Here is a 121896-nt window from a genome sequence, read left to right as displayed (position 1 = left end):
AAATGTGGGAGCAAGTAGCGAGGACCTGGGGCACTCGACGGCTGAAGGTGAACTGACCAAAAGGTTTCCCGTGGGCACGCACACTGAAGGTTCTGTTCGTTAAAAAGGAGTGAATTTAAAGAAGAAACCGATGCTAGAGCTCATGACCCTGAAAGGTGCCATGAATTACAGAGTGAATAATGTTGTCATACGCCTTTGCGATGTCCATAGTGATCACGGTACGAAGCAGATGACTCCAAGCAGAATGGTAGAGTACGTCGGCAGCCAAAAACAGCAAGACCGTCTTTTGCTTGAATTTTAAAGTCGGAATTAGATTAGAGATTTTAGATAGCGACCGTACGATTTCAACCACCATGACAAGCGAGCTGTGAGAATGCGTATGCTGTCTTAAGCACCCTCAGTAACTCATCTGTCTCTCTTTCAGGCAGCCGGAAGTCGCAGCCCTTTTCCTCTCGCATCAGATGGCACTCCTGTCAAACGGTCTGTGCAGCAGCTCTCCTTTCTCAAGACCGTCGAAACGGAAAGAATTCGTCATCTTCAGAGGCTGGCACACTTGTGAGCCAACAAGAGGCCTGCTCATTTTTCCTTTGCAGTTTCCAAGTGAATTTAAAAGTGCATTATCAGTGACTAAGGTTCTGCTCCGTTAACGGCGAGTGACAGAGCTAATTTTCAAAGTACAAAAGTGAATTATGTAGAAAATAAAAAAAAAAGCATGAGCGGATATGGTTTTATTAGGTAACTTTGTGGCAGGATGAGCAGATGCCCGATAATCTTAACTCCATCGCTGCTGAGTGGATTCGAAACGTCGCAACTCGGAGAGAAAGCTCAGACTTTGCACGAGGAATGATGTGCTGTTGCTTTACCACCACTTCATTAAATGGCGCCTACTTACTGAAGATGAGGCCCTCAGTACAGGGGTATCGCCGCATTTTTTACTAAGAATTGGAGTGGCGGTATATTGGTCTGCTTGAGTTAACTTCTCCCCCTCCTTCTTTTATTATTCAGAAATGCTGTGGAAAAACAAATTCTTGTTGCCTGCAAGGTTTCTTTGAATACAAAAGCATTACTTGCACCGCTACTTAAGTTGAGGACAACGCAGAGGGCTATGGAAAGAAAAATGGTACGGATGACGTTAAGAAATAGGAAACGTACAGAGTAGGTCAGATAAATAACTCAAGTCACTGACATTCTAGTGGAAATTAAGAAGAAATGGGCATGGGAAGGACATGTAGCGCGAAGAGAGGGTTAGCGATGGTCGCTTAGGGTAACAAACTGGATTCCAAGGGAAGGAAAGCGTAGCAGGGGGCGGCCGAAAGTTAGGTGGGCAGATGAGGTTAAGAAGTTCGCAGGGGTCAAGTGGATGCAGCTTGCACAGGACCAGGTTAATTGGAGGAATATGGGAGAGGCCTTGGCCCTGCTTTGGGTATAGTCAGGCTGATGATGATGATGATGATGATGATGATGATGATGATGATGATGATGATGATGGCTTCCACCATTCACGAAAATCGGTCCCACGTCGTCGTAACGCTCTATGGTACCGATAAAGGTGGCGGCGAGTGGAACGATCAGAAAATGGGGTAATTCAATAAAATAAACTGGTCGGCATGGGATTCGTAAGTTGGTCACTCTGCGTGTCAGACGGTCATGCAACCCATTTGCCATGGAGTGTAGTTGGCTGAAGCGTATTAGAGGGGCACCGAGGGAGCACGTTGTATATAGTAATGCACTACATATACATTCCAGCCACCATGATGAGTACCGAGGGATGAACACTGATGTTACAATCATAATCGTTGATTGCAACCGGGCGGTGCTGTGGTTGTGCATATGAAGTGATTGATGGTAGCAGGTCTCGACGCACTTCACCACTGCGTTAAATAAACAAAAAACTTGGAATGCACTTCGACTACGTGTTGTTACAGGCTACGTAAACTTGGAAACTCGCTTAGTCTTGTGGCGACAAGGCCCGAATATCGCCGGCCTGTCAAACACAATGTAAGAAAGGCCTTTAATTATTGAGTCATTGGAAACCTTTGCAGCGACATTGCGGCCACACAAAAAGGTATCGCGCTAAACCCTTTGCTGAAGCGAACAAAAGGAGCACGGACAGGGAGACCCTTCTTGTAAAGGACTTAGCGCGTGGAAACGACCAACTAGGTCCAGTTCTCGCTCTCATTCTCGCGCATTTTAGCAAGCAAGAAGTCTTGACAGTATTTACAGAATTTTTTTTTTTGGCGCTATATTAGTACCATCGGCGGCCGACCACACGAAATAGGTGAATCGTGTTGGCCATAGAGCGGATTAATTAAATTCCTAATTGTTAAATTGTAACAATTAGACTCAGGCTTCAGGTTGTAATATGCGACTTCCAGCTGATCGATAACAATAAATTCAGCAGTATTTGTACTTCGAAAACGGATTCTGCTTGTCGCTGCTTTGCAGAGAATTTCAGCACTTCTGGTAGGTCAGTTTGAAACTGCGCAGCCAGATCCTCAAGCAAGTTTCAATTAAAAGCGCATGATTCACGAGTCACGTGATTCGAGCTTTCCGAACGGTTAGGGTGGGGCAGTTAGAACCATAGTCAGGGAGAGTGGCGAATGGCCATGCTGTGGGGAGAGAAGACGTGCCTGTAACTCTCACACCATGGCTGCATTTCAGAGAGTACCTGCGTATGTAGGAAATTCCCGCGATATTCACACAACCGGCAGTGGATTTGACGAGAGGTAAATACCTTTGCAGGTGGACATTTATTATTTTTTTTTTTTAGGGAAAGAAGGGTGCAGCAGTTATCTCACTTCTTAGAGGACACCTTGACGAAGGCACTGCCTCAACGTCACTTTGAGGAAAAGTATGACGAAGAAAGTGGTGAAGGAATAGAGACAGAAGCCACTACTACGATGGCTCTCTTTCTCTCTCCCTCCCTCAGTTTTCACTTCCTGCACATTTTCCGTCCTCTGTCTCATGCTGGCTTACCTGAATGACACAGTAACAGCATTTTCTACTCCTATAGTCAGTTATTACTGCTTAAGCAGTAATACTACACACACAGTATTTGCGTATAAACGTTGTGTATGAAGCTTGTGTGTAAGTCATTGTGTGCAAAGTTTGACGTATAGAGCTATTCGAGTGCATGCTAGTTGACGAGAGATAGCGCGGGGAAGGAAGGACGTACTGGGAGACTCCAGCCGCCACGGATTTTCAAATGTGTCAAGTGAAAAATCAGAATTTCTCATCAGCATTTCTTGTCACAGCGAGAGATGTATATAAGACGTCAACTTGAAATACGCACTGTATCCGATGAATAGATGGATGGACAATAGAAGCATTCCCTTTGAAATGGAGTGATAGTTAGCGCCTCCATACAGTGTGTGTGTGTTCAGAGTTGTCTGTGAGCCTCCTCTCAAGGCAAATGATGGACACGAAATTGCGACGATGCCCCCTTAAGATGCAAAGAAGGAAAAGAAAAAAAATTGCAATTCAGGAAGAGATTTTCGGTGACTCGAGCTAGTTAATGCAAACGCATGTGGTTATTCGTTCTGCAGACTAGAAAACAGCAAGATAAGGCCGAAAGAAATCTGTTTCCGCTATGCTGGCTATAAACAGAAAATATTTCATGTTCGCTGTAGTTTCTGCCGCTGCATCAGTGCTGTAGCTTGAGTAACATTGAGTAGGTGCTGGACCGCCAAGGAAAATAATTTTACTACCTGAATCACCTACGCCACAACGGGCTTCAACTAATTTAAAATAAATAATGATACAATAAAAAGACAGCATAGAAGAAAAAAGAAAACAAAAAACAAAAAATGATGATTAGTGCTATGGGAAACTGACGATCATCGGTATAAAAAATTACAAGGGTTCAACGCTGCTGAACCAAATATTGAGCGAAAGCATTAGCTGCGGGTGACCGAGCGTTCTTCTTCTTCTCCTTTTCTTCTTCCTCAGCCCACATATAAAGCCCCGCTTTAACCAAGCCTTAGTGGCCTGTAGGGGTAACGTGAATGCCAGGGTCCTAGCAGGTTGATTCTGACATAACCGTCCCATGTGAAACGAGAGACCCAAGTTGGCAGCTCCTGCCGACCGCTTGAGTTGGTAGCCCAGCTCTCACCTTAGTATCACGTGGGGTGTGACATCACAGCGTCACGTGGGTAAGACGTGGCTACCGGCCACGCTACGCTGAAGGCTCGAAACCTAAGGTAGTATTGCTTTCGCAATAATAAATCCGTTTGAACTCGTTCTGCCGCGAGATGTGGGATCGAATTCCAGCCACGGCAGCAGCTTTTCGATGGAGGCGAGAAGCAAAGCGCCCGTTTGCTGTGCGATGTGAGAGAACGTTAAAGGACCCAAGGTGGTTTAAATTTCCGGAGCCCTCCACAGCGGCGTCTATCGTAGCTTGAGTTGCTTTAGGATGTTAAACCCCATAAACCAAACCAAACCGAACCTTCCGCCGCGGATCTCGCGTAGCTCCTGCCTGTCACGCTGACATTGCGCAAGCACACTCAAACCGTCCCCTTCTCAAGAGTCTGGTGGGAGCACTGACGGTCTCTTCTCTTAAACGGTCATCAGATTCTGGTGGCCCCGGGCAGGCAGTTGCAGTGAGCGCTAAGCTTTGAAGAAGAGAACTTCTGTCGAAAGCAAAAACTTGTCGACTTTCTGCAGCGAGAGACAGCCCCATCTTACTCCTTCCTTCACAGTTACCACCAAATGCTAATGCACTTACTACAGTCGCGGACCCTTCCATCCCCTGATATTAGGTCTCGCCAGGCTCTAAATCTCCACCAACCCCACCTGCAATCTCTGCAACCACCCCACTGTTATACCCTCGCCCACATGTTATTCCAATGTCCGGCGGATACACTCTGTGGGTTCTGGAGCCCCTCGCCATCTTGGAGGAATGAGACCCTGCTACGCTCTATGGATCCGGCCCGGGAGGAAACCGCCACGTACAGGGCTGGCGACGTCAGTGGCCGCAATATAATAAACGTTGGAATGTAGTGGGGCCTTGCTGAGCGCAGTGGCCTCCATGCCCTATAGCTGCTCTGCCCAAATAAAAGTTTTTACCACTACTAGTGCTTACCGTCCCCGAGCTACTCAGACTATGATGCAGACCCTAGTGGAGGGTGCCGGATAGTTTCGGTTTACACCTCTATCAAAGAGCAGCCGCCACGGCCGGGATTCAACCTAACTTTTCTACATGTCTACATAAAAAACAAACAATTGAAATTGGCTTCCGAATTAGTGTTAGAGCACCCCAGCTACTGCAGCGGGTAAAGCAGCTAGACATTTTGAAAAATATGGATGATGTTTGCGTTTACTGCCGTTAAGTTTCGCGACTTACAAACATAGCGGAAGTGTAGGTGTTTCTGTTTTCCAATTTACAGAAAATTCATTTTTTTGGTAATTTCAGAACATTAATAGTGTGTAAAAGAAGGCGCTTCACCAAATGCATCCAATCAGGATTATTTATTCCCCTGAAATGAGTCTTCACAGTCGAATCCATGCTGTCGTATGACGCGATCTCCGTTATACTGAAAAGGGTTCCGAACACAGCAGTCAACCTGCAAAGACAAAGAAGGGCACAAAAAATCGATGTGCGTGATATGTGGTGTTGTGTGCGTTACCATGGGAGTCGACCTGGCGGTCGCCTCTGCTGTGCACAGCTTCAGTTAGCTCTTTTGACAATGGAATTCGCGCGCGCGCGCAAACACACACACACACACACACACACACACACACACACACACACACACACACACACACACACACACACACACACACACACACACACACACACACACACACACACACACACACACACACACACACACACACACACACACACACACACACACACACACACACACACACACACACACACACACACACACACACACACACACACACACACACACACACACACACACACACACACACACACACACACACACACACACACACACACACACACACACACACACACACACACACACACACACACACACACACACACACACACACACACACACACACACACACACACACACACACACACACACACACACACACACACACACACACACACACACACACACACACACACACACACACACACACACACACACACACACACACACACACACACACACACACACACACACACACACACACACACACACACACACACACACACACACACACACACACACACACACACACACACACACACACACACACACACACACACACACACACACACACACACACACACACACACACACACACACACACACACACACACACACACACACACACACACACACACACACACACACACACACACACACACACACACACACACACACACACACACACACACACACACACACACACACACACACACACACACACACACACACACACACACACACACACACACACACACACACACACACACACACACACACACACACACACACACACACACACACACACACACACACACACACACACACACACACACATTCCCAGTAAGCTTTGCAGCCTGATTCAGTAGTCTCAGTCTTGAAAGAGTGGCAGCAGTTTAACCACAGTTACAGTTATATCCCGGGAATGGCTAGACAAAGTTTTGCAGGGTAAACTTTTTATTGTCCATTGTAACTGCTGCTTTACCGTTCGATTTACTTCGTTTACTGTTCAATGTCGTACTTGCTGACATGTACAAATTCCCTTTCATGAACAGCGGTAATAGCAACAAGGTCGTCATTGACAGCAAGCATACAATCAGAGCCGAATGATAGCGGTCAAAGGCAAAGGATCAAGGGTCAAGATCAAATTGTCAGGGTCAAACGTCATGACAGGATGGTGAACATCGCCATTGTTGAATCGTTGTGCCCATGGTATACTCCTAGTTATGCATACTTTAAGATGAAGTGATTCGGTTGCTATCGTGGCTTACCAAGGTCAGTCAAGGTCAAGGATTGCATCGACGCGAAGTTCGACCTTGGTATCTTGTAGAGCTAGCGCTCTTAAACAGCGTCAGGAAGAACCTTTACCGCTTTTGCGGCTTGTTTCCTAGTGCGTATTCTTTCTTACGCTTCGAAGTGACTGCTTAACATCCAAGACTTATTGCTACAATACGTGTTGTCGACATGTACGGATGTGTCTCGTGCCGGTCGGTTGAAGCTAGAGTGCACTAGAATATGAACTTCAAGCATAGAAGGGCCCCTATTGCCTGTCTCGGTTCCTGCTCGGATATTTATATGAGAGCCAATCTCTTATTCGCCAGTCACCGGATCGCGATTCTTCGACGTCGCTGTTGACGTAGTCGGCATGTAGGCCTATCCGGCCACTTGCCAGCTGTAATGGGTAGATAGCAGAACGAAGCGCCATTGTATGTGTGGGAGAAGGAAGAATAGAGATGGTGTTTCTTGCCGTGTTTCGGAAGGAATGCCCCTTTTCCTATAAACCAGCACCATTTTGCCTCTAATATTGACGTATTAAATGCAAAAATAAAGACGCTGTAAAAAAGGATGTTAGAATGGCGCTTGTAATGTGTCTTCTCCTTAGGAAGCGTCAAGTTTGGGCCCACAAACGATACCATTAAAAGCCTCGAACACACTCAACATTGTGATGAATATGCCCTTGATTCAACTGCACACAGCTATATTCAATACTAGTAAGCACTATAAAGTGCCATATTGTTACGAGAAGATGAAGATGAAGTGTTTTCCTCCCTTGGGGGAGGGGGGGGGGGGCAGATGACGAAGAAGTGGAACTGCTTGGTGGTGCAGCTCGCTGCTATGCCAGTTGCGGCTGCATTGTAATTCATTTCAATACATGAAGTCTTCATGCAACAATATTTTGATGTAACTGGTTTCGTTTAAAAAGAAATTTATTATTAAGTTACTACTCCCATCTCTATATGTTGACTTTCTACTTGCATGTACGCTAAACCTGCCCTTTTTGTGTTTTGTGACGTCATCTAAGTGTAATGTGGAGAGGAGAAGGGAAAGTGGCCAATAAGACTCAGTGAGAGTAGTCTAATGGGGCGTACCGAAAAGAAAGTGGAGTCCACAGCCTTTAAACATTATAAGGTACGCGTCTGTGCGCGTGTGTGTGTGTGTGTGTGTGTGTGTGTGTGTGTGTGTGTGTGTGTGTGTGTGTGTGTGTGTGCGTGTGTGCGTGTGTGTGTGTGTGTGTGTGTGTGTGCGTGTGTGTGTGTGTGTGTGTGTGTGTGCGTGTGTGCGTGTGTGTGTGTGTGTGTGTGTGTGTGAGAGAGAGAGAGAGAGAGAGAGAGAAGAAAAAAGGGCGCACGAACGAAAACAATGATTTATGTGCGACGTTTCGGCCGGGGCCCGGCCTTCGTCAAGAAATGCGAAAAGCAGCAGCCTAGGCTGCTTTTCGCACTTCGCATTTCGTAGGCTGCTTTTCGCATTCCTTGACAAATGCCGGGCCCCGGCCGAAACGTCGCAAATAAACCATAGTTTACGTTCGTGCGCCCTTACCTCTTCTTACAGATATTTCCGGTTCCCGAAAGAATTTTTTGAAACAATATATATATATATATATATATATATATATATATATATATATATATATATATATATATATATATATATATATATATATATATATATATATATTGTAGCAGGCTTACAATACCACTTTCTTTTAGAATTCTTCAAGTTTCCTTCCAACACGTTGTCTAGGCTGTGCTGATACACAGTTTTTCACCTTACCAACGCATTCGAAGCTTGAATTGGATCCCTCGTGCAGGGTGGTCGTGGGAGCAGGGCATTCGGCACAAGATTTCTGGCCGCTGAGCTCCTGGTAGGTGCCCACTTTGCAGGGAATGCATGGCTCTAGCCCGGTGTCGGAGAACGAGCCTGGAGCGCAGTATCCTGCGAGGAAAGCATGTCGGAGGGAAATAAAACTTTACTCTGAAATGAAGGAGCTGGTGAGGCGAGAACAGAAATGAAAGACAGCAGGAGCTATCTGCGATCATTAAAACGCCTCAGCCGTGCAACATTATTAAGCGGATTGAGAAGATAATACGAATTCGGCTTCACTCGGTTATAATAAAAAGACCCACTGCAAGCATTTGTCGTTCCATCGCCCCAGTAAAATTTTATTCACTCTAAAACAAACGTACATTGAATTTCCTATGTAAGTAACATTTCTGGACTAGTGAGGCTCTTCTGACTTTCCGTCACTGGGTAAGGTTAAAGGTGTAGCCAACGCTCGCATATGATGCTGACGTGAGTGAATAAGTGTCATTTAATGTAAGTAAAGCGTAAAAATAGGAAAAAGCTCATTTTGAAAACGGCTGTAGAGCATGCCACATATGTAATTTAGAATATGTAAAGTTGTTCGGGTGTTAATCTTAAGGATGGGATTAATAGCCTCATTGAGGACACGACTTTAACTGAAAGAATATCTCAGGCAGCGCCCAAAACAGGGTTGGAATGAAGATTCAATATTCGTGAGGTTCAGGTGCGAGCAAATGGAACTGAGTTGGCACTGACTCTTGCAGTCGATCACTCGAGAACTCCCAAAAGCCTCAGTCGTGGAACCCGCTGGGCATCGCTTGCAGCGAGTCTGCTGTCGCTCGTCCTGGTACGTCCCCAGGGGACACGCCCGGCACGTCTCCAGACCGTTCTTGGAGAAGGTACCTGGAGAACAAACCACTGCGCAGCGGAAAAAAATTGTGGAGTAGCATAAGTGAAACGGAACTGTAAGTTGAACTAATCCAAACTAGCTCGAAAAGCGGGTCGCGTTTCATCCTTCCTAACCATAATAGCGCCACTGATACTAATCGAACGAAAATAAAGTTTCTAAAACGGGAAAATGTAGTATGGGAAATTTCAACTTCATTTGACTCTAGCATCAATGTCTCTCGGCTTTATTTCGCAAGGTCTATAACCTTATCATTTGCAATAGGGCTGTATATGTTCGTGCCTAGAAGTCGGTGAAATACGCAAATGTCAGTTCTCGTGATGTTCGGACTCATGTTGGGCTGTCTCCTGCGTCCGCTTAAATTTGTCTACCCGCACAGTTATACGCGTGCATAGAGAAATCTACCGTTGCTCTCTACTTGTGCTTGTTTCGCGCACAGATGCACCTGTGCTGGCACTGAACATTGTAAAATTTGATAGCACCCGTAGCGCTGAAATACAAATGTGCCTCAGAGGAAGCCTGCTAGACCAGGCTGGGTCAAACACTCACATGGTAAATATTTGGGGGACATTAAGCTTTGCCTTTAAGGACATGGCACGAAAACCTTATTGGCTCCATCTGCAGCTACTCCTTGCTGATTTGCTTTTGCGTACGTGCACTTTTCTACTTGTCCAATCAATTCCATGTTAATTTCAGCCTCTGTTGCCTAACTCACACACCCATTATGTTACAGTCTTAAGATGTCAAGTCATATGAAAGGTCACTCATGCACACATAAAGCCCACTATGAAGCCCACTATGAAGCAAGTCGTACGAATGTGTCTGCGTGACCTAGGTACCTTGCTTGATACGATATCCAAGGGCCCCGAACAGGTCGATACCCATCTCACCATTCCATATATGAATGCGCTACTCAACTTGGTAGCTCATTTCAGCTCGACCATGTCATCTGGCCTCGTGACGTCTCACAATTCGCCACCTGATCGTGCCCGTCCATGACACCTGCCATCAGCAACTTGCCAGAGCCACGGTCGTGATCTTCGGAGGTTGTGAGCCTTCAAACTCGACGCCCACACCGTTAGACATATTTTTTCCGACATGAAGTTACTAACGCTGTCACGTTAACCACATTTGCAACCTGAAACTAAAACCAAGTGCTTAATCTGGAGCTGCAGTTTGCAACAGCCCGCTCCGCTTCTGTTCTCTTTTATCTACAACAGGCTGTAAGTCATGCGCCTGCTTTCACAGCTTGCTCAGTTGCGCTGTTACCAAGTCCTCCTTGATGGACGAAAAGAGTAGGGCGGGAGGGTATAGCTGCTTACTCTGGCAGTCGTCAACGCTGGTGCTTTTGGGAGCCGCGGTGGCAGCGCCCTGAGGACACGGTTTGCAAGACACGGTGCCTTCCTGGTCCTGGTAGCTGCCCATGGGACACGGTGAACACACACCCAGACTTCGGTCGTGGAACGTTCCTCTGGGACACTTGGCTATGTACGGGAAATTTGGAAAAGGTATGAATCTAGGTATTAATTACAAAAATTACAGAAAAAAAAAACAGATTAAGAGTCAAAATAGATGCCGATAGGAACTCGAAAGCGTCTAAAAGCAGCAATAACCGATTATGTTCGCTAGAGTTAGGCAAAAATGAGGGGATATACTCGTAACTAATGTATCCGTACGCCATAAAAGTGCACTCTATAAAAAAAAATGTAAATCGAAAAAAATCTCAAGCGGAACTACCCTGTAACAATATATTAAATTTTGTAGTACATTCACATCTAAAGGCTAATCAAGCCGACTATAAGGCATTGCACCTTAGCTTAACTTTGAGACGTGCGTAGGTATCTGAGTGCTTGGAGGCTGATGCGTTTCTCCCGCATCACGCATTTGACGCAGCTTAAGTTTGGCTACCTGCACAATATGTCATGGGCACTGGTAATGGTCCAAGAAGACAAAAGCACACTAAGAATTTCTCAGAATGTAAATATAGGAGGGGGACGAGGTGAATTAAAAATATAAAAACATCATGATAACAACAGTTGAAACATGCCGTATTTAGCTTTCAACCTGCTGTGTTTGGGGGCATTCATATCCTGCAATGGCATATAGTGAGAAGACATTAGCCCAACCACCGCTTCCTGATGAGAAGGGCGAACTTACCACATCCTTGTCCGCTTATTGTCTCCCCTTCCGCGCAGACGATGACCAGGTCTTCGGCAGAAGACTCGATGAGGTCCATCAGCACGGTAGTGTTCTCTTCACCGTTCAGTTGCTCAAGGACGGACGGTGAGATCTCGCCTATGCTGTTCACAATTTCGTCCATGGCAGCAGCCAACTCCTCCGTGTCGTTGCCGATGGCAGCGGTTCCATTAGCCTACGACCAGGCACCCACACATTACTCGCTGGTGGAGTCGCTTGTTCCTCGACTGTCTAATACATATGGAGAGAGCCAACAGCCGCTGACACGAAAGAAAACATAGTAGATTTTCTTGGTGTTAATGAATGTGAATTAATAATGTAATATTAAAGAAAATAGGTTACAGAGCAAGGGGAAAATTAAGGGGGCGCTCAAGCTCCGCCTTGAGGGTATGACGCGACAGGGACCTGTGTACATTTGAGGTGCATGTTGTGAACCTTGGTTCTGAATTAAGCATTCGACGTAGACGCACACTTTGCACTACATAAACCGCTTTCAAGCTTACAACGCGGGGCGCCATCTGTCTTGGCAACAGCGTATCAAGTGTCGATTAGTTCGAGTGGTTGCCGTATGCTGGCGCAAATTTTTTTTAAATGTTTTTTGTTTAATTCAAGTGTACGCCGACAGGAACGGCGACGAAGGGGCCTTTTCGAACGAACCAGCTTTATAGGCTATTGCGAAAATATCAACCACATGCCGCCGCAGGGATCGAAACCTACGACTTCTGAACTCCGCGTCCGGTGCTGTTACGAACTCAGCTAGTCGAATGCTGCCAATATTCTGATTTCTTAGGCGTTTACGTTGCATGTAACCTGTCCTCGAGAATGTCCACCAGCACCACCCTCATCGTACTCAGCGGCGGACGTGGAACTTCCTTATTTACCACGAGTGTCGAGTGAAACGTGATCTGAGACAAAGCTGTGAGCAGTGCGATAACCCTGGCTCTCTAACAAAAAGAATTCCTTATTCTTTTCTTCTTAGTGACCATTGGCTTCATATATAGACATCTCATAACGAGTCCTTCATTTCCCTAAATTTGCGTGCTGATCACCCTAACGAGGGCCTTGAATCTGGCAGCCTTGTCATTCGTGTGCTTCTCACGAGGTCCCGTTTCACATGACACTTGCGGTAACGTTGGACGATCGGCATTCACCGCTATGGACGAAGGGGGCCAATGGCAAACGTTCTATGGATAGGATACATGCAGCATAAATACCCAACAAAGTAGAAGACTGAACAGCCGTTGCCGTAGCTCAATTGGGAAGCAAAATTCGGGGATCGTGGTTTCTAATCCCACCGGAGGTAGGTGATCGTTTCTACTTTCTAAGCAATTATCCCCATGATTGTATTATTATTATTTAATATTGATCAACACTAAAAATATCTGTTTTCTTTTGTGGCACTGGCCGTTGGCTTGTTGCATGTATCACACAATAAGTCCCTCATTTTCCCGACGTTTTTTATCGACTACTTAATGTCCGATAAATGCCGTAAGTGCTCTGTGCAAACGAGCTATGGCTGAGACGTTCCTGTGAAATTCGCATCCGGAGAGCTGGAAAATCTAGGAGCAAAACTTTGCTGCCTTACGTAGATGCCTCAAATGGCGTTTACTTGGATAAGCCGCAGTCGGTGTATTTGAGTTACCTTCCTGAAACATTAACTGAAATAGCACGGAAGAATATGAACAGTCCTCTATAGGTCCACAACATGTGTGTGTGTGTGTGGAGCGATTTTCAGAATACTCAATTTAACGGTAATAATCATGCGCGATCAGTCCTCGCAATATACAGGGAAAGCCGAACGAAGAGGGTCGACATGATGCTCAAAGTAACAACCTCCAACTGGTTCATATAGAACTGTACTGACGTCAAAGATTGGCTCACCCCCGACCACTTGCTAGGAGGTCTTTGTGATCAACAGGTTTTTGCATGTATGGGCTGTTGGGCACTTTCTGACGTCGCGACACACTTCTTGCTCTTCACGATTTAAACTTGAAAGAAACTGAGAAGTTACATTTCTGTCATTTTTTTTTTTTTTGGCTGTTACAAACCCAGTGTGGCATTGGGACGTTAAACGAAACCATACCACACTCTATCTATAGTGATTTTAAGGTGAGCCCCTAAACCTTCAAAATGCAGTTAAATTATAGTAAATTTGTGGAGAAATTTTGAAGCTCTAAGCAGGGGTGGCATATTGATTTAAGCAGCTGCTTCATACGTTGAAAGTGGAGGGAATTCGATCCTCAGCGCCACCGGGTACTCATCGACAGCGGGTACAATCTTTCTATTGATCTGGTGCTGGTTAAATCGGTCTTTGACTGCACCTCGAGCACAGCGAAACACTTTGGGTCGCGGTGTTCTTTAGCCAAGCTGCGGCCTAATAATTTACTATCATCAAACTGATACCATGATATGGCGGTTTTGGCGGATGCTTGCGAGTAATTAATCATTTATTTCAAACCACTTTTCCAGTGCGTTACTGACTGTGGTAGTCACATATCACAGTAAACTATGGGCGTTGTCGGGGAATGCCAACTCCATATGCGCGACTATAGATAATGCAAGCACTATTACGCACTCCACGCAATTCGCAAACACGGCAAAAACCTGCCACTCAAACACCGAGAACTGTGACAATAAATCATTTGGCGTCGCGCTGGGTCGCCAATAACGCCGCAGCACTTACGCCGAGTTCTAAAACGACTTCGGCGTCCAATCCAGCTGTGAAGGCGGAGCTGAGCCCTGTACTCCTCTTTGCACGTCTCATTCCGGGCACCTCCTTTGCCATATCTCCGCATCTGACGTTCACATGCTTTAACTGGCAGTCGTTCCCGTCTTGGCACACGGTCAACCTTGTCCGGACGTAGTCGAAGTTGACTTGGAATGACCTCTTGATAATGTTCTGGACCTCGGGGTCACGGCAGTCACCCGCGTAATAAAATGCGTGGTACTTCTTTCTGGCCTCCGTCGGTGACGACCTCGCTGGAGCGGGAAAGAAACGTAAGCCGTGAGAAAAGAATGAACGAATTCTGCAGACAGCATGGGGAAAAATTTAGCGGAACTGTAATTCAAATCGTCTTGACCGTTGCAAGGTTTCGAAGGTATACCTATAGTGCGGCGCGTTGGAGGAACAGCTTCAAAGGTCATAGTTGCGCGTAAGTCTGCAAGACAAGAACTAGCGTTTGATAGTACGTTGCGCTGTCTTCCGTGCGCTCATTAGTGGTCTTATGACATTGCTAAGCATATCATAATTTATCGGTATCACAGGTGTTATAGTAATCCATAACTTAATTACAGTAACACACTGTCAGACCGAAATTCCAGCTACCGAAACTCATCACACGTTTTAGCATGCACATAGTGATGTGAACTCGAGCGGTGTCAGAAGGTGAATGAAACTTATTAAGGATTTGTGGATTGAAGATCAGCCTCGGCGTCATCCCCTTTAAATAGTGGCAGGCCGCAAACAGACTGTTAATGAACTCTTGAACGAAGAAAGCCATATTGTAGAGTATCCAATAGCGAGGATGCTTGAAATCGGAAATAGCGCGCAGTCTAAGAGAGAGTTTTCACCGTAGGTATAAGAAAATGCTGCCCTTTTTTGCTCGGTGCCTATCCAGCACGGTGCAAAACGCTCAAAGTGAAACTATCCTTGCTAATCGCTTCGAAACATGAGGAAGCAGTGCGTTGCCAGTGCCCGTTAAAGAGCTCCAGTAGGTCGAAATTTCCGGAGCCTTCCACTACGGCGTCTTTAATAGCCTGAGTTGCTTTGGGACATATAAATACCACAAACCAAACGAGACCAACCAAACCAAATTCCTGTTTTATGTGTGGCTGGTGAAAAGGGTTGGATTCACCGGTATGGGCTCTGAACAAGAGGCAGCGTCCAAACGCTGCGTGGAATAATATTAAAACAAAAACGCTACTATAGGCGTTCAAGAATATCTGCATGGTTTTCTGTGGTGCGGAATGCTTGGCTGACCTTCTTGAACCGAAGTTAGTCATGTTGCAGTCACGTTATGCTGACCACTTGCCAGTTTTCGTTGTTCATTGTGTGGTAAGCTATCTTGAGAACTTCCCGCGTAGGTGGCGCAGTGGTAAGGGTGCTCGACTTTTGTACCCAAGGATGCAGGATCGAATCACGGCCTTGGCGGTTGCTTTTTGATGGAGACGAAAAGCCAGGCGTCCGTGTCCCGTGCGATGTCAGTGCCCGTTAAAGGGCAGTTCTGGAGGTTTTTTCACATTCGAATATTCTGGTAAAAATTTTACTGTAGGTTTTCCTCTTCACCCTGGCGCATTCTAGAAAACTTGGGCGTCATGCAAAAATTCATTAACACGCAACTTTGCAACACGATTTTAAAATGTGCAGACTTCGTGCCTTCATTTTACCCTTTTCTGTGGGCAACACTGTGCTTGTGACGTCACAAACATTATACCCGCTTTACTGTACACTCCCGGCGGGATCATTACATTTCAAGGCCTGTATTAGGCTACTTAATTAAGACTGCGATTTGGGCGAGTTAGTATCGATTCATGGTAAAAACAGCGCGGGAAAACGAGCCAAAGCGCTTGTGTTGTGTCTTTCTTCGTCTCGTTTGCCCACGCTGTTTTCACCATGTATTAGGCTACCGCAGACATTTTACGTAGTGCTTCATGATTTTCGTACTTTATTTTCACCATCCAACGCGTTTGCGAGTGTTTTTTCAATACTGTATGGGACGTCACCGTTTCTTCATCTGGAACGTCATTTCTGGACATGCAAACAGTTTCTATTTAGCTTCGCTTTTTTTTTTTCATTTTTATATATACTTCTGCTTGGAATTTGGAAAAACGGTCTTTTTTTTTTTCTTTTTTTCTGCTGGAGTCGAGACACGCCGAGGAATGTAATGCAATCAGAAACTCAAATGATGAAAAAAGCCACCGGAACTGCCCTTAAAAAAAAAAAAAAAAAAAAAAAACAACATATTGTCGAAATTTTCAGAGCCCTCCCCTACGGCGTCTTTTATAGAGTTGCTAATTTAAACCCCATAAACCAAACCGAACCTGTCTTGAGAAGTGAACTGGGAGAATATACGTCGTCACGTTCCTCGCTTAAAAAGGACAGAGAAGTCATAAAACGGAGTAAAAAAGAACTGAGCAAATATTTTTAAAACCCTAATTTCGCATCATCACAGAGGAGGTGCGCAGTTCACTTGAGTAAGAGATAAACCGCACGTGCGCAGTCCGGCCATGGCACCGGCTTCCCGTCGGGTTCGGTGTACCAGCGCCGGTCCTTGGCGCAGATGTACATGTCGGCCGGTTCCTCGAGGAAGTCGAACTGGTCGTTGCAGAGCGGCTGGCAGAATTGACCATGCATCCAATGGTCACACGACAGGGCACCATTCAGCGGCGCCGGGTAGAACGGGCACTCACTCTCTGCGGGCCGGGAGAGGTAACAACACCTTTGTGTCACACACGGAAGTAAAACCAGGATACTGTGAAAAATGTTTGCCTCATCAGGGAACTTCTATGTTTTATGGCCATGGGCCCTATGCGAAAAGCGTATAAATCTTTCAATTAGAAACCTCATCCAACTCTTTCAGACATCAGCCACTACGAGAGCGCTAGTGCAGTTAAGGATTAGAAAATCACTGTTCTACCAGCGGCTCCGATTGCAGAACCTCATCATCCGGAGACAGATCGCTGGTATACCAGTACTCATTGCGCAGAGTTGTTAAGTTGTTGTCAGTTTGCTTAGCATTTTTAAGCAAACCGTATAGTACAGTCGCATTATTTGTATACAGCGCACGATTTTTCGGCACAAGGAAAACCACGCATACCAGTGATGCCGAACTCTTTTCACGACGAATACTTTTAATACACTTGCTAACAAGTTCTGAGTTGTATTCGTTCAGAGAGGTGTGCCAGTGTTGTCAGGGACGGGATTTATTTGTCAGGCACATTGTCCTTCCTCTTGTCACGCCAGAAATGAGACACTGTGTTATCTTGTTAACGAGGAAGCTCACTCCTTGGCCCGAGGTCTCACTTTTCGACCTGGGGAGGAACGGCTTTCCTCAGATGCTGGTGAGTGCCTGCGGTCCTCAGTTCATGACATCATTACGTACTACCGCAAAAACAGGGGAGCATACGCACCCCCTGCCCGACCCTCACAATAATACAAGCAGTCCGTTGGCGCAGGCTACAAACAAGCACAGCCCCATGCCCCATCCTTCTCTATTCCTGTTTACACTATCAATTTCCATCTTCCTGCAAGCTTTAAGACAAATCTTGTGACTTTTGCACACGCTACTCACCTGCCCCTCATTCCCACATCCTCTTGCGCCAGAGGGGGCCCTGGAAGCACCTGCTCACCATTACCTCCGATCGGCACCAGCGCAAGATCATCACTAGCAGTTTCCCAAGAATATTCCCACGAGGGCTCTCCTTTGCTTTGTAAGGGGGCGCTCCCTACGATGTAAGTACTCCCAAGTTCCTTATAAGGGGCTCCGCCCTCGCCCTCTCTAATATTGGTAATAAATGTTTCCACCACCACCCTGTAGGCAGAATATCTTTTAAAATAGTAGTGGGAGATATGAACCTGTCAGAGCAGGGCTCGCATTCGTATCAAGAATGCATTTGTCCAGGTAAAGGTGTTTTAAGAAGCGTGGCACGGGCGAAAAGACGAGACGGTGGCGATGAGACTCAGAAACTAACTTTCAAGAAGTTCATGGGTTAATCTTATCGCAAGGACACATACTCAGAAGCTAATACTCTACGACAACCTCTCAGGCCACTCTCGCGGCAAGTGCACCGAATCCACCTCTGAAAGCGAATTTCATATCAGTTTCGTGCATGATATTGAGAAGAATGTTGCTACACGAGAAAAAAACAACTCACTAAAAACGGCTGGTATCCACATAAATTTGACGTGATGCCAGATGTTTCAAGGAAGCTTGCTGTAGGTAATAACAGCACAAATAAACTCCGGAGTTATGAAACGCTTCTGTGGTACTAGTGTATCAGTTCTGGTGGACATCAGAAAACAGGGGAATAATATTAACTTGTAATGGTTAACTGATACCCGATAAATAACTTTCGCCTACCACAGTGAGGCGCCTACTTGCAATTAGAGACCTGTAGTCGGCCACTATAGCAGCCACGTCAGCTTTTACAACGTCAAAAACGAGACTATCCTCGGCTCTGTGGCCCAGGAAATTTTGGCCATATCGCACCAAAAAACGCGCTCTAGAAAAACCCGCGCACTACGCAACGCGCTGGCGTCGTCAGTCAATGCTGCGTGCCACGTTTCCTCCTCTGCCCTGCGCTGCTGCGAGTCCTGGGCAGCATGAGACAGCGAGCACTAGGGAGCCTGCTCCCTAGCGAGCACTGCCACGGGCGGACTGAATGCGGCAGTCCGGCCATGCCGCTGCTACTCAGGCATTGACGTAGCACTTGCGTCATTGATTGACGTCGCTGGAGGGCGGAGCTTAGAGCGCGGGCTTTTCGAAAGGGCGCGTTTTTTTGGTGGGAGACAGCCAAAATTTGTTAAGTGACAGCGTCGAGGATAATCGTGTTTTCTTTTTTAATTACAAAAACTGATTTAGCCGTCCTTAGTGGACAAACACAAATCTCCAAACGCAACTATATTTCCGACTGCGATAGTTGAAAAGTCAGTTATCAGAAATCAGATAACCAGCTTAATAAATATTAATCTCCTGTTTTCCGATATCCGCCAACGCTGGTACCATAGTGCCGTAGAAGCCGTCTTCATATATCACAAAGCCTGTCTTAAACATTAATGGCAGGCGTCCTTAGAAAGCCCCTGGAATGTTCAAGCTGCCACAGGATTGCAATTCGAAGAACGTTTGAATGGGACTAAAGGCGAAGAAGGATTTAATTGCCGGCGGGTCTATGAGAGCCCCGCGCTAGTGCCAGCTTTGTCGCAATCTCGGGTGACGCACTGCACATTTGACTGCGTTCACGAGCCGGCTCTGCACTGATGATGATGATAAAAACATTTATTGACATTGGCTTAGATTAAGCAAGAACGCGTGCCATTGGCAACGACGGCTCCTTGATCATATTTCTGGCAGATTGTGAATGTACAATCTGCGCATGTAATCCGTTTCTGTACTTGCGCACAGGAAAGGGAAGGAGAGACGCCTTTATCACCATGCCGTCACTGTTATTGTTCGGAGTGGACGGGCAGAGAATTAAAGGAGGAGTTGAATGAGGTTCTCTTGAGACTCTTGAGAGTTCCTTGGACTGCCAGAAGATCAAATCAGTCGATATTGTCGACCATAAACCATCACTGCTCATTGGAGGGTCAAATTCTAAAGTTAAAGCTCAGCTACTTTGGTCATCTGATGAGAAGAGAGGAGTCGCTGGAGAAAGATTTGATGTTGGGAAAGGTTGAGGGTCGCCGTAGAAGGGGTAGGCAGCGAACGCGATGGTTAGATGGCATCCTCGAGGCACTGCAGATGAAGCTATGTGATGGTAGGAAGATAGTGAGAGACCGGAAAGCGTGGCGTGACATAGTCCATAGGGTCACGAAGAGTCGGACACGACTGAACTGAACTGAACTGAATGAGGTAGCCCATTCTCCTCGGTATAGAGACAAAAACCAGTCAATTTTCCCTTCCCTTCCCTGCCTAGCCTTCGTTGTCGAGCCACAAAGTGTTTTTCGCGAGTACAGTATAGCCGTGGCTGTATCAAAGTATTGGCACGATGAAATTTTGGCTTTTTTTTTTTCTGAATACTGTTCGCCTGCTCAGTGGTTAATGCTGAAATGGCTACACAGCTCATCCTTCCGCATTCTGGTCACCTTCGGCGAGTTCTCAGTCGTGTTTCTCTCACTGTAAAGGTTGAGTGTTTTTCGCCATTTGTCGACGTTAAGTATGCAGTGGCCCACCCACGACTCACTTGACACCGTCACGCGGAAAATGCAGGTAGCGTAATTTCTAGACTCGTCCCAAGCGGTGTAGGTGATCTTGTGACTTCCGTGCCCGAACTTGGATCCCGAACGGGGACCCTGAAATTGAACATAGGAAGAAAACAAGAACATAAAATTTGGAGCATCTTTTTTTTTTTTGTTGCAGAAAATTAAACATCGCAATTATGCTAGTACAATGAGTGGTACAACAACGACTCCATCAGCGTAAACATTGCCGTATTGCACAGTCCGCATTTGAATATCGTTATTACTGATTAGTTGCCACAATTATGCATTCATCAAGAGCTGCTCCTCGAGTATTCACGTCAGCATGAATTGAGCGAAAATCCACGAAACTGCGAAAAGTTACCGCTCTCTGACCCGTCATAATACATGAAAAAAAAAAAAAAAAAACATTAGTTGTGGTTTAGCTCTCGTTAACCCTAGCTGAATTTCGAAAGCAACGGCGGAAGCTTCTTATGGCTGCTACATTATTCCCCTATCACGCCCTATCTGTGTAAGGTGCTACATTATGACGCGAGAGCGTAAGCTACCAGCCTACATATAAAGTCACGCTTCAGCCAAGACGTATCGACGTGCCTGCGTGTCGTAGGGGTAACAATTAAGAATGCAAACCGTTCTGTCAGGCTGATTCTGATATCACCCTCCCATATAAAAGGAGCGACACGAGTTGGCACCTCCTGCACGTGGCATAGGGGTGAATTCAAATGTCATGGCAGGCTGATTTTTTTATGAGGAGACCGTATCTACGCCTCTTCACGACGTAGCTGCGGTCCCCTCAGGTCTTGAAAACCTACCGCAGTGTAGCTACAATCTATATATATATATATATATATATATATATATTTACAGACTGCACCCCCCATAAGACTCACACTTATAGCACTGTAAACGCATAATTTGTAAGTCGTTATTTGAATGATTTTGACACGGTAATTAAAGATGGCGTAATAAAAATGTTCATCTAGTGTCTTGTTTAGGACTACCCTTGTTTAGCCAATGACCGGCGCTCTCTGGCGGCTCCCTATGAAGAGTCGGCTCGTCCTTCACCTATCCTCTCGGAGGATCATCATAACTCATGATCATTGCTGGCGACGCGCCGGAAAATATCGTTACTGGCAGCGCGTAACGCGAGCCACGGCAATGGGCGTTTACATCGCACTTGCTTTCTCACTTTCTTTTTTTCCTCTAATGGCATAGAATAGAATTGCTAACACCTTTGACTTTTGTAGTAAAAGTAGACAATCGAAGGAAGAAACAATGTCGTGTAATAGAGGGCTCGCCAATCATCCTACATGCGCATGTCAACCCGCATATACTGGGCTGCATGTTCTAATAAAGCTATTCGCTCTCTCTCTCTCTCTCTCTCTCTCTCTCTCTCTCAACACGCGCGCACGCAAGTGTATATACTATCACAAAGAGAAGAAATGCGAACGAGACAACTGAAACATGAACAGTAAAATAATATATTAACTGTTGGATGTTCACTGTTAGCTCAGGTTAATTTCCCTTCGAACAAAAGAAGAGATCTTTTTATAAGCTTTAATCAAACCAGCCTTTGCTTCCTCTCTAGCAGTTAATGTGTTTGCATTTTGCGCTGACATTTCAGTTTTGGCTGACCTTTTAATATATTGCGCGAGTATCGTGATTGATGAGCCGAGACCAGCGATAATGTATGCAGACTATTAATGTGGCCCGTAATGATTGCAGGAATGACTATCTTTCGTGGTTGGTGCAAATATTTACCAGCAACATTGCTACTGATGTGATCAGTAATAAGCCATTCTGTCCGGGGAAAGCCAGATAAGCTTGGACGCACAAGAGACGGGCAAGTCCTGCGCTATTGAAGGCTTATCTGAAGCGCTTATGACTACCGCTGTCTCTTTTAATGCGACAGGGATCTGTAGAGTCGTTTTGCTAGCCAGATGTTTGGGTAGGTCGGTAAGGGACTGAGTTAAGCTTGACTTTTGTGGGACATTGGATAAAAGGAAGTATCCTTACCTGTTGGGTCACTTCCACCTCTCCGGAGTTGTCTTCAAAGCGCGGCTCCTCCCATGTAACCACAATGTCATCCTCGGTTGTCTCACGTCTTATGGCGTCCGGGCAGAAGATGACCTTGGGCTTCTCCTGGTCTGGATGATAAACAATGCACTAAGTGTTCGCAGGACGCTTAAAATATTACACGATTTATACCGCTCATTAAGCGTAGGAGCTGTCGATGATTAATCGGCTCTGGTTTGTTCGTCTTCGCGGCTTGTAGTGTAAAAATCGTGGCGTGCATTCTATTTTCTGCCACGCTCGTGTTGCGCTGGTTTTAACCTCTTCTGTTGATTGTGGAGCGCTAACCAGTTAGCATTTTCATTACTGAAGTGGCCAACTTGCAGTCAAAAGTAAATGTTCTGAGAAGTGGGAACTGCTCATAGGAATGGATAAATATACAAACCAAAGTAGTCAGTGGTCGATAAAATAGTATTTGTATCCTGAAGTGGAGTAAGCTTAGTTGTTTCCTTTTTTGTTACCCTGGTTGCAGGTGTATTAATTGCAGCAGGTAGAAATCGCACCCTAGACGAGAAGCGAGCCCGTGACCTTAGCACTTCGGTTACAGTTGTTCTACCCTGCTTCAGTAAATCATTGGCTTTGACATTCTAATGGTTAACTCACGTCGTGGGACCTTATTGAAGCTACCTCAGGTGCATTTCAATCGGTATGAAATTGCGAAAATGCCCGTTCGCTCAAAAAAGAGTCCGAAGCATGCACATTCTCAACTCGCTGCTTGAGTTTGTTTCCTCTCTTGTCTTAACGCCCACGATAAATTCCCATTTTTCAACCTTTTAAAGCTGAGAGCGAGTGAAACGCTGTCGCTAGTCAGAAGTCATACAGAGAATTACATTGGACATCCGGCGGCGTCCGTTCAACCAAACTCACCGTTCACTGTGATGGTGAAATCGCACGTTGATTCCAGCATGGCCGCGTCCACCACCCTGAATCGAATCGAATGCGATCCTATTGCAAATCGATGTGGTGATTTGAGACCTTCGGGCACCTGTTGCAGCAGCAGTCTGCTTCCGACAACGTTGTCTTGGTACTTCGGTCGCTGCCAGTGAACCAAGGCGGACGGCAAATGTGGTTCCGTCGGCATATTGATGCTTGAGGGGCAAGAAATCTTGGGCTTTTCCGTATCTGGAAGGAACGTTTGGGTTGTCTTCAGTTACGTCGCCATAGTTACTCAGTATCACTTTTGTTAATCGCGGAGAGAAAGATATATGTCGGGAAGATTCTTTTTTATTAAAACAATATTTTGTAATTTCGGAGCGTGCAAAAACCGCCGGGTTAGTATACCCTTCTTTAGACCGCATCACTATATACCACGACGTTACCATCGCTCCGAAGCAAAATTTGTCTTTTTGCAGCCTGAGATGCATTTATTTATGTTTACGGGGCTATCATGGGTAAACCATTGATATACGAAGGCAATGAAGTCCCAACAATTAACGCTCACCGGCGCGCTATCTTGTTTTCTGCGCATGCTCGGCGGTATAGCGCATAAACTTAGGTTCTCTCCTCTAAGCTCGTCTCCAAATGTGGCTTGAAACTACCACTAAACAAGGCCTAAAAGAAAGCAATTGCAATGAAGGGTTTTATTTGCCCCCTTCGCACAAACATCTACACAAGTATTTTCGCTCATGCGCAGAACGAAAGCTCGCGCGCCGGCAGATGTCTGGTATGAACGCCTGAGGCGCTGAGGTCACTCTGGTGCATCAAAATATGACGTCACACACCACGTGCCCGCCAATAATGAAATGGACTATACGGTTGCGAACTTCATTCGAACCCACGGCGAAACTCACCTGGCCGCTGTATTAGGCAGCTCAACGCCACAACATGACATTGAACGCGTTAAGCAGCCATTTTTTTTTTTTTGCACTGTACATCGCCGTCATCATCAACTGTCATTCGTGCGCAATAGAGGGTTTACAAAAGTACGTCTGGCAACCGTGAGCGGCACCCTGATCCCGCGCTGGCCGCCATATTTTGCTCGCTCCGTTCGCTTCGTGTCGGTCCGTCAGCGCTCGCCGTTCTGTTCGCTCTTTTCACGTTTTAACCTAGTGTGCTGTGCTTGGACCTCTGTTCGGTCCCTGGCGGTTTCTGTTAGAGACGCCTAGAAGCGTATTTTGAAAGCCGAGACGTGGCGGGGCCCACCGGCTGCGCAGTTACAAATTGCTCTACGAGTCGTGCATGCCCCCCCCCCCCCCCCCCCCGCCCTCCTCGGCAATCCGCAGCGTCATCCCTATCCAGGTACAGTATCCAGAGTTCTGTAATGTAGATTTTTTTTTTTGTCTGTGCGCCTTTGCTGTTTACTTAAATGCCTATGAGAGATCATCGCGAGTTTGTTTGCTTGGTTTGCGCAATCACCGTCGCTCATCCCACTGGAAGATGGTTGGTGAAATGAGCGGGGATGCATTTTATTTTATGATAAAAGGATCATGCGTAATTTGACGTAAGTTGGACTGACGCTTAGCACTTTCCTTCCCATGCCGTCGACGCAATTGTTGGCATTAGTCTCGGAAATAATCGGGGGCTGCGTAAAAAAAAAAAAAAAAAAAAAAAGGCCGTGGTAATTTGTGCTTCCAGTGATTGAATATTGATTGGTGTGCGATAGGCGATGACGAGTTAATAAAATCTTTGTAATTAATTGATCAATTGATGAAATAAAGAAACGAAAAAAAAGGAAAAATTGGAAAGTAAGGGTTTAAAGGTGTCAGAATGAAAAACCAGTGCCTGGTGATGCTAAGGAAGAAAATTTAGAATATTGATTAATTGAAATAATTGAAGAATGTGTTCAAAAGTGTCAAATTGCTCAGAATGGAAAGCCGATTGTTGCTGACGCATGCGTATTGGTGTATAAAAATATAAAACGTCAAATAAAATAAAAATAAATAAAGAAATGATAGAAATCTAACATAACATACATAACATAGAAATATAACATACATAACATATAACATACAACATACTACACTTGTGTGTAGTATGTTACTTTTGATGAATTCATATTTCACTGCATTGTATTCTTTTCGCCCCTCCTGCTAGGGCCCAGTTAGGGCCTGCAGTATTTGGTAAATAAAATAAATAAATAAATAAATAAATAAATAAATAAATAAATAAATAAATAAATAAATAAATAAATAAATAAATAAATAAATAAATAAATAAATAAATAAATAAATAAAAGAGCTAAAATATAACACGCGAAGAAAAAAACATCGTGCGTGTGTGTGTATGAGAGAGACACTATCACGTTATACATTTAACAGCGGAGCTTAAGTGACCCCCTAATTTTTCTACAACGATATGATATAAATCTGATTTTATGAACAGTTGCACAAAACACAAACACTTCGCAGTAATGTGAGTTGACTTTTCAAATTACTTTTCGTTTCAGCCGAGTTCTTCCTCCCCCGAGTTCCTCGAAGCTTCCAATGTCAGCGCTTTCATATGAGATTACGGCTTCAAATGTTTACTTTCTGACAGAGGGAATAAACAAGAAATCGACATATTTAAAAATTACAGTGAATTTCAGGTAGCTGTGAATTAGCGAACCATCGGGTGACTCGAAAACACACAAAAGTGAAGCGCACGCTTCGTTATTTTATCGGCCGCGCTGGCAGGTATAAAACCTGAGCTGCGCGCTCTGGACGTGGACCGGTCGAAACGGGCTGTACGTGAGCACGTTACAACGCACTAGTGGGATGTCATCTTTTCCTGCTTTTCTAGACGCCGCGGTTTTGGCAGCCACTTGCTTTTGCAGCATGAAACACGCACCTCGGGCGCACTAGACAACCATATTGCTCTCTGCACCAAGCACTGCCATTTCGTACGACTGTAAAAAGTAGTTTCGGTAATCATGCCCGTGTCTTAAATCAAATACACAATGGTAAATGTAACCTACGTACAAAATGTTTCAAAGAACATAATTGCACAATAGCATTCGTTACACATGCATTGCTCCTTCTCCCGTGTCCTCCATCGCAGCATAAGTTTATCCTTCAAGTTCACAAGGCTCCATAGCGCGCAAAACAATTAACCTTGCTGTTTTAGGTGATAGCACATTCTGTGAGCTAGCTCCCAGTCAGAGGGACGTGCAGTAATGCTTTACATGGTGCAAGTGACCCTTGTAAAGCCGATTAGGACTGCAAACGAACGGTCGCATACACGCGTATACTGTGTATACCTTGATTCCGTGCGCATCTATGACGGTGCGCTGGCTGCAGAAGGGCACGCAACAACATGCTGGCATCATTCCGAATAGAGCTTGGAGCTAACAGCGACTGCTGTGATGTTAAAAAATGAAACAATCGCTTGTGAGCATTCCAATGCACCTTGCGATGCATGCACGGGTTCTACGAAGGCGCACTTTGACAGCGTACTCGATGGGAGGCGCGGGCGGACTGAGCAAAACATGGCCGCCGCGCACAGTTTCTGTTTCTTTCACTAGATGGCGCTAACTTTTGTAAAGCCTCTATTCAGTCCCAAATCAATAGCAGTCAGGCACTTGGTAGTGCAAGCCAAATTTCGAACTCGTGAACGCATCCGTTCGTAAACCGTGCTTCGCCGAATGGTCCTACCGAAGTTTAGGACAGCTGCATGTCGTTCTTTGGGAAAAAGCAGGAATTGAGAGCGAAGTATACCTCCTGATCTTGCGCTGCTGACCTAGATTCGGAACTTTATACCAATCAGCACATTTTGGCGGCGAACGCCAATCAGCTCACGCTGAATAATGCGCTAACCCGCTTTACTTAGCTCTACCATTTGTTTTTGTCTCATGCCTTGCGAACCCTTTTAAATACCTAGTAACAATGCCCGGCACCTTGGTGAGTCAACTGAGTGTGACGTAAAACGAGGCAGCCTAATTCATTAGTTGTGCTACATTAAGCACGTCGCTGTCACGCGAAAGCACACACTTCCGAGTAAACCCTCAGTGCGCAGCGCTGGAAACTCTGCGCACTGGCCCTAACTCGTGCTGGAAGTCATCCATTGTCAGATAGAACGCTTATCAATCAAGGCTCATAATGCCCTGTGCCGCTGAAAAGGTATATGCTCTTTTGGGTTGAATAACTCCTGGTGACCGCAGCGTATGCCTTCCAGTGCGCATTTCGTTTCAGGCCATCACTGTTTGATGCGAACAGGTGTGCGCGTGTTTTGTATGTTCGAAGGGCCGACGCAAACCACTTTTATTGGCCATATTAACGAGTTGCTCGAGTTGAGTGGTGTCCTCGTTCTAAGGCTCCAGCGGATCTTGCTGTCTCGTGAATCTGCTGTAAGCGCGCTCGCTGGCCCTCCGGGCTGTCGCTTCAGTTGAGCTTCTCTGCGCGTAAGCGTTCGAGTTCGTAAGTTGTGTCATAGTGAGCCACCATAGCTCTCTTTCGCCGCGAAAATCTGCCAGAAAGATTAAACGAATAACAGCGCCAGAGGCAGGCTTTACATTTCAAGTCCGTCGGATCAACCCTCCTGCCATTTAGCGCGACTACTCAAATCTTGATTCCTTTTTTATTACGACTGTAGCAAGTGCTCGCATAATTTAACGAGCAGAAATTACTGCTGTCAAAAGTTGGTTTGAAGACCTAATTCTCGAATTATATCATTGAGGAGACACTAAATAAAAAAAATTATACATGTTGGCTGCACGGATAAACACTATCTGGAAAGAACGCGTACTAATACAGGTAAAATCATTCAGACGCTTGCAAGATACGAAGGGAACCCGAAATTGATATTGAAAAGGGTATTTCTTTTTATTTCATTGAAGTCGCGACGGCAGCGACTAACTTGACTAATGCAACAAGCTTATTCTATCCCAGTTTGGTTTTTGATTGAGTTCTAGGTCTTGTGGCAGCAACTAGCTGCTATAAATTACAATAAAATGCGCTAAGACGAACTGAAGTTTTGCATTTCATACTCTCCTCTGCCAATTACGTTCACGGCCACTGACCTTTAGTGTCGTTTTTGTCGTGGTTCCTGAAAGACACCCACGAACACACAAATAACTCACAGTCTGTAGAGTAGGGTACGTGCAACCTTACACAGTGTTGACTACTGCCTGAGAATTTGGGAAGATACATGACATATGGCCCAGTGACAACTCTCCCCATGGTAACTGGACACTCACCGACGCAAGCCATGTTAGAGATGTCTTCTCCTCCGCTCTCCCATTGGCCTTGTGCATTGCACTGCAGGACGGGAGGACCTCGAATGATGAACCCCTGGGGGCACTGTGGCATGAAGTAGTCCCCAAATCGGTACACCTTCGTCTTCCGGACTTCTCCGGCTATTGAGTGTGGAACGTCAGGGGGAGAGGGGCACGGGATCGCTGGTAGAAAAACAGAACGTGTAATCCCCATTTAATGATCGAGATTTAGGTTTACTATCGCAAAAATATATACACTCATTCTCGTGGTCAGCAGTAGAAGATAAATCCTTTGCAGCACCATCGTAGTACATTATAGAGTCGCCGCAAGCTCTTATGTCGGCTGGACACAAACAGGCGGCAGGCAGCGGGAGGCAGAGGGCAGCGGCAGAGGGCAGCGTCCAGAACGATCACCTTCCGCCCTCCTCACCCTGATCCGAAGGATGGCGCAATGACTCCTCACGAAGCCAGCCGCCCACGGGTGCGGGAATTACGCAACGTTAGTTACGTTCTCCCCTCTGTTAGGCGGACTATGCTTACCCTCCGTTCTGGGCCAAAGAGAACTAAAAGCATTTCATGCTTAAAACTTCCATCACTGATCGACTGCCCATCTCTGTCTTATACGAAGAAAGCTAGCGGTCACTGAAACCGAGGAAGGCAGGGGGGAATTTCTATCTCTTCATTTATAGTATTAACCAGTGGTAAATTTCTAGTATAACCAAGTTTTATCTGACACATTCCAAACAAAAATAAGCCTAAAAGGGAGCAAAACGGGAGTAACGTGTCCTCTAAGGCATTCCTTTCTGGGGAACGATAGTCTCTTCAATCCCTCATGTAGATTTTCACCACTAACCATGCGGAATGCTATACTCTGGCAGCAGAAGCATATTCTTTTCTTAAATAATATTTATTTGATGTAACTAGCAATGCAATTATGCAGTGAACCACTACATTAGAGGTTTCGATGTTGTTAATTTGAGGATGCAGAAAGTTTCATTTAAAATACTCGTAATTGCTAGAACTTCGCATATTTTCAAGTGAGAATTGGCTTCCGTATTTTATAATGATGAAAATCCGCCGCAAGGCTCTGGCAGCATGCTCTGACTTTAATAGGGAGTATGCTAGAGGACAAGCTACTTCATTTTTACTCCCTTATCGTCGTATTCGTGTTCAGAGTGTAGGTGATAGATTCGTAGATTAGTTAGGCGTTGCATGCTACGAATAAAAAAAACAAGAGCAGCCCGCAGATGCCTGCTCCTCGATCTGCCTCCCGGCGGCCTCGGCAACTCCGTCTCAGTTACCTTGTCCGTTAACGCGCAACCAGGCGGGAGCAAAGAGAGCCTCTTACGCTCGCAGTAGACGTCTTCACCCGACCAGGCCTTCAACTCGCCGCACCTCCGCGTCGCGCTGCCGCCGAGCAGTTCGTAGCCGTGATCGCAGTGGAAGGTGCATGTGTCGTTCACCTTCCAGGGGCTGTCGCAGCCGGTCACGTACCCATTCTTCAATTCTTGGGGCTTTTCGCAACTCTTCGCTGAAAAAATGCGTCAAAGGAGTTCGTTACACATAGTTATTAGATGGGTAATTATAATTATAATCTTATTATAATCTTATTATAATTATATAATTATAATCTTATTAGATGGGTAATGTATAAGTTACTGTCAAGACACATTGAGGACAGCGCTTTTTGGAAGAGTGGTGGTCAACACAGTACAAGTAAGAGTGGTGCGCTGTTGCTACGACCATCTCTGTGTGACTTTCCCGCACGGTTTTACTAGTGATAACACTTACGTTCCGTCTTTAAGTGTATGACGCGACAGGGTTGAATGCTCCTTATGAAACCTCATTTTCGTGCATGCCCTTTGCCGCTCGCCTAATCCCAAATCCATTAACCCCTAATCCCTTAATGCGTGTCTCTACTTTTATCTCACACATTTGTCAGCGTACTGCCTTAAGCTATCACACAAGAAATACCTGATGAAGGCGTGAATCCCCGCTTTAAGCAACTCTTAAGAACGTGCCTGCGCGGTCCAGGATTTGCGTGCCGGAGACGAGATACAAGGGTCCCGAATGGTTCGATTCACGCCTCGCCCCGTCATCTCAAAAGCGTTGTCTCCGTTGACAACTCAGAAATGTCACGTGGTCTCGTGACGTCACACAACCCGTCGACCTATCAGTGCCCGCCTATGGTACCTGCCAATTCTCATTTTCCAGATTCTTGCTCGTCATTTTTCGCTCACAACGCCGACGCCGGCAATGACAACGCCGGCGCCGAATTTTCTAGAGAACGAAACGTGTTAAGGCTTTCGCGTTAATGTGACACGGAGGACGGGAAGATTCCTTTCTTTACTAAACGAATTTAATTAGTTCAAAAGGTGGCATTTGTTCAAGCCGTACGATGATCGCTCTTCGCAACCAATAACACTAAGTTCCGCTCTTTCATTGCAGAGGATCAGTTTTCTTATTTTGCGCCTTTCTCAACGTATACTGACAACCGCGTTTGTGTTGCATTTGTCCAATATAACTCATGCCGGCAAGCGTGATGTACAACTCAATATAGTCGACATGGCCAACTCAGCTCTTTGTTAATTTTCCTATCTCATCGCTCGAATTAAGTTTTACGTGTAATTGCTGACGTTAATTTAATATTTTGAATGTTCACATTAAAACTTTAATGTTGAATTTTGACTTCTGGACTATGAATTTTATTGCGTCCCTATTCTAAAAAGTAGCTCTATTTGCAGGTACTCAATACAGTTAACACCATGATTATTTATTAAAAGAAAATATGAGTGACGGACGCAACGGTGTCAAATAAATAAGACTGGTAGATGATAACAAGACTCCAATGTGCCCTCTTTCCTGATGTGTGCGTAGAAAAAAGGGCATTGAGTCATTAAGAAAAGGGTGAAAAGGAAAAGTACAGTACACAACCGACTTTTGCATAACGTCAAAGAAGTATGTAAGAAGTGGTTGGGCGAAATTACACACCAGCTGATAGCTTTCGTAAGGCGTATCCGCGCCCATCGTGCCGGTGAGTTTGTGTATCGTTACGTTACTCACGCCTTGCTCTGGAGCATAGCAGCTGAAATAAGCTGTCATCTTCTTCTTAGGGCACTCTCTCTAAAGGGGACTGTGCAGAAGTTTACGCCATTTGCACGTGCAGAATTTTTTTTTTTTTTTTTTTGGGGGGGGGGGGGGAGGGCGTGAAAACGCATAGTTAAACCGCGCAAAGCATGGCATGAAGCAGGGACCTATAATAATTTTCTTTGCGCTTTTGCAGCACTCCGACAAGTGTGTGGTTGTAAACACGAAAGGGTGAAAGTATGCGAAAATAGGAATTGACGCGCTAGGGAGTCATGAACAAAAAATTGTAATAATAATAATTTAGTAATGGTTATTATTACAATTTTTTGTTCATGACTCCCTAGCGCGCCAATCCCTACTTTCGCGTACGTTCACCCTTTCGTGTTTACAAAATTGTGGAAGTTCAATTTTTTTTTGAAACCAAGATTCATGAGCGTTATCGCAGGTGAGTCGCTGCTGCCGCTTCGATCTTGGCTCGCTTCCACAGTTTGTTTCTTGGAACGCGCTAGCCTGGTTGTTCTTCGATGCTCTCGGCGGCCTGGAACGACACTGAACTGTCTTTCGCGCGATGACATATATGTATGGCGTATTTATCTGGGTTAAATAGCATGACGCAGATGGAACTTCATGAATACGACTATGTACAATGCACAGTGCGAGAGTATTGCAGTTGTAACTTGACGAAGACGGCGTCTATACTGCACAGTGCGCGAGTGTGTTGCAGTTTTACACGAGGCGTGATCGGCTGTTGCGGTAGCATAGTGCTGTCGTGCCTGGGCACGGCGATGGTTGCTGCACAGCGCGAGGAATGAAGGCCACGATTGCACCATTCATTGAACTTGACGTTTGTTCATGACAGGAGTAGAGCGAACCCTGTAAAAGCGCAGCAGCGCGCCTGTGACGATAAACTATATGGTGAACTAAGGAACTGAGAGTCGCGCTAAACAAAACACGTGAATATGAAAGCAGGACTTGCCGTCGATACAATGTCTGACCAGAGGAATCAGCCAAGCGTAGGTACGAGTCGCATCGATACGCCTAGATCGCCACTCACACGTCCTGGCGACTTTTGCCATGTACGGCGCATGTTTCGAGTCTTCGGAATGCTAAGATATAGAAGAAATGTTGCCTAGGTGTTCATTGAGACTTTAGAGTAAAACGAAGAGGATCCGCTTAGCCCAAAGAGATGTACCTTTACACACGGTAGTCGTGCCGCTCCAGGTGCCGTCAGCACCGCAGTAGCGGCTCACGAATCTTTCTCCCTCGAAGCCTTCTTCTCCTTCCACCTCGTACTGGTCGTCGCACTGGAACAGGCATTCGCCCTCGTACTTGTTGACGCACATCAAGATCTCGCCGTGCTCCGGTGGCTGCAGTGGCGGACATGTCACGACTGCAAGGAGGCAACCCATGCTTAGTGGACGTGTCCGGGCATTCCGTATACGCTGGTAAGAAATTGTTTTTAAAAAGGCGTCACAAAAATGTATAAGAGAAAATATAACAGGATAATAAAATCCATGGTATGATATGGTATGGTATGGTATGGTATGGTATGGTATGGTATGGTATGGTATGGTATGGTATGGTATGGTATGGTATGGTATGGGGGGGGGAGATATGGTATGTTTGTTTGTTTGTGGGGTTTAACGTCCCAAAGCGACTCAGGCTATGAGAGACGCCGTAGCAGAGGACTCCGGAAATTTCTACCACCTGGAGTTCTTTAATGTGCACTGACATCGCACAGCACACGGACGCCACTCCGTTTCGCCCCCATTGAAACGCAGCTGCCGAGGCCTGGATTCGATCCCGCTTCTTTGGCCACAGTATAGTCAAGCGCCGTAACCACTGCGCCACCCCGGCGGGGCGTATGGTATGGTTTGGTATGGTATGGTATGGTATGGTATGGTATGGTATGGTATGGTATGGTATGGTATGGTATGGTATGGTATGATATGATATCGTATGGGGTATGGTATGGTATGGGGTATGATATGGTATGGGTTATGGTATGGTATGGTATGGTATGGTATGGTATGGTACGGTATGGTATGGTATGGTATGATATCGTATGGGGTATGGTATGGTATGGGGTATGATATGGTATGGGTTATGGTATGGGGTATGGTATGGTATGGTATGGTATGGTATGGTATGGTATGATATGATATCGTATGGGGTATGGTATGGTATGGGGTATGATATGGTATGGGTTATGGTATGGGGTATGGTATGGTATGGTATGGTATGGTATGGTACGGTATGGTATGGTATGGTATGGTATGGTATGGTATGGTATGGTATGGTATAGGGGGGGGGTATGGCGCGGCATTGTGTAATGTTTTGTATCGTATAGTGTGCATGGCATGCTATGCTACGGCATAGCGGAGTTTAATACGAAATAGAGAAAGAAATGAAAAGCATGGAGCTTAACGACGCGACACGCAGCTAGTAGGCTACCATGGGGTAAGGCGGAACAAAGGGAGCGAAAAAAAAGTAATGGGAACTTCTAAATCTGTTTCGCCAGCGTCCAAAGGCCATCGCTGTTAAGGTGCAAACGGATGCACACAGAAAGTTCATAGCCTTGAACTCAGCCCAGAGCCCTTTATTAATGTCAATAGCGCCTTCACTGTTTTTCTCTGAAACAAAAGTGTTGTAGTCAAAGCTAGGACCTAATATCTTGGTTTGCTTAAGAGGACGAGGATCCAAGCGTCAGGGGCTAGCAGTCCGTGCAACGCACTCACGCTCACACCGAGTACTCTCACATAGTGTCGAATCGTCTCAGTGCACTTACAGCTTGCACACGCTGAGCAGTCTGCCATTATAATGAGGTCGGACTAGGAATTTGCAAGCGTCAATCCAGCCACCGCGACACAATGGCTTAGCATCGCAGCGGGAGAGGAGGGATGGTATATTTAATTAAGGTAAGGGGTTGATGTGATGCAAACGGCATGCCGAGCCTCCAGGCGCAGACCTCGCGCAGATGTCGCGCAAATGTTTCCGGAAACCTCGCGGAGATGTCCTGCTGCTTCGGCTCTTGCCAGTGGTATCCGGACAACGTCGGCACTGCTGCATGCCGACTGAGCTGCATCATCAGCTAACCCTTTCCTAAGAATGGCACTGTGTATAGATGTCGTGATCTTTTAGTGCTTGCTATTGTGGAAGTCTCATCTCTATTACTGATGGATCTGTTAGCCTTCACGAAATCCAGTCCTTTCTTTCATTGACTGGGGTCTAAGGCAGGGTGTCGAACCGGAACCTAACCGAAAATCGGAACCGAAAATGTTCGTCCGAAAGGAACCAGAACCGAACCGAACCCGAATTTTTTCCGCCTTCTGGGAACTGAACCCGAGCCGGAAAAAAAAAAAAAAAATCGAAGGAGCCGTTCCAAACGGGCTCGCGGTGCGATTCCGACCCCCTTTTGCTATAAACTTACCTTCATTATTTTTTCTTTCACCGCTGCTTGTAGAGCGGTCTTCTCGCTTATTTACAAAACGCCACTGCATATCGCAAACATCACAACCATTTTAAAAAATCGTCTCTTGCAAAAAGATAACAAGAACAAAAGAAAATATATTGCGACATGCATAGCACCAATCTCCGGTGTCGGGCTATCGTTTCATCCCGAACATGGTTGGCCGCTGCACTGTGCAATAGCGCCACTAATTGAGAAAGTTGTCCCATTTGAGAGCCTAGCTTCCTAAGCAGTGAAATAATAGCTTATAATCCGTAAGATGAGTTACGTATTTAGATAAACAAATATTTAACCATGAACAACTGAAAAACGAAATGACCAATTATGTTTAATAAAAGGTATTCCGCAATTCGTTTTATTTTCTTATAGTTCGACGACATAGGGACGAGTCACAGGACGCTTGCATAGCAGCCGTATGCAATGCGACGCCAGCAGATGCAATTTGGTTGACCAAAACTTCGAAATGGTAAGACAACGCTGATGGTGGGAAGGCCGCTTTGGGCAGCAATTTACAGGTCTGTTCTAGAGTTGTATCTGCACTTAGCAGAAAGATGATTCCATAGGTCGATTATCATTTTGTCTTTTCTTGCTTTTGTCCCTACCGGTGTCTGCTTGTTTTATGTCCCTTGGCAAGTTAAACTATGCTAGTAGTGAAGCTCTGATGTTCAAATATGAAGACTGTGGGGACCAAGGAACTGAGTGGAAATAATTCATGAGTTTTATTTCATGTGGTATAGTTTCGGCCCGTACAAGTACGGTATCGAAAAAAAAAAAAGAATGCGTTTCATTGCTTTATCCACCTGAACCGCACCGTAAGGGAAGGGAGGAAGGTGGGAGTGAAAGTGGAAAGAGAGAAAGAGGATCCGTAGTGGAGGGCTACGGAGTAATTTCGACCACCTGGGGATCTTTAACGTGCACTGACATCGCACAGCACACGGACGCCACTTCGTTTCGCATCCATCGAAACGCAGCCGCCGTGGTCGGGATCGAACCCGGGAACTCCGGCACAGTAGTCGGGCGTCTTACCACAGTACCACCACGGCGGGGCAAGTGTGACAGATACTGCGCCTTTCCCTTCTTATGAACCAATTATTATTATATTATTATCCACCATTACTGATGCGAATACCAGAAAGAAAACGCAACTAATGGGAACCTGGTTTACGGGTATGCGGTGACAAGGGAGGTCGGGAGGAAAACCTTGAAAAGCGGGAAGAGGGAAGGGGCCAAGCGGACCGAAGGAACCTTCAACTAGGTCCTAAGGAAAAAGAAAACAGAGGTAGGAATGGCTGTAATTGTGCAATCGGTGAACTGCCGCGTGAGAAACTGAAAGAAAAGCCGGTGGGAGATGTCGCGAAGAGGCTAGCTTGACGAAGCAATACACGAAGTAAAAAAAAAAAGGTAAATGGAGTTTCATACTATTACCACTCGTGTGGACGAGACTGCTTACAGGGCCCCTGAAACTGTCTCTGTTATCGTTAACTTTTTTTTTTTTTCTGAGCCCGTATTCCGTATGAACCGGTTCGGGCAGAGTCGAACCGATTCGAATCGGAACGGAATGTGTCTCCGGAGCCGAAACCGAATCCGAACCGAACCAGAAAAAACATTCCGATTCGACACCCTGGTCTAAGGTGGCGGATTTTCTATTAGTCATTACGTTAGTAGATGCCGTGCACGCAACGGGTGGTAACCTGATTGCGTTTTATTTGTTCAGGCTCTTTACATCCCCCTTCCTAATTGATTAAAATAATCATGAGTGCTTTGCGAAGACTGGTCCGCACGAGGTTGCCAGGCATTTTATATTTAGGATGAGAGGTTTTTCGGCTTAATCTCTTCTACGTTTTTCCACAGATCTGCGGTTGCCCGATCTTCCGGTTTCCACCTTGGTGTTCCTTGCATGATTTTCTTTCCTTCTTTCGTCACCTGAGGGAAACTTATTTATTGACCGTTGCCTTCGTTATCGCCGTCCTGATTATTTCTGCTACTGTATAGAATTCCTCGATTATTTTAGCAATTTTGCTTATTTTGGTAATTACATTTCTCGCCTCGTTTTTGTAGTATGCGCGTCTGATTTTCTCCTATTTATGTTTAGTTTTCTCTCGACCTCTTTTAGGTTACTTGCGTTCTTTCTAACATGCCCCCTTGCTTTCTTTCTATATTATAATTTCTTATATCAGTTACATGATGTTTATTCATTAACATTCACAGTTCTTCCTATCCTGTTTGTTTCTGTCTGCATTTCGCCTTAGTATCGAAATTGGAAAGTTGAGTTTTCGGATTAGGAAAAATCATGGAGTCCGGAGCTAAAGGCAGTTAATTCTGCCTGACAGGGTCTCAAGCAAAAAAACGTAAATACTAACATGGTGCTTACAGCAGCAACATCATGGGGTAGTGTTAAAAAAAAACATATCATTACGACTTTAAAAGCGAAACCAGAGCATTAATTGAGGCAGGAAACACAACGCATCGCACGAAACACAACGGACAACGAAACATAACTAATCCAACAAATTGGTATTCAAAAAATAGTGTTGGGTACACATATTTGAAAGAAGGCAAAGTCTAGTAATGCTTTTAAACGAGCGAGCAGTTTTTAAATCCCGAGTTAAGGTGTAGATGAATGGGAGTTTATTAAGACCGAAACAGCATACGAGGCCATCTGCATACCATAATTAGTTATAATGCGAGGAGCGACATGTGTATGTTTGATGAAGTACGGATCATGTTTAATGAATTAATATTGTGATGAAATAATTCTGATTTAGTTTTATTTTTTTATAAGCAAATACAGCAGTTTGAAATAAAATAATGTTCTCTAAACGAAGTATTTTGGATAAAAAAAAAAGTCAAAGTATGGGTATTGTGCTCCTAGACGATAAATAGCACGAATGACCTATTTTTTTTTTTTTAATACAGTGAATAATGAGTGATGATTTTGTTTTGACGTGGTACACCAGACAAGCAAACGATACCTATGTCGAGATTTTATTATTGAATAGTAGAACATTGTCTTAAGCTACATGGGTAAAAGATTTCTAAGTTTGTTAATGATGCCTTGAGACCTTAAAATACTTGTTTTTAAACTCGCCACGCGGGCATTTATTCATAAATGCTAATGAAAAGTGGTGCCCAGGTATTTTTGAGATTCTTTTCTTACTAAGGAAGCGCCTGCAAAATTAAGTCTGAAACCTGCTGAATTTGTTTGTTTCACGTGTGAAATAACACGTACTTACTTTTGAATGCATTTAGCTATCTGTTCTACTTCGTGCTTGGCGCATGATATCCTTACTTGCTTACGCGCTATGAAACCCAACACTACACAAATTTAGCTGTATTTGATTAGGGGTTAACCATTGCCCCAGTTCTACTAGCCAATTATTACATGTTCTTTCTAGGTATTCGGCGTTTTCATCAGAAAAGAAAAAATACCTTAGTATCGTCCGCATACAGTGGAACCTCTTTTATGAATGGGATGTTAACAAACCTATTAATATATAATAAAAACGGTGCGGACAACAATACGGTCACCATGTCCGGTACTCGATTCCGCGACACTGGGTTCAAGCCTCCGTACAGTGTGCAAAGGAAATTAACAACAAGCGCTTATTTCCTCTGCTCATCACATGCCTTAAGCGCCAAATATGATTCGGTTTGTTCAAGGTCTAGTCCCCGTGCCCTCCCTCCCCATCCAACCAGCAGCCTTCATTGTGTGTTTCTTTTGTTGGAAAAAAAAAAATAGGGGTGGAGGGGAGGCAGTACGCCGCTCTCGCACACCAGGCATTGAGCCAAACCATGTATGTGCGTGGCTTAAGGGGAGAAAAACAAAACAAAGACAGCTGCACGCGCATCCGTCGCGAACTATTGCGTGGGGTCATGCAAAAGAGGCGACGGTGAAGCATCCTACCCTCGGCGGCGAAGACTTCTCGATGAGTTATAGCCAGGCCCTTTCCTTTCGAGGGCAAGAAAGCGTCTGGCGCTCCGCTTTGTAGCCTCAGTTCGACTGCGCCCCTCGAACTGTCGGCAAAACAAGCCTGTCACTCTTCACGGGCCTGTTGACGACTGCCTTTCCCCTCCCAGCTCGACGATGTGCGCGTGCATTCTCCGCACGTACAAACGCCAGCCGTGACGCGCTCCGTGGCTTCGTACAAACTTTTGCATCACCGCCCAACGGGATCTCGTTTCAGGATGCGAAGTCGAGGTGACGTCCACAGAGCCATTCATCGCCCGCTCTTCCCCTCGCTATGCATGCCCAGATATGCCGCTATCGTTCGTACCCTCCCTTGAAGCCCTCGTCTCGAAAGAAAAACCGCGTGGCATTCGGCTTCGGAGTGGGTGGCAGGGGTACCAGGACGAACCATTTAGCCCGACCAGGATGCCATTCTCCTGAGTCATCCTGTGATTGACAACGGCTGGCTGAGGCATCCGCATTTGCTGGCTGCTTGCTGGCAGTGCTGTCTGGCGAGCAATGCCTGTTCGAACGAACGGCCTTGACCAGGTTCTTGAGAAAACAGCCTTTATAGCATAAATGGAGCAGGCTAGAAAGACCTGCTTCATCTTCCCTTCGCTGCTAAGGAATACCCCGTTAGGAAGATGTCCCACTGTCGTGCTTCTGATTATGAACGACTAACCGGCTACGGACGGCTGACTCCAGTTAAGATTTCTTTTTTGTTTTCTTTGCCAAGCCCGTCTCTGCAGTATCATCTGGAGCACTAACGACGTCTCACATTAGCAACTGCACTTGAATAGTTTCACGGTCGACGTCAAGGTGGTTCAAACGAACAACCTTGGCCGCTTTGCCTCGCCTGTTCGTATGGGGATGTAAAGGCGCACTGGCAGATGCTTGAGGTGCTTCAGCCGCCGTGCCTCGCGCTTTGCGTCATCGACAAAGCACCGCCAACTCCATTGCGAGGCACGTCTAATTGCGTGTCCTGAAGGGGTCTACGGAGGAGGCGCGGATGTCATCTGACTGGACGCAGTTGCGTAAAAATAAGCCATTACTCTTGCAAGCAAAATGTAGGCGGGAATACGAGTAGACTGCAGGAGATGCAAAAAGGAAAAGATCGCACGCAAATGACGTGGCTGCCTTGGGGTAAGACTGAACGACTGGAGGCTCTATGACTGCGACACCCCACTGAATAAAACCGCGAAGGTTCTTGAACCCAAACGTTCGACCTTCAGAGCTTCGTTTTGCTTCGCTTGAGTTCTGATCTGACTATTTTTCTGTTCAAAGTGATTGTAATATTTTCTCGTTTCAATTGAATCGGTTCGGTGACTGGGGCTAACCCGCTGCATCCCATGGGGAGAACAAACGCCTGACCTAGCTTCCGAAAGTAACGCGAGAAGTCATAGCGGAAATAGGTGGCAGATGTGCTTCGACTGCGCGGCTTATATCCCAAATTTTAATTACAGCCTTCTCGATCAACCATAGTAAGTCCCACATCAATTCAGAGTCTGAACTGCTCAGCCTGTTGACTGGAAAAATAAAGGCCAAAATAGGGTCCAGAAAAAAGGGGATAGTATGCGGACTCATCAGACATACACTCTACGGTGCACCTGACCTGCTAAAGAGGACCACAGAAACCGCGCAGCCATTTCTGAAGCACTGAAACTTCATATCCGTGACCTTAGTCTGCACTCAGTCTCTTTCTAATTCACAAAAAGTGTCTCAAAGGGAAGCTGTAACGGTTTCAAGAATTCGACCAAATTCAGGGGCTCCAATATATGAGCCTTGTAGACGAAATCAAGGGAAACCAAAGATGGGTTGAGGGGGATCCTCAGACTGATTGGCTTTATATTCATTACGTACTAGGTATTTACCAAAGTAATCGCTAATAGAATCAGGGCAACCTCAGGTTTCAATCAACCAAAGGACCAGGCAGGCTTTTGCAAAGGTCACTTTACAATAAGCCATTGACTCATTATAAAGCGATAAAGAATTCTAGGGGCACTTTGGACCACTAAACTGCGATGAGGCGAAAGCCTCTGTTGCGCGGTGGTCCGAAGCCCTCTTCTACGGCACTTCTTTCTCCCTTTTTCCACTCTTACCTTCCTTGTTTTTCTTACGGCTCGGTTAACGTGTCCGCGGAGAATTGTGACAGATGCTGTTCCTTTTCTTTCCTGTAAATGAATTTGAAACACCGCTGATGCCTGCTGTACTGCGTCTGCTTCTGTATGCTGTGTGGTGCAGTGTTCCAGGAAGCTCCAAATGAAAGGCACCACACGGACGCCTGGATCGGACGACCGGCGGGATCAGCGTCATATATGCGTCAATGCCTGGTGACGTCATGGCCGGACGTGACGTCATCATGACGTCAGTTTCGGTTATTAGACATGGCCGCATGTAACGTCACCAGGTGATGACGGCATAGTCATCTGTCATCATCATCATCATCACTTCCACTAACTACCACTATCATTATCGGTCATATATCTGCCACTAACTAGCGGCGGCGGTCTCCATTCCAACCGCGCTGGCAGCAGGCTAGGCAAGGAGAACTAAGATGCGTTTATCAAGTGCCCGGCATGACTGTCAGGATGATTGGCAGCATGACCGAACGACGATATTATGAGCCTTTAAAGGTTTTCGCCTTAAAAATGCCCGGAATATGACTAAATTGTGTATATAACGGCCATGGATTACGAGAAAGCATTTGATTCGGTAGAAAACTGAGCAGTCATGCAGAAATCGCGAAATCAGGGCGTAGCTGAGCGATATGCGAGACTACTGGACTATATATATAGTGAAGACCGACAGGCACCTGACGGTAGCGGGTCCTTCAACTAGAAATTCTGCTGCATATATTGCCTGAACGAATAGACCACGTCATCGCTCCTTTCTGGACTTCATAAAATCAGCAAACCTCTTTCCATAATATAATCATTTCATCATCCTTTATTACACGAGCCTCTAATGCTCTGATGTAATAAATATAGTTCATAAAGATATTCATAGTGGTTGCCTTGCAACATAGTCCGCCATGGAAAAATTGTAATAAAGTTCCCATAAAGAAAGGCGTGGCAAAGAGACACGATCATCCCAGTGATATTCACAGCTTGCTTAAAGGAAGCATTCAGAGACTTGGAACTGGAGCATTTAAGGTCGACTAAGGGGATGAATTTCAAGGAGTGATTGATGTTATAGACAAAAAAAAACCAGAAAGGTAGGCCTAAACATTAGCACACAGAACACTAAGGTATGTTCAACAGCATTGGAAAAGAACAGCAGTTTACAATAGGTAACGAAACACGAAGTGGTAATAATAACAATAATTGGCGAATATGTTTACTTAAGAAAGCTTCTAACTGAGGATCCAGATGACGAAAGGAAATAACTATAGGAGAATAAAATTGGAATGGAGCACATCTGCAAACACTCGCAAGTTATGACTAGTAGCGTACCAATGTCACTCAAGATGAATGTATATAATCGTTGCACCGTACCAGTACGCACCTATGGGGCTAAAACTTGTAGGCTAACATAAAGGGTTCTACTTAAGTTGAGGACAGCACAGAGGGCTATGAAACGAAAAATGATAGATGTAACGTTGAGAGATAGAAAGCGTGCAGACTAGATCAGAGAAGTAGTTCGAGTTAATGACATTCCAGAGGAAATCAAGAAGGAAGAAATGGGCATGGGTAGGACATATAATGCGAAGAGAAGACAACCGATAATCGATAAAGGTAACCAAATTGGATTCCTTATGCCGCAACTATGTCAATTCGGTTAACGACACCAATTATGAGAATTTCTACATTTCAGTTGTGATGCAGACGCACAGCTGCCTCATTCATCAATAACGCGGTAACCCTCTGTAATTAGCAGCATCTATGATAGTCATGCGGAGTTTTCTTTTTTTTCTTTTTCTTTTTTTCTTCTACTCACCTTCACAAGGCACTCCTGAGCCGGGATCTCCGGCGTAGCCCTCCTCGCAAGCGCACTCCTTAACCGACCGGCTCCCTTCGTGGTTCATTCCGCTGTGCGCTGGGCAGGGGAGGCAAGGACCGCTGTCGTGGGTGTTCTTGTATGTGCCCGGTCTGCAGGCTGTCCCGATGCAAAAGCAAATGCAAGACGTGTAAAATCAGACTTTAAAAGGTAAATAAAAAAGAAGTGCTGAACAGCACACGAAAGCCGTTTTCGTGTATGGGCTGCGCGGCCAAGAGCAACGAAGAGAAAGGATAATGGCAGTCGTCAATCTCACAATTAAATTGCATTGATTAATGAACCCTCTAGTGACTGCACCTAGCGTGTGAGTTTCCTACTGTCCCACGCGGTCTCTCAACGTTTGACGGGGCTATCGCCGGTAGCATATTTCCGGCGATAAAGCTGAAAAACATTTTCAGAGTATCTATAAGCACAGATTCAGTTTTTGGACAGTTTGTGCCAACTTTTCCATATTCACCCAGTGAGGCCGTTGGACGCGATAATATAATATTATTATTTTTTTATTTGCAAGCATTGATGCATGGGCTCGAAATAGTGTCTCTGGATGGCAGATTGCTTCCCACCTTGTTGATTTTTTTTTTTTCGAGACGGTTCTTATTCGTTAATTTCGTGCGTCTCTTGCGGACAAATTTAGTCAATGTTTTCTTCACTCTTATTTTTTCCAAATCTTTTGACCGTCTTTGGTCCCAAAGGTGCGTGCACAAGGTGTATTTTGCTGTACTCTTTTCTGAAATTTTGTTCCTCAAACCAATATGTATAGGAAGGCATTAATCCCCAACCAAAATCTTTTCTTGCTTGCGCAGCAGCTGTGATTGGTCCACAGCTGCATAGAAACGCTGCACAGCAACAGCTCCGTAACAACAGCTACATAGTAACACATTGCTATGCGTAGAAACTGCATGGCAACGCATTTCCGAGGCAGCGTCAAGTCCCGCAGTACGGCGCTACAGTAGCGCAACAAATTAATAAAATCAGAGGTTTATTGGTGACGAATGTGTATCACAATTCAGCCGACTGCACAAAGCTAGACGACATGTAGAATAACCAAACACGTGCAACACTGATTTCTCGCGATGTTAGAATTTCAGCCGATCTGCATTTTTATTTTCAGTATTACTAAAACGACCGTGCAAAAGTTTGATTTCGATTCCCGTCGCTCGGCCCATTGAGTGCTCAATGTATTTTGGATTATCAGGGCACGTGCTTGCTTGCACGGTTTCATGAAACGTCATTTTCACCATGCGCTTAATATTCCTGAGACCTTTCTCGTGAAGGCCCGGGTTTAGCAAGTGATTTTTTTTTTGTGTGTGTGTCTTCGGATAACTTCTGTCTATATGACTTTCCATAAACGACTCAGCATTGCTTCACCAATTCTAAAAACGTATTATCCTTCTGGGGCGTTTTACATCCGGAACTCAATTAGAGAATTAGCCTCCTTATGCTGGGCGACATCTTACTAATTTGTAATAGGTATGAGAATTTATAGTCATATTGTTTCTGTTTTTGCTGCATAGCCCCTGGGAAGCTCGAAGACTTTATGAGCCTAGAATAAAACACCGCAAAACACGGGGCAAATGAGGATACATAGACAGGAGCGTGTCTCCTCCTTTGTCCCGTATTTTACGTTGCTTTATTATTTTCCAAGATGTTCCAACTGGTCCTGCTAATTATACTCTTGGGATTATGACCCCGTTGCTTTCACAAAATCCCATTTCAGTGAAATGGTTGTACATCTTACGAATGATGCGCAATCATTTTGTACATGACCAGGTGACCATGCAGCAAAAACATAAACAACATGACTATAAACTCTCAAACCTATTACAAAGTAGTAAGATGTCGTCCAGCATAAGGAGGCCAATTCTCTAATTGAGTTCCGAAAGTAAAACGCCCCAGAAGGATAGTATGTTTTTAGAATTGGTGAAAAACAGGGTTGGTTTTAGTCCTAAGCAGTAGAGAACCTACTTCGTGCAAATGTAATCTATCCATACATGTGTTCTTACTTTAAATATTATACTCGCCTTCGAACTTTCTGCCCTGTTGCGCTTTTTTAATTGATTTTATTATTGATCAACTTTTGTTTGTTTTTATACGGTGCTGCAGTGACGTATACATTGTATAACACGTTTGGATGTCATCGTAGAATTATTAATGAACTTTTGGAATTTACTGTTTGCTCCTGCTATGTTGTATACAGGTTTCCTGGGCCTTCGTTAAGCTGTTTGTAGAGCTTTTAGCCCAGGTGACCATCCACTTGTTGGAAAATAAATTTGATTTGATTTGATTGATTTTGATTTGACCTGCGATGATCCTCAGTTCTTTGACGTTACCACGCTGCGTTGCAATTACCGGCTGAAACCGGACAGATCGATTCTGTTCGCCCCGCTTCGATACCACACAGGAGTCAGTTTAATGACGTGAGACATTTTCTCCCACGCTCTGTGAGATCACCCACCAACTCTCTTGCCAGGTGTGCTTCATCCACGGGCGGGTACAGTAAGCCAGATTGTTTGCGTCTCCACGTTCGAGGAGACTTGCTCTGCGCGTGATCCGTCTCTGTCAGTCTCGCACCTGGCCGATGTAGCTCTTCAACTCAGCGCTCAAACCTTTCGCGCGCCTCACTGTGACTCTTCCTTTGGCGTGAGAAAGCTACCAGCCCAAAGTACCCTACTTTTCTTTCTCTTTCTTTCTGACGAGTTCTTGCTGAAGGCAAGGGGTACGCAGCCCGTATTATTTCGTGCATAAACCCAAAACAATTTGGTCTCGGTCTTCCGCAGAAAATAACACGATCGCGACGTCTAGATCCGAGGTCAAGGCACGCCTCCAAAGTCTCCTAAGCGCCTGGAAACGAGTTATAAAAACTTTATGCAAGCCTGCAACCCTAAACTTCAGTTCCTAAATGAACATGATGAGAATCGTTACCTGCAGCAGGAAAAAAAAAAAGGTGCCCTGTCTAATAGCGCTTATGGGCGTACATTTACCTGATGTTGCTGACTCACGTATGCTCGTGGGAAAAGTATTGTTCGGACGGGGTTCTTAGCCCTTCCTTACCCCTCCACGGCGAACAAAGGTACCGTACATCTTAAATGAAGCTATAACATCGGGTCCCTTTTGTAGATTTCTGTTCGTTATAAGGAATAGAAGCCTCGGCAGCAGGGAGCCGATGTTTCTTTACAAGTGTTGCTGATGCGATAACGATCACCACTTTATATGGTGTGTGCCTGTCGACTCTGGGCACATTTCTCTCGCTTTCAGCGCGCAAACATTGTTTATGTGTAAGTCCTTTTTCGCTTCTCTGTCTCTCTGAATTGACGCGATTTAAACGAGCGTGAAGGGGGTTGGTCATTGTGCACGATTTAAACACGCTTGAAGTGGTTAGGACATTGCGTAGGCTATACCTAAGCAAAAAGGTCCTCGCGAGAATGCATGAGCACACGCAAGACATGCAGGCGGCGAAAGCTGTTAAGGCTCACCATAAAAAAAATGTGTTCGCGTCGGTTCTCTTCGGCCGCTATATAAATCGAAATACCGGCCCCATTTAATAAGCTAATTTCTACATTCGCTCCTCCTTCATTTCTTTGATTTGCTTTGCCACCTGGTTACAGTCTTTTTACTCGTCAGTCGCTGAAGCTCTGAACATGGTAGAAACAGTCACGGTCAGTCAGCCAATCAATCATTTACCCTTTCTTACAAACAGAATCTAACAAACGATCGAGTTAATCACTATAGGCCAGTCAGTTTAAGCGCATCTATAGCACTCACGTGCGCATTGTCCTCGGAATCCGTTCCCGTAGAATCCTGGACCGCAGAGGCACGAGCTCAGTCCCGACTCCAGAGAGCATCCGCACACGGCGTTCTTGTCACAGCAGCTGCCGTTGTTCAGGGAGTGGCTGCAGAGGCGGTCGCAATCCCGGGGGCTGTCGCCCACGGTCCACCGATCGGACGGACCATCTGCGTTCGCGATGCATCGTGGCTCGCTCTTAGCATTGGATTATCGTGGACTGGATATGAATGGCAAGGCAGTATTTCAGTCGCACCGCTCAACAGCCCAGGACAACCCAGAGGGCTATGGAACGAAAAATGGTAGGGGTAACATTAAGAGATAGGAAGCGTGCAGAGTGGGTCAGAGAAATAATTAAAGTTACCGATATTCTAGCGGAAATTAAGAAGAAGAAATGGGCATGGACAGGACATGTAGTGCGAAGAGAGGATAACCGATGGTCGCTTAGGGTAACAAACTGGATTCCAAGGGAAGGAAAGCGTAGAAGGGGGCGGCAGAAAGTTAGGTGGGTGGATGGGGTTAAGAAGTTCGAGGGGGTCAAGTGGATGCAGCTAGCACAGAACCGGGTTAATTGGAGAAATATGGGAGAGGCCTTCGCCCTGCAGTGGGTATAGTCAGGCTGACGATGATGATGATGATGACTCAACAGCAGCGGTATATGCTCTCCTACCATGGTTGACAAACGTACTCGACGATGTCTGACAATGCGCGCGAAAGACGGTGAACTGCGGGGCCATATGAATTCGCAGCCTGCAGCGGCTCCTCCTTGGTTGTCGAACACTACAGCTTAGAGGCGCCACAATGGAGTGCTTTGTTTGCGTCATATCTCTCCTTTTATGTGTCTGGTGACTGTCTGCTGCGAGGCGTTCACAGTCTGCTAAATAAGCTCTAGTAGCGTTAACGTTAGCTTCCACATTTGTATGTATGTACGTTCATTCGTATGTGCTCTTGTATGCATACTAATGCATACGAGCTAAAGCTAGTACAGCAACTTGCCCTACCGCGGCTACCACACATGCTCTAGCGAGTAATGACGATGTATGCGCTGAGTGTACTGGAAACGGCTGCAAAACTGAATTAATTAATTAGTTACTTAATCAATTAATTAATAATTCAGAAACAACGGCCCGAGAACATCGAGTGGCGAGGGCCCTACAAGGTTTAAGTGGCTGGTAGCGGTATGGGTACCTCATTATCTAGAGCACCTCGAATGGTAAGTAAAGTACGAGCATTCCAAAACCTTCGATGTTGAGCGCTCTGTTGGTCTGCTGCGTTCTCTCACTGCGAGTACTATCTATAAACACATGATTACATAGATTGTGAGGATGCCGCAGTTGGCATGTTACTTACGGTCGGTGACAACTTTACATCAGTAGAACATATGTATCATTAGAAAAGGATCCTAATGATAAAAAACACAGGTGTAATAGCACGCTGTAAGAAAATGCTCGAAAGCAAGTGCGTTTAATCAAACAAATGTGAGAGGGTTAGGAAACGCTGCTGCCAAGTAGCCACATATAGCACTTAACAGAATGGAAAAACAGTGTGTAGAAACGCAATAAAAGGATAGGCGGAAACAGCAACGGATGCCATGTTTCTAGTGGCAATGCCCCCCCCCCCCCCCCCCTTCCCCGCTATTTTTGTTACATAGTCCAACCACAGATTCTTGTCAATTTGTCGAGGCTGACTGCTCGTGTTCTTGAAAAAAGCTCTGAAATCGAGCTTCTAGCATGGGAATGGGGCCACGCAAAGGTGATCCAAAATGTATAAGGCAAGCGGTTCTGATTTAGCAAATGTTTTAAAGGCATTTACGTCCGAATTTTTGAAAGCCTTACTTACAAGCGCCCCCACCTCATGTGCAGCGAAGAGCGCTTGTTCGTGTCTAAGTAAGGGGACACGGACGCTATCGGGCCGCAATGGAGGCAACGGAGAGAAAAACATTTGGACGGATGCGAAGTGGAAAGAACGGGGCAGTGCCTCGTGACCGCGGCCAGCCGCTTGTGTCGGGTGCGAATCCCATAAAAGGACAGGATAAGCTCGGTGGCACAAGAACGAGAGCATGCATAGCGGGTACAACGCCTCGCGCGCGCGCACATACACATACACACGCAAAAACTGTCAAAAGCAGTGCTCCGAACCGACGCAACGGGTGCTATAAATTAGCAGCCTTGTTTACCACGCAGTATGCGCGTGTGGTTCTCGCAAACGCGAGCGTGGCCTATATCTCTCTCGAGCGAAACACGATACGGGAAGCGGCGCGCTTGAATCGCTGCTCGCTTCTACTACGATACACCACTCCGTAAGACGGGACTGCAGAAACAAATAGATGAAGGAAGGAATAAAGAGCAGAAAAAAGAGACATCGTGCGAAGGCGACGGAGGGCGCACGCGCGCGTCCCATCTTCATTAAGAGCAGTGCCGCGCTGGAAACGGCGGTGGCTGAGGGCCGAAGGGCTTGACGCCGGCGCTTTTCGCGGGAAGTCGCGGCTTAAGTTGACCCCGAGGAGGAGCGCCCTAAAACCGGAGAAGGCGCGATAGCAGAGGCAACGAAAACAAGCACATCACGCAGTGAGGTGCCTGAAAAGAAGAAACAAGAAGCAGACACTTCGGCATTAGACGGCCCCTACACACGCGAAAGGGTTGGCGCGATGCGAGGCTTCTGCCGTCGCTGAAGAAACGCGCAGATTGAGGAGGAAGAGAGAACGCATGAGAGAGGGAAAGAGAACCGAAGAAGCCTTGAGCGGGGTAAGCGCCGCCGCACTGTGCAAGAATGCCTCTCTCCACGGCACAGTTTTGTGCGCTTTATGCGAGCGCTACATGCTCGGCTTGGCAGTCTGGTATGAAGCCCAGACTGCCGATATCTGTAATTCGATAAATCACGCTGCTACTGGGTGTGGCCTCCCTTTAACTCCACACTCTCAGTATCAGCCACGTTGCGCCAGGCAAGTCATTAGCGTTTGCTCGGACGCCACCCTGTGGTGGAAACGGAACACTGCTCTGGCATTCTGGATCGCTGAGCAGTCGTTTGGCTGTGAGATGATAGCTGATAATTATTCCAGCTGCCGTTTACGGGTCTCGCATGTTTTTCGTAATAATTAATGGAATGTTCAGGAGATACCGGCTAATTACCACTGGATTGTCTCGTGTCTTGCACGAGTACCGTGCCTCTAGGGACGTGAACCACTTGTTGTCGCTCCTATAGGTCGCCGTTGCGGCGACCTTCGCAACGACGCATGGGAGTGGTTCGGAGCAACCTTGCCGCGAATCCGAGCTCAGTGAAGTGACCGCGGCACATACCATCTGCGTAACGCAAAACAAGTCGGCTCTTGCTGCATGCACTTGTATCTGTGGTTACACATCTCTTGCGAACGCTCATCTGCTGCTGGATATGGGGAGTTTGAAGTGAGGCCTGTGAAATTAAGTCAACTTGCGCGCGTCTCATTAAATTTGCAACTGCTTCACATGGACTTTCTATAGAGCGTCACAGTGGCAATATCTCATTACAGCTTTAAAAAGTGCGCATGGTTAATGCGAGACACTTCACAAGGTTCTGCTTGCTGCCAGTCTCAGCTTATGCACTACCCATGGACACACTGCAGCAAGAAAGACAGAGCCATTTATCTAGAAACACCTTCTTGTGCTCCACACTCCACAAAATCCTGCATGGACGCTAATGAAAGGACAAAGTAAATAAAACCCATGAAAAGACAAAGATAGAAAAACAGACAATAAGAAAACAAAAAATGCTACTGGGTGAATTAAAAGTCATTATTGAACCCAAATATATTCAGAAATAGCCGTGCAATTGTTTTTTTTTTTTTTTTTGCAGATATAGAAATTTTTTCAAAATGTTTGAGTGAAAAGTTCGGAGAGCACTGCAGAGTCTGCAGTGTAGAAATGCGAAAGCCTGATCGTTGCTGTTGCACAAGGTACATCGCGCGCCCCTTGTCAAACACAACCAGCTTTCCGCTCAACCCGTCAAAGTTCAAGGGCGCCTTATCTGTCTCTCGCGGAATCTCACTGACACATCTCGCGGACAACACAGCTAATTTCAGGCTTACGCATTTCTCCAGTGCAGATCATGCAGTACTCTCGGGATTTTTGTGGCCCCTTTACGGCCTAGTTATCACTCATTTATTGGCTCATTAAGTCCGAAACACATGCACTTCAGGTTGGCGTGACGTCACATTCCGTGGACGTCGACATTAGTCGCATGGTTATTTCGACATCTGATCGATTGTAATTGTACATTTATGGCTCTATTCAATTAACTAATCATCCCGCTGACAATTTTTGTTTAGCGTCCTCACGTTATTCTCTTCCGATTACAAGCACTCGTTTGGTCCTAACTCCTACGAGAACGACCTGTACACACGTTTTTCACACATGACCTTGCCGACATTGCCTAGTAATGCTTTCGCATTAATATTATATCTTTGATCCCTACTGTACAGTCGGGTGGCCTTTCATGTGTGAATGTATGCTAAATTGTATGTGCTAGATATTTAATGGATACATTAAGGGATTAGTAATGAGGCAAGTAGTAAAGTGCATGTACGCGAATAAAGAGCCACTCACGCTTTCGCGTCGTACGCGGAGACTAAGTGTCCTGCCCAGTTTTGTGCGAATTCATCATCATCATCATCATCATCATCAGCCTGATTATACCCACTGCAGGGCGAAGGCCTCTCCCATATTTCTCCACTTAACCCGGTTCTGTGCTAGCTGCATCCACTTGACCCCTGCGAACTTCTTGATCTCATCCGCCCACCTAACTTTCTGCCGCCCCCTGCTACACTTTCCTTCCCTTGGAATCCAGTTTGTTACCCTCAGCGACCATCGGTTATCCTCTCTTCGCACTACATGTCCTGCCCATGTCCATTTCTTCTTCTTAATTTCTACTAGAATGTCGGTAGCTTGAGTTATTTCTCTGACCCACTCTGCACGCTTTCTATCTCTTAATGTGACCCCTACCATTTTTCGTTCCATAGCCCTCTGGGTTGTCCTCAACTTAAGTAGAACTCTCTTGGTTAGCCTCCACGTTTCAGCCCCATAGGTGAGTACAGGCAAGATGCAACTGTTGTATACTTTCCTCTTGAGCGATACCGGTAAGCTGCTAGTCATAATCTGTGAGTGCTTGCCAAATTCGCACAAAGTAATTTGTGCGAATTACTGCTGCACAAATTTGTGGTACATCAAAAAAAGGCAAGGTAGACGCTATGGTATTTTTCACAATGCAGGGAGATCCTATATTTGATGGAAAAAAGAAATGACTAGCGAAAACAGAAAGGTTTATTGCCGGTATGACTAAGCTGACTCTAAATCTGGCCAAGCTGCTTAATTAGGAACCTCTTGATCCTTGCCTGGTCCTCAAGGAAGCCCGCTAAACCCGCGAAATATTGGTTCTCTGAACTAATTCGTACAGTGGAATATCGTGCACTCTATCGGATACGGGCAGCTATTCGACATAGTGTTATGTGAATAATTGTTAGGAGCGATGCTTTGAGCTGGTGAGGAGGACAGGAACTGTTAAATGCGAGCCGTTCCGTCTAGACGTGTGCGACCACGCAGTTCCGCGTTCCCGCGTCTGCGCAAGATGCTACGCACTCGGATATATAAAACTCAAACGCAAAAGTGCCGCTCCCTACTCTTCTTTTCTCAAGCAAAGCAAAGCGGAAAAACTCGCGCACGAAGTGGTTGCGGAGCGGAGGAGTCTCCGAAGGCCGAATCGGGTCCCCGCTTATGCGGCTGCGTTGCCCGGATCCACAAGTACACGGGGAAAAGTAAGGTCGGAATGCGGCAGGGTGTTTGAACCCTGGAATGCACCAAAGCCCGCCGCTCGTTCTTGCATAGCGGAGACTGGCGTTCCCGCGCTACCGACGAGAGGAAGAGGGGAAGAAGGCGCTTCGCCATCTGTCGCTGCGAGGCGGGACTGCAGGCACCCTACACGAGCCAGTCAACGGCACCGCGATATAAATGCGTCCGCGTCGCTGTGTCTGTGCGAGGAGTACCGCATTGTCACGAATGGTGTGAGAATTATATGCCTTCCTCAGACATGCAATCTAGGTTAAGTCTCCGACTTTGTTCAGAAGATTACACGCGTCTAACATTAATATTTCTCCGTTTCGAACTTTGGGGCGCGTGTCGGAAATCGTCCTACATGAAGAAAATCACCAAATCAGCACATAGTAAAAGGAGAATCCCCTCATTACTCAATTGCGTCCTTACGTGCACCAGTTCTACTACGAGCTATATTAGATTTAGAAATAAGCGTTGATGCCTGTCAGAATGCATGATGATGAGCGTGAGCGTATTTTCTTGTTTATTTTTTTATCGTCACTGTAAAAAGGGCTCATACCCAATTCCATGTTGTCGCTAGCTCCTGAAATAGAGGGAAGCAGTGAGACATCTACTGTGTTCTTTAGATACGAGCACAGGGGATGAAGAAAGAAAGAAAGAAAGAAAGAAAGAAAGAAAGAAAGAAAGAAAGAAAGAAAGAAAGAAAGAAAGAAAGAAAGAAAGAAAGAAAGAAAGAAAGAAAGAAAGAAAGAAAGAAAGAAAGAAAGAAAGAAAGAAAGAAATAGGAATGCATTTTTATTTTTTTTTTTCTCACGAAGGGAATCAAGCGTATTGAGAAAGAATCAGCCAAAAGGTCGATGTTCTCATGTCAAGCCTTCATTTGTTTTATTCATCAACCTGTCAAGTACAAGGGAGGATCTCAGGGGAGGGAAGCTCAAGTCTTATTCGACCCAGAGCACAGCGCTTTAGATTATTTGGTTTATTTTATGGGGTTTAAAGTTCCAAAGCGACCAGGCTATAAGAGACGCTGTATTGAAGGGCTCCGAAATTTTCAACCACCTGGGGTTCTTTTCACGTGCACTGACATTGCACAGGCCACAGGCGTCTTGCTTTTCGCCTCTATAGAGAAATGGTCGCAGCAGCCGGAATTTGATCCCGCATCTTTGGGCACAGCAGTAGAGCGCTGTCATCACTGCGGCACCGCGGCGGGGCCAATTTAGATTATTACTGTCTGATTCGCTTCGGTTGATCTCAGTTAGCCGTGATATAAACCACTCTAGGAGTGAGAGGTCGACTCGATTTTTTGGGTGAACAACCTCCTAACCTTCAAGTCCAACTCACATAATGTGAAGAACCATGCACAACCGAGAAGTTGGTTCTTCGACTTTATGTCAGTCAGCAGTTGAATCCTCTGATTACTGGGCGACCTCAGAAGAAAATTTTGCGTTTTCAATAGACCGCCATCAATGGGATCGACAACGAAATACGCCTAAAAGGAATCGCCACCTAAAATCGCACGGAGATACGTTTTCTGAGTGCCCTTGGTGCCTCAATCTTCCGTTGGCTTTTGGTCACCATTCAAAAGGGACCATTTTTTAATACCCGGAAAACTCGTAACAAAACTGTTGAGTACTTCGCTCTCATAGCAATGAATAGATCGTAATATAGAGAGGAAGTTTTCGTTAAATTAAGCTCTCCATTGTAACAAGGTGGTTCTAGAAAGGACTTGCCAGGTTTCGAGCTAGACGTCTTTCTCGTCGTCCTAAAAAAGGTGAAAAGAACTCCGCGGAAACAATTGGTGGAAACATTTACCCAAGTGAAGCAGAAGCACCCTTTTTCCCAATGCTCGAATAATAGCCAAGACTTTGGTGATAATAGATTCTGTGGCACCGAACAAGCATGACCCAGCGTAAAACGCTTCTTGTTTCCAGAAAGTGGCGCGATGGCTATCACGTGAGATACTCTTAAGCTCCATGTCAATGTCGGCTCGTTTCATCGGTAGCAATGTGATCTTGACACATTTTATCACTGTCTATTCGAAGTACACCGCTAGATTAATCTGAGCAATCACAATCGCTTCACTTGAACTCCGCCGGGAAGCTTTTCCTTGCGAAACTTTCCCTCAAAAAAGTTATCTGTTTACTCGGACAGACCGAAGCGCCCACTGGAGTGCCTATCTTTATCGCTGCTTTATACCCCCATTGATCGCCTATATGTCTCACTAGCAGATGCATCCATTCGCACCTCGTATGAGTAATGCCGAAAGAGTGGTGGAAAGAGACCGCCACGGGCTTACCGCCTCAAAGAACAACGATAAGTGAAAACGACTACTGAAGTCGCGTAAAAAATGGATTCGCAAGGATGTGCTCTTCGATGGGCATTCCAAGTGTTCCCAGAGACTGTGCTTAATTAGGGTCTTTTGTACACTACGACAGCCAAAGCGAGACCTCGGGTGGCCGCATCTACGTCGTGAAGAGGCTTAGCTACGAGAAGAAGAAGAAGAAGAAGAAGAAGAAGAGGAAGAGGAAGAGGAAGAAGAAGAAGAAGAAGAAGGAGAAGAAGAAGAAGAAGAAGAAGAAGAAGAAGAAGAAGAAGAAGAAGAAGAAGAAGAAGAAGAAGAAGAAGAAGAAGAAGAAGAAGAAGAAGAAGAAGAAGAAGAAGAAGAAGAAGAAGAAGAAGAAGAAGAAGAAGAACGCTCGGTCACCCGCAGCTAATACTTTCGCTCCACATTCGGTTCAGCAGCGTTGAACCCTTCTCATTTTTTTGTCTAGTTTCCTGCTGAATGATAGTTTTAAAAAGCCACAGAAACGTTTACGTCATGAAGTGTTTTCCGCGGTTAAAGCACTTATTTTACTGGGAACACCTGTTTATTGCATATTTAAATGATGAACATCTGTATCCTGTTTAAAAGGGGCACTAAAGAGAAAATCAAAGTCTGCTTGTAAGCTACTAACCCCAGAAATACCGATCTTATTCAAAAAAACAAAACCTCTCATAGGGTAGAAAAGAGCAAGAACAGCAATACAGGTGTCGCTTCCATAGCCCGTTTCCGCAAGCACAAGACACATGACGTGCATGAAATCTCGCAAGATGTCTAATGCGCATTACGGTTACATACATTGTTAAGCAAGTTTTGTTTCGAAACTCTGGGTGCACTTTTATAACGCAAAGAAGAAAGAATGCAGCAAAAACAGGGCCAAAATTGTGGGAGGTAAAGAAAATCATCGCATGGCGGCGCCACAGGTGCCCAGATCTTGTGTTTTTAAATTTCGGCTCTTCGCAATCACAGCTACGCACTTTTCATCGGCTTCAAAGCGCGGAGTAACTACGAAGTCCAAGTTCTCTTCGGACGAAGTTCTTGCCTCGGCAAGCGCAGATTTATACGGAGTGTGTATACCGATTTATTGTGCACTATGAACCTGCACGAAACCGCGTGGAACTGCCGTGCAGGCTGACTGTATTATTCGCCGGTCCTAGTTGGCTGGAGATGAAAGGAAGGGTGTAAGAAGGGTTACAAGATTTAAAATGGCACGGATACTTACAAGGAAATGAAAACAGAATTCTGAGTCCTACGCAGCTGCGACGCTGACCACTTTTGAGTAAGCCACTGAAGGTTTTAAATTTATGGGGTTTAACGTCCCAAAGCGGCTCAGACGTTGAGAGACGCCTTAGTGGAGGGCACCAGAAATTTCGACCACCTGGGGTTCTGTAACATGCAGTGACATCGCACAGCACACGGGCACCTTGCTTCTTGGCTCCATCGAAAAGCGGCCACCGCGGCCGGGATTCTATCCCACATCTTTAGGTCGAGCGCCTTAACCACTGCACTACCACGGCGGGTGGTGCAGGGGCTTACCTTTCAGGGGCTTACCCCTGGGGCTTACCCCTTCAGGGGCTTACCCTTCAGGGGCTTACCCTTCAGGGGCTTACCCTTCAGGGGCTCACCCTTCAGGGGCTTACACCTTCAGGGGTAAGCCCCTGAAGGTGTAAACACCCTATAGGAAGCGTTGAACGAAGGTCAGCTTGGTTGGTTGGTATTGAGAAATACAACAGCCAAAGAAACGGACGAAACAGCGCAATACAGGCGCCGTAATCCCTCTCTTTATTTTCTGCCACGATGCACCCCTTGCTACAGTTTAAAAGCGCCCGTACGTATCAGTCTTTACACGTGGCGGCTCGGTGGTACAACGGCAGCAACCGTATAACTTCGCTTGCTGCTCACACTGTCGTCTCGTCTGGGCTTGGACGTTCTTGATATCTTGTTAGTCGAGCTGTCTCAGCTTTTAAAAGCATCGCACGCTCTATGCAGGACGAGATCGCCGAAGTGAATGCCTGCAAGAGCTTCGCCGCGTGGCTTCGTTGTCCAGCTCAGGAACAGGATCCACGGCTAGTGCAAACGAAGCGACGGCTCCGGCCAGCGGTACCTTTAATTTCTGATGCTGCTAGAGCGCACCGCTCGCCGTGCGTCAGCAATCAGGGAGGCCGCGTTTACGTCACGATTGCGTCATTTTGCCCATCTGCGTAGACTGGGAAAACAGTTTGAATCACAGTGTCGGGAAAAAAATCTCTTCAACTTGGAATCGAAATGTCTAAGCAATAAATGCTTCTTTTGCTGCTGGACAAACGACGACAAAGTCACGAAATGCCGTGCTATTGGATTTTATTAACATGACAATCGTGATATCGCAGTCTTTAGTATCCCTTTAAGCTTGACTTGCAAAATATCTTCAAACTGTTCGCAGCACAAAAAAAAAAAAAAAAAAAAACAAGGACACGAAGAAACACACACGACAGGCACAGTTGTCGTACAAAACGCACAAGCCTGATTTCCCGTTAGGAGTGCAGCATTCGTCCTGTCGTGTGTGTTTCTTCGTGTCCTCAATTTTTTTCGTGCTGCGAACACTTTAAAAATGGATCAATACCAACGGGCCCAAACATCAGTGTTGTTGCAAAATATCCTTACCGCTTGGGTAGATCTTTTGTATATGCAAGGAAAAGCCGCGCCATGCACATGTGTAGCAGTTCAGGCAGACTTTCATACAGCTAGTTAAAAAACAAATAGATGAAAACATTTACACATTATTTCTGAAGGCCTCATGCTAGCAGCTCCGGAACTAAAAAAAAAAAAGAAAATGAGGGGGAAAGGGGGAAGGGGAGAAAGGGGGGAAAGAGGGGGGATGACACGAGGTATTATTGTTTATAGAACAAAAACAAGGAAGCCTACCAGCCTGATCCTTAATTGCTGGCATCAAGGCTAGCAGCTGTACATGTGTCGGAAAGATGGAAGCATATGAATGAAAGAATTAGTGTGGAGGAAGAAATAGCAGCTGAAATTTATGATCGTTACACAAGGTTTAAGATAATCAGTTACTGTATAATATGCAAAAGTATTAGGCCTATGTATGAGTTATGACAACAATACGTATAGAAAAACCACGGATGAACAATGTAACTATTTACACCGCCCGTGGTTGCTTGCAGTAGAATTGCGCGTGCAAACAGGGATTCAAATTCAGTGTAATTCATCTCTGGTCACTTGCAACTAACGGGTGAGCTAGGACGCTGCCGATACACCTCCACGGAGCACCTCGTTTTTCTTTCTGTTTAATCGTCCATACCCTATCAATAAAAATTTGTCTGTAAACACCTCTCTTGCCAAGCCATGCATTTGAAATGCGAGCCACGTCCAAACTTTGCCAGCCCCGACGGGAGGGCATTCCTGGCGCCGTTGGGAGCCGCTCACAAGTAGGAAGTGACGGCAGCAACAAACGGCCACCGCGCGAAAGCCAAGGCCGTCGTGTGGAATATGCTCTTATGTGGCGCGAAATATGCGGCCGTTTTTTTTTTTTCTTGCTTCCTTTGTTCATTTTTTTCCTGTCTCCTTCTTACGCTCTCTGGACTTCGCAGAGGAGCCGCAGCTATGGTTACCGTTTTTTTCCCTCCACCTTGTTAGCGTCTCAGGCGGCAGTCTGCCGGCTGTAACGCAACGAAGGCTCGCGGCACAGACATATACATTCACACGGTCTGCTTGCACCGGGGCCCTTGACCGCAATCAAGGGGGCGCGGCTCCGCTCCCGCAAGGATTCCTTTTTTCACGTACCTGCTCGTTCCTCGCTCGTTCTTCGAAAGTAACGCGTTTCCATACGGCGGAGAAAGTGACCTACGGCGTCTCCGCAGTTTTCCACTGCCTTCTTCAGTGTGATCCGTTTCTCTAGATCCATGCAGCTCTGTGGAAATTCTAACTACAGCGTCGGGCAAGGTGGGGCAAACTTACTCTGCCTAGGAGCTTGCAACTTCTCGCGTCGGTAAGCATTATTTTAAGAATGGAGGGGGACCACTCTTGATTCATTTAACCGTTAACGTTTATCTTAATATATGATAGGACCTGTGTTTAAAATTTAATCCTGTTCATCTCTGATGATTATAGGTTCACACAAGAACCAGTTTACATCCAGGCCTGTGTTCAAAATTTAAAACGGTTCCCCTCTAGTGATTAGAGGTTGAGACAAGGACCAGTTTACATCCATAATGGCCCGATCAAACTCGTACGGGAGAGCTGGGCTACTTCATTTTGCTTCCACTGAATTCATCGAGGCCTCTGTACTGCGCTCTCGGCTGCGAGTCTGTACTGAGTAGCTGAATGGAATATTTCTGATCCATTTGCCTACAAGTGAACCTTCTGCGCCAATTTGAAATAGTTATTTTTCGTAATTTTGGTGTTATATTAGAAATCCTATATCGCATGTTGCTATTGTCTACATCTGCATCTGGTATCCGGTGTTTGAATTTATATCTGTTAATTATTGTAGTGGCTGATGTCCCCGCTATATGATTACGTGTTACAATGCGTAATTATAGAAAAGAACTTCGACTGCATTTGCACCGAGTTTGCACCTGATGGTTATAACATGACAAATGGGACTAGCTGAGTTACAGTAGGCTTTGTCTTTGTGTGTCCTGCCTTTGAACATTTTTCCACTTGTTGCTGGAAACAGGTGACCAAGTCTAAATTTATGTCTACCCCTCGTTAGCAGTGTCAGTAAGTTAAGAAGGAAACAATTAAGACCGGTCTTGTGTTCACTCGTGAAGGAGCAGCTTTGTGAGTTGCAGTTGTTGATCAACCAAAACACGAGCTGCAGCTTCACCAATGCTGCACCGTATTAAAGAGATGGCACAAATGTCCGCCCCTTCCGACAGGCCGCGTGCTGTCTCGTTGAGTGACGCCAGCTTCACAGACGTCTCAGCATCGCAGGTTCGCCTGGAATACGGAGCTGGTTCTCTGATCTCCGCGGGATTGTTTGCATATCTCATTCGAATATGTTCCGTCTCCTTCGCGGATCAGCTCGTTTCGCTGGTTGGCTGACAACTAGGCCACCACAGCTACCAGTGATTTTGCATAATAGAGCAGTGTGCTCCAAAGCGTTCGGAGAGAAGTGATTGCTTTAGAGTTCACAGTTTCGAGGCACGATCGAAACGAAATACTTTGATCAAGACACACACCTTCATTTCGAATGTCCCAAGGAGAGAGGGAAAGTGAGCGCTAAGACAAACAAAAAGAAAGTGATGGTCTCCTACGCGTCACTATAATGCATCGCGGATAGGTGAAAAGGAAGATAATGTTTAGTTAAAAAATAAATTCTGCATACTGCCAAAATAAAATAAATACGTTTGTTATGTAAAATTAAAATTAAAAGAGTAAGGAACTAAATAAAGAAAGTACAAAATGTGAAGAGGTGGGAGTTGCTCTAAACCAGAAACTCCATAGTTTAGAGGATGGGTCCAGTTCGAGTGGGCGCCTTTCAGTGCAATTAACGCCAACACCGGCGGAGATAGAAGAAGAAAACATGTTCAGCATCGCTTTCGAAGGATATTATAGTGTTAGTCAAAATTATCTGCATTTTTTTAAAGCTCACTTTTTTCTTCGTCCTTGACGCTTCTTTCTGATTCTCGACAGTTTCGAGTTTAAGCAAATGGTTTAGAGTGCAACTAGCTAAATACGTGTTCTGGCTATCACTTCCAGTCGGGCTGTCCAGTTGAATAGTCTCGAGGAGAGACAAGTATAGCAATAGTGCTGGCGATTTTGGTGATAACAAACCAAATTTATGAAAACCATAGCGGCGCCATTGCCGGCAATGCTGCAGGCACTGCAGTACGGAAGCTTCTCCAATTAGGCATTGTAGCCGCGACCACTTTGCACACAATAGGCTAAATTAAAGCTACGAATACATTTTAAAAGTTTCACTTAAGTTGGTCTTTTTAACGCCAACCTCGCAATTTATTTTTATTTCTTTCTTGGCATTGGTATGTGGGGGTTATTATAGACGCTGCAAAAGGAAGCAGTATGAAAGGGCGAATAATAATAATATTAATAATAATAATTGGTTCACAGGAAGGGAAATGCGCAATATCTGTCTCACTTGCTCTGCGAACAAAAGGGCGAGTCCCTTGTGGTTTTTTCGCGTTAGAGGAGATGACCGAGATCACGATAGATTCACCGAGCCCGCGCAATGCTGCGATTGAATGTAAGCTGCAAATTCGCTATTTTGGCATCCCCCAGCAATAAACCTCACTGCGAGTCAGATAGGACCACAAGTCACGCAACCCGGAAGACGGAAGTACCTCTTCCTATAGACAACACTCAGAGTCATCAGGGTTCTTCGGCAACGTTTGCTTGCTTTTGCAGCGTCAACCGGCAAAAGGCTTTTCCGAGGCGACCCCGGTATCCCGCTCCGAGCGACCCTGGCATCGTTCGCTCGCGTCGCATCTATGCCATCAATCAGTTTCGGGACTCGCGGGCCCCCGAAGCTGAGACGTGAGTCGTCAGGCGTACAGAAGAGCGAAGCTCAGACGTCCTGTCGCGCGCATCTTAACTTCGACCGACTTGGCGGGTAACTCGAGTCCACAGTGCGCCGTGCAGTTCCCACTGCTTCGTGTTTGGAGGATGCATCAGTGCTCTTAACAACCTCAGCGTTCCCTTGAGCTTCGAAACGACAGCGCCCATCTGCATGCGGCCCTACTCACGTATTTACTTTGGCCCCTTCCCCGTGCTACTGAAAAAACAAAAGGCGCTGCGCTGCAACGCAGAACCGCAGTGAAAGCCAGACACAACATATATGGCCTATGGAAGCTGAGCAGGTTGATCGATGGCGCATCCGGACTCTGCGATGGGGGACGACGTGTCCAGTGTTCCCTTTCGTTTAACTATATTTACGTCGTAGTAGTGTCGATTCAGACACAAGGACAACTGAGGTGGGACGTGTGGCAGTCGGGCCTGATGGGTTTGTATTTCAGCAGAGACGAAACAATTGGAAGCACGTGTGAGCGGTAAAGCCCTGTCCCACTCGAGCTGCGCAGCTGCAACTCCGAATGAAACGTCCTTCCCTACAATGAACGGGGCATGCCTTCACGTCTACTGCGCACGCACAGACAGTTATTAGTCCGTTCGATGCTCTGCTGGCATTGATATGGATGTTTCTTTTTTCGCTGCACATAACAGCCAACCAGAATTCTTCGCTTCACTCGCTGGATTTCTCTTTCCCTCCCCCTCTCACCTTGCTTGGCAGAAAATTAGGATCCGAACAGCTAGGACTAGTTCGACCGGATCATCAAGAGATCTCGAAACCTAGAACGATTACTTTGTTGTTTTTTCTTGTGTGTGTGTGTGTGTGTGTGTGTGTGTGTGTGTGTGTGTGTGTGTGTGTGTGTGTGTGTGTGTGTGTGTGTGTGTGTGTGTGTGTGTGTGTGTGTGTGTGTGTGTGTGTGTGTGCGTGCGTGTGCGTGTGCGTGTGCGTGTGCGTGTGTGTGTGTGTGTGTGTGTGTGTGTGTGTGTGTGTGTGTGTGTGTGTGTGTGTGTGTGTGTGTGTGTGTGTGTGTGTGTGTGTGTGTGTGTGTGTGTGTGTGTGTCTTGTTTGCGCTTTAAGTTTTAGTAAACAATGATGTATGATTGCCTCATGACCGCTGTAGTGATAGCCTTGATAACGAGGCCCACGACAGCAGAAGTAGGGATTGGACTATTTTCATGCGCTGCTATTTTAGGCAGTACGGCCTTGTAATTAATTTCGGTTTGACTGATTGATTATTGCTCTAAAGATTTTTTCTTTCACATTGTACGTGTTGTGCAGTGTTCTGCATTGTAATTATGTTGTTCAGTGTTTGGTATCGGTAGGTATTTTGCTTTCAAATACTTTACATTTCGGAATTCTTGTTCTCTTTTACAACAGATAGCCTCAACTAATAACACATGAACTTCTATGCACATTTGCTTCAATAAAAATGAAAATGAATGGTCAGAATATTGGCATTTCTACAAGCAGGTTGAAGGGAAGCGACATATTCAATGCTGGGGGCTGGTCACGAAGCAAGGAGTCTTTTTATCTCCATGGGGGGTGGTAGACACCCCGCAGCATTTTCTTGTACTACAGGAAGGAGTTGAAAACACCTACACGGAAGACGCACACCCTCCTTCTCCACAAACCTGAAAAGCCAGCTACAACGAGGGTCATGGAAAAGTGAGCTGTGAACAACTTAGACAGGGCATGGATCACGCTTACAGAGGATAGTACTCAGGTCGCAGAAATGATCGCCTCGTAGCGAATAATGACTGCGTTAGTCGTGCAAAAATCGTTTTTTATCTAGTCTAAGTGACCGCGTCACAATTTTGCAAGCTATCCGTACGTTACCAGGACACCCAAGCACATTTTAGTTGCCGCGAAGTTTCCTACGCCGAACCTAGGGTCCTGATTCCTGATTTCCTCATCACAGAAAGAAACCCAGAGGAAGCCCAAAAACTCATTTCCTTCTCCAGTAAGATGCCTAGAAGCATTACAGAACCTTCAAGCAAGTCTTCGGCAAAATATTTTTCGTGCTTGCTCTTAGAAATGTTAACAACCATAAACACATAGTTATTTTGTGTAAGGCCCGCTAGCTTGATACAGGCGAAGGAAGCAGGGGAGCGCAGGAAGATTACGTACGTGTCAGAAAAACTAAGAACCTATTAGGAGGATGCTTAAGCTTCGGCTTGGGAGTAACCCCTATAGTGCCTTTAACATCGAGTTTCATTGTGCAATTTTTCTAAAATTTCTTCTTTAGATTATTAGTTCTTACACAAATTTTTCCGTGACATCAGTACACATTCCAAACATACGCGAGTAAGTCATACGCGCCACAACGCATTCCATAGGGGCCCTCGAACACGCTTGGTAGCAACGAACTTTTGTATCCGATATATAGCGAAAGAAAAGAACCTTTCGTGGTTTTCGCGTTGCGTGTCCACCTTTCACGCACAGGGCCTGGGTTCAAATGGTGCAGAAAATGGTGATGTAGAAAAATTTATTTTATCATGAATAGCGTATATATTTCGACACGTTTCTGGGTTACGATTCTTATTTATATTTACGTACGGCGAGGCTTTTTGGCTTAACGAGTCCTATATGCTATCCTGTAAACCATCATTTAATTACAGAGCGTTCAGCTAAATGGGAAGGCGTATAAAGATATTATAGAAGGACAACAAGCTCAGGGATTATCGGCGCGGGAAAAATAAACATCATCATCATCATCATCATCAGCCTGACTGTACCCACTGCAGGCGAAGACCTCTCCCATATTTCTCAACTTAATCTTGTTCTGTGCTAGCTGCACCCACTTGACCCCCGCGAACTTCTTAACCTCATCCGCCCACCTAACTTTCTGCCGCCCCCTGCTACGCTTTCCTTCTCTTGGAATCCAGTTTGTTACCCTAAGCGACCATCGGTTATTCTCTCTTCGCACTACATGTCCTGCCCATGCCCATTTCTTCTTCTTAATTTCCATTAGAATGTCGGTATCTTGAGTTATTTCTCTTACCCAATCTGCACGCTTCACATCTCCTAATGTTACCCGTACCATTTTTCGTTCCATAGCCCTCTGCGTTATCCTCAACTTAAGTAGAACTCTCTTGGTTAGCCTCCCCGTTTCAGCCCCATAGGTGAGTACAGACAAGATGCAACTGTTGTAGACTTTCCTCTTGAGCGATACCGGTAAGCTGCTAGTCATAATGTGTGAGTGCTTGCCAAATGCGCTCCATCCCAATCTTATTCATCATGCTATTTCCTTTTCATAGTCCGGATCTGCGGTTACTACCTGTCCTAAGTAGACATATTCGCCTACTACTTCCAGTGCTTCGCTACCTAACGTAAACTGCTGTTCCTTCCCGAGGCTGTTAAACATTACCTTAGTCTTCTGCATATTGATTTTTAAGCCTACCTTTCTACTTTTCCTGTCTAGGTCATAAATCACTATTTGTAGTTCATCCCCCGAGTTACTTAGCAAGGCAATGTCATCAGCAAATGGAGGTATTCTCCATCTACCCTTATCCTTAACTGCTCCCATTCCAAGTCTCTGAATACTTCCTCTAAACAAGCTGTGAATAGTACTGGGGAGATCGTGTCTCCTTGCCTAACACCTTTCTTTATGGGAATTTTGTTACTTTCTTTATGCAGAACAATGGTTGCTGTGCAGCCACTATATATATCTTCCAGTACTTTCACGTCTGCCCCCTGATTTCGCAATGGCTGCATCACCGCCGAGGTTTCTACTGAGTCAAATGCTTTTTCGTAATCAAAAAATGCTATGCATAAGGGCTAGTTATATTCCGAGAATTTTTTAACACCTGGTTGGTTGATGGTATGGATATGATCGAGGGTATAGTACCGTTTCCGAAAACCTGCTTGATCCTTTGCTTGATTGCAGTCTAAGGTTGTCCTGATTCATTAGCGATTACCTTAGTAAATACCTTATACGTAACAGACAGTAAGCTGATTGGTCTGTAATTGTCAAGGTCCTTAGCGTCTCCTTTCTTATGAATGAGGATAATATTTGCAATCTTCCATGGTTCCGGTACCGTCGATGACACCAGGCACTGCGTATACAGGGCGGCCAGTTTTTCTAGCCCTATATCCCCCCGTCCTTCAACAAATCTATAGTTATCTGATCCTCTCCAGCTGCTTTCCCACTTTTCATAGTTTCTAATGCTTTCTTGACCTCTTCCTTCGTCACTGGTGGAACGTCCGACTGTTTTTCCCTACCGCCAATCTCAATACGGTCCTGACTACTTTAACATAAACAAATAGCGCCATAAAAAACGCACCGTAGACAGAAGTTAAAGGCCGCGACAAGGGTCTTTATTCCTCACTGCCATGGTGACGTCATCCGTTTCATGCCTAGAGAGAGAGAGTATATCAACAGGAACCAAAAGAAAATTAAAAGATAGAGGCCACTCGCCTTTGTCGAAAGTCTCAAATTCGGCGAAACTCTCGAACTCGAACACGTGTTCCTTCGAGGAAGCGAGGCTGTCCAGATGCTTCCTGATGAACCTGCCGATGCTGAACACGAATACGTCGACGCCGGCTTCCTTTAATTTATTAGCCTCCTCCTCAGGGTCAGGGCCTGTCGTTGCGAGCCCATCGGTGACTAAAACCAGTACCTGCGATTGAATGGCGCACATAAAGCAACGAAACCATAACGAGTAGAGTCTCTCATCTGGTTCAACTGTCCCTTCAGTAAAGCGAAAAAAAAAAAGAAAAAGAAAAATAAAAGGGGGGGGGGGGGGGCATAGAGAAGTTTCCCTCTTAAAATAAGAGAGCGCAAGTTAAAATTACGCAAAGCTACATGAATGGAAATTGGAAGGAATTGTCCACACGATCCACGTTTTGATCCCTCTTGTTTGCCGTCACTATTGACAGCTATATAATACAAGCAACGTCAGTCAGCGGGAACTCGCTCAAAAGTGGATTTGCTAAAAGAAGAATGAAATATAGAAATAACTTTGTAGAAAGCTGCGAGAAGAGTTTTGTTTGTACTATATGCGGCTCCAAATATTTGGCCTGTGACACTTTTCCCGAGCGCCGAGCATTTCAACCCGTAAGAGCCATAAGCACCAGGCCGGCCGTACCATTTGGAAAACTGGTGAATACTTGTTGACATTGGCGTCGAACCGAGCACTTTTCGAATGCTAGACCAACTAATCTTTTCACAAACTGAGCAAGAAATATCCGCAACATGACCTCCTTAGACTGGAGCACTGGTCGACTACTAGCTGCACATTGTCCGTTTCCCGATTACCATATCATATACCGTAAGCTAAGCAAAGTTAACTTAAGGTTTGCTCCGCAAAGTTCAGCCCACAAGCCAAGTGATGGACAGGAAGCAACGGCCTCATGAATCGCGCTTCGCAGCCCGCGAAGGTCACTGCACTCACCTTATGGGCCTGTGGGCGACTGTTCTGGAAGACCTCGCGGACTGCTTGCAGTCCGGCGCCCGTGTTGGTGGCGTAGTGGTTCAAGTACTTCGTCTCCCGTATTTGCCTCGTCAGCTGGCACTTGTTGCCTGGCTCTTTGAGAAAGTCGGCGTGCACGTCTGCGTCGGGATGACCAAAACGTGACAATGAGCGGTTCAATAACAAACGCACAATGTGCAGCCTAAAGGCGCCCCACGATTACTTTTATGCATTAAGTGCGGTTAGTTATGCAAATTATTCTTCACTCCATTATATGCAACGGTTTGCAAAACGTAGCGCGAGAGCGGCGGCTGATAGCCAACTATGGCCCCATGAGATCTGAATCGCATTGGATTTTGCAATAATTCTTTTGCTCCCACGGCTTTATCCCTTCTTTTATTTAATTCCAGTGTGTTCTAATGTCTCCCTTTCGATGGCGCGTTTCTCTCCACAATCGCTTTCCGCGATTATTGTAGTGGCAGTCAACGTGGCACTGAGTATACATGGTAAGAAAAAGTAAAAAGATAGGTGAGGAGTTCTTAAAAGACACCAAGCAAAGGCTGGCTAATAACACCATTAGCCGTTTTAGCCACAACTGAAGAGGTGGTCATTTCCCTCTCCCTTTCGCTAAATAAATAAATAAATAAATAAATAAATAAATAAATAAATAAATAAATAAATAAATAAATAAATAAATAAATAAATAAATAAATAAATAAATAAATAAATAAATAAATAAATATCAGCGAGCTGGCGCCCAACCTCGTTGCTACCAGTCCCTTTTCGTCAATGGCACGAAGTCAAGTGTGCGATTTGAATGTCTTTCTTTCTTTCTTTCTTTTCGGAACGCTTCCTACGATATTCAGAGGCAAATACTTGGCCATCCTCACAATGTAGTAGACTGGGCTGAAACTCATGCATCGGATTGAATTGCAAAGAGAAAGAATCCTTGCGCAAGCGAACGGCTCGGCTTTCACGAGATCAGGCCTAGTCCGCGCATAGAGAAGATTGTCATCGTTCCGTGCTCTTCTTTCCGAGAGGAAATAAACATGCATCGAAAGGGGAAGTATATAGCGAGTCGCATCGGCATTGAACGCTGTCGTCGTTATGGTGGCAGGCGACTGGGAGTCGCGGAATGCCCCTGGCGGAGGTCGCTTCCGCGATGGCCATGTGCGAGCAGCATTCCTTACGCTGGCGCGCGCGGGCCCTGCGACATGATATGCCGCAACGAAGGAACATTTCGCAGGGACACGTCGCTATCTATTTTAGGAAAGAAACGATTTATTTTAGTATCTGAATTATAAAAGAAACCGCGGTAAATTTCAACCCTGTCTCTCTATTCCTCTTTGTTAAGCAGTCTACAACTTGCACTCGCCACTTCCGGGAACCCAGCTATCCGCTTGCATGATATGGACAATGTTCTTTGTCCGGTATGTTCTGCATACCAATAAAGAACAGTTGTGTCGCTATAAGTGCTCCTGAGCTTGGACAAAGCAGTAAATGAAGCAGAGGAAGGGATACCAGGCGAAGCAGAAGCTAGCCTTATAGTAAAATTCATGGTCTTAGTGACATGTGGGCCATCAGTACAGATCCAATTCTGGATCATTTGCACTCAGCCCTTCACACGTGTACCGCAATGTTTTGTTGTTTTTTTCTAGCTCCTAGCTGTCTTCTGATTTTCTACCTTTATTCCAGCTCAGCACATATTTGGTTTTGTTTGGTTTGTGAAGTTTAACGTCCCAAAGCAATTCAGGCTATGAGAGACGCCGTAGTGGACGACTCCGAAAATTTCGACTGCCTGGGGTTCTTTAGCATGCACTGACATCGCACAGCACATTCTTGTCGCCTCCATATCAAAAAGGTAAGGACCCTCACGTATACCGGGTGACAAGCCAGCAGACGCACCTGCTGCGTGACAGACAGTATAGCAGATCTCGACGTTTAATTCGCGCAGTTGGCTAATGCTCTACTGTATACACTGTATTTTGCTCGGTTGTATCTTATTCAACTCTATAGGAGACTGAGTCCACAATGAATGATTTGTTTTCTTTTCTCAATATATTCCCGCTTTGCGTTGTGTGCCAACATGAAATCAGCGAATTACTTTTCAAAATTAGCGCGAAATTTGATTTATTCGATGCACCTCCGTTGCAGTTAGGCTGTCACGTGTTTTCTACTGGATGGGAGTTCTTTCGCGGCGAACCCGCCCAAAATGCTATCGGGCCTAAGCAATATTCCGCAATGCCTGTGTATACACTGGGCACACGCAGACACAAAGAATTGAAGGCACCCTAAAACCAAAATAAGAGTATGATCACGCCCACGCTTCTTTCAACTTTCCGCACCACAACTGTTTTATTTTCCTTTGAGAGGATAGTTTATTAAACTTCCCCAGCTTTGCCGCCTGACTCACGGTCCGTGTATTTAGGTTAGTGTGCGCTTGTTTTGAAGCGACCGAAGGTGTGTGTATTTGAATACAGATTTAGCCTTCTGCCCCTTCTGCTCACCTGTGGGTGTTCGGCCGGCTTAATAATGTTTGCTATCTGTACGCACCCAAGGAGAGCACTTGGCTCAGCGCTGCCCTGAACAAAACACCGAGTACGGAACACGGGTCGCCGCCTTACCAGTTTTTACGCATCTGAGTGAAAGCATTGTTCTCTCCAGAGGCCGCTTCTCTGTTCACAGTGTGACTCCACAACTCCCAACAATTCGACGTATAGAGGCGAAACGTCTCTTGGATACCATCTTGGTTACTTGAGTGAGAATGCGCGTTGACTTGCTATCTGTGTAGAAGACGAGCCGGCTACCCTCAACACGCATAGCAGAGGAGCTTCTTGCATATGCGAGGCTCTCATACCAACCTGCGCGGAAAATAAATCCTTTCCTTAGTATTTCACCATGCAAAACACCCTGCCGAGCAATGTGCGCACGGGAAAATCGCCTCCTCTCGTCATGACCAACTTGGCGTAAATAATTTTTTAAGGTGAAAACCTTTATAGGTTCATGAGAGTGCGTCCGCGCGTGCCTGCGTCCGCAGAAGTGTCTCACTTCCTCGCGGGATTGGGATACAGCAAGATCCCGCGGATTTATGTTTACCTTTAAAGTTGTCGAGGAAAACCATTAGTTAATGGTAGATAGTGACCGATAATGATAGTTAGTGGTAGTCATTGATAGTGACAGTTAGTGATGATGATGATGATGATGATAGTGACAGGGATGATGACAGCGGTAGTTCCGATGATGACAGTGGCAGTTGATAACAGGGATAATGATGTCGGTCTTCATGACCGACTGTGACATCATCAGGGTATGACGCCATCGGCCATGACCGGACCTCACGTCATCATGCCGTCACCGCCGGTCCTGTCTAACAATCGGAACTGACGTCCCCATGGTGTCACATCAGGTCACGACGTCATGCCCGGTTATGACCAATGACTTCACCAGGCAATTCACGCATCGAAGCTGACCCGCAGGGCGTCCGATCCCGGCGTCCGTGCTGCGCCTTTCATTTGGCGTTTCCTCGAAAGCCGCACCATACAGCACACAGAAGCAGACGCAGTAAAGCAGGAATCAGCGGTGTTTCAAACAAAGCTTTCGCCTCATCGCACTTTAATGGCCCAAAGTGCCGCCTAGAATTTTTTACCTTCGTTCGTTCGTTAGTTCGATCGTTCGTTCGTTCGTTCCTTCCTTCCTTCCTTCCTTCCTTCCTTCCTTCCTTCCTTCCTTCCTTCCTTCCTTCCTTCCTTCCTTCCTTCCTTCCTTCCTTCCTTCCTTCCTTCCTTCCTTCCTTCCTTCCTTCCTTCCTTCCTCCCTCTCTCTCTCTCTCTCACTCTCTCTCTCCTTCCTTCCTTCATTTCTTGTTTATTTCCATTTACATCTATTTTACAGCCACAGTCTCGCCATTTCGCCGTGACTGTTCGTGCTTGTCCGTGCCTGTCCGAAGAGCGAAGAAAGAAGAAGAAAAGAGAAAGAAAAAGAAAAAAAGTACTAAGGAGCAATCTGCATGGTATACGCTTTGGTTAGGCTTGAAAGTAAAGACATGGCTTTTGCACATAGTAGTTTAATCTATAGTTTCAGCTTTTTTTATGCTACAGGGGAACCATTTCACGAATGAGCACCCCTTGCCTCTCGTCGTTGACTGTCCTCATTCGGGTGTAGAAGACCTCTAGTGGTATAACATCGTCTCTACGTCGAACTCTGCGGTACACCGCCGTCACAACGTTGGAACGAACCTTGTGTCCTAGCAAGTGACTGTTGTCGTTCACCTCTACTAACTACCGAACTATCTGTCTTCTTCTTCTTCTTCTCTTTTCTTCCACTTCTTCTTCTACTTCTTTTTGTTCCTCTTTCTTCGCTCTTCGGACAGGCACGAACAGGCACGGCGGAATGGTGAGGCTGTGGCCAATGTAGCCCTCACTACAAAAGAAGAAGAACAAGAACAAGAAAAAGAAAAAGAACAAGAAGAAGCACTAGAACCAGAAGAAGAAAAAGAACAAGAACAAGAAGAAGCGAACAACAACCGAGAGTTGCTAGGACAGAAGGTTCGTTTGAACGTTGTGACGGCGGTGTGCCCCGTAGTTCGACGTAGAGACAATGTCATACCACTATTAGAAGTCTTCTACACCAGAAGGAGAATGGTCAACGACGAGAGGCAAGGGATGCTCATACGTGAAGTGATTCCCCTATGGCATAAATAAAGCTGAAGCCGTGTGCTAAAGCCTTGTATCTACTTTCAAGCCGAACCTAAGCGTAGCCATGGAGGTTGCTCTCGCGAAACTCCAGGTATAACCGCAAATTAAATCACTATTTGTCTTTCCATATTTACTTACTTCGTTCTGCTCGATAATACGATAGCTTTAAACGCTCCGTTCTAAAAAAAATAAAAGAAAAAAAGGCCCTTGTTGTTGGCGTTTTGAGCGAAACATCACGACATGGCTTTGGGAGGCTATATGACCAGGTAATAATTGATCGGCACATCTGTGACGTCACAGGACCTCATAATTTCATAATTTCGCAGGAGGTTTCAACTCGGATAGTTTGAGATGGAAATCAAACGCATCAGGACCCTCTGATCCCAATTCAGACAGGCTACTTATAGGCGGTACCCACTCAGACCCTTTCATAAGATTTGGTCAAAGAAGGTCTTTACATTTATGTACGTTAATATGTGTGAAATAACAGAGGCACATATTAGTTTAATGGCGATTGCATACAAGATGCATGTACGCAAACGAGGATCTGCAAACGGCAGCCATGAAGGCTATCACGTCATATCCTTAAGGACGCAGTTCTAATATCCCCCAAAGTTTTCTTTCTTTTCTGTTTTTTTTTCCCTTTCCTTCTTTCTTCTGGTTTCCTTGTCGTCTCGGGGGAACAGAACAGTCCCTGTAGGACACAGGCGACGCCTCCAGCGACCAAAGTGCGTCTCCACAAACGCATTCTTCTGTAGAGTTATACGACATCCTCTTTTCGCTCTCGTATATGCAAGTACGACCTGGCACGGGTTGGGGCTCCCATACATCGTGCCCCTGCCGCTTTAACATGTTGACGCCCTTGTACTTCACGCCTTGTCACCACACCTCGTCGTTTGTCGCGCTCGACCCGCGTCAACGTTTTGCCCCTTCCCCATTTTCGCGCCGCTCTCGCCGGGGAGAACTTGACCCGCTGACACAGTTTTGTAAATCCCGCGTCTTTCGTCTCCGTCGGCTGTGGCAATCTAGGAGGCGTGGTTGATATGTTGTCTTCCGCCACCGCACCCGCCGCTGTCGCTTTTAAACAAGGACGGCGGACGCGGCAAAGGGTAGGGGCTAGACCTCGAGTTGGCATCGCCTATGCATACACGCGTCTTGAATGCGGATGTAGTAGCGCCGCCCTGCGTGGGATTCGTCTTTGCGTGCGTCCGGCGCGTGGCGCTGTGTCGAAACGGCGTGCTTGAAAGCGACTTCGTCGCCCAAGTTGTTTACCATAATTAGAGTTCCGAAGACTGTTGATAAATCCTCTGAGTCGCGTTCATGACCTTATTGCGAGGGTTTCGACTGCCGAGGATCACTTGCGTCCGACAGAGATTTGCAGATGATGAGCAAGTTGCGACAGCAAACGGCGTACGATCTTGGCACACAGGCCAGTTTCCGGAGATATGCCCGATGTGTACGATCTCAGTGCCTTGATTTGTAGCCCTGGGGTGCAGAGCTCCTGCAGTTGTGCGCAGTGGTTTCCTGTGTGATGCTTGTTGTCAATTACCGATGACAACAGGAAATAACGAAAAGTATGCGATACGCACACGCGCTCACACACACTCACAACAGACACGCACACACTCACAAAGACAAACAGACACGTCCCCCCCCCCGCACACACACACAACCTCTAATCACGCTCAACTCGTTCTCCCTAAATTGCCATGCCTTTCTTCCTGGGCTGACTAGCAGTTTGTGTAACATGACGTCCACCCGCCAATTTCGTTTTCACGTGTCAATGCTAAGGTTCCCCAGCTGCGCGCTGTGACCTCAGCACAACTGCCTCCCGCCCGCCCTCCCTTTCCCTCTACTCCGAAACTACCTCCACGTAGTTCGCTACGGGCAGCAGAAAAAAGGACTAGGAGGTCGCACTGAAAATTAGGGTGATTTTTATCTGCTTCATAATAATAGCTACAACAGCTCGTGCCCCCTCATCCCCGTCCCCACTATCCTTCACACCGAAAAAACGGCCGCAACCACGGTTGTAATAATATTTGAGAGACATAAGAGAGCAGCAGAAGCAATCATAAATATCGCTGGACTAATGCGGGCATAAATATATCAATACAAATGTTTTATTATATGCTTACCCCCTCACCTTCGCAATTATCTCATGCAAGGTGAAACCCAGAATACCAAGGATACCTTAGGCACAGGCGATAATGTGAATAGAATAGCATTGAATAAAATATTTTTTTATATAACTGTCCCAGGTAATGCAACAAGTTCGCTCTACCACAGCGGAAGCTCTCCAGCTCGTTGATCAGCATTCTTTTCATCTAGCTGGTTTCTACGGCCAAGATTACCCTGGCTGGAAGGGCTTCATGGCATGACCTTGCAAAAACCTTCCCTGTTGCTTAGCGCTGCCGTCAGAGACAGCATGAACGTCAGGACTTAGTGGAAAAGAGTGTCGACAGTTCCCAAGACGCGTCACGCCCACACGCGCAGCCGACCACCTCAGATCGACTCGGATGCCAACGTTGCATAGGTGCTGGACTAGCCGTTAATGAACGCTGGCAGAATCCCTGCAAATTTTGGAGTGCTGCCGTCTTAAGTCCGATAATAGCCCAAGTGGCTTTCCTTGGCCCGACTTCAGTGTCTGTTAAAGGGCAAACCTGTATAGTTTGGCTTAAAGGCAACGACATTGCGAAGTCAGGTCGCATAACGAGCCCTTACTATCATCATTACTGTTATGATCCCGCCTCTGCATTTCATAGGCAGCCACACCACAGCATGGCAGTCTTGTGCCTCCTAGTGCGGACCTTAAGCACATTTTGCGAAAGCATCGCCACTCATTGCTCGCGCCGTCATCTTTTGACTCGTATAATTAGAAAGAGAGACTAAAGGGGGAGCTCACGGCGTTGGGTGACCGTATCGGCCAAATAGTTTCTTTCTTATAGATATACATAGATAAAACTCAACCTTTGCTGAATCTGCTTCGGATCTTGCATTGGCGTGGCTAACACAGAAATATTTTTCGAAGCTACGCAAGAATCTTTGCGTTGGCTCACTAATCCAATCACGAGACACCATGAGGGCTGTCTTTTACACGTGTGTCCATTGGCGCACGGATATATCGCCAGGTGGTAGTTTCTGCCAGAGCTGCCCTTCGTAGTTGCAGACATAACTGCTAAGAAGAAGCTGAGTGCAGAATATACGATCGTTCGCGTTGCTGACGGGCCGTGGACGAAAATTTATGTAGATTTCGCTATCCTGCCAGCCTGTGGTTTGCAGGCGTAAAACAAAACAACACAACAACAGAGGTCGTCATCTCTCAGTGCGTAATGCCACGTACGGGGCATAAGCTGTACGACCGCCTCGATACATAGGCCGGGTGAGCCCGTTTGTCACAGCCAGTTTGAAAAGAACGCGATAAAGTGGACTCACGTCAGAGGACCTATTCGCAAGTATTCAGCTCTTTCTCTGAATCCATATAGAAGCTAAATACCACCGCGGTCGTTTCCGGCAGCATATGGCTTTACAATATGTATTAATCATTCTACCTTCTCAGAAAGCCGTTATTCGAAATGAGAAATGCTTTTGAACACTAGACCCTTCCCAAAGTTCCATTTGTAGAAGTTACCAATCTTAAACGTTTTGTTCCAAAACGCCCACATAAATATATATTCATACGTTTTATCTGTTAAAAAAGTCGCTTATAAAATAACCACAAATGTGCGCCAATATTGACTGTTACACGGTACCGCAGACGTAAATATAACTATTAAGCAGGTCTTCGTGAACATTGCCACCTAACGATCTATGTCCAGGCAATAATCGCGCGCAGTCTCTTTGCAGTCGCTTAGGATTTTGAAAGCACACAAGTCACAAGATCTCTTCTGCGCCGCTGAGTTCAGATTTCGTCGCAAGCCGTAGTGGGCGCGTTTCGTTGCACCTTTATTGCTCTTGGTCGAGCGCGCAGGCTGACAAACCGTGTTAGACAAAAAGAAAATACAAAATAAGTAATCAAGTACCGACCAGAGGTCTGCATCTGCCACTGGGAACTCCGACATTTAAAATCACTGCAGCCTAAAAACAGCACGCGTACGACAGACAAAGAGACTGCAGGCGTGTTTTGTGAGCACGACCAAGTACCAACTCTGTTACTCTGAAGTGCACAGAGAGAACGACTAGTAGCGACCGGCCCTGAGCCTGCATCTGGTCGCATCAAACCAGGGAACCCAACCTTAGTCCCCTCAGCTAATATAAAACGACACAGTGTTATTTGTGTCAGCATTGAGAAAAACAACATACTGATGACGACGCGGTGATTGCGTTTGATTGTGCTCCTATGTCCCAATTCCCCTCCTTCATTCGAATGTGTAAAGTGAAAACTTATATATGAAGAATGAGGTGATTAGATAACAGCCCACTCTCGATTCCCAGAAAGGACGGCCGCAATTCCGAAGATGATCGTGTTCCACATAGCGGGATATTTTTCAAGTCTGAACTGGCCGACCCGAGCAACAGGTTCGTTACACAAATACAACCCGTCTCCCTCTATCCCTCTTCCTCACAACTGGAAGCCCCGCTTAGAGCTCAGGCAGGCACAGCTTATACACAGCGCAAGTAAGTGCGGCTGCTCTCAACCAAAATTGTTCTTACGCACCAGTGATTCAAGAAGTTACATGAGACCTGCTGCAGTGCTTACGGAATTAGAACGTGCACACACCGACCTGTGACGACCGCATGCGTGCAGTGTGTGCGTGTGTACAGTCCGCGTACAATAAGGGAGAGCGTTGTTGTGCAGAACGCCGAGCATAGAACGGTCGTCCGCTTCCAGCTCGCTCCGTTAGTCCCAAACAAAACACAGTGGGTTCATGGACCCCCGCTCACGTATATACGTCTCCCCCTGCACATTCCGCGCAAGAGGACTGCAAGGATCCCCTCTCCGAGAAGCAGCGTAGAACGCTGCAGAAAGAGCAAGAGAAAAAAAAAAAAAAAGGAGAGAGAGACTGTGCTCACGCCAGCGCAGGCAGGAAACACGGCTAGCAGCTTGCAACGGATAGGCTGCCCTGATGCAACCAGGCCGGCGCTGCTATTCTCGAAGGACCGCGCCAGGGGTTGGGCACCGTGCTGTCCGCCGCGGGTCGGTTACGCGTTGTCACCTACTTTTTCAGCCAGGGCAAAGGGAAGACCCCACCTTTGCTCCTTACTCGCTCTTGGCCTATACCCTCCCCGTTTGAATCCTCCTCCTCTGCTTCATATAAATGGCGACCAAGAATAGCGCGAGCGCGCCACTCAGCCTGCGCCTGCTGCACGTGCAACCGACTGCAGCTTTTTCTCGCTCTCTCACCGCCTTAGGTCATCGTTATGCTTTTCTGCATCGCCGAGAATTCAACTTTCTCACGCGTTCAGTTTGTCCTTGGTTCCCATCTTCGAGACGTTACCTCGTGCCAGAAGCTCTCCCCTGTGTCTGGTAATGTTTACACCTGACTCATAGGCACCAAAAGAGTGCACGGCGTTCGGAGAGGAGAAAAAAAGAGAAAGAGAGATTGGAGGAGAAGGAGGGGAGTGACGAACACGCTCCTCTCTCCGCGAGCAGCCTAGTCTCCATGCGTGCGCGAGCCTCGGCCTTCTTGCGTAACACTCCTCGTCGAGTCACGGCCTCTGTCGTCACTCATTGCACTTGTTAGCTGCGGCCGCCTGTCCAGTTTGTGACGTCACTGCTAACGTGCTAGCCTAAGCAAACCGCAAGCGAATCTAACACGAACCTCAGTATAGTTGCTGCGGTTTGCACTTCCTGTTAGTGTATTGCTAAAATTTCACTTATAGACTGAAAAATCAAACATAGGAATGATCAAAAAGAAAATTATGGCGGACACTCGACACTCACTCAAGGGTATGACGCGAGAGCGTAGGCAAGCAGTCCACATATAAAGTCCCGCTTTAAAAAAGCCGTATGAACGTGCCTACGTAGCCTAGGGGTAACGTGAATGCAAAAGTCCTCACAGGCTGATTTGATTATAACATTTTGATATCATCCTCCCATATGAAAGGATAGGCGCGAGTTGGCAGCCCCTGCTAAACGTAACGTCAGGCTGCCCTACGTTCAGTCTTTGCGCGGCAATGCCAAGTGCCAGCTACCGCCTGTCAGCGCCATACTGGTGACTGTTCGCTCACAACGCCAAAGTCGACGCTGACACCTGATATTCGGTGAACGAGGCATCTAACGCGCTGTCGCGTAAAAAACGCGATCAGGCGTGTACTCAAAATTCGTGGCTCATCTAGCGGTCCAAACGTGTTCCTCAAATCGAAGATGGATCAGTCCACTGTACCGGTGTTGTGTACTGGATCGACCAAATTCAGGAAATTTTTGGCACGTCCCATTGGATCAACAAGCTGTAGTGCCTGGCAATCTGTGCACGAGGGAACTAAATGCTTGACGGCAGTCCTAGCTACGCTAGCTGGTGCGATGTCATGTTGAGAAAGCAGTGAGTGAGCAGGTAGGAGGAAGGACTCACAGCGTTCGGGTCCTGCCAGACCCTTCCTACATCATGTCGAGCCTGTCTAGACCTGCCCTGTTGTCTCAACTAAGCGCTAAGTGGGGATGGGAAAGCAGCGCGCTATTTCGACAAGTCACCTTTTATCTCACTGGTACTGGTTCGTGTTTACATGTGTCGATGCGCAAGCGAAAAGTGACAAATCCTCACATGCTTCTCGGAGGTATACAGTAAAGTAGTATAACACGTCAATAATTCACTGCACGTTGTTTAAGGGGTTTTAATTCAGAGACCTGCAGACGCCGTTGATTTGAAGCTCACGGCGGAATGCACGCATAAGGCCCAGGTGCACTCTGAGGGCAATTATTTTGCTCGGTTCCACCCATTCTCTCCCTTCCCCCAGGATAGTCACAGCCACAAAAAGAACAGGAAACTGTAGGCGATTTATCGAGGCTGTCATCACAGCTAGGAATGAGATGGTGACAAGCCCGCTAACAGCCATAAATTACAGCTTCGAAATCAGTGCCACCCAGGCACGAAATGATCGGCGGCTACGGTGTTTTGGCACCGTCGCGGTTCTTTAACCAATAATTTTCTCCCTCTTTCGACACGCGCCGCGCGTTACGCCAGACGCGTTAAGCCTTCGTCGTCTCTGTCAATAAGATTACACGAGTGTTTTCTTCCTCCTGCGACAACGGGTGTGCGCCCACGTCTTGGAGCGTTGCTTGCTCTTGCCTCGCTGTAGACGGGCCTCAAACAGTCGATCGATTAATTCCCGAACGAACCAGATGTGTCCATGGCTTTCATTGCTTTGCTTTCCGCTTTTTTCTTCGACATCAAGTGAAGAGCGGTGGCACTTAGAGACGCCGAACGACTACGGGGGTGTTGCGATACTGTGAAGGCGCCCGATAACGGAACCTTTTAGGGCGATACTGCGAAATTCTGCGAGATTTCAAGCAAATAGAATGTGTCCCAGCCTATCTTCAAATTGCACATAGCTTCATGAGTTGAATGTCAAATGCAACTTACAGGAGGCATGCATTAACATGGCTGCGAAGCGTGCGGGGACAAGAACTCAGGCGTACACTTGGGACTTGCAGCGCGGGAACCACGTAGAAGTGCGTTTTGGCAATATAGGAGCTATTTTAGACGGAAAGAACTGCACGGTGCGCCAACCGCAATCTGTGCGACCACACAACGCCACAACTAGTTATTTACAAGGTAAACTCTATAGGCCTCAGCCGATATAGAAAGCGATTTTATTTTAATTAACCAAATCTAACCTCCTGTAGACTTCAAGCGGAATCAAGCTGGTGCTGATGGTGTGTGTGGGGGGGGGGGGGGGGGGGGGGGGGGGGGAGGGGGGGGGGGGGGTTAACGCCCCAAAGCAACTCAGGCTATGAGAGACGCCGTAGTCTTGCTTTTCGCCTGCATGGAAAGGCGGCCGCCGAGGCCGCCTTTCCATGCAGGCGCCACACACGCCTTTGTGTGTGTGTGTGTGTGTGTGTGTGTGTGTGTGTGTGTGTGTGTGTGTGTGTGTGTGTGTGTGTGTGTGTGTGTGTGTGTGTGTGTGTGTGTGTGTGTGTGTGTGTGTGTGTGTGTGTGTGTGTGTGTGTGTGTGTGTGTGTGTGTGAGGGGGGGCATATAGCAGCGCTCATGGTGACTTGGTTCTTACCAAGGTTGCTACCTAGTAAAAGCCAGCTGCTTCAGTGCAATGGGGTTTTTAAAGCACAGAGTCAGATATGAGCTCACCTGCTTCGTCGCTGAACGAGATGACTGCCACCCGCGTGGCACTGGGCGCCACCTCGAAATACTTGAGAAAGCGCTCCACGAAGCCGATCTGCATCTCGAAGCCAGCCGCGCCAACGCTGCCCGACCGATCGAGCAGGAAGACGATGTCGGTGCTGGCAGGCGGCAGACTCTCCCATGGAAATCGGCGGAGATTGGAGTGACCAGGGGTTTGCACCTGGGAGTTGCAGCATGCAGCATTTGGTATACAGGCATCAACTGCTCACCTTGCGGAGAATTCAGGGGTCGAAATATTGCAAAAATTATGTTTTTCCGCCTTCACCCGCAGTGTGTCGTTTGATTATACGCGTCAGCAAAATAAAATAGACGGCTAAGAGGTGCTTGCCTCAACAACTGCTGTGATTGCGGTTTGAGGTATCCAGTTAGTGCACGCGCTTGCGGTGGGGCTTTGGTATATCCTTGTGTCACCCCATACCTTGCATAAAACTTACGTGTAAGGGAAATAAAAAGTCAGTACATTTTACCTATATATTCCAGACATTCCAGTCTAGTTATACATTAACGAATTAAAGTTAGTGGGGTTTGACTGCGTTTAAACCGATTAAGACGTTCTAAAGCACAGTTTGTCATGGTTTTCCTTGGCGCTTCAGGATTGACAGACTGACTGGCAAATGGTTTAATGTCTTTAGCTGGTTTGGGGTTTTGGGTAAAGAAAATACGCAGTATCTGTCTCACTTCTCGGTGGACGTCGATATAGTTGCAGTTAACGGCATACAAATACATTGGGGGCACATATGTCGTCGTTTCCAATCCCTATCACAAACAGGTCTCCACCTTGACTAGCAGATGGCTGCTAAATGGGCAGCGATATGCTATGACACCAACCTGATCGCTGCAAAACGAATAGTTGCGTCACATTTGTGGTACCGAATCACGTTACATATTTGTTGCACCTTCTTGTCGACGCTTTGTGTCCACATTTCCTGCTCACACCACTCAAGCATGACACAAGTAAATTAAAACAAATGCCCGAAATTTCTGCATCAGGTTCAGAACCCAATCCCAGCATTTCTGACGTATACCAGCTCGATGTTTTCGTAATGCAAGGAAGCAGTATTCCGATATGTTGAACCGGTTATATTCCAATTGATCTCTCCCTTTTTAAAGCAAAGCTCATAGGCTGCCACTCGTGGGTTACGTGTCATAGTCCTCGGTGTCGGCTTTGTCCGTGCAACACGCTACGTGCAACGGCTAGGAGGCCTGATTTTTTATAGGTCTTTTCTTGTTTTGTGCATCGTCTCTGGGCGGGAACTTTGACATGATTGCTTGCTTTAACGGCCTTCCTAGTGTTCCGGTTTTTGCAATTGCTTGTTCCTCCTAGAATAGTCTTCGAGATACAGGCAAATAATTGTCGCGTATATTCTGCTAAGTACTAAGGACGTGCGTAATAAAAAGAATGCGTACTGAATTATTGTGCAGCTGTCTAAAAGAGATCATTTCCCTAAAGCGACACTGGGAAAAATGCCACCCAGTTTTCATTCTTAGTGAGATCCATACTGGATTTGTTGATGTCTGCCCGGCATCAAATGGCGCTTCTATTGTTGAGGAAACTGTATTAAATAATTTCCCGCCGTTCTATACAAACTCGTGACGTGTGCACAGACTATGACTTTGTGATCACCATCTTGAAGTGAAAGGTTGCATTCTCTATAGCCTCCGAGGTCTGCGACGAAACTTTACTTGCGTAATCGTCCAGTAGGGACGATGCTTGCATTACACTTTTTGCTTGGCTTTTCCAATTTATAAGACTTCCATGAGCGTCAGCTAAAGTAGCATTTGTCTCTTTGGAATGCAGTAATGTATCTATAAAGCCAAACTACAGTTTGTTGCCAGTGACCATATAAAGACAACGAGCTCTGCTGTCATTGCAAAGCGCGTTATCCCGTTCTAGGAAGGTTAATTCTCGTTCTTCTGCACACAGCACTTTATTTAGTTCACAGCAGTCAAGTTCATTTGAGAACTATTGAGATGACTTTGCGGTGGGAGACAGCGTGTAGAAAAGGCAGTGCTCTGGAAATACATGTTTACGTAAGAGATAAATGCTGTTGGTCGGTTGGTTTGTGGGGTTTAACGTCCTAAAGCGACTCAGGCTATGAGAGACGCCGTAGTGAAGGACTCCGAAAATTTCGACTACCTGGGGTTCTTTAACGTGCACTGACACTGGCAAGAGATAAATTCGTCAATGTGCACTATCAGCACGATAATATACCCAGCATCCTGAGAAGTGACTAATTCTTCTTAGTGCTATATCGAGAGCGTTTGCAAGAAGGAAGCAGGCTGGTCCGAAGAGGAGGAACCGGCAGCAGTCATGGTGATTCCGAAACCATTGCAACAAGCTGGCGATTGAGCATTTCAGCGTGGAACCCTCCGCCGTAAATGGGTCGTACTTTGCAGGCATCCATTTTTAACGAGCGTGTTTGAACGGAAGCGGCGTTTCAAAAGGTTGACTCCGACCTTCACATCACCCTCCTCGGCGCTCCATGCCAGATATCGTCGAAGAAATGCAAAACATGTAAAAGAGCACGATTGCGCACGGCGAAATGTGGACGCAGTGACTACTCTAAGAGACTCGTATTCTGCCGGCAAAAAAAGAGGACAGGTTATGTTACGCACTGATTGCAAATTGGTAAAAAATGTCTAGAGGTATGTCAGATATATTCTAGCTTATCACATGCTTGAATGAACAGGAGTGAAGAATAACATCGAACAAATGAGCCAAACATGCCTACATATTTTATGAAAGTACGAAACACACAAACATGACAGACACAGTTGTAGGGCTGCGGCCCGCGGGATTTTCATTTCTTTTACATCTCCTTCAGAAGCTTTCCTGTTGCAATTAACAGTTAAACCTGTGTTTCGTCAGCAAGTGCGACGTTCTTGTCTAATCACTTCGCGTCTTCGAAAAGCGGGAACGCACAGCACTTCGCTCACATTTGAGTTCTAACCCTCTGCACGTCATATGGCAACGAAGAGGGTAAAGTTTAGAGTCCGTTCAACCATCCTGCTTCCGCTGACAACGATACTCTGATACTATCGCCGGATTTTTATCTGCAGCTAACTGCAATACAATGCAATGCTTGCACCGTTCCCTTTTCTCAACGACAGTGACTGTTCAACACACCTTCCGAAGCCCTGACGCATAGCACGGAGGAGGAAGTGCAAAAAAGCGTTTGTGCACGTAAAGCCTCTGGAGAGTTCCTTATCTTAAGTACTTGTTCATGAAGAGTGTTTGCTTCGAGATAAGAAAGAGTCGCTTACCTGTGCCCATGTAAGGCTACACTGAAGAAGCCAGATGATCAAGCAGCACGCCTTCAGAGCCCGCAGCGCCGGTGCCATCGTTAAGCAACTTCTAATGATCCCGAGTGCGCCGGACGGCGTGCTGTCGCACTCGAAGAAGGCGCTTTTCTTCGCCGGCCAAAAGACGTCTTCTGGCCGGAGCTTTTCTTCGCTCTCGGGGCTCTTATCGCCGTTTCGGGACCGTCCGAGACTTCTGTAATGCGACACTAGAGATGGCGATGCCGCCACGGGTTGCAATGTGTCCGCATGCTGCTCTCATTGGTCCGATAGCGCACGAGGCATCTCAGCGGACGGAACACACGGACGTAGATCGTGCAGAGGAAGTCAGAGCGCACAAATCTAATGTGAACTACACATGCGTGCCCCCTTCCGCCATCAATAACATACAAGAAAAAAAAAAAACAAAAAAAAACAAAAACAAAACGCAGGCTGTTCTCTTCAGAGCCAAAAGAAGCGCTTTCCTTTGGAAGCTGGATGCCGACTTCGTGCCAAGGGTGCCCTAGCGCCGGCTTTCTAACCCTTTGTCTCCGCTGTCAGCTATGGAGGCGAATTTTATGGAAATGTTTACCGAGATTTCGGAGTTTTTGTCCTTCGCAGTGGATAAGGTTTCTTTTAAGCGAATGCCTTTCTTGTCTCATGAGCTGCGCATATGTTCGCAGGAAATTTTCGCACAAACTGACACTTCAAAAAAAAAACTGTCTCTGCTGGGAATCGAACCACCATACCCCAAATCCCCAGCCGAGCAAGCAAACCACTGCTCCACGCCGGGTTTTGTTTCTTTAATTCCGGTTCCGAATTAAAAAAAAAAAGTGTGTTAATAAAAAAAAGGCTACACTTTGTTAGAAAGGTTTAGATTAGCCAGCTCGATCAAAACTGGCATCCATTCAGGTTTCTCACTTTGGAAATTATAGCTTTCCTTAGATAAGTAATACTTTCAAGGAAACACTCCCCCGCTGAGCAAGCATCGACGTCAGCGTGTCCCATAGCCATTCTCCTTTTCCGTACACTGTGGAGGTAAAGCAACACGATTAAGTAGTATGCCACACTCCCTAGGTTACGGACAAGAAGGAATCGTAGACCATACGGCGTGATTGGCAGGTCCTTTCTTAAAGTCATCTGCAAGATGTTCTAGATAAATACTGCATCCCAGGATTCAAGGAAAATGGGGCCTATGACTCCTGGTTTATGGCGAATCGAGCAGTCACCGACCACGGTACAAAGAAGCCCTTTTCCCTCAATCATGGTTTAACAGGTAATGTATCGCTGTGTTAAAGAAGGAAGAAACGTTTTATTGGCGGTCGTACTGGTATATTTTCATTTCTTTTAAAGGCGTGCTACCTTCAAGGAGTTCAAGCGGTACTGCGAGGAACCTCGCTCGTATAACAGACCATGAAATATTTTCGAACAGGGAAGGTGCGGTGTCCCAGCTAGACCCCATGCCAAAGCCCCAAACATTTATCAGAGTTGACTTCGCTGACCGTTTTCTTAAAAAAGCGAGTAGCATCTTTGATTACCTCTGAAATGCTACCTTCATCATGCCAAAAAAAGGACTATGTCATCAGTTTAGGACAATATATTTGTTTCACTCTCCATAAGTCTAAATCGTCGCATTCTTTCATCTTGAATCAACTTTAACTAAAAAGGCTGTATATGGAGGGCAAATAAATGTGGAGAAGGCGGGTATTTACATCTAACCGACGATCTTATCTGGAAACCTTTGTCACCAGCTTATTTACGATGGTGCTCGTAAAACAATTCGAATAAGCTATTTAAACTCCTTTTAATAGGACCGAGTCTGCATTCACTTGATCAAATATTGAAAACATAATTATGTGGCTAACCAAGTCGAAAGCCTTCTCCATGCCTAGTTGCAGCATTGAAACACTTCAAACGCATCGCATCATTCCGAAATGCTCCTAGCTAGATTATTATTTGTATATATGCTTCGCCCTTCAATTCCACGTGTTTCATGCGGCTCGTTAATTATCCTCTGAAACAGTTTCGCTAGGAGTTTTATGAAAAGATTTGAATCCACATTGGCAAGTGTTATCGGGCGGTATGACTTCACTGAGAGCAATTTGTCGGGGTCGCCGCTCTTTGATATCGAAACCACGTGCGTCCATCGAAATGAACGGTGGCGTTTGTTCCTTATAATGTTCCTTGCTAATGTTCCTTGCAATGCCTCTGCAACTTTAGACTTAAAAGCTTTATAAAAAGCTGCGCCCAGTGGACTTATTTTCTAGTGCTCAAGAAATTATCGCATTTTCTGCCTCTCGTGTGTTGATGGGTGTCTCCAAGTTTGCCTTCAGAACATCTTCGAGCCTTGGCACCAGTGGGAAAAAGTCTTTTTCAAATTCTTCCTCCGCTCGCCTTGCTTGTCCTCCACGCCGCGCTTGTGAGAAACTGATCGTAATTTTCCTTGTTTAGCGTGAGGATGATAGCAGCGATGGCAACGATGGTGCATTTATTTGATAATGATGATAGTACCGATCGTGATGATGATAAGGATAGTAGAGATGAAAATGACGATGCAATTAGTAAAAAAAGTCCTGCAAAGTGGCTTTTCGCTATTTCCGCTCTTAAGTAGACCTAAGGCCAGTCCAGTATTTTTCTTAGCAATGGAAGGAAGGGGAGTTAGATATGACTCCTTGCCGAATTCTCTGACGGGTGCAAATAAAGTTATTTCTCTCTCTCTCTATCTCTTCAGCAAAGAACGGTACGCTAAAAATGACTGGCTGCGACTTTTATTATCGCATAATATGTTTGTCACAGAGCTCTACCCGAAGTTTTTTGCGCAGTTGCAAGAAAAATAAAATTTCCCGCCTTTAATTCTTAGAGATCGGGCTGTTTACTACGAAGCTTCACAGACATCGAAACAATACTCCGCCTTACCACACCTTGGAATCCCTGTAGTTTTTCTCTTTTTCATCAATGGCACTCGAAGGGATGCATGTACGTTCACATCTAATATTCTCCCGAAGACTTGATGGTAATTTGATTGATCGATTGAAAGAGTTAGTTAGTTAGTTAGTTAGTTAGTTAGTTAGTTAGTTAGTTAGTTAGTTAGTTAGTTAGTTAGTTAGTTAGTTAGTTAGTTAGTTAGTTAGTTAGTTAGTTAGTTAGTTAGTTAGTCAGTTAGTTAGTTAGTCAGTTAGTTAGTTAGTGAGTCAGTCAGTCAGTCAGTCAGTCAGTCAGTCAGTCAGTCAGTCAGTCTAGTCAGTCAGTCAGTCAGTCTAGTCAGTCCAGTCCAGTCAGTCCAGTCCAGTCAGTCAGTCAGTCAGTCAGTCAGTCAGTCAGTCAGTCAGTCAGTCAGTCAGTCAGTCAGTCAGTCAGTCAGTCAGTCAGTCAGTCAGTCAGTCAGTCAGTCAGTCAGTCAGTCAGTCAGTCAGTCAGTCAGTCAGTCAGTCAGTCAGTCAGTCAGTCATGTTTGGAATATAGCAACAGAGTTTCGGTTGTGCTTTAGCTGTAGTCTGCGTGTAGCGGTCTCAACTAACCATTCGTCACGGTGTGCCGTGTATGTGTCCGTGTAATTGTCCGTGTCCGTGCACGTGTCCGTGTACGTGTACGTGTCCGTGTTTGTGGTCCCTTGGCAGGAGCTGCCAACTTGGGTCTCTCGTTTTACATGTGACGGTAATGTCAGAATCAGCTTGCCAAGACTATGGCATTCACGTTACCCCTATAGGCCTCTGATGTACGTTCATACGGCTTGGTTAAAGCGGGGCTTTATATGTGGGCTGGGGAAGCAGAAGAAGAAGTAGTAGAAGAAGAAGAAGATGCGGATCAAGAAGAAGAAGAAGAACGCTCGATCACCCGCAGCCAATGCTTTCGCTCCATATTCGGTACAGCAGCGTTGAACCCTTCTGATTTTCTCCCTAGGTGCACCTTTCTTTCGCAATATTTCCCTCAGCATGGAATTTATGAGCGTGTTTTACGCGATTTCAGAAGCATTTTAAATGCATATTTCAGCATTGCAAAACTCGACAAAAGTCTAGGAATAGAACAAAAGGATCGGTCCTTTACGTAATTCTTATTTTCTGATAGTAAAGCCGGACGGCAACCGTCGCTGCAGCTTAGGATCCTCCACAGAGATGCGTGACGTAAGAAGGAAGTTGCACCCAGAGTCGCCGGAAGCTCTAGCTCGTCAATCATCCTGCGCGTCAGTCCACACACGCCGGTGCCAAGGCAGAGGAGTTGGGCCGAAGGGGAGGGACTCAAGTTTCCAAGCCGGCTAACTCTGTTTAATACTTTCTGAAGACGGGCAGCACGCTCAATTTAATGACGTGAGAACTCGTGATTGCGCATATGTCATCACCGTTATGCATAATGAACCGCATGACTGAGGCGGTTCACATTACGCTCGCAAGACCGGAAAGGCTTACTAATGAAAAACCGTATCATTTCCCGTCGTAGGCTTTGCGTGTGCGCATTATTTATGAGAATGTTACTATAAAGAATACATATATAGATGGCCTTTCCGTTCTTTTGTAAGCTTCTGTTGGAGTAGTTATGCTCCTAACAGACTAATGAAGCACTTTAGTTGAAAAAGAAGATAGCTTTTTGTCTGCCTGTGTGTATTATCAAGCTTGATGAAAGGAGTCAACAGTCAATGTAGCCCAGGAAAGCTGAGGGAATGCAGTTTAGTTTATTTTTTTTTTTTTTACGGAGGCGCAGATTAGGTCGAAAAATTGGTAGTTTATTGGTTAGGCAGACGTCGATGCGAACCCACGACCTCCGCATGTCGCTTGCAGTGCTCAGTGAGGGCGACGTTTTCAAATGAAGTTTACTTCTATTGTAAGTTCTACCGCTAAGCTCTTCAACGTTGTCGACATGCCAATATCTATTATACAATGAAATGCTTCCGTCGGCTGTGTGGAATCCTTTAGGCCCAGTGTTTCTAACTGCTATAAAAATATGTTGGTATAACTTAAACCCAGTAAGAATAACTGCTCGAATCTCTCGGAGGAGAAATCTCGAAGTGACATAAAAGTTGTACAATTGAGCAATTATCATTGTTATCGTCCATGGTTTCGTAAGTGCGCACGGCTCTGCCACTCAATCTCACCAGAGCGAGACAGGTTCAAGTCAGATACATTTTTATCTTCGGCCAGAGGATCGTGTCGCCTTCTTGGAGCGCCGTAACTATTGATTGCTGCGTACATGTCCATTTCGTCCATCAGTTCTCTGCACTTAGCAACTTTCTTTCCTATGCAGTCTCAACGCTGCAGATGTTGGAGCTGTAGCCATTAGTGGTGATAGTAGTAGTAGCAGCAGCAGTAGTAGTAGTAGTAGTAGTAGTAGTAGTAGTAGTAGTAGTAGTAGTAGTAGTAGTAGTAGTAGTAGTAGTAGTAGTAGCAGCAGCAGCAGCAGCAGCAGTAGTAGTAGTAGTATTAGTAGTAGTAGTAGTAGTAGTAGTAGTAGTAGTAGTAGTAGTAGTAGTAGTAGTAGTAGTAGTAGTAGTAGTAGTAGTAGTGTGCACTAGTGGCAGTCGTAATATAAATAATGGTGGTAGTAATATCAGAAGTGGTAGTAGTATTATAGTGGCGGAAGTAGCAATAGTAGCTGTGGTGGTGGTAGTGGGAGTAGTAGTAGCAGTAATAGTAGTAGTCGTAGTATTAGTCGTGGAAGTAGTAACAGTAGCAGTAGGCGTATTACTAGGGACACTTGTAATAAGAGTAGTTGCGATGGTATTACTTGTAGTAGATCTAGTGGTATGAAAATATTTCTTTCTCACAAAAATTTACGCACGAACTTTCCCGCGCGCGCTGCGCATAAATAAAAAAAAAACACATATAACAGCTTCATTCAACCGGGCTGTACCGTTCAACGATACATTAGGCCCCGATCAAGGGCTCTTTCGCAACTCCCCGAACTACAGCGACTTCCTGTTTGGATGACGCGCGCTCCCTCACTGACTTTCTCCGCGAACAGCGGCGATCTCCTGAGTCTGGGCACATGGCGTCCGGTGTGAGCGTCCCGATATAGACCCAGCTCGTCGTTGCGCGTGAAACACCAAGGGCGCTCCTGATGGACGCGGCCGATTAGCGATCGTGTTTACACGGTTTTCGCTGCCCTTGCCCATCGATGACGGCCGGGAAGAAGCCGTAGGAACGGTCTTTATCTCCCGTTCCTTGCACAACGCGAGCTCCGTGCTGGCGGGAAGAAGAGCCTCCACCGGAGCTCCGGCCTCTGACTCACCGCGCCGAGCGTGCAAGGGGAGATTACCATTTGCTGACGATGACGTAAGGGATACGAGCGCGAAACCATCGGAGAAGGCGGAACGCGTGAGGCTCGTCTGCATACATATATGGTTGTGAGCTGCGCACGCCCGCACGCGTGCAGCATAGTTTCGTTATTTTATCTCCCGCCCTCTAGATAAAGCGTCCTGTGTAGTAGAACAGTAGTGGGGTAGAGTCAGCGACCGGAACTCAGCCCGACAGGAGCGAAGAATATTTGCGCTCTGATTTGTTCGCAGTTTCTGTGCGCGCCAAGTGCTGTACGCCGCGAGTATTTAGAGTATTTTAAAGGCGCAGTCAGGCTAGATATTTGCTTAGGAGTCTAGGAAAATTCTGAAAGCCACACTAGAGGTGAAAAAAAAAAATGTAAAAAAAAGAAAGATGTATGTGGCGGGGTTTGACAGGTGAGCGCTTAGAGTGGAGTACCTTGCAGAAACGGTGGCGGTCAGATGTAAATAGCACGGTATGAATAGCATAATGGACGAAGTGGTCATAACGACCCAAAATGTGCAGGCTTAATTTGTTTCATCGCTTCATTCCAAATAAAGACATTAATAACTTCCCTCAATTGTAGGTAGTGAAGAGCGTCAAAAGAAAATACTTCTTCCAGGAGAGATTCAATTAGCAACATTCATGTTCTGTGGAACTAACTAATAACTGTGTGGACCCATGGATCGCTCGTGACTATCAAAGGCAGAAATAAATAGCTTGAGACGTTACGCGCTCATGCCGTCTACGATAGGCTTGCAAGACATTCAGAGCATGATGTCGTGACTTGCTTGCCGAACCGCACTGCGCTATAACCAACGCAGACGATTAGCGTTTTCTGCTACGCGTGATGATCTATATTCGTTTCTTTTTGCTCTTTGTTGCTTTCTTTTTTTGCTACTTTTTAAAGCTGGATCCACTGAGAGGCATTACTCCCACACTCTATGCACGAAAGTATTTGAAGAATATTTAGAAATGTTAAGGGGGCTACTGCCTATAGCACCAGAAGTTTTCGAACTCACCAAATGAGAACTCAACACTAAATTTGCGGTGCCCTCGACCTCTGCTGTGCAACTGTTAGGACCACGGTGCTTTGTGGTTAAGCCTTGTGAGCATTGAGAGAAGACGTTGTACTTCTGGCTCGCGACTACTATATGTCATTTGCAGTACCCGAAAGCAAGACGAGCCAGTGAAACCCTTTGGAAAAGAAGCGTTGCCTTCTGTCGCACTCTGATCTCGCTAGGGCTGACGTGTCCTTCAACCAGCGTGAGAGATAGCCATGTTGTAACAGCGAAAACCAGCTGCGCGAACGCCGTGAACACACAACGCAAAATACACGTGCAGTTCAGCGGTCGGAGCGCAACAGTAGGGGAAGCGGGGGAGGGGGGGGGGGGAAGAGAAGACCTGCCGCTGTCTGCAGAACGAGACTGATTGGCTTTCCGGTCGTCTGTGGCTTCGATTCGGCACGACGAAAACAAACAGGCGTGGGTAACGAGCCAGCCAACCAACGATCCGACTCTCCTGGCAGCCGCACGGAAAATAACAGTCCCTGCCATGCGCTACCAGGCGGCCAGGCGTGCAAGCAGGCACGCGTAAAACAACGAGTTCCCAGCCAGCAGAAGGGAGATGATGGCAGGGTCTGTGTTGACAGCAACGGCTATGAAACGATCAAGTTCCAAGGTCGGGATCAGGGTTGTCTCAACAAAAGGGCCGCGGACCGGAAGCCTATGTGTGCCCTCCTCTTCACCCTTTCTTTCCAGGCTACCACGCACGCTTGGTTATGCGAGGTTGCGAACGGGTCGTTACACATTTATACACACATTCAATGCGGCCAGTTGGCTCGAAGGTGTCCCGTTATGCGACAGGCGCCAGTGGACGCCACATGACGAATGCGACCGCGCGTGCTTAGCGGCGAGGTTCAAGGCTGGCGGGCGCGGAGGAGGCGTCTGGCGGACGGCGCCGAGTCGGCATGGTTTGTGTGCGCGAACTGGAAGCGAGGATCGCCCTTTGGATCGGTGTGTGTTGCAGCAGTGCCATATCAGGTGCTCAGAGATATAGTAACGGCGACGCTGCGCTAATGTTGCGAGACCCACAATAACAGAGCTGTGTTGCGCAGTTGCTTCCTGAATGATATTTACCGTCAGATATACAAGAAGCCGCAAGCAAGTAGCTATAGCTATGAGATGTTCACGTCGAGGGATGGGCTACTAGTAGCGCATGAATTTGCCCGTTTATGCGCACTTTGAGCTGAAGTGCGAGGATTTGTATGTTGTGGGTACGGTTGCTATTCCCTCCACATCAGGGGGGACAAACATGAATCACGCAGTTTTCTATTGCTAAGCTTATCTGCTCTTTTAACCGAGCTGGCAATGTGCTTTCTCTTCGTTGTTTAAAAACGAAGACGTACAGGCGTCATGCGTTCAGGAATGATGTCAGGAGATGTTGATAGGCATTAACGACCAGTATATTAAAAGGTGCAGAGTTACAACTCCTACAATCATGGCCGCTCAGCTTCTTACCAGTTTCAAAGCACATAGTTCCTAACAATTTGCTAGGTTCGGACAAGATTACCCAACCATTCAGAAATGTTTTAAAGAAAGTGGACCATGTCAAGTAAACCGTGTGGTATGTTTTAAGGAAGTTTATCATTAGTTCTACTGGTTCTATTACTCTAACAGACTAAAAAAAAATGGTTCACAGGGAGGTAAATGCGCAGTATCTGTCACACGTTTTTGCGGGCCCCTGAACCGCGCCGTGAGCGAAGGGAGGAAGGTGGAAGTGAAAGTGGTTAATAAGAGGAGCCGTAGTGGAGGGCTACGGAGTAATTTCGACCACCTGGGAATTGCTAACGTGCGGTGACATCGCACAGCACACGGATGCCTCTTCGTTTCGCTTCCATCGAAACGCAGCTGCCGGCGGTCGGGATCGAAATTGGATAATCCGGCACTGTAGTCGAGCATCGACTACTAAACGTGATTGCGTATTTCGGTCCCTATATTCATCATACTCACATCATCGTTGGCCCAACCATACATAGTGAGGCAGCCTGTAACAGCGCACAACGATTTGAATTATCCTGTAAGCAGGTTAATTTCGCATGAAAGCACTCATTCGTCGGCAGAAACCTGGTCATGCCGTGTTCAGAGTGCGTAACCTAAACACTAGTAACACTGTCTTCCTCAGTCATCCGAGCATCAAATATTTTGCATAGCTTGAGGACTTCTTCTATTTAAGTTGCGCAGGTCTCCCCCGATCCGTACTTGCGCTCACTGAGCCAGAGTCGGTTCGGCGCTCTTTTTTCGAGCATCGGCATCACCAAATCCCGCTCTCATTTCTTCCAAGAAGCAATGGCAGGTGGTAAGGGATGCTTCATGATTGTCAAACCATTTTAGCGCCGTTTCTTCGAGAAAAAATACCACATTCACCAACTTGGTCTACGCATCACAGCGGTTGTATTTGCTCACCCGATTGTAGTGGGTGAGCCAGTCGTCCTCGTCTTCCCCAGGCTTGCCATAAAAGTGCCGGGGTTCCCGATAAGGCTGTGTGGTGGTCGGTTGAGCTTCTGGCATTAGCTGCGTTGGAACATCTCATTACGCCCTTTCCGTCCGTATAGGGGGTAGCCCAGCTGTTCTGCTTCGGCGGTGTAGGAGAGGTTCCGTGGTAATCGATACCCGCAAGCTTCACCACAGTTGCTACGTAGTTTATTTATACGGTGGGTGTTAGATGCGCTGGACATTAGCACACCCAGAGCGGACTAACCCAGCTTCCTCCTCCTCTTCTGCTTCTCCCGTTACACCTCAGCTTCCGTCAATACAGGACCGCGGGACGTGCGTTACAATATGCATGATGCGCCTATTGCATGCATGGAAAGTGTCGCATCCTGGAAAACTCTGAAGGTTCTTAAACATTCAGAAATAGCATTCTGGTTGTTCAGCAAGATAGGTTGTTGAATAAGTTGGTCCATATGCTGAATTAGTAAACGGGCTGTGCAGACGAGATGATCACAAGGGACAGTACTAAAACTCTGTCCAGCCTGCACCACTCTCAACAATATACTGCTCTCCGTCGTAAGTCCACCCTTGTAATACATGTGGCCATAGCTTTTCCGTAAACATTAGGAAAGAATGATGCTTCACATTTTAACATATTTTCAGCAGGCGTTCTTATAAATGTCTCAGGGAGTTCAGAAAATGCAATGCATACGAGTGCTCCTGGCGGCCACCGACAAAGGTGAGATACGAGTACATTTACAAACGAGGGACGACATTCTAAGCCATGCCGAGGCCGTGAAGCGGCTGCCATGCGGATGGGCCCTAAGTTACCGCCACTTGACGTTTCTAGTGAATAGTTTAACGGAGACAGCCATATTATATATTTTATATTCCATATCCTTTTCCTGAAGATAAATCCTGCCCGTCAAACAGCTCAAAAATTTACTTTTGACGTCTAGCCAAGTGCTGAACCATTTGAGGAGACCGGTAAAAGCCGGCAAACGCGACTTGTATACACAATAACTTCTGAAGCTTTCAACGTGCTCCGTACACGTGCTGCAACGTTTCCGTAAACTAGGAATACCCGTAAGCAGAGTAAACAGCGGGCCAGCAACAACGACTTCGTTACTTCCTGCTGCGATAACTTTTGCGAGTGCCGCGGTTTTAGAAAAAGTGAGCCTTTTGATGGTTTAGAAGCGTTTTATTTTTTTAATGTTTTTATTAGTTTGCGCCCACGACACTTTCCCAGAGTAGCCAGCGGCAGCAAAAAGGCCTCGCAACAGTCGCGTAAGCACGTAGGAAATGCACTATACCCATCGCGTCTTGAGGAAAGCCAACGTCACGTGCGCCAGCGTGAACCGTACAGCCGCGCTGTCGGGCTCAGAAGGCGCGTGAAAAACGGCTCCTTTCTACAAGGCAGTTGACGAACCGCAGCCAAGTCAAACATCCAGCGGCCAGCTATATGCAGACAGGAGGTTTGGATTAGGATTGGGTCAGCTGCAGGCTCGGCGTCGTAAAACCGCACGGCCGTGTGGTGTGTGTGTGTGTATGTGTACGGAGCGATTTACCGAACCCTATTATTAAACAGCGACTCTCCTTTGGTGCAGGCGGCGGTAAGCAGCCTCGGCACGTATTTGGGTCGCGCGCAACCAGGGGCCTTATTTGTTTTAGCTCGGAGGCGCGAGCGTGCGACGGCGACTCGAGGCTTCTTCTTGTTCCACAGTTCGCGGTTGCATCCCGCCAGTGCAAGTGTACATGAGATGCCGACAGACGCGGCACTTTCAGAAGATGTTTCCATCTTCCTCTTCCTCTTCTTCTTCTTAGCAGTTGGTCGCGGAAAAAGAGCCGGCGATGAAAAATCAGACACCCATAAATTTTTGCGAAGACTTCGCGTGGCAACAGCGCGTCCGCGTGAATACTCGGGTACAACGCGGAAGGCTGAAGGAAGCTAACGCGCCTTCATGCGCGCGTCTGCAGGGTGTGCGTGCACAACACCCCCTCGAAAACCCAGCTGGTTTTTGAAAGGTTGAAGAGGCGACGTCACCGAGTGTGGCGAAGCTCGCGGCAAACCTGTTGCAGATACGCGATCTTCGAACGTTGGAATGCGAGATCAAGCACGTTCTGAGGCCGCATCAAAGTGGCTGGCAGAGTTTAAGTGGAAATTGACAGCAACGTTTTTTTTTTTTCTTTCAGGATGAAAGTTAATGTATAGACGTCATTACCTGATGAGAGGCTTCATTAAAGGAAGTTGTGAAATCTGTGAAAAGGAGGCTGGCGCCGTTTAGACAACATTTAATTATGCAGAAATGATCTTGCAAGACTAGTTCTACAGTATAATGACGTCATCTCTGTAGAGACGGCTGACAACGTTTATGTGAAATTTGAGATCAATTATTAGCAGGTTCGAAGTGATCCCGTACGACGGCTGCTCCAATTCGGGGGCCCGGGCTTAGAGCGGGCCGCATCATGTGATCTCCTAGCTGAAGAAATACTACCACAACTCAGGGATAAAAACTAAATGAGAGAAAAAAAAAGATAAGCGTCATGCGGGAATGCTTGCAAGTATTGACGAACTCAATAAAACTGACGAAGTCTGCAAAAACTTAAAGAAAGAAAAACGTCACCGACGTCACCGACGTCACCGAGAAAGACATCACATTTAAGTGTGACTCACTGGTTTAAGCGGAATTTTTGCCACCGGCTTCCTTTTCTCCCCATATTGCGGCACCTATGTTTAGCTGTTCTGGGGGAAGTTAAAGCCGGCCTATTGAGTGGTTTAAATATGCGTACAATTTGCCGTTGTTTTAATATATACGACTGCTCAAACGCAGCCTAGTTTTCGCTGCAGTGTTTGAAGGAAGCGGAAAACGGACAAAACTTGTCACTCGCCTGAAATTTGCATTCGTCGTGGAGCGTAAATTGACCCAGCGAGGTCCATACTCTCTGGCCGCGCGCACGCATGCCGCACCGCTGCAACCATTTCGAATGCTGTCTTTACGCGACGCGAGCTTTACGAACTCCGTACCCAAAGTGCTGAAGGCAAGCACTGCCGGAAAGCGCAATGAATCTACGCATATTTAAATCTATCGCATTCCTTTATGCTTTAGTATTTGGCTCTAGTGGTGGAACGCCTGTACATGCACCAGAATCTGTCAATCAGAGCAGCAGGCGGGAGAAACGAATGAAATGGAGAGGAGTCGCTGTACGAGACCGTTTCGTTGGGCCGTGCTTTGAGTGAAGCATGATGCTACACTCTGCCAATTATAGTTTACTGACTGCGTTAATTTGTCTCTTTATTGTTAGCAGTTTCGCCTCTGCCATCATGACTCACAGTAGCCCCTCATTCGCCGCCTCTGGTCGGGGTATCGTAGATGGTACTGGTCAGGAAGTACGGAGGAAATGAACCTTTACAATTAAACCATGGTCCCAGGTTATTGTATTTCTGCACAAGATGCACCATTGCTCCCGTAGCGTAAAGGGTGCTACAGGTGCTAAATAATGACCAGTCCAAATAGTCCACATTCATGAGTCCGGACAGGAGTTTTCTTTCTTGCTATGTTGAAGGCGCTCATTACAACTCTGAAGTCGCTTTGACGAAGCTTGAAATTATTAAACGATTCATTAAGGACATGTGTTCTATGTAGACGACGTACGAGATATGTGTGGGATATAATTTTCTTGCTCGAAACCGCAAACATGTGTATTTAAAAAAAAAATGTAGGTACTGGCTATTAAATGCTTCTTTCAAATGTCCTTGTTGCCTTCAAAATATGCTACTATTGCGAATAATCTCTTGTGTGCTTCTATGGAATATAATTTTCGTCTATTTTGCTACTGCGTTTCTCTAGCTACTGCGTTTCTCGGGCGCACATTATACGGAATATATACGCCTATTTTAAGGATTCGAACAGAGGACGATATAGATCCCAAGTTACCCTGCTTTAAACAAAGTTAACAAATAATTCGTTACACTGTAGGTGGTGCCAGACAGGTAATGTAAATGTCAGAGTTCTGACACGATCAAGTTGGACAGTCAAAGAAAACAAACCCCGTGGTGTCGCCCATGAAAGGGTGTTTTCAAACATTTTTTCCTGTTTTCGCAGAGGAGAAAAAACTCGCTTACCATGTTCTATAGATGTCTTAGAGGTAGGTATGTTCAAACTTCACACTAACCTGAAATCTTGGCAACGCCAAAGTTTCAAAATCTAGTTTCGAAACTATAGGAATGTTTCGAAACTATGGAACAGTCATTATTCACTCATCTGACTCATCGCGACGTGCTTCAGGAAGTGAGAGAGCGAAAGCGGGCGAACGAGGGGCACAGAGGAAGCGACGAGTCGGAAGTAAAGAAGTAAAAGGTCTCCCCCTCTTATTTTTTCTCAGCCCTAATTCAGGCCTTTGCGCAACTCCTTGCTTCCGTCTTGCCACGTTGTTGCATGCTATTGCAAGCAACACTGACACAAATAGGAGGAAACAAAGCCAGCAGGCACTGTGAAATATAGTGTTGTTGCCGTACAGAGGCTGCATAGGGCCGCTTCAAACTCTCACCTTCGACAAGGCTGACTGATGATGACTTCAGACAATTGTCAGTACCCGCTGTGCCCTTGTCGTGCACTTGAAAAAAAAAAAAAAAAAACAGTCGGAAGCATATGAGGGGTATGCACAAAAAAGCCTAGCTAGTCATTAGGAAATTTTTTGTGGAAACAGCACAAAACATATGAGGCGCAAAGGCACTGCCTCGCGAAGTGGAATCATATATTGGTGTCGGCCCACTACCACACTAGCCGTCGTTATCATCAGCCTTACTATGTACGCTGCAGTATAAATGCACCCCCCCCCCCCCCCACACACACACACAGACACACACACGCACCTTCAATTAACCCTGCCATGGGTCACTTGTGGCCATTCTACTCCATCAAACTTCCTATTCTCACGCGAAGCTTTTTTTTAACCCATCGAAACTAGCACGCGCTTACCCTACGAAATACAATACAACTTGCAAGGAATGCGGCAGGACAACCTGATATGATTACATTCTGTGGAGCTGCAAAAATACGTCGCCATCGGTGAACCTATTACCGATCTCTTCTCTAGAGCAGTGTGGGAGGTTATACTAACCAGCTCTGACCCGCTGACCCAAGTCCGGGCCGATGAGTGCTCTGACAAGGTCGTCGAGAGCTACGGACTCGAAACTATTTAGTACAACGTCCATATAGGGCGAAATACGAACAATAAACCTTTTTGGAATTCAATCCAATCCAATCCTAACCTAACCGGACTCTTCGCCACACCCTGCTCTGCTTGCATACTCCTGAAATACACTGCGTCATTTGTAACGACCATCGGTTATTTTTCTTCGCTTTAAATCTATTGACCATGCCCATTCCTTGTTCTTGTTCTTACATCTATTTTAATCGTGGTTTGTCCTGACAGATGGGTTTTAGCGGTCGGAAGCAAATGTATCAACTGACAGCTTCTAGGGATTCGCTTTCTATAAACTATTGTGAACTTCCGAGCCTACTGACCATTGCTCTAGATTTCTTTACATTATTTTAAGGCCAGAGTTCTGCTAGATGCCTCTAAGTCCTCTGTCATGCAAGAGTCCCTTAATACTCCAAATGGTCAGGACACTCTCGCAATAGTTTGATTCGAGGACAAAAGCCACGGCGGACCGAGCGGCTGGCTGGTACGTGGCGCTTTGTCATGTTTATAATGGGACACTGAAAAAAATGCCGAAAGGTGCAGTGACTTACACAAGGGGCCGCAGATCATTGCGCAATAAGGTGAAGCTCGGGTTAGCAAACCGCAATCACTGCATTTCTACTGCCCGCGCCGTCTCGGTGCTCGGCTGACCAGGTTTGGCAGTGCCTCGCGTTGCCCAGAGGTACGCTAAGCATTAACCGGTGTGAGATTTTATTCGAGTGTTTAATAGTTTAATGGCTAAGCGTCTGAGACTGCTTACCGATGAACGTAGTAAAATATCTCTCGGGTTTGCTGCTTCGCGCCGCGCTCAAGCGTTGACGTTTTGGAAGCACAGTACATTCAATTTCGCACGCAACACTTGCACAGAAGAGAGCATTGTCACTGATGAATATTTTCAGCCTTATACTCTTCATTTTGGTGGGCATATCTTTACTATTCTGCCGGCACGGTTCCACTATTTGGAAAGGAAAAATGCTACGACACGGCACTGCCAACGGTGTGCTTGTATAGGCACGTATTACCATACAGCTGTAAAATATTTTCTCTTAGTCGCCGCCCCGATGGGAGTGCACACATTACGGAGGCCTTATACGAAACGAACAATTATTCACACATTGTAATGTAGCTCTGACGGCGGACAGGGGGACAGCGAAAAGTTTTAAAAAAGAAACATTTTATTTGGCCAATTTGCGTTCGCAAAGAAACGCACTTTCGGCGGCGGCTATAGCAACAAAGTGCTTGGCAATCATCGAAGAACAGGGTACACCTGCTGCTCTCGGCCGTGCCCAATTTGAAATTGGCAAGGAACTTTCGAGACAAGGCACCAAAAGCAACAAATACGGACCAATGTGCAAGTACTTGCTCCGATCATTTTAGATAAATCAACTCACAAAGTACTTGGGCAGCTCACGATGCAGAGGGTCGGAGACACACTATACGAACTCACCGTACCGAACGATTTACTATTGTGTCAAAATGTTTCTCACAAACTTGCACGTTAGGGGAATGAGACGACAATCCACACACTCAGTTTTGGTGGATGGCACGGGACTCCATCTCTGTCGTATAGTTAAACGTTGGACATGGAACGAAAAAGCGACAAATTTGATATTTGCGCCTCTAGCCGGAGCAGCAGCCCTTCACACGACAAGCTGACGACATCGCTCGCAGAACGCAATAGCCTTACAGAAACACACTAATGTGCATAAACTTCTAAACAACACCAGGTGAAATATCCCAAAGAGAAAAGCAATAAGCGCATTTAACCTACATTGCATCGCTATCTACGTTGTCAGATGGCTGTCCGCTCTGACACCCGTAAAAAGTGCCCCCCAATTGACGTCAGCGCGGACGTGCGGCCTCTTCGGACAGCAAACCAAAAGACGGGGACGTTTTACGACCAAAAATCGGTATCGAAGTGCTCTGGCCATGCTTTAAAATTCGCCTGCTGAGCTATTTAGCAATGCAATGCCATCAACAGACTGGAGATATAAGTATTATCCATTAAGTACCTTATCCCATTATGCTAATGCGAGACATCAGTTCTGCGTCGCCATTTCTCTTAATGGGTAAGCAGGACCATGTGAACCAGCGGTGTCTTCATTTCCGAAAAACCCTTCACTCCACCCATGCATCTACGCAGGGGAATGCCCGCGTACCAACCGCCACCCTCCAGAAGGGCCACTCACACGCATCCGGCCCCCTCAACCTTGCATAAAAATTCTATCGTCTACGTGAAGCTTCTGCTTCGAGCGAAATTGTGCACTATAGAGTAAAAAGCAACTAAGCGATCATCAAGGGCAGCCATTGCTGATTTCTTACAATTGTCTCATCATTTTTTTCTGATCGTGCCGTAATTTTGTCTTTCCTTCCGTAGAGGCACTAACGCATAACCGGGCATTATGCATCGACGTTTATGCCTTGGAGGACGTCGCTAGCGCAAAATCCGTGTGTGTGTTGATTACAGCACCGTTCGAAGTGCAATAAATATGACCTGGGTCTTGGCGCATCTCTGGCAACGCGTAAAAAGCTCGACTCAGCATTTACTGGAATTAAGGTTTGGCATATTTAACGCCTGGTGCCTCATCAGGATATGCACGGTAAGCTAGCTCAAATATCTAGTGTTAAAACAGGCAGCTGACGGCAACGGCTTGATGCATCGCCTTGCTACACGATAATAGTAAAGCTGCTTGGTTTAGCATTCTAGAGTAATGATGATGGAGCCCGGCTAGAGCACTGTTATTGGTTTTTGCGGTGTTTAACGTTCCATGCAAAGTGGCTCAGGCCATGAGAGACATCGTAGTGGAGGGCTTCGGAAATTTCGACCACCTGGAGTTCTTTAACGTGCACTGAGATCGCGCAGCACACTTGCGCCTTGCTTCTCGCCTCCATCGAAAAGAGGCAGCCGCGGCCAGGATTCCATCTTGTATCCTTGGGCACAGAACTTGAGCGCCTTAACCACTGCACCACCTCAGCGGGGCTCCAGCACGGTTTTCGTGTGACTCTTGTGCTTGCACGTGTGCAAATATAATCGTACAGATTCACGTGGTGAATTATAGCGATATGCGTAGACAGGGCAGTTGTCTCACCCACGTTTCATCTAGGAAAGAATAGTTAGCTCAAGCATATCGACGGGCGCAGCGTGGATGCACTATACCACCACGCAATACCTTCGTATGTGTGAAGATCAGGATTGTGCTTTAGGTGGGACTTGCTGCTGATAGTGGTGATTGTTTTGGTTATTCCGGGCTGCAGATTCCTCAATTGTTCGTCTCGCGAGTAAAGGCGAGCTCAAATAAATTTCATGGAAGGAGTAAAAATATTGCATTCGCTGACACGTATTAAGCGACGATCAGGCTTCGGATCGAAGGATGACACTTAGCTTAACTAGCCGGCATATACGTCAGCAGTGCCATACAAATTCACTTATTTTCCCTCTAAGGCGTACACAGAGCACGTGCACAAATTGTCTGATTGTCTGCTTTTCTTGCCCAGAATCCTTCTACACCCTCCATTGGCGATTTAGGCTCCCCCTCTCCGTTAACAACATATTAAAAGATACTACAGCATTTGCGCCTCGAAAGGCAGACATTCCCGAAGCCCGCTAAGGGTCTTAGTAAATCAGAAGAGTGTCACCTTCGAAGGTTACAAACTATGTCATTTAATAATCCAGCAACACTTCATGCCATTGAGCCAGAATCCTTTTCGGCGCAGCGCAAATTTCGTGGCCAGAGGGCAAACTTATGCCATATGGTATGGGCTTGTCAACAAAATACCAGTACTGATATAATAAATCAGCCAACGTGGGAAACCTGGGAGGCGGCTCTGTCCAGCTCGGACCTCGAGGAACAACGAGCCCTCGTCGAAAGAGCACGGGCAGCGGCTTTTACCAACGGTGTCCCGGACTACAGACCCGACCAGCCATCCCTTAATCTGAGCAATGTCAATAAATAGTTTCATCATCATCATCATCATCTGATCTGAAATCAAACTTCTCACAAGAATTAAAAAAACAAAAAAACTGGTCTTTCACACCTTTTTAAGCGGCGAACCTTTAAAGAGATTGTTTACGCAAGTCTGCCGTAGGCAAGGCGGGGGTGTAACGTACGTGGTGAGGCTTCGAGTAGTTTAGCAATGTTCCGCTCCATACACAGCAACGTGAGCATGAGCAAGCGCGGGGTACGTGATCAAGGCCGATCCATGCATGCAAGCCAGCGTGCACGAGCCGGTGTGGGCGAAATGCATTTTCTGTACGTTAGGAACTTTACTTTCACTGCCTGTGTCGCCGTATACGTGCCAAGAGGTTGCGTCCGCTTACCTTGAACTAAGGCAGCAAAGCTGTCCTTGCGTGCTCCGCTAAAGGAAGGTCCCGAGGCCGCTGCGGAATGCGGTACATTGGAGGCAAACAACAATGCTGGTAACTATCAAATTTGGTAGGTACGAAGCCAAGCCTACATTTGCGCTGTGTACGTGAACATATTCTGTAAAAAAACGCGACTTCAGCCGTAACGTCTGAATAGAATTGGTGTAGATGTGTGTTCACTTGTTATACTACGATAACACTCATATGCTCAACCACCGGCTAAGAATCTCGTCCGTTCTTGTTTATGTCATCGCTTTGATTGGCTAAGCTGTTTCGTGAGGCCATAACCACGTGGTCTCGCGCAGATAATTAAAGCTATAAGTCAGGTATAGCGATTCCAAAAAACGGGTATTCTCGTCGGGTTTCTAAGTTCACCAGCCAAATGAGAGAGTGATGGCGGCTATGACTTAACAACACTTGACCATGGCCACCACAAGTGGCCATGGTCATAACCAGATTCAAGTAGGGTGAGAAATACGTCATTTGAGGCGGCAGGTCCCAGGTGGCAAAATAACCCGCGGCTTCCGCGATCAAGCCCGCCGTTGCACCAGAGCTGATCTCGGATTCCACGGTTAAACCTCCGACATTTGAGGAGGCGGTTCCAAGAAGGCGCCACATGCATGTCCAGCTGAAACTGCAGCTTCCTGTGATTTTGCACTTATCGGCTTAACAGAGAGAATCTCTGTCGATTTTTTGAAGCACAAAACAAGAAAGAAACAGGTCGATTCTTGGTAAAATATGAAAACAGTGATCCCGCCGATATTTTTTTTTTTCGCGATTTAATTGTTCAGTTATATGTCGCGTCCCTTCTCATACCATGCAGCTTCGAAAAAGAAGCCTTATACTATCCCTGCGTCTGAAGCCTTACCCTACTTAAACAATTGGACCTGATGCGCGTAAAAGCGTTAAGAACCATGCATTATTACGCCAGACAAATTAGTAGAACTTCTATTTATAGAGTCAAACTGAACACAAATCTTAATTGCCCGTAAATTTTGCTTCCACATCAGAGGGTATGACTTACCCCAAACGAGTTCTAGTAGCACTTACTTTGAGTAGTACTTTCTATAACAATGCTATATATAGAAAGCAGGGCTACTGCCGAAACGTCGAATCCAAATGAAATTGGAAACAGTATGAAGCCATATTTCACTTGTGTATAACCTCTAGCAACCAAGTGAGTCTATTTTATGTTATATATATATATTTTTTTATTTTTTTTTTCATTATTACCTACTCTAATATGTATTCCACCTAGAACTGAAACAATCAAATGTCAGTGATGAGAGCCTTTATCCGGACGCTGATCCAAGCGGTCTGACGATGGTATTTCAGCTTGCGAGCGCTTCTATCTATAGAGCTAACAATAAAGGAATCCTCACGTGCATACTTGTGATTTCCAGCCCAAGGAAATCGGTTGCATTGTATGAATTCGGGAAACTGACCCACGTTTACGTACAAGCCCTCCTCTTCTGTAGCTACAGCGTCAGTCTTCATGCAATGAGCAATCGGCAGCTTCAAGCAGACGTACAAAATGACAAACGCCTTCCGTTGACGCGTAAGAGGAAAAACGTGTTGTAGTGCAACGCTTCACTGTTTCTGGCAGAGGGACAGGAAAACGGAGGAGGCAAAACACACGCTGCACTGCCTGCCAACTCCCGTGTCACTTCCCCGACGCGCTTGTTTTCCATCCATCGAGAAGTGGCGGCAGCGCTCGTTTGCTGCCTGACTGCTCTCCAGATAGATGGCCGATAAGCCCTATTCACACCTGACAAAAAAAAAAAAAAAAAAAAAAAAGCAACTTCGCAACAACGCAATAAACGCCTTCCAGAGAAGCCCCATTATCTCATATTCCGTGGATGTCTACACAATTTCCAGGCTCGGCGGTCTCCTATCTCGATGATATGTAATGTCTGCAGGAGACATTAGGGGGTAACGCATATTTTCAGAGCAGTTCTCGATACATATCCTGTGGCCTCTGCTGGTCGATCAAGACCAGGGTAGACAGAACGATATGTGAGTTGTAACTGTCGCCACGTTTGACGGCAGCTAAGTTGTAAACGAAAAATTAAAGGGGTTGTTTAAGCTCCACCTTTAAGTGTATGTCGCGATATTGTTAATGGTTCTGGTCTGCGGCTTCTCTTACGGTTTCTCGTGCGTGTACATGTAGTTTTTGTTCGTTTAATAACCAATCCCTTAACCAAGTCTCACACTTTCTTACTGGGATACGGTCCTAACTGTTTTCAAATTATTCAGCTACGGGTCGTAAGCGATCACCTGATATAGATATAAAACCCCGCTTTAATTACTCAGCCGCGCGGGCGTGCCTCTACCGACCAAGCACCCACTTTAACAAATGTTTTTAACGAAGCCTATGACATGAAACTCCTTCCACCTTCATTTTTATCCTTCCAAAACAGATGCAGGATCGAGTCCCGACCGCGACGGCCGCTTTTCGGTGGAGGCCAAAAGCAAGGCGCCCGTTTGCTGTGCGATGTCAGGGCGCGTTAAATAACCTCAGGTGGTCGACATTTTCTAAGCTCTCCACTACGGCGTCTCTCATAGCCTGAGTCGCTTTGGGACGTTAAACCCCACAAACCAAACCAAACCAAACGAGGACTGGAAGGATGATCCAACCGTGCTGAGGCAAGTTTCGTACGATTTATTTTGAAATGAATACAAGCGCACAAAAACAGGCACACAACAAAGGAAACACACAGGACAGGCGCTAACTTCATCTGATTTATTCGCAGGTAAGAGCGGAAAATATATACATAAAAGGAGACATGCGCAGTAAAGAAACACATCGTCAGTTCACAATGCGTGCTCAAGATACCTGTACTCTGCGTGCAAAAGATTAACAGATGTGTCACTCACACAGTCATGCCCCCTTTTTCTGACGTGAAAGGCTTCTAATAGTTCACGTGCCGTCTTATCACCGCCTTTGCCAAGTATCTTTATCTCCTCCAGCCGCGGCTCACACGCTCTGCAGTTCGCACAATCCTCTGGCAAATCTGTCCCTCCACTCCTTAACGCACTATTTGTCTGGCGAATGTTGATTATAAAATTTTATGAAAGTATTGGCGAGAAGTCTTTAAAGTGCGATGAGAGATATTGAGAACGGTCATCAGACATGCAGTATTAAAGGACGCGGTATTGCTACAGACATAGAGAAGGCGCGCAGTGTTCTAGGGGTATGTGATGCTACGAAGGCAAGTTTTGCCATGATGCAAGTGGACTTTGGAAAAACGACTGACTGTGTCCCTCACAATATTCTTCTGTCACTGCTAGAGCATGTTCGTGCTGGAAAGATAATTAACAATGGGTTGGAAATGCACCCCTTATTGTGAACAGAAAGGTTGGAAACAGAATTCGAATATAGGACGGTCTGTGACCCAAGGGTGCACCCTGTTTTCACCATTATTGTTTGGTGTCTATAATGAACCGTTATGCTTAAGTATCATCTACAAACAAGACAAACAATGTCGTACGTGATTTCGACAACACAATGAAAAGGTTCGTGTTCTGGAATACGCGGATGATGTTGCTGTTTTTCTGCTCCAGTTATGAAAACATTTTGGAAGTTTGAAAAAGCTTCTGCGAAGCAAGTGGTAGTGCGGTCAATTAAGTGCTTGGAATTTCGGAATGGTGAATGGCCTCGAACTCCAATTTCCTTCGGGAATGTATCATGGACGACTGCACATAAACGTTTCCTCGTCCCTCTCGAATATTGTACGGTGATAGTGAACCTTACTGGCGAGGTATAAGGCTACAGAATTGAAAAAAGAAAAACAAACATCAGAATTTTCTGTATTGAACCTCTCAATGTTTGGACGTGTCATAGTTTTCAATGCTTTCTTGGTCAGCAAGCTGTGCTACGCATGTGCTACGCGGCTGCCGTTTAAGTGGGCAAATGTTGCTTAGGATGTTTGCAGTGTTTATGTGAGGTTCCTCTTGAGAAAGCACAAGTCAGCCCAACCTGTTTCGGAGCGTTCGCGTAGGAGGTCGTGGTTTATGCCACTTATTTGGGTGGCAGTTAGTTAACCGCGCTAATTTTTTAGGGATGTCAAGGACCGCTTTTTGCGTCCTGTTATTCAGTTGAGACTGGGCAGAGTTTTGCCTGAATTCATTGTTACACCCCACTGTAATCAAGGAGGTATGAGTATTTGAGAGAAGTTGTACTAGCTTGCAGCTTTTTTTTTTTCATGATCCTCTTTGGGTAACCTTGGTCATCTGGCCCGAAAAAAACAACAACCTTGTAAGCGATATATGTGGGTCACTGTTCCTTCACCATTTTGTAGGACCATGCACAGTGCAGGCCTTGGTCAATACGTTCAAAAAGGAGTTTAAAAAAAAGGGCTTTCCTCTTGTAGTCAACACATTTTTTTTTCAGACTGCACAACGGGACTTCACCTCTTAAGGCGCGCGGTTACAAGAGAAAGTCCACTGTCTACTATGCAAAAAGGCATGGAACTATTGAGCACGTTTTCTTAGAGCGCCATGACGCAGTCTTCTTCTGGGACTTTCTCCAAAGGATTCTTAAGAAAGATCTTCCGCTTAACTCTCACGGCATCAGATATCTCCCGATTTGAAAACGAGGACGGTATTCCTTACGATCTTGTAATGGCGTTGGCCCTGCACATAGTATATGGAGAAGTACGGTGGCGGTGCGTCACGCGTATCTTGATGCACGGCAAGTGACAGCATACTTTAGGGACGCCATTACAAGGTATACTGTCAATTGTTTTCAAATTTGGGGACCCTGAACCTGACTGGCTCCAGCACATTGAAACATTGAAGAAATTGAAAGAGTTATCTTAGTCAAATATGGCTGAGGGCTCTTGTGTAAATATTGGATATTTAGACTGCAAAAAAATAAAATTAAAATTGTGTCTGCATGGCTTAGGAGCAACGCGCTTGTCTCATCATTCTAGAGCTCTGCAAGGTTGATTTCTATCGCATCCTTTTATCTCAAATAAGCAATCGGAGCTGGCAGCTTGTCCCAACTTTATGGTAGCACGTGGTCTCGTTATGACACACAAGCCCTGGGCGAATCAGTGTTCAACCATGACATTTGCAAGCTATAACACCTTTCACAGTCATGCTTAATGATTTTCTCTTACAATCCTGTAAAGCGAGCCTGTAAAGCGATCGCGTTAAAATACGTAATGACTGAATATATATTTCGGGTTGTCACTAAGTTCACTTTTCCGTTCCGTTCACTCCCCGTGCTTACCCCCTTCCTAGCAACCTGACGAGAAAGGAGGTAGTGGATTAGGGCTGGGGCGGCCCTTACCCCGTCAGTGACCCGATGGGGCTCTCAAAACGATGCAGTGCCGAGCACATGTCCTAAGTTTCCAAAGCCAGCCGGTGAGGCGGACATTCGTCACCTTTTACGGACGTGCCCAGGAAGGCAGACATCAAGAACAAAACGATTACAAGTGGTTGAACTGTCGGCTATAATGGAGGAGGACTTGCACTTGGTGGTAATGGGCAACATTAAGAGCTGAAGTAATTGTATCCGGTTTCTGGAAGAAAATGCTTTACTCTACTTACTTTAGTTAAAGACAGCTCCATCCAATGGCACATGGTAACTCTTCGAATAACAAACAAACAAACAAAAAAAAAGGAATAATATAATGGCATGGTACCAAACAGCACCACATTTAGCCGAAACCAAGTATGACGTTCGGAGGGACCATTCCCTTGAGTAGACCTAAATCAATGTGAAAAGATGGTCCTTTGTTTCACGCTTCGGTGTCGGCAGTGCGAAAAAGCAAACGAACATCATGAAACCTTCAGAGACGTCGCTCAGGGGTCCCCGTGCGTCGAGTCAGGGCGTTTAGGTGCTGACACGGGCACTTTCTCTCCTCTTCCGAGTGTCGACATTGAACTTGGCCAGGTGACGGCGCTTGGCGCGTGCCACGCGTCAAAAGACGGCGCACACCCACAGCCGTGACTCACAGCGGCCTTCCTTCCAAACGCTGCCGCTTGCCGGGAGCGCGTGCTACCCGAAGTGCTATAAAGAAAACGTGCGACCCCTTCACTCTTGCTCGGTGTCCGCACGCAAAGCTTTCTCGCACCGACCCAACGGTGCCGCCGCGCAGCGCACAACAGCAGCACGCAACGCTCCAACAATAACTGAGCCCGGTTGAAAAGAATGGAACGCAGCCGTCTCTGCTATCGGCTGGGCGAGAAGGGGTCCTCCTTTTTCACGCTGTTCTTTCTATTGACACGACGATGCGTCCACCGAGGCCGGTGCAGATGCTCGCTTCATTAGGCGGCCGCCGTAAATCAGAGCAGAGAAAGATGGAGAGGGATGAAGAAGGAAAGATCCAGCGAACAGCATGCAGAGAGCGCGGCACAAAAGGCGAGCAGCCAGTAGAAAGGCTCGCTCGCCGCCCACGACATCCTTCGGGGCCGCTGTGAGTTGCCGGGCACACGTTTTGGTGCGCGATGCAAGATCCGTCAAACGGCCGCCGGGCGGCCGGACGGGGCCCTTCTCTCATTCTCAACGGGGTTGCAGCAAGAGGTGGAGAGAGTTCGAGAGAGAGAAACCAAGGACCGGTGCTTTAAAACAACAAAAAGAGGATAAAAAGAAAATGCACTGCGCTTGTTCTTTTTCGTTATCTCGCCCCCTTCGTTCCTCACAGTACGCGGGACTGAAGGATCACGAGAGGGTGAAGAACGCAGACGCCCAAGCGGAACTGGTCCTCAGCAAGCGCCCGTCGTTGTCATCGTCGTCTTCTTCGCGAGGAGGAGGAGGGTAGACGGCGCGCACAACTTTCGGAATGCACTTCGGAAGTACGCACGCACGCCCTCACGCACACACGGCGCGCGCTTGAGCGCGCCCGTCGTCTGAGCAGCGGGGCAACGTCACGGTGACGTCACAATCGCCTTTCGACCGGGATGACGATGTCGCTGGAGTGTTTGGCGCGCTGCACGCGTTTGGAGGGAGAGCGCGCGGTGGGTCGCCCTTTCCCCCGCCATCGAAGAAAAACAGGAGCCGTCGCTTATAAACGCACTTGCGGAGCAAATGGATCACTAGGGCGTTGGTAGGAAGCCCACACGGTGGTGTGCGCGCAGATTGCGGTGGACGACGGTCGTAGGTTGGGACGGAACAGCGTGCGGCAGCTGATAGCGGCGGCAGCAGCGAGTTCTCTCTCCATCGACAAGAGCAGCGTGTTCGCGCGGCGCTCGGCGACTTCGCCTTCTCTTCGTCGGCCCCAACGGCTGCTCCCAAGCATCCTCGTCCGACGCACCGCGCCGAAGTTGTTTAGTGGTGCCTCGCTCTTCGCCGGCACGGCGGCATGGAAATCGTGCCGTGGCTAACGCTCCTCTGCGCGTTCTTAGGAGGTGAGTGATCGCGACGGTCCTTCCTTTTTGTCTTCTCTTGGGACTGGTGTCATAGCGGGAATTTAAAATCAATAGAATCGCTTCCTCAAACATCCGAGCAACAGGTGTAGGTTACTGTCGTCTCCGGCCAACTTGCTGTCTGAAAAGAGAGACGGGCCATAGAGTCCGGTTGCTCGGCTGTCTCCCACGAAGGATGTGGGAGTTTATCTCCGCGGTGTATGCGCACGACGTTTTCGAGAAAACACTTCCTGCGAGGGGAATGGAACGTGCGCTGTACACTAGCGCGCTTCCCTCGTTTACATTCAGGAAGGCTTCTAGAGGCACTCGCGTTGCCCCCACCGTGGCCGTTCGATGACACTGCGCGGTTTCTCTCGGGCGGTGTGCCTCTCACACGCTTATGCTGGCTATTTTGCAGCGGCTACCCATCAGGTTTATGCTCGGAGTGGTTTGTAAATAGAGTGCAGATGAAGTGTCCTCTTTTTGTCCAGTTTGAAAAGTTTCGCTGTAACAGCATGGCGATGCATTTTAATTGACATCTGTCGCTGTGTTTCAACACAGTCAAGCTATATTGTGACGAAGGAATCGTGTCAGGTCTCTTTCCAGCTCTTTATGAAAAGCAAGGAAAAGAAATGCAAACTTGTACTTGTCGGCACGCTGGTGTACGTACAGAAAAAAAAAAAAAAATCTAAGGTGCTCACCTCTTTGCAGGCCTACAAAAAAAAAAAAAAAAAAAAGGAGCTCCTTCATCGCAGGACGGTACCAGAAGCTTGCATGCTGAAGGAAAGGTCGAGATGGAAAGGGGCTATTAGGAGAAATATTGTGGGCATATTTATATCTATTGCTATTTCTTTAACAAAGCTTTGCTGAGAACATTCAGTGGGGAGGATGTCCTGGCTCCAGTTCAACATTGATCTTTAACGTTGCGTTGTGGTGTGGTTTACTATACAATCGTTGTCGGTGAATGTGCACAAGGGACCACACTTAAAACCACTCTGTCGTGAATGAATCGTTCAATAATTATATAAATAACCAGATAATAGCAGTGCTTGGCTGACCGAAAATATTTGAGAGCTTTTTAATGAACCATATGAGTAATAGGCATGGAGCCGTTTTCACATATTCTCAATGAAAGACTCGACGTTTATAACAGGGGCCAAAAGCCGAGATGATATACGATGTACACTCAAGTAGTGGTTAATGCGCAAAAGAAGGCAATAAAATTGCGATATACTTCTCAAATGATTTGATATTTATGTACAGATGAGAAAGGGCACTTCATTCAAAATCAAGAATGATGCAAAATACGTGGTATATAGTTTCGATTTTAGGAGCACTAACCGCTTTAAGAAACATCAACTCCTGAAATTTTTGAGTACAAGTTTTATAGAAGAAGGGATGAGCTACAGTAATTATTGTGTCCGCATCGGTTTAACAGTGCTAAAGGTGCGGTAGTCATTAACACAGCACAAATAACGCGTCGCAGTATCAGATGCGAGGTGAATTTGGCGTAAATATGTGCGTGCGCCCGTGGAATTAGTCATTTGCTCAGCATGCGTGAAGGATAGCATGCATAGTCGAATGAACTGAGCAAAAATAGAGGCTAGATTTATAGCAGTAATTCAAATAGATCGATTCCGTTAACGTTACAGTGCTGTTTCGGATCTTGTTCCATACTTGAGAAGTAGCATTGGGGTCCATTTTCACATAAAACGGAAGCTCGAGCTCATTGGCCAGTTCACTGGCCTTATATTATGTGCGGTGCTCGGAATGCGCCGAGGTTGCACAAAACCCTTTCCAGGACGTTCTGGACGGTGACGTCACTGCGAAACTTCTGAAGATGATTCGTACAATTTTATCCGATTTCGTTGGTTTGTGCTTTTGTCCGTCAGAGCCAGTGTCACTCCATATATATTTTCGGTAGCGCTTATTTTGTTTTTTTAATTTTTTCGAATTGCTGAACGAGAAATCAATGTCTCCAAAGAGAGAGAGGGAGAGAACAAAAAGCGGGATAGTTCCTGCAAAAGTACTGGATCCGCACAAGAAACCCGACTGGTATATCCGTTTTGTACTGTCGCGCTACTGTTGGGAGGTCCTCAATCAGACGCTAGTAGTTTATAGCATTAGACTTTTTTTTTTTTAAACCATTTTTTTTTTTTTTTTTTACCATTTCTCAAAAATTGCATCGAAGTCATATTCAAGGTTAACCGAGCAAATGACGTGAGAGTGCTCGGTGAGGCTGGGGGCCTGAATATTTCTCCCAGTCGTCGTCTAAGTTCGGGTCGCAAGACAACGAGGAATGAAATGCCCAGCGTCTTTTCTCGTTAGCGATGTGATGCGCTGTCGAGAACATTATACTCTTCATCATTTGCTCTCTTTGCCCAGTGCGCTAACTTCTATTCGTGGCATCAAGACAAATGTGAAGCACTTAATTTTTTTTTTTCGACGCAAGTGAGAAGCTTCCCAACACAAATATAGAGATGTCGTACCCCGCCCATAACGATGCGGCGCACCGGAGCGGATTACATATGCTTGTTTGAAAAACGTTCTCAAATTGTACAGAAAGAAATAATAACAAAAAAAAAATATCGGCATATTCTAATTCGTCGTTAAACAACTTACCAAAACCTGTAACGGCGACGTAAACATACAGTGAGAATAAACGCGCGTGTCTTCTCACGTCGCCTAATGGGAAAACATGTCTCTCTCTCTCTCACCGTCGTAGGTCTGCACTCAGAGCGAGCCCAAATGACCATGTGAAAACGCGGCAGCGTTTAAGCTAATCTTACCTCATTAGCCTGCGGAACGATGCAAGAAAACCCGTAACGAAAGAACAAGGGCAAAAAAAAAAAACAAAAACAAAACGCGAAACACAAAGCTTGAAAACGGCGCTTAATTGCCTTCGCACGCGGCCAGAGCGTGCACTGCGCTCCACCAATCACGAGTCCGTTCCAGCTGCTAGAAATATATAGCGTCTTGTAACTCTTACTTCGCAAGACATTACCGCGTTCTCTCGTTCGTTTTTGACTTCCTTTATTTGCTGTTTCTTTGTGCTGTTCCCGCGTACCTCATCACGCAAGAGATGAAAAAGCATGCAGAGTTCGGCAGTGTATATGTAACAGCTGGGCACTCATCCTTTCTGCGTTGTCCGCATCTCCGAACCCGTCTGCCTCGTCTGTCTGTACGTTCTGGCCCCCCTGAGGGGAGGCAGGGAGTGCCATTAAGACTACGCCTAAGCGATATGGCGGCAGTCCTTGGCCGTCGCAGACGGTCACTATAAACACCGGTTGGTTCCCAAATGGAATTGAGGCGGGAAGTTTACGACGGCGGGCCATTGGAGCTACGATGAAAAAGAAAAAAAATACTGAATAGAGGAGCCAAACAAAAGGCACTGCTGCCTAAGGAAGGAAGAACAGGGAGTGGTGATGACGGTGAAGGAATAGTTGTAAGTCGGAGGGGACTATGGAGTGGAGGGTGCTACTAATTATCAGCGACGATCATCTGGCACTCTTTCAACGGCGCGTATCGAACGCACACACACACACGAGACCGCGGAGGCTGCATTCCATCTGCAACACCACGGCGAGCGAGTCGCAATTAGCTGCTGCCCCGTCTAGCGTTTGCTAGGCGTAGTGTGGGGGCCCTCTGCGGTCGCCACGGCCTCCGGCCTGGCCTGTGCGGTGGCGGCCGAGGTCGCCTTGTAGTACAGAGAACCACGCGGGCTCGGCTGCTTCTTTCGCGCGCTCGCTATTTCGGGAGATGCGCGCCTGAGCGCCTCAACAATAACACTGCCTGTTTCTATAACCCGAGCATGCCGCTGCCGAACGAAGCCTGGAATCCCGCAGTGTCTGCTTGCGCGGGTTTTCATGCGCGTGTTTGTGGGAGCACCGTCACGCGGCGGAGCTGCTGCAGAGAATGAGCAATGCCTTTGGTATACGGCCCCCTCGTTGCATGCCGCGAAGACAGAAACGTGATTCGGTAGGAAGGACCGGAAACAGGGAGCTCGCTTTGTTTCCCAGCAGCTACCGTGGCGGCTCCCTTCTCCTCGCATAACATCCGGTGAAAAGGCGGGAAACGACCAAACAGTGTTCCGCTCTCTTTCCGCCGATCGAGCCTTTCCTTTTCATTAATCCTGGCGGCACACCTTCCTTTCAACACCGTTAAAGAGTGAGTGAAAGGGGGGGTAATATGTTCGCACGGGCCGCTATAAATATCGTACTTTAGTTTTTGGTTATCTTCGCCTCCTTGTGTACGGGACGGGCGAATTATAGAAAACTGGGCGGAGATGGGGATCACCCTACCGGAACTTGTACAGAGAAACGGGCATCGTCACAAGGCAGTTAACGCCGTTAATCTGAAACAAGTGTACAGCGTTCAGTGTGCCATTTGTTGGTGTTTCAATACCAGGATCGGTGAACTGCTGTGGCGCGCAGCACTTCTATTGGCTTACCTACGGCTTGTTTCACCATTGAGCACCGAGCCAGTGCATGTGGTGGGCTCTTAATATCCCTGCGTTAACAAAACGGTAACCATTCCTTTATTGCGAAGGGAGCAGCAGCAAGACACGTAGACACAACAGAGGCATATATTAATGTCTTGAGCAAATACGCATTCTTTTCGGCCCCGCATGTTACGTGTGATTCTGGTTGCACCACACAGCACGCCACACTGGGAAGCAAATCTCTCAGACTGCAACTTTAGACATCCTTTATAACTTTTCCCGGGCACAACGCCATCAGGGTTGTCACCTTTAGCTGGTGATAAAAAGAGAGAGAGAGAGAGCAGCTGTTTCGTGTGGGCAATCCATTCAAGTTAGGTCAGTTTAGGCGCCAGCGGGGAACGGGCCTTCAACACAGGCGGGGGAGACGCGTTTAATGAGCCGACTCTCAATTAATGCACTTTCGTCCGCGCTGCCGCAAGCTCGTGCGTCGAAAGAGAGGGCGAGGAGGAGAAAGCACAGAGCCATTGTGCACGCTCGTTGAGGGACGCGAGCCTCGCGCACGCCCACCGCAATGTCCAACGCGCCTCCTTGTAATTAGCGAGCGCATTAAAACGACTCGGCGTGTGGTCGTCGTGTGTGTCTACACCGACCGACTACAGGCGGCGTCCGGGAAGAAAAATGGAACAGATAGACAATGGCGTCTCCCGACGCCGTTAGCAGACGATGACCTTCGTGCCGTTAGAAAGAAAACTCTCCTTTCATATCCTTCCTTCCTCTGCTTGCGGTTCGGCATTCTGCTGAGGCGCGTGTCGCTTGCGGTGCCTCATAGATTCCCTGAGCGACCGACGAATAAGATTGCATGTTGTGAGGCGCGTGCGCAGGCCGACTGTCGTCCCACTGGCCTGAAAGCAAAAACGCGAGGCGACAGCGACGCGCGGCCCCGTCACCCCTGACACGCGCCCGCCATGCACAAAAGACGGATCGCTTTGCGGACCTTGAAGTCTCTAAATTTGAGGGCTCGACTCTTGCTGAAGCCTTCGCTGCTCAGCGCGACGTCACCGTCCGTAAAGTGCACGTGCTTGTGTACTGTACTTTAATGCGCAAACTTTCAGATAAGCTGTGGTGTGGCAGTGGTAATAGCTGATGTAAACCTGCTCATATTTTACCAATGGCATACATTTCCTGCTTCCACGAGTTTTCGACTCTTACGGGCTACAATAGCTCTGTTTCTGCTCTTGGCCCGACGCCAAAATAAAAGCGTCAAAGCCAGTCAAAGCTATGCAGTTCAGTCCCACGTGCGACCATTACTACAATGTCTAGTTCGAAACAACGAGCCAGCCTATAACAGTGTAAATGCCCGTTCACACTTACGACTCGCGGAAGTTGTGCGGCCGTTTTGGTCGGAAGATCGACTGTCGCAAATGGTCGCGTTGGTCGAAAAGCGATAGTCACGTCGGCACTGCATTGGACCCCGAGTCAGAAAAAAAAAATATATTTCGTAGCCATCTACTTCGTAATGCATACGCTATAGAAGGGAGCGGCCCTTTTTGAATGCCAAAACAAACGGTGTGCATTGAAGTGGCGTGATTTCTACCCAGTTATGAACAGATATTGGATAACAATTAAAAACTTATACACACATTTATCCTTGAATTTATTGAACTGACGATGCGCTGAGCTGGCGCACCTTTGCAGAAAGTATTACTTATGAGCAAAAGGATTTAGAGAGCTCAGATGATTCTTCCTGCACTCCAAAAGGTGGTGTGGCTGCAGGCCATGGTTATGATCCAGTTTAGAGGGATTAGAACCACTTACCACCATAGACGGCGATGAGGAGAAGCCCGAAGGAAAACCGAATGGGACGCCAGGGAAAGCCACGGCACCTACTAAATACAGGGATGAAAGAGAGAAAAACACATACCAATTACCCTCACTATTGTTCGTATGCACTTCGTTTAACATCGGGTGTAGGGGAGCAGAGTTCATGAGGCCGAACTCATTCTGGTCTTATACAGTGTTGTAGCAAGCCTCAGAATTCATTCACGGCTTTGACTTCACCAACCCAGAGAAGCAGGCCAGATACGGAACTTTTCGACAAACCTATCTGCTTTTCCGAGCAGTCAACTCATGTATTTATTGACGCGTGAAAAACTGTGACTCTAATGATAAAAGAGAATCCCCTTTTCTTATTTTGCTTAACTGTTCAGTATCTTCCCACGAGGTTGTCCACAGTCTGCAATATCAATATAATAGAGCTACTTGTCGTTTGAGACCGTTGTCACCAATCAAATGCGTTTTTAACGATGTATTCAGGAAGAGGCACACAGTAATTGGAGAACTGACGCACGCGGATTAACTTAGACGGCGGCCATTAAAAGACTCGGCTACGAATCACGGCTAAGGTTTCTCCCTTTCTAATCAATGTGTGCTGGTTTAGTACACCAGGGGCGCCTATGTCGGTTTCCGTTTTCTCACCAACGCCCAAGCGTCAGGCGTCTTTTGAAAGCTTTGAGAGCAACTGCGAAGGCGCCACTGTTGGCCGCGGGTGTGGTGTGGTTGCCGAGGAGTAGGATTATCGCTCAACGGCAGGGGGGCGCGCACGTTGCGTGGGCGGCCGGGACGTCCGGCATCCTGCCCTTCTCTCGTCGGGATCAAAGAACCGCGCGCGCACCCGCACGGTGAAAACTTCCGCTCCGCCAATCTGTCTGCGGCTCCCGCCGGCTGGCTCACGGAGCTCTCGCTAGTTGCATCTCCTCTCCCCCGTGTATTGCGCTTTTAAGCAGGCGCGAAATGGAAAAAAAAAAAAAAAATAACAGCATTGCGTTATTTATTTAAAACATCATGACAAAGTGTGACAAAGCGCTCGGTGGGACGTGAAGTCATGATTCGTTTTCGAGCAACTATTGTTCCATGTTTACTTGAGTTGGATTTCCGTGGGATGATATCCGTTCTGTTTGGAAGAGCTTTCTTTTTTAGAAAGAAAAAAAAAAAAGAAACTTCACTTTATGATGTTTGTTTACTTTGGGTTAAAAGGAGAAGCAGTTTGCAAAGCTTCTATTCCCGGGTGGCAGTTCATACAGTTCCGCATATCACTTAAGGGGACCAGGGTTAAGCAGGAAACAATAGAAAACGAATACCTGCCGCATTTACTTGCCATCCAGTCAGATGGAATATTTTTCAACGAATACAGCACGCCAGTTCATTTATGTCTGCATCATTTAAAATGTACTGGCATGTCTGGATTAAATAGCAGAAAATTACCTTCATAACCCACGAAACAGCAACTATATCGTATAGATAATTTGTGTACCCGACCATGTTTATTATTATCAACTAAAGCGGGTGCGCAATTTCCATCCATGGTGCATGTGCAACTTAGCTTATACCGTTCTTCAACTCGGCGCTCTGCGAATCACGCGCATCCTGAGCAGAAGTGTGCGATATATATATATATATATATATATATATATATATATATATTGTCACGTCTCGGTAGAAGACCAAGGAGAACCTAGCGATAGATGGTTTGAATGGTCGACCAGAACAAGTCTTGTGTTCAAGCTTCTTTCACTTCCAGGCTCGCGCTTGTCGTCATCTTTTGCGTCGTCTTCTATGCGGCATTTGCCCCCCTCCTTAGGAAGCATCGTCCCGATGAGAACAAAAGGAAGTAGGAGGTTAAGGTCAGACTGAGTGGTATGGCTTCATACGCACGACGTGGACGACGTCAGCTTGGTGCTGGCGTCGCTTTGATGTCGACACCCCGTCTGGCATCACCTCATAAGTGACGTCGGTTAAACGTCGCTGAACAACATAGGGTCCAAAGTATCGTCGCAATAGTTTTTCGGAGAGTCCACGGCGGCGAATAGGTGTCCAGACCCACACTTTGTCGCCAGGTTCGTACATTACATGCCGGTGTCTCTGATTGTAGCGTTGTGCATCGTGCTCCTGCTGATTTTGAATCCGCACACGAGCTAGTTGGCGAGCTTCCTCTGCACGCTGAGCGAATTCCTCGGCGTCCTGGTCGAGATCATCGGTGTCGGCATTCGGGAGCAACATTGCATCCAGCATAGTTGTTACTGGTCGCCCGTGAAGGAGGCTGAATGGTGTCATGCGAGTGGTGTCTTGGCGGGCCGTATTGTAGGCGAACGTAACGTAGGGAAGTATTTCGTCCCAATTCTTGTGGTTTACGTCGACGTACATGCAAAGCATGTCTGCGAGGGTCTTATTGAGGCGTTCCGTCAACCCATTGGTTTGAGGGTGATAGGCAGTAGTTTTACGGTGACTGGTACCACTGAGGCGAAGAACGATTTCCAAAAGTTCGGCCGTAAATGTAGTTCCTCGGTCAGTTATAATAAGTGCCGGAGCGCCATGCCTCAGGACAATGTTCTCAACGAAGAACCTAGCTGCTTCGGCGGCGGTACCCCTTGGCAGAGCCTTGGTCTCCGCGTAGCGGGTCAGATAATCAGTGGCGACAATTATCCATTTATTCCCGGCTGTAGACGTCGGAAATGGTCCCAGGAGGTCCATGCCAATTTGCTTAAAAGGTGTCGCTGGCACTTGAAGAGGGTGGAGTAGGCCAGCTGGTTTTACAGGGGGTGATTTACGGCGCTGGCAGTCAATGCACGTACGTACATAGCGTTTCACTGTCGCCGGCAGTTTTGGCCAGTAGTATCCGTGCTGTACTCTAGCCAACGTGCGGGTGTAGCCTAGGTGACCGGCGGTTGGCTCGTCGTGGCACGCTTGCAAAACTTCAGTGCGGAGAACCGATGGGACGACGAGCAGAAAACTGTTTCCCCCAGGACGGAAGTTCTTCTTGTAAAGGACGTTGTTGCGAATAAAAAATGAAGAGATTACTCGGGCGAAAATCTTCGGCACAACCGTAGTTCGCTTCTCCAAGAAATCAATAAGAGGGAGCAATTCCTGATCCTCTCGCTGCTGTTGGGAAAGCGTTGCGTCATCTATGACACCTAAAAACGCAGTGTCTTCATCGGTCATAGTGGAAGGTTCGACCGGCGCTCGCGAAAGGCAATCTGCATCTGTGTGCTTCTTTCCAGATTTGTAAATAACTGCCATGTCAAATTCTTGCAATCGAAGGCTCCAACGCGCGAGTCTCCCTGAAGGGTCCTTTAAGTTCGTCAGCCAACAGAGAGAGTGATGGTCGCTGACGACTTGAAAGGGGCGAGCGTACAAATAAGGGCGGAATTTCATAACCGCCCATACCACTGCAAGACATTCTTTTTCGGTTGCCGAGTAGTTCGCTTCTGCTTTAGATAGGGTCCTGCTGGCGTAAGCAATTACCTTTTCCACACCATCCTGGCGCTGTACTAACACAGCACCTAAGCCCACGTTGCTGGCATCCGTATGAAGCAGTGTAGGGGCGTCGTCATCAAAGTGCGCCAGGACAGGTGGTGTCTGTAGACGCCTCCTCAGCTCATTGAAAGCTTGTTGCTGTTCTTCACCCCAGCGAAAGACTGCGTTGTCACGAGTCAGTGAAGTTAATGGCCAGGCTATTCGTGAAAAGCCAGCAATAAACCGACGGTAATAGGCGCAAAGACCCAAGAAGCGCCGCAATGTCTTTTTGTCCGTAGGTGTTGGGAACTTGGCGACTGCGGAGAGCTTTTCAGGATCCGGCCGAACACCTTCTTGGCTGACGACGTGGCCTAAGAACTGCAGCTCCTCGTAACCGAAGTGGCACTTCTCGGGTTTTAATGTGAGGCCCGCAGATTGTATGGCCTGAAACACAGCTAGCAAACGGAGTAGATGCTCTTCAAATGTAGCCGAAAACACTATCACGTCGTCAAGATACACCAAGCATGTTTGCCACTTAAGTCCCGAAAGCACAGTGTCCATCAGTCTCTGAAATGTTGCTGGCGCCGAGCATAAACCGAACGGAAGGACTTTAAACTCATACAATCCGTCGGGAGTGATGAATGCTGTCTTCTCCCGATCCCTCTCATCCACTTCGATTTGCCAATATCCACTTTTCAAGTCCATCGACGAGAAGTAACGTGCATTTCGTAGGCGATCTAAGGAGTCGTCGATGCGAGGGAGAGGGTACACGTCTTTTTTGGTCACTTGGTTGAGTTTGCGATAGTCTATGCAAAATCGTAAGCTGCCGTCTTTCTTTTTAACAAGTACCACGGGGGAAGCCCAGGGACTCTGTGACGGCTGGATAACGTCGTCTCTAAGCATTTCGGCCACCTGGCGCTGAATGGCTTCACGTTCTTTCGGAGCCACACGGTAAGGATTTTGTCGAATCGGGCGAATCGAGTCATCCGTGATAATTCGATGTTTTGTCAAAGGCGTTTGGCCGATCCGCGATTCTGAAGCAAAACAGTCTCGAAATTGATCTATGAGATCCAAAAGGCGGTCCCGCTCTGAAGAAGACAGATTTGGGCTCACATCAACGATGGTTACGGGTGTCTTGCACACTGGTCCTCTCTGTTGCAGTAAGCAACAGTGCTGCGCATTTGGGAGGCTGTCGAAAAAGGCCACAGTTGTGCCTTTCGGAATTTGCTGACGCTCGTCGCTGAAGTTTGTCAGCAGCAGTTCGGTATGCCCATTGGTCAAGTTGACCAGCCCTCGAGCTATAGAAACACCTCGGCTGAGTACCAGGGTAACTGCCCGTTCGGCGACGCCATCGCCTGTATGCGCCACGTCGCATTTCACTTCAACAAGAGAACATGATCTCGGAGGTAATGTCACCGTCTCATTGGCGACGCGTAAGGGCAATAGTGGTACTTGCGCATAACCAAGGTCTTCATGGTTATTGGTGAAGGCAACGATGCTGTCACGGATGCTGATTACAGCCCCATGAAGACGCAGAAAGTCCATGCCCAAGATGAGGTCTTTGCAGCAGTCAGGGAGAATAACGAAGCTGCCAACAAACACCGCGTTTCCTATTCCTATCCGGGCAGTGCATTTCCCTGTCGGTGCCAGTAGCTGACCCCCAGCACTTCTTATTACTGGCCCAGTCCATTCAGTTTTTACTTTGCGCAGGGTGTCGGCCAGTTTCTGGCTAATAATTGAAAAATCTGCCCCGGTATCCACCAGAGCATGTACCGCCAGCCCATCAATGGAAACGGCGAGGTCAGCGCTAACAAAATTATCTGGGTTGATCGTCCCTTTCGGCATTTGCGGCGGAAGCGCGGCAAGGTCGGCGCTGTCAGCTTCGTCGTCATGGCTGATCATCTGGTACGGCATTTTCGGCGG

The 121896-nt window shown here is 46.6% G+C and overlaps 2 protein-coding genes across 2 annotated transcripts in view; one reads left to right on the top strand and one right to left on the bottom strand.

Annotated features, from left to right (window-relative positions):
- Positions 1-5447: 5447 nt before the first annotated feature.
- LOC146191566 (sushi, von Willebrand factor type A, EGF and pentraxin domain-containing protein 1-like) lies at positions 5448-83883 on the bottom strand. Its single transcript, XM_084602073.1, has 19 exons — positions 83572-83883; positions 80254-80467; positions 67302-67459; positions 66326-66527; positions 47249-47437; positions 43427-43585; positions 33268-33465; positions 30337-30519; positions 28971-29171; positions 23729-23983; positions 22805-22935; positions 20773-20881; positions 17086-17286; positions 14558-14853; positions 11836-12049; positions 11001-11162; positions 9528-9689; positions 8742-8903; positions 5448-5561 (listed from the first exon to the last, which is right to left on the bottom strand). The coding sequence occupies exons 1-19, from the start codon at positions 83647-83649 to the stop codon at positions 5557-5559; spliced, it is 3279 nt and encodes a 1092-aa protein (XP_084458199.1). The 5' UTR covers positions 83650-83883; the 3' UTR covers positions 5448-5556.
- A 26015-nt stretch (positions 83884-109898) lies between these two features.
- LOC146191565 (uncharacterized) overlaps positions 109899-121896 on the top strand; it is a 42493-nt gene continuing 30495 nt past the window's right edge. Inside the window, exon 1 of the mRNA XM_084602074.1 lies at positions 109899-110246. Within this exon, the coding sequence (XP_084458200.1) occupies positions 110201-110246 (46 nt within the window). The 5' untranslated portion in view covers positions 109899-110200. The remainder of the gene's footprint in view (positions 110247-121896) is intronic.

The sequence above is a fragment of the Amblyomma maculatum genome, chromosome 4, assembly GCF_055883805.1.
Source record: "Amblyomma maculatum isolate TAMU_Amacu chromosome 4, ASM5588380v1, whole genome shotgun sequence".
In the NCBI taxonomy this organism is placed as follows: domain Eukaryota; kingdom Metazoa; phylum Arthropoda; class Arachnida; order Ixodida; family Ixodidae; genus Amblyomma; species Amblyomma maculatum.
Note: the sequence above shows the minus strand (reverse complement) of the source record. Positions and strands in the feature narration are given on the sequence as shown.

Bases quoted from the DNA above. Each gene is read 5' to 3' on its own strand.
- LOC146191566 (XM_084602073.1), bottom strand. From the start codon at position 83,649: ATGGCACCGGCGCTGCGGGCTCTGAAGGCGTGCTGCTTGATCATCTGG. The intron at 66,528-67,301 runs GTGAGTGCAGTG...ATTCAATCGCAG, and splicing joins GTCGCCCACAGGCCCATAAG to GTACTGGTTTTAGTCACCGA. The intron at 17,287-20,772 runs GTGAGTCGTGGG...CCCGGCCCGCAG, and splicing joins TTTCCGCGTGACGGTGTCAA to AGAGTGAGTGCCCGTTCTAC.